Source organism: Prinia subflava (genome assembly GCF_021018805.1).
Source record: "Prinia subflava isolate CZ2003 ecotype Zambia chromosome W unlocalized genomic scaffold, Cam_Psub_1.2 scaffold_56_NEW, whole genome shotgun sequence".
Taxonomy (NCBI): Eukaryota; Metazoa; Chordata; class Aves; order Passeriformes; family Cisticolidae; genus Prinia; species Prinia subflava.
The window spans coordinates 301,005-403,851 of NW_026960621.1; the positions used below are offsets into that span (position 1 = coordinate 301,005).

Consider the following 102,847-nt stretch of genomic DNA (forward strand, 5'->3'; position numbering starts at 1 on the left):
AGCCACAGGAGTTGATAGCTCAGCTGATTCGGAAGGCCAGGGTAAGATTGTGTGAATTGGCAGGTTGTGACTTTGCATGTATTCACTTCCCGGTCAGACTTGCAGAGGAGGGAAAGAACTCTCCTGAGAGACTGACCAAAGAGATGTTTGAGCATTTGCTGCAGAGTAATGCCAGTCTCCAATTATCTCTGGACAGCTACAGGGGACAAATATCAGTCCATGCCCCATCCCACAAGCTGTTCAATGAGGAATTCCATCTCATACCTCACGAGGAGTCGGAGACCACTCAAAGCTCTCACAGTCTTCACAGACGCATCTGGGGCTTCCAACAAGTTGGTGATGACTTGGAGGAACCCACAGACTCAGCATTGGGAAGCTGATGTTGAGTTTGTGGAGGAATCCCCCCAAGTGGCTGAACTGGCCACAGTGGTAAGAGCTTTTGAGAAGTTCTCAGAACCAATTGATTTAGTAACCGACTCTGCCTATGTGGCGGGAGTAGTGTCCAGAGCGGAGCAGGCTGTGCTCAAAGAAATAGAGAATGAACATCTCTTCAGGTTGCTTTCAAAGCTAATTTATTTGGTTTCTCATCGAGAGCATCTGTTTTACGTGATGCATGTGAGGTCACACACTGATTTGCCAGGTGAGATGGCAGAGGGGAATGGTCAGGCAGACTCCCTTGCTGCACCAGTTGAAAAAGCACGTCACCCTGATGTCTTCCAACAGGCAAAACTGAGTCACCAACACTACCATCAAAATGTGCCGGCTCTGATCCGACAATTCCAGCTAACACGAAGCCAGGCTCGAGCCATCGTGGGTACCTGTCCCAACTGCCAGCTCCAGGCCATGCCATCGATGGGCATGGGGGTTAACCCCAGGGGACTGGGCAGCTGTGAAGTGTGGCAGACAGACATCACACACATTCCTAGTTTTGGTCGCCTCAAATATGTTCATGTGAGCATTGACACATACTCGGGTGCAGTGTATGCCTCTGCCCATGCAGGAGAAAAGTCTGTACATGCCAAGCAGCACCTGGTGCAAACTTTTGCAGTGTTGGGGATTCCAAAAACAATCAAAACTGATAACGGCCCAGCGTATATGTCCAAGGAGTTCCTAGAATTTGTCCAGCAGTGGGGAGTGGAACATAAAACTGGCATCCCCCACTCCCCCACAGGTCAAGCTGTGATTGAGCCCACACACCAGACGCTCAAGCAGGTTTTGGCTAGGCAGAACACCTCCGCTGCGTGGATGTCTCCACAGCAGAAGCTCTGCAAAGCCATGTTTACCATCAATTTTCTGAATTGTTCATTTGAAAACATGAGTCCACCTGTGGTACATCATTTTAACAGTGGTAATCAGTTTTAATTGTCTCAGCGTCCACCGGTTTTGATTAGGGATCCAGAAACTTGGGAAACCAGAGGTCCCTATGAGCTTGTGATCTGGGGTCATGGCTATGCATGTGTGGCTACTCCCTCAGGCCCTCGGTGGATTCCCCAGAAGTGGGTGAAACCTTTTGTCCCCAAAAATCCAGCTCCAGCAGAAGGGGATAAGAAGCAAGTAACCGATGCTTCGAAGAGAAGACGCTGCCGGATGGAAGAGAAAGAATCTTCTTAGGTGTGGATTCCTTCTGGCAGAAACAGGAGCCTTTTAACATGTTTTAAAAATGTTTCTTTTTCCCTTCTAGAGAAAACCTACCTCCCACTCAACCCTGTGATGAACCCCATCCAAGTTGTCATCCTGCTAATGCTGAACAGTCTGGCAGCTGCATGGATCGTCCCTCAGCCGCGTCAGAACGTCTGGGTGACCCTGGCACAGACACTTCAGCAGGAAAACATATGTTTGTCCACTGCAGCAGCTAAGAACCCTATGTCCACTTGTCTGGTAGGAATTCCTTTGCAGGCTGGTGAATTTCTAGCAGGTTTGGACAAATACAGGTCCAACGAAATTCCAGAGTCACACATCCCACAACCACACAAGGATCACCAAAAGCAAGCTGTGGTGGCCATGAACCCCTTAGCAGAATGGGTGCGGAGTTTGCCCAAGGTAGCTCAGGAACCCCAAGAGTTAGAACTATTGGGTTCCTCCCCTGCGACATACTGCATCCATTTTTCTGTCATCCCAAAACCCTCTAGCACTGACGAGTACCACCTTATAAGACAGTTCCGGGGAGAGTTTACTGCAAAAAGGTGGTGCCATAATATAAGCCACATTGCAGCAGACAACCCATCTCACTCTAGCCCCAGAATCCTCCCTAGGGTATTGTTCTTGGTTTGTGGGGATCGGGCACGGGCAAGAATTCCATCCCGGCTTTTAGGAGGGCCATGTACCATAGGGCGATTGTCCGTATTGACACCCAACCAAACTTTAATTGGCGAATGGACTCACAAAAACAAATCGGCTGACAAAATTCAAAAAAGGAGTGCTGACAATTTGGACCCAAATTGTAATTCAGAAATTTTTCATTGGGCAAAGTCAAAAAGAGTTGCTGTATCCCTGTTTCTTCCGTGGGTAGCAGCAGCCAAAGGTCTAGGTGAATTGGGCCATCTAGAGTGCTGTGTGGTTAAGCAAGCTAATTTAACATCCATCACCATCAGCTCTCTCCTAGAAGACGAGGAGATTACCAGACAGGCCACGATCCAGAACCGTGCGGCTATTGATTATCTTTTGCTATTGCATGGACATGAATGCCAGGAGTTTGAATGACTCTGTTGGATGAATCTGTCCTCAAAGGCTCCAAACATCCATGCTGCCCTCCGAAGCATAAACAACATGATCGGACAAATGAAGCAAGAATCTGAAGATTGGATCAAGGAGCTGTTCAAGGGCTGGGGATTCACAGGGTGGTGGACTTCTGTAGTTAAAACAATTTTGTTACTTTTTGTTATCCTTTTCCTTGTAACCATAGCATTCGGGATCCTACGCTGTTTGATTTTCAAGGCTATTAACGGCCTCATATCTTCTACCTCAGAAGTCAACCATATAGAGTTGGCAAACCTAAAGTGATCTGGTTTCCCTACCAACCATAAGTGGTGGGAAAACCCACACTCTGTGTCAAACTGAATTTGAGAATTTTTCTCGGTATCTTTTTAAACAAAGAAAGGAGGAGATGTTACATTCCCCTGTGGGAATGGTTTCTCCCCCCTCAGGGACCCCTGGAGCTCGTGTCATGTAGTCTGACCCTTCCTTCCCTTTCTGACCCCATTGGCTGTGTGCCAGCTTGCCCCTCCCTCAGAAGTCCTGAGAAAAGACCCTGTCCCCCTGGGGACGTCCTCTCTTTCCCCGGACACCATCTGGAAATAAACATCACTGCAGCTAAGGGTGAGAGCCTCTTTTGAATCCTTTTTCCTGTCTATTGATATATTCCTCCTAGGCCTGAGAAGGACTGAGCTAGCTTAGACCCTTAAGGGAAATAATGGAGGTTTATTTATCACTGGGGAGCTCTCTGCCTATCAATAAACAGGTTTCTTTCCACTTCTCTCAGAGGAAGTCTTCCCTGAACCGGTTGGGGGAGGGGCCACAGGGGTTTGCTTTCTGATGTGGGGAGAGAGGGCCCCTTTGGAGGTTTTTCTCCCAAATTTGCCCTAAACCAGGATAGCTACCCAATCTAAGTCCAATTCTTAAAGTTCGTAAAACTAGGAAAACTATGAAAAACAATATCAAAAACTTACACATATAGCATATCATATAGTATATCTATTAATGTGAAAACTCTATCTTATTGTGCGTAAAAACTCTATCTTATTGTGCATAAAAAACTTTATCTTACGTAGAAATTGTATCTGAAGTTATGAGCAGTACTCTACTATATTTTTGTTATGTCTAAAGTTATATCACTAAACCTGAAGCTCTGAACATTATGCTAGCAGTTAGGCAGTTAGACTGTATTTTCTTGAAGTTAAAGCTTAAATCTCTACTTTATGTATGCATGGCTTAATATATTCTAATTTCTCTAAAGGCTTTAATTCAACCTCTGTACTTTTCTCTCTCTGTGGAGAATCCATGGAAACATGGGTTCCAACACAAAGGTATCTGTGATTGAATGAATATCGAACTAGTACCTGTGATCCTGTGATCCCAGGAGATGTTTAAACAGAGAGATAAGAAGCCCTGTGTGCCAGTGAAGAAGTGAAATGAAATCTCTGTTCCATGAGATGAAGAAAATCCTTTGCATTTGGAGTTGCTTATCTTTAAAATGACACCCCAAAGCATCCATGGGAAAGCTGCCGATGGGAGGGACTTCACAAAAGCGGGTTCCCGGGTGGCTGTTTTTGTGACAGTTAAAACCCACAAGAGAACTGTTCTAGGTTGTCAGTGGGGGAAATTCCATGGTAAACTAGAGACTTCTCTCTCCAAATGAACTGATGAAAGAGTATTTTATGGGTGGTAACTGATTAAGAGTTCAGTCTCTTTATGTTGCTAGTGGGAAAGTGAACACTTGTGGGGGGAGAAGTGTTTTGAAAGTTTAATTTTTATTCTCATTCTCTTCTTTTAGTGTGTGTTAATAAATCTATCTTTATACCCTTCAAGTTTGAGCCTGCTTTGCTTTTCTCCTAATCCTATCTCACAGTAGCAGGAAAGAGAGTGAATGATTCTGGTGGACACTCAAACCACCCCACAAATTGGTGCGTTGGCTGGGAAAGGTACAAATTGGTGAATGTGAAACAATTACACTTGGTCACCAGCATTGCCATAAGTAAAATAGTTTTTGGTGAAAACACTGATTTAAGGCAGGCATACTAAGACCAATATCAGGCTTTTGCTGGCACCTAGATTCAATTTTACCTTCTATGAAATACAGATTTCATAAAATGCTCCATGACTTCTCTGGGCTGTTTCAATTATCTTAAATCAGTTTTGAAAAACTATTTAATTATCTTCAGTCAGTCAATTTTCTTGACTTTTTGACCCTTAAATCCAATCTGTTGTATCCAAAGTAGTTGGCACAGAACAAAAATACAATACTGGCAAATTAGCTGCCTTATAAAAGCAGTGGGCAAAATTCCTGCTTGCGGTACAAATCTGGAGCAAATTTAGTGGCTTTATGCCAGATCTGAACTGAAAGCAAAAGGGGGCTGTTTATTTTGATGCCAAATAATATATAAATGTTGTACAAATTGTGTCCTTGCAAGAACATCACTCTATACAGACACAAATATTTACATGATGACTATATAGCAGAGAAACTGTGACACTAAACTTTGAGGCACTTGTACTGGAACAGCCACATAACACGCTTTGATTCTAAATTATGCTGCCCTTGTAAGTCTTTGCACCTCATTGTTTTTATGGCCAACTTGGCACTTTTGTAGATAGTTATAAATATGGCCATAATGTATCTATAAGGATACAGTAATTAAATACATAATTAATTTTAAGACTCTGTAGTTTAAAGTTCTGTTCAAACTGTAGGTGATGTGATATTACATTTCAATGCTGCTTTCATTAAAGATATTACAAGGAAAAAAATCACTGAAAAGCCTCTGGCTACCTATTGGGAGAGGGAGTGCGAATTTTATTGTCCATCTAATTCCTTGGCTGAAAACTTTGAGATTTAAAATTCCATTTCCCACCCCAGTAGGGATGTTAGATATTGTTTTCTGGCCCAAATTCCAAGCCAAAGGGTGAGTTTCTGCATACCAACATGCCCCTGCTGCTACAGCTGAATGTACTTCTTCCTGGTTTGTCCTGAAAATGTGGTGTAGTGTTGCTTTTGCTGTCTGCTCCAAAGGCAAGTGATGTGACAGAGTACCTGAGCAATATAATGAGTGATGTTTTGCCAGTCCTCAGAGCCTCTGCCAGGGAACCCTGGTAGGTGCAGATTGGTACCCTGAGGGTCTATAACTCCACCAAGCCATTACTGTACTTTTGTGGTCACTGGGAGCCAAAGTGAACCTGGTGTGCAAGGGTGGGATGCAGCTCAGAGCTGGCTGTGAGCTTCTGTATTGTCCAACAAACACCAAAATCATCTGGAAAAGCTCTGTATGATGGAAAATGCACATTGCAGGGAAAGCCCCCTAAGTATTACTGAGAGAAAAAATGGTTACATTTTAAATTAAATTTATTAATTGTCTGTGCAATTTTGAGCTCGAAGACAAAATGGTAATGTGGGAAATGGCAGTGTCATCTGTGTGTTATATGGGCAGCTCTGAACTTCTCTAGCTCCATCCATGGACCAGATGTTGCACCCACGTGGAGAAACCTGTGGGGAACAATGCTGCAGCTACCTTGGAGATCCTTGAGCTCTGAGCAAGGCTCGCATCTCATCTCTCATTGTCCAGACAAATCCGTGGGATTTGCTGTGTAGAGCAGCACAAAATTCCCAGAGATGCAAAACTTATTTTGCCTTTTGCCTGTGTGTGGTGTAAGCATTCTGGTGGAGATCTGGTCAGATAAATTGTTGGGACCTGGAAGTCCCACCATGAGGGCTGCAGCCACCCTGCTGATTCATAAAGAAGCAAAAAAATAGCAAACTAGACAACAAGGAATGAGACAATAAGTATTTCACATTTTCCCTCCAAAGAACAGTAATTTATTGAGCATTCAAAGCTCTTAACTATATGAAACAAGCACTCCTTCTTCCCCCCCTCTCTCTTTCAGTAAGGTTTCTAGAGCAAAGTAAAGGTGTGAAGTTGGTCTGACTCTCCTCAGAGGATTAAGGTAAATTGTGTAAGATATATTTAAATCAATTAGTCTTTTCAGATAGCTCCTAAATCATGTCATCAATCTTTTTGATTCTACAGGCATAATCCTTAACATGTGGCTGTCTTGTGCAATAAGCCAGGGAGATGCTCGGTTGCCTTCAAGGGAAATTAATTATAGACACATCATAGAGTCAAAAATTTCCTGAATGTGGAATTCAATGTCTTCTCATCCTTCCAGCAGAGAACACCATCAAACTTTTATAGGGAAGTAGATTCTGTCCTGAATTTATATGTACTGGCAAGCACCTTAACCAGAAAAGTATTTCCTGTTTTTTTTAAACATTTTTTAAATTTAAGGTTATTTTTGTCTTCAGTAGAATTATCCACAGTGTTAGATAAAGCAGAGAGTGCAATTATTACAATGTGTCAGAAAATAAAGAACTATAAAAACCTACCTGCTCCACATGGCCACAGCATCACACTCAAAATACTGAAGGGAACAGAGGGACTGGAGGTGTGCAGAGGTGCAGCAAAGCATTCACAGCCCATGTGTGTGGCCAGAAATTCAATATCTTGCTGTATTTAAAACCTGGTGGCTTCTTTTGTTGCTGACTGTTACTCAACAGTTCTACCAAGGACCTCAAATGTGGGGCTGATGCCACTGGGATTTCTGAGACTAGGACAGTGGGACCAGAATCACCCAGTAAACCATGGCCTGGTGTGCAAAGAGGGATGAGCACCCTGCTGAGAGGGACACCAGGGGCTCCCGGGGGTGCAGGGACAACAGCCTGGGTGTCCACTGGGGACTTGGAGCTCCTCCGCCTGCTGACCAGCAGGGCCCTCTTAGTGCTAACTGAGCACATCACAGGGCATCTGGAGTTACTACATCATGAATAATTCTGTGCTTCCCTTTTATTTACTTGTTCCTGTTACTCAGTGTTGTCTCCTCAGCCTCCAGTTCTTTCTGGATTCCTTTAAGAGGAATGATTGACAGGTGTTTTTACTGTATGGTTTGGGTTTTATTTATCATTATTCCAAGTTATACTAAATATTCCATAATTTATAATGGAGTATTCTATAGCAGATGTTTTAAAGGAAATTTATGCTTGGAAAATTCTGTGAAAAAGGGCAGAAAGAAAATATCTTGAAATTAGTTATGATCCCTTCCAACACTTTCTCACAATGTTTCAGTTAGGGAAATGTGAGCTTTTTATTCTTTAAAGAATTGAAAAAAGTGTTTTCATTGTTCTTTCAGTGGTAAAGTGAGAGTCCAGCAGTGATCAGCAAAGGTGAGATGCAGCAGAACTCCAAGGTGCTCACAGAGGCTGACCAATGTGGTTTAGTGTTCTCAAAAGAAGGCAGGTATCATAAATTTGTAATGGCAGACAACTGTTCTTTTAATAGCTTCATTTAGTTCAGAATAAATTTTAAATCTTCACTTTTTGCAAGCTTATTGTTGTTAAAGCAAATTTCATACTAGTTGGGGAGTTTCAGGGCAGCTTTGGCCCCACTTGAGGAAATAACATTTATTTACACAGCAGTTTTTCAGTGACCTACCAGGTCCCACCAAATATTTAATTTTTTCCATATTCCATGATTTGCTTTTAGTTTATTATGTAGTTGTAATGTCCCTGGAGCTCTAGGCCCTGGGTATTTTTGAACCCTAACTCTAACCTGAACAGTAAAAGCAGCCTTCTGCTGAGGCTGAGGTGCCCAGCACAAGGGTGGTCCCAATGACAAAGGTGTGGAGGGAGCAATGTTGGGGCTGTGCTCCCCTTGGCACGCCTTTTCTAGTTGCAACACTAAATCAGTTTCATTTGTAACCAAGCCAACATTTTGCTGGTGTCAAGGGCTTTTGGTTGCTTCTACATTGCTCCTTTCTTGTTGCCTGTGTGGGTTGTATTTGTGTGGGTTTGTATTTTCTTTTCCTAAGCTGTTCTACACCTGTCTTGTGGTATGTCATCAACCAGTGAGACAGAGAAATTCCTAGGTGAGGATCAAGAGATCTGACATTTTTCTCCTTCCAGGGAGATACTCTGAAGTAGATGCTGGGGGACAGGCAAAATTGGCTGGGGAGCTCAGTCCCAAGTCCCAGGGCAGGGGAGACACACCAGGGTCACTGCTGATGAGCTGCCTTGTCCTGCACAAAGATGGGAGGGTGGCAGCTCCCCTGCAACCACACCACTGTGGTTTCAGCACCTTTTCTGCCACAGCAGCTGAGAAAAGATGATAAAAACAAGCAAGCCCAGAGACCCAGGGGCTGAGTTCAGGGGAGGAAAAGGCCACATTTTGTCCACTGTGTAATAGCTGCTGCATCACTTTTCCAGACAGCCTACCAACATTATCTTTTTGTGGTGGTGGGTTTTTCTTTATGAATTATTGTGTCGTTCTCTTTAGGAGTGGAGCTGAAGCCTAAACCCCAATAAGCATCTCCTGTGGAAAAGCCGCTTGGGGAAACTCAGGCAGATAGTCAAGCTGACACACCCACACATGCCACAGGGCTAGCTCAGCAAGGAGAGGCAAGAAGGCCCTTGCACTAGATCAGTTCCAGCCAGGTTTATTTCCACCAGATGAAGGGAAATCCAGAGCAAAAAGGGGAGAACGTGTGCCAGTCTCGGGCTTAAGTATGAGCTTCAGCAGCCAATGACCTTGAGGCATGGGGGTGGTACAAAGGGCAGGTAAGGTCAGTGTCCTATAGGGAAAATGGGGCAGTCATTGAGATCCCACCACCAATGGAGACACAGAGGAAAGGAGAAACCAAAGGAACAAGGGCATTAGGAAGGGGGGAAACTGGGGCATACCATTGTGTGCAGAGCACCATTGAAGAGTCCTCTCTCAGGCTGGGCGGAGATTCTAAAGTCTGTCCTGCCAAGGCCAAACCCTGGGTATTGAGTCAAGGGGTTGCAGGGACTCCATAATGCATATTTTGTAAACCCTGTTGAATGGTTTGTTCCTGTTTTCTCCCTGAAATGTTTGGTTTTACTCCAAGTTCTCTCCTCCCTTGTCCAGCTGTCATTCACCCCCTAGACCCACCCATTCCCTCATCTACATAATGTCAATCTCCCCTAAATCCCTACCCCTTGTTCCAGAGAAATCCCTGTCAGTCCTAAACCCCTCCTTGGAAATCCCCTTTTCTTCAAGGTCCTGTTGGCCCATGTGACCTTTTCCACACCCCTTGCCTTCCCTATAGGTTGTCATACTTTGAGTCCCTCCTTAATATCCTCCCAGTTGTTTCCCTGATTGGTTGAAGAATTCTCTTCCTCCTTGTTACCCCCCCGTTTAAAAGACTGTGAAAGTGTGGGCTTTTCGGTTTTTTCGGAGCTGCACCCCTTGGGGAATAAATCCTTTGAGAAGCACACAAGAGACCCTCTCCCTGTTCTTTGCCCCGATCCACAGCACATCACAACCAACTGCTGTTTGAGAGCAGCCTCGCTGATGCGGTATTGAGCAGCTTTGCTCTACCACCACCCGAGCTGCGATTCGGTGCGGGGGTGGCCCCTCACGACGCGTGCCAGGGAGTGCAAGCTAGCTGGGTTTTCTTCGGCATTGCGTCATCTTTTCATATTGCATCCTAATTTAGGTTGTGGCTGCTTTTTCTAAATGCCCTTTAAATATGCTTATAATGCAGAGGAAGGGTAGGAAATAGAGAGAGGTAATTACTTGTTCAACCCTCGACTGCAATCCCATGCATCATTTGGAAAAATCTGAGTTTAAATCAGAGGAAAGGAGAGCCAAAGCACTGCTTATTGGCTTTCCTGAATATGTAGCATCTGTCAGGTGTAATTATTTCACCTGATATCTTGTTAATTGTTTCCCCAGGCTTACCTGAGGTGATGGCAGAGCAGGTGAAGTAGACCAGAATCCCACCTGTGTGTGCTGCTCACACCATGGAAGACAGAAAACCCAGGTCCCTCAGCAGCATCAGGAGCCATTGTTTTTAGATGGCATCTTTATCTGTGTGGGATTTGCCTCTGTCTCTGGTAACCTGGGACACCTTGCCAGCAAATTCAGCTACTTCAAATTTCTACCCTTTTTTTTTTACACACTTGATAGCTTTCCAAGAATACTTAAACTTTCACTGATGAAGCCCTCAGCATTATTCATGTTATTTTTTACTTTGGAAAAATGTCTCTTATTCCAGTTTTTAATTTATATGAAACTAGGTATTATTATTAAAAAAGAGGTGCTGAACTAGATACTATTTGTGAAAAGTAGTTGCTAAGTATCTCAGTGATGGTTTAAAAGGTTTTTAAGTGCATCTAAATACAACAATCATTAAATCCATAGAAATATTATCTACAGATAATTTTTCGATCCGCAATTAATACATGCCGCGGTGCCTCTAAAAAGCCTCTGGGTGTCGCCCCGAGCTAGCCCAGGCACCGGGACAAGGCGCTGTCCAGAGTCAGTCCGCGCGCCGCGCAGGCAGAGCGGACTCCGACAGGTGCACGACCCCGTAGAAGCTTGTGAGGGGGTGTAGAAGCGGCGAGGCAGAGGAAGGAAAGGAGGATCCAGGAAACAGTGCGACAGAGAGTTTATTAACTTAACTCTGAGCCGTTTCTGGACCCCGATTTCGAATTAACACAGGGTTTTAAGGGGAGCAGAGAAGGGGAGAGAAGGGGGTGGGGTTGGCAGCCTCCAGCCAATGGTTTACAGTCTCTAGGGAGAACAGAGGGGGAAAAGGGTGCTTCGGACCAATTAAAGAGAACTGGGAGGGGAAAACTCAAGGCGGGAAAGATAACTGACAATTAACCGATGGGCACAGGTGCAGACTAAAAAATACACCTCGTGATGGAGAAGGAGAGGAACAAAGGAATATTAATTAGGGGGGGAAGGTAGGGGTACATAGAACTGAACTTTTACAGATAACCAAATCTTACATAAAACAGTAAATTCAAAAACATGCACTGCCACATCTCCCCCTTTTCTTTTAATTAAGATGAAAATGGCTGCGGTGGGTCAGGAAGGTATTCGGAATCCGGATAGCCTTCGGAGCCTTCTAGGTCCATTTCCTCAGGGTCAACTGACACCGCTGTGTAATTTACTTCTGGAGAAGGGGAAGAAGTGGCACTGGAAATCAATTTAAACATCATCTTTCTAATTAGTCCGAAGGCCACCAGGATTAATAAAATAATGAACACAAATAACAAAATGGTCCTCAGGATGGATCCTACCCATCCAGAGAGCCCCCAGTCACTGAAGATGTTATTTAACCAGTCCGATGTTTCTTTTTTTATCTGCCCGACCATATCTTGCATCTGCCGCAAGATCTGCTTGGTGTCCTCGGCCCGGCTCGACAGATTAAAACAACATAGACCCTCTAACTCCTCACAGGTATTCCCGTGGAGGAGCAAGAGGTAATCTATGGCCGCCCGATTTTGGAGGGTGGCTTGCCTCGTTAGATCCTCATCTTGCAGGAGGTTATATAGGGCCTTGGAAGTCATCTTTGACTGTTTGGCCACCCAACACTCTAGATGAGCCAATTCCCCCATATTTTTGGCAATGGAAACCCAGGGGGCAAATATAGTAACTGCGACTCCTTTAGACCTACTCCAATGTACAATTTCTGAATCGCAGTTTGGGTCCAAATTCTTCAAATCTCTTTTGGAAATAGCCGATTTATGTGCACCGTTTTTCTTTTGCTCCCAATCCATAATTTGGGTTTTGTTAGGTGAAAACAGTCCCAATTTCCCTAAGGTGCACGGACCTCCTGAAAGGTGAGAGGGGATGCCTGCCCAAGCATGGGTCCCGCAAATCAAAAAAACACCTTTTGGCAATTTTTTGGGGTGATTGTAAACTTGGGGGGGGAGTGCTCCTTTAGCCATGCCCTCACACCACGATATGGTGTGATAGAGGGAATTGGACTGAACCACATGTTTTGTCTTGGGATTAAGAGCATTTGCCTCATTAGTGAAGTGGATGCAAAACCGGGCTTTGGCTGAACCAAGGAGTTCCAGCTCCTGGGGTTCATCTTTTAAATTCTCTAAGCAGAAAAAGAAATTCCTCCAACTAATAAAAGGACTAACACGGGGCCTGATTTTATCTAAACGGCGGGCATAATAGAGCAGTCTTTCGGGCAATTCATGTTTTTGAAAAGGGATCCCCACGAGGCAGGAGGAGATCGGGTCCGAGGCACTGGCCTGGTTTAGGCAGATGTGATCCTGGCCTAAGGACCGCTCCAGCGTGGTCCACACATTTGCAGCGGGCTGTGGCACAATCCAGGCTTGATTGGTTATCAGGAGGCTGGTGATCACAATGATGAAATGTATGGTCTGCATACTCGATCGGGGTGGGCAGGACCTATAAGACAAACTTAAAACCACAAATCATGAGGTCTCATAAAAACAGGCTGAGGGGGAGTCATTCTCCCATTCTCAAATGGTGTCAAATGGGGGTGTCTTGGAACACTTTCTTCAGCGGCGTAGTGCCGCTGAAGCCACCTGTGGGACTTTTCCTTCCCTCTCTCTTCTTTTGTGGATGTAAGGCTTGACCCATTTTGCTGGGATCCACTTCAACCCCCCATCAGTGAGGACGCAGGCGTACCCACGCCCCCACGTCACTAGGGCGAAGGGACCCTCAACTTTTCCTGAGTCAGGGGACCTTACCAAGACGGGCGGGTGGCGCTCAACCTTCCAGTCGGTGTTGCACTGGAAATGCCTGACAATAGGTGGGTTAGGATTTTCAAAGGAGCAATTTAAAAAGTTTATGACATACAAAGCCCTGGCCAACCTGACGGAAGGTGTCTCAGTTTTTAGCACCTGTTGTTGTTGTTGTAGGACCTGTTTGATGTTTTGGTGGGTCCTCTCTACGATTGCTTGGCCTGTGGGGGAGTGGGGGATGCCTGTCTTATGTTCCACTCCCCATTGCTGCAGGAAATCCGCAAGCTCCTTAGATTTGTACGCTGGTCCATTGTCAGTTTTGATCCCCTTGGGGATGCCCATAAATGAGAAAGCCTGGACCAAGTGTTGGATGACATGATGGGCTCTCTCCCCTGCGTGCGCAGAGGCATAGACAGCACCGGAGAAAGTATCCACTGATACATGGACGTATTTAAGCTTTCCAAACGATGTAATGTGGGTGACGTCCATTTGCCAGAGCTCACAGCTCTCCAACCCTCTGGGGTTGACTCCGGCATGCAATGTCGGCACTGCATGGGACTGACAGGATGGACACGAGCCGACAATCGCCTTAGCCTGCTGACGTGTGAGGTGAAAGCGTCGAGCAAGACTAGGCACATTCTGATGGAATAGCTGATGGCTGAGCTTTGCCTGCTTGAAAACATCAGGCAAGGGGGCTATTGCCACTGGGGCAGCAAGGGCATCAGCCCTTCTGTTTCCCTCGGCAATGAACCCAGGCAAATCAGTATGTGACCTCGTATGCATCACATAGAAGGGATGCTCTCGGTGGGATACAAGTTTGACTAGCTTCAAGAGCTGCTCATATAGAGCTGTGTTAGACACCTGTTGCAAAATGGCCTGATCAGCTCTAGATACCACCCCCGCAACGTATGCGGAGTCGGTTACTAAACTGAAGGGTCCGGGGAACCTCTCAAACGCTCTGACGACAGCGGCCAACTCGGCAATCTGAGGAGAACCCTCAACAATTTCAATATCTGCATCCCACTGCTGAGTTTTGGGATCCTCCCAAGTCATTACTGACTTGTGAGAAACCCCGGAAGCATCAGTAAAAACGGTCAGAGCATCAAGGGGTCTCTTGCTCCGGACACTCTTTAATACCAATCTAAAAGTCACTTCCGAATTGAACAATTTGTGGGCCGGCTGATGAATTGAAATTTGTCCCGTAAAGGAATCTAGAGCAAATTGCAATGCTTCATTTTCTTGAAGAAGGTGTTCTAACATGGATTTAGTTATTTGGCCCATTGATAAACTAATTGGCACGTGAATGTATTTGAAGTCACAACCGGCCAGATCCCGCATCCGCGTTCTTGCTTTGCGGATCAGCTCAGCCATGAGCTCCTGCGGCTGTGTCATCCTCTTGGGCCGGTGATGGCTGAGAAAGATCCACTCTATAATAAGGAGAGGGTCTCCTCTGCCTTGGCCCTTGGTGTCGTGTGATTTATTTGTGTCCCATTGAAAAATGATCCCATGAAGATGTGGCAGCTTACCCATTATGATGAACCTGAAGGGTAGCTTGGGATCACACCTGTGCGCTTGTCTTGATGACATTGCCTCTTGGACTTTCTCCAATGCTGCTTTTGCCTCTGCAGTAAGTACCCTGGGAGAACTAAGCTCCTCTCCCCCTTTCAATAAATCGAAAAGGGGTGCCAGATCCTCGGTGGTCAGACCTAGCCAGGGCCTTACCCAGTTCAAAGCACCACAGAGCTGATGGGCATCGGCAAGGGTACGGACGGTAGTCCGAATGTCCAATTTTTGAGGAACAACGGTCCTCTTTCCGATTTCCAGGCCCAGGTACTTCCAAGGCGGCATCTTCTGAATCTTATCCTCTTGCAGCTCGAATCCTGCAGCAACAAACTCGTTATGAGGTCAAGCGCTCGTGAAAGTTCATCGTCCGTCGGCACGCAAACGAGGATGTCATCCATGTAATGATGGATGACAACCCCTCCGCGGCTGCGCGCACAGGGTGCAGCAAGGAAGAGACAAACTGCTGACACATCACTGGAGAGTTCTTCATTCCCTGAGGGAGAACTCTCCAGTGATATCTCTTCCTTGGGGCCGCTCGGTTGATGGAAGGGACCGAGAAGGCAAAACGTGGTGCGTCGTCCGGGTGTAGTGGAATTTGGAAAAAGCAATCCTTGATGTCAATAACAGCCAAATTCCAATTTTGGGGTAGCATGGTGGGGGACGGCAACCCTGGTTGTAGGGACCCCATGTCTTCTATCACATTGTTAATTTGTTGGAGGTCATGGAGGAGGCGCCATCGCTTTTTGTCACTCTTGCGAATGACAAAAACTGGCGAGTTCCATGGGGAGTTGGTCTCTACGATGTGCCCCTTCTGTAACTGCTCCTCCACGAGCTCCTCAAGAGCCTTCAATTTTTCTATGGACAGCGGCCACTGTTCGAGCCAGGCTGGTTCATCTGTTTTCCAATTCAATTTCAGGGCCGGGCGCTTTTCAGTGACCGCTATTGAAAAATCCTGTGGAGGGTCTGGAATGCAAATTGTGACCCCCCACTGAGACATGAGATCTCTCCCAAACAGGGGCCGCTCATAATCTAAAACAAAAGGATGAGTAGAAGCCAATTGTCCTTTTTGTCCCTCAAATTTTACCACGCCTTTTGATTGTTTTGCCAATTTAAACCCACCTACACAGCGGATTCTTGCAGGCACGTCCTCTAATGCCCAATGTGACGGCCAGTCCTTAGTGGGGACGATTGTCACATCTGCCCCTGTGTCAAAAAGCAGCAGTGTATTTACTGACTCATCCCCTAGTGTCATCTTACACATAATGATGGGCTTCTGTGTAGTGACACAATGCACAGTGTTCACAGAAAAGGTGGAATGCTCGGGGTCCCCGTAGGGAAGGGCCTGTGCAACAATTTGTCCTTTTGGGACAAATGTTGGGGGATGAGTAGTACGCAGCCAGATCATGAGGGCCCTGGGATTGTTATAGAGTGTCCCAGGAAGCACCTCAATCTCTTGCGGAGTGTATTTACAGTCGCCGATGACGATGAACTTACCTCCTCTCGCCAGTGGCCAGTCCTTCAGCTCCTTCGGGTTAAGGGTGACTTGATGCCAAGCCCGATCCCGTAGGTGCAGACTCTTGGTAAGGTGCAACCTGAAAGGGTCATAGAGAGAAGAAGTGGTTAGTATTGGTTTGGCTGAGTCCCAAGCAGGATTTAAAAGTGTCCAGTCCGGTAGTTTTGTCTCGTTCCAGCGACCCCCAAAGGCATCTCCCCCTTTGTGGTCCACCCTGTTGGGGTCATCACGCCGGGTGGACCCGCGCTCCCTAATCAGTTTTTTTGCTCGCTATGGGAGGGCTGCGGTGTTCCTGGTGGTGTAGCTGGCATCCTTCTCCCTTTCGGTTTATTGGGGCATTCGTGCGCAAAATGCCCCTCTTCTTTACAGAGGAAACAGAATCCGTGACGAGCAGGGCGGTGTTGTGTTTGGGAACGATGATTGGGGTGTTCTGCCACACACACAGTCCTCGCAGGAGTTGCAGGTGGAACTGGAGCAGGTGGATTTTGACGCGCGAGGAATGGGACCTTCATTTGACAGACTTGTAGCATCGATTGAAGAGTGCGTGGAGGGTCTAGGGGAAGACTCAGAATAGCTTGTTTACACAAATAATTAGCATTAACAAAAACAAGGTTTTCCCTGATCTTCCCCCTTGCACTCTCATCTGGCACCTGCACTTCTAGAGCCCTAGAAAGTTTCTCAACAAAATCTACAAAAGGCTCTGAAGGTCCCTGCTTAATGGTGGTGAAAGGTGGTAGAGGTGCGTGTGGCTGTAAGGTAAGAAATGCCTTACATGCAATGTCTTTGACCACTGATAGCACTGAGGGAGGAATCAAAAGGCCTTGGGCATCAGGGGAACTAAAAGAGCCTTCCCCACTGAGTAGCTCAACAGAGAGAGGGTTCCCCTGCTCGTCAGTTGCCGGGAATGGCAACGTTGGAATAGCTTCCCGCAGTGCTTGCTTAAAGGCGGCTTCCCAGAGGGTGAACTCTGTGCCGTTCATTAAGCAAGCAAAAAGCTGTCTTAAGTCTGCGAGAATTACTGTGACCCCTGCTAAATCTGCTGTTAGGAGGCCCCGGAAGTATTGACTCTCTCTGCCAAACTCCTTGTGCGCCTTACAGAGCTCTCTAATTATGTTTTGGGAAAAAGGATGCCAATTAGCTTTTTGAATGTCACCCCCCCGTGTCTTTCTATAGGTGACTGGCGCTGCAGAGAGGTGTACTTCCTCATTCCCATCATGATTATCTACTGGTTCCAAATCGTGGGAACCAGAAGAAAAAGCATGGGAATTTTTCTGCCAAGATGGCCTCCTTCCGGGGCGGGGAGATGCAGCCGACTCTGCCCTAGGGGTGGAGTGATGGGCGGGGTGAGAATGGGGTGGAGCCCTGTGGGAAATGGGAGGGGTAGTGGGAGGAGTTTAGGCGGGATGAGTGGGAGGGGCTTGCCGGGAGGTGGGAGGAGTAGTAGGAGGAGTAGGGGGAGGAACAGGGGCGGGACGAGAGGGTGAGAACTTTTGGAGAAGGGGAGGGGTTGTGGGAGGAGTTGGGGAAAGAAAGGGGTTGGGTGGGTAGTGAGGGGCAGGGGGAAAGAAGGGGTTGGAATGAAGGGGAGGGGGGGTAGGAGAGAAAGGATTCAGGGGAGAAGAAGATGTCGACCCTGAAAATCGACTGCTACCATTTTGTGGAGCCTGTGACTCACTCAAAGCAAACTTAACTCTGGGCTTAACTGTAGGGGAAGATGGGGAAAGGTAAGATCCTCGAGCCACGTGGCCAGCGTGCCTCAAGGGATCCCCAGTAGTCCGGCCAAGACTGCTGAGGCTAGAAGACAGGGAATTTTGTAGAGAGCCTGGGCTAGCAGCCGTCTGGGTTGCTGCTCTCTTCAAAATTCTTTTTTTAGGGATGGAGGGACTGGTACTGGGGTGAGGGGGAACTGGGGTAGATCTCTTAGCCCATGGATTTTCTTGCCCCTTTTTTTGTTTTGTAATGAACTTTAGCTGTGAGATCAAAAACATAAGATCTTGTACCTTTTTGTCATTTGAACTTTCTGAATGAACCAATTTCCTCTCTGCAGCCTCCCAGAACTGGGAGCTGTGAACTGCTACCTGTGAGGTATTTGGAAGGTGCAAGAAAAGCCACAGAATCAATCTCTTTAAACAACTCTTAGAAAACTGAACTTTCTGAACTTCTAACATTGAAACACAAACGTAATAAGCCCCTTTCTGTGCAGAGCTCAGAGACGCACCCATTCTCTTTAAGTTGGCAAAATCTGCACACTCCAAAGACCAGGCAAAGTAAAGATCACAAAGAAAAAGTAAACTGCCACGTGCTTAAAAACCGGCAAACAAAAACACACTCACTAGCAACCGCAAAACCACCGGGGCACTGCACGGACTTCAAAACTACCTCCGATCGCAAAACACAAAACCGAAAGCAAAAAAACCTCAAAACGCCAGGGATTTCGAAACCGGGAAGAAGAGCCCCAAAACCCAGCTCCCGGGGCCACGCGACCGCAGACCAGGAGCTTAGCCCACACGGAACTGTTATACCAAAAGCCCCCCTCGCGGTAAAAGGGGGTTTTATGCTTACCAACCCTGGCGCGGGTGCAAAAAGCTGGTCTTCGGGGGTTCCTCTGCCGGGGGAAGATGCCGTGTAGAGTGCAATACAGGGCGCTGCCTTCCCCTCCTCGGGGAGCACGTCCTCCGAAGAGGCAGCTCACACCTGAGGCTGCGTGACGTCCAGGAGTTCTCTTCGCGAGGTCGGCTCCTAATCCGAACCTCACTAACTCCGTCCGTGGGGTCCTTCCCTGGGCCCGCACGGTGGGCGCCAGACGCTTGCCGTGGTGCCTCTAAAAAGCCTCTGGGTGTTGCCCCAAGCTAGCCCAGGCACCGGGACAAGGAACTGTCCAGACTCAGTCGGCGCGCCACGCAGGCACAGCGGACTCTGACAGGTGCACGACCCCGTAGAAGCTTGTGAGGGGGTGTAGAAGGAAAGGAGGATCCAGGAAACAGTGCGACAGAGAGTTTATTAACTTAACTCTGACCTGTTTCTGGACCCCGATTTCGAACTTCCACAGGGTTTTAAGGGGAGCAGAGAAAGGGGGGAGAAGGGGGTGGGGTTGGGAGAAGGGGGTGGGGTTGGCGGCCTCCAGCCAATGGTTTACAGTCTCTAGGGAGAACAGAGGGGGAAAAGGGTGCTTCGGACCAATTAAAGAGAACTGGGAGGGGAAAACTCAAGGCGGGAAAGATAACTGACAATTAACCGATGGGCACAGGTGCAGACTAAAAAATACACCTCGTGATGGAGAAGGAGAGGAACAAAGGAATATTAATTAGGGGGGGAAGGTAGGGGTACATAGAACTGAACTTTTACAGATAACCAAATCTTACATAAAACAGTAAATTCAAAAACATGCACTGCCACAAATACAGAATATTTTTCCAAACTCCAGCTGATGCCTTCATTGTTCTAAGTGCATAAAACTAAAGAGAGCATACATGAAGGTAAAGATGTCAGTGTTGCCTTTGATTAAGATCTTTGACTATAATCCGTTTATCTAGGAAAAAGCAAGGATGAGCAGTTCCTGCCATGGCAAGATGTCTGACACTGTAGAAATGTCTTGGTTTTGGAGAGACAGGTATCTGTCAGGGGTAACTGGAGTTTCCCTTGGAATGGAAAATGTAAAAACCCGTCCCTCCAAATTATTACAATTTTGCAATTAGAAGCTTTCAGGAAAAAATATTGGAATAGGAGTAACAGTTGTTTACTAGGAATATTAAAAATGCAAATGCAGTGTTGCCATGAGGCTCTGTCCCTGGCTAGCCGACGTGCAGTTTCTCCCGCTTGCTAATGTAAACATTGGCATGTTTTCCTAACTGTCTCCCATTGTTTACATATTTCTAGTTGGGAGGAGAAAAGGTAAATGACAGCCTTCTGGACCAATGTGGCAGGAGAGGTGGCGATACCCTTCTCCAATCCATGGTCACCTTGCCACAGATATATAATGGCAAAATAAACTAAGGGGCACTCTCCTGCCCTGCATGCTCTGATGCACCCAGATCTGTGTCTCCAGTCTGTTTTCTGGTTAGGCCTCCACGGTGATAATGCAGTAGTACAAAGAAAACCAAACAAGCAAACAAAAGTCCTAGAAAACCCTGACAAAGTCAGAGATACAACCTGACACCCTGTTGTCAGGGTGTTGGAAGCAGCCCAAATGAGTCTTCCTGGAGTAACAGATGTTGTTCTGTGAAGTAGAGATGATCCTGTAGAAAAAAGGGCCCAGAGCTGATGAGATGGGTCTGGTCTTCCTCTGATGATTCAGTGGAAAACCAGCTAAAGTGGTGTTTGGGATTTCATGTTTTATGCCAGTGGAAAGGCTTTGGCTCCTCCCACTGAGTGGAGCATCTCTCAATGGAATGAAGTAACATTATCAGTCATGTGAGAGGCCTTAAATGGCCCATTCACAGGTGATGTCCCTCGGAGGAGGATGGGTGGAGGAAGAGATAAGAAGGCACTGCCTTTTCTGGTGTTATCATTTGTCTCATTAAGAGAAGGAATCTGCCCTCTTCCCCCCCTAGAGTTACAAGAGATAAAGAACAATATCTCAACTGGTTTCAACAGATGAAAATAGAATACACATTTTTGGTTACATTTTTCAACCCAAGACAGAAGCCAATACTTCAGACAGGCAGTGTTCAGCAGTGCTGTCCCATTCCACACATACCCCTCAACCAGCTCCAGGTTTCCCATCCAAGATTTATCACCATCTCTGCTGCTCAAAGGCACAGCAGCCCACGTTACCTCATTCTCTGAAATCCTGGAGGTAAAACAAGCCTGTACAGACCTAACATACCTTGGAATTGCTGCTGCTCCTTCTCTTTGATCTCACCAAGGTGCTCTGGAAATGATGCACTGTGGCAGTGCTGGGGGATGAGAAACAGCTCCAGAACACCAGGCTTCAACAGGACAGCTGGCTGCTGCATTGTGCAACACATTTCTGTGATTCTGACAGCTCAAAACATTTGTGGCCCAGAGGGCCCAACAAAAAATATTAAAAAATAGATACACACATTTAGTCTCCTTCAGTACATTTTTAGGCACCTACTTTCCAGCTGGGACAGACAGAATTTGTGTTGCAAGGAACTGAGATCAAGCTTAGCAGGATGCCCACATATTTCAGCATCCCACACACTTAATATCCCTGATTGTTACAACAGAGCAACTAGTCTAATTAGAACAGACATTGCCAGAGCTGCCTTTGTATTACTTATGAGTCATGCTGCTAAAATATTCTTTATTCATTATCCAAGACTTTTTCCTTTCAGTGTCAGCCATTACCACTCTGCCAGACTTGTCAAAGCTAAGTGCATTCTGATAGGGATCTTCATATTTAATCTGACGAAGAATTACTTTACAAAAGAGAGAGATCAAAAAGGTTCAAGTCTGCCCCAAAAAAAGAAACTAAAAAACCCCAAACAAACAAACCTCTACCCCCATGTCTCAAAGTAAGGGATTTTCTCCTTGCTGCTTCTCCAGGCACACATCTACAGCTAGAAGAAACACTTTAAAACTTGTCTCAATTTGTTCTGTCAGTTGACTGAATATTTGCATTTTAATGTCTTTCTAGTCAACCAGAGAGGAAAAAGACTCATGAAGAATTCAAACTGAATAGAAAACTTTTTTTCTTCTTTAATATAGTGTATGGAACTATAGAAAGGGGGAAATACAGCTGAAATGTATTATGACAAGGTAATATCAGAAAATTTCTTAGGGCAGATTCTGTTCTAGGCCACTAGGACTTACCAAGATTCATTGTTTTATTCACTGTGTTATTAAATCACTGGGTTGGAAAGTCCTTGGGTCATTTCAAACCACTGTCTCATTGATTTTTTACTCCTAAAGCATCCTTAATATAGGAGCGTCAGTAGAGCTGTTTCCCAGCTTTCATGCAGCCACACAGATGAAGGTAGCAAGCAGGGATGCAGAACGGCAGAATATCCCGCTGCATAGCTGGGGCTTTGAGTGTTCAACTACTCGTGTGTAGGATTGCATTTTATTGAAATGGTATGCTCTGTTTCACCCCTCAAAGTTTATGGTTTATCCCAAGTCTGTAACCTCCCCTGCAGTATTCTTTACCTGTAACCTCATTGGCCTAAAGATCTATCCACGCCCACTTTGAATCTCTCTGTAAAGGGTGCAAATGGAGAGGGCTCGCTCTCTTTGCCCTGGAGGCCTCTGGAGGCTCTGCTCCTCTCCCCTTCCCTCTCCCCTTCCCTCTCCCTTTCCCTCTCTCCCCCTCCTTCCCCCTCTCCCTTAGTAACCATGTTGCCTTCCCAGGGTCGAACTCCAAATAAATCCTCACCTTATCAGCACCTCACCAGCCGTCTAGAGTCTCCTTGCCTGCCTGCATGAGAATACCAAAGAACCTAGAGCCCGGGGGGCTCCCGGGGAACACTCCTTGGGGACCCCCCCTAAATCTAAACTGCAACAATTGATGTACCAAGGTGGGGCAAGACCACCAAGGACCCTGAGACAAAGATGGACCACCACACCACCAGCACAGTGCAGAACTCTGCGGAATACCACTTCAATGCCGTCTCCGCCAACATGGAGTGGCTGTCCGGGACCGCAATCGCGGACCCAGGTGGCCCCTCCCTCACTGCGCAGAGACCCCGCAAGCCACCACGCCACCGTCTCACCACCACCAGCCAGTGCGGCGCGGGCCCGAATCCCAGCCCCTCAGGGCTCTGGCCCACGGTGGCGCGGCGCAGGCAGCGCGGCCCCAGCACAGGCGGCTTTGAGTGTTCAACTACTTGTGTGTTGGATTGCATTTTATTGAAATGGTATGCTCTGTTTCACCCCTCAAAGTTTATGGTTTATCCCAAGTCTGTAACTTCCCCTGCAGTATTCTTCATCTGTAACCTCATTGGCCTAAAGATCTATCCGCGCCCACTTTGAATCTCTCTGTTAAGGGTGAAAATGGAGAGGGCTCGTTCTCTTTGCCCTGGAGGCCTCCGGAGGCTCTGCTCCTCTCCCCTTCCCTCTCCCCTTCCCTCTCCCCTCCCTCTCTCCCCCTCCTTCCCCCTCTCCCTTAGTAACCATGTTGCCTTCCCGGGGTCGAACTCCAAATAAATCCTCACTTTATCAGCACCTCACCAGCCGTCTAGAGTCTCCTTGCCTGCCTGCATGCGAATACCAACGAGCCTAGAGCCTGGGGGGCTCCCGGGGAACCCTCCCCGGAGACCCCCGCCAAATCTAAACTGCAACACTTGTGCTTTGAAGACTCTGTATTTTGTCTTTCAGATTGCACCTGTTATCCTTACTGCTGGAATGCAAGCTGCAGACAGAGGTGCCTCCCCTGAGTCTAATATCTTAAGGGAAAGTTGTTTCTCCATTCAGTTAATTTCACAATGTCTTGTTTTGCATTTCTAAAGTATTTTAAAGTTTTCTTGAATTCTTTTCAGATTTATCCCTGTCATTTAAAGACAGTATTACCAAGAAGTGGAATTCATTGCTTTATATTTTAGAAAGCACACTCTCAAATGTTCCTCCTTCATAAGTTGAAAGAGTGGCTTGAATTTATTTCTGAAGTTCCTTGAATTGTGTTTCAGTGAGCATTCAATTTTTGCCCTGCACACAGAAATCTCTGCACTTCGCTGCTTGGTATTTCTTGGTTAATGTATTTTAACATTTTTCTTCTGCTTCTGTTTTCTACTCCTAATTTACTTAGTATTTCTCTTTAGACTTTGGAAAACTGCTGGATCTATGTTTCAAAGAGCAACTACTCTCCCTCCCAATCTGCACCTGAGCTGGAGCATTTTGCCTGAGCCATGCATGCATGAGGGAAAAGGCCAGCCCTGATATCTGGTGGTGCAATGGTGAACTGGTGTAACAGATTACTGATGCTAGCGGTGCCTGAGACAGACCTGTCAAGTGTTTTGTGTCAGAGGAAATCAAACTGGAGTCAAGCATTATTATTGAGCTATTCAGTTTAGCAATCTAATTATTTCCCAGTTAGGAAGGATACGACAGAAGTACAGTACATAATGTTATCAAGAAGATGTCAAGAAAGAAAACTTCCAAAGCATTAAACTAGAAATAAAATGAGATTTATATTTTTAGGCTGAAACTATTTTTTCCCCCATAACATCCATATTCTTCCATTCAATAAAATCGCTGGGTGCATCCATTTCTGAAAGCACAAAGAATGTATTTACTGCCTTTCGGGAGAAACCATGCTCTGTGGCATCATTTCCTGCAAGAATTAGAGACCTGGAAAAACAAATCCACATCTGTGTGGGGAATGGCACCAGCTCCTTCTCCCAGACAAAACCCAGCAGCATTTCTCACCTCGTGCCATGCTGGGAGCAGCCTGCACACAGAGCAATTCTTCACCTCTGGGAATGTTGTGCATTGGCACAACAGGACCAAAACAACTGGGATGAACCACCAGACAGGCAGATGAAGAAATACTGGCTTTACTCAGCTTTTTTTCCTCTCCCTTTTCCTAGTACTTTTGACTAGCATTAAAAGCACATGGCTAAAGACCCAGTGGTCAGTTCAGGGCTTGAGCAAATAAAGGTAGGTAACTAAAAAGTAGATCTATAGGAGTGACCACAGCTGCTGTTTCCAAATTGTGGCTGAAGGAGTTTAAAATAATGGAAACTAACACAAAACTGCTTCTGAGAGCCAGAATAAGCAATAACAGGCACTAAATTGTAAATTTCTTGATTAACTCATCTTTCTACAGAAGAAATTTGATTTCAGAGGGAATTCAGAAATAATTTCTTCCACATGAAAAATTTGTGCACTTAATTTGTTGCAGTAAACTGCTGCTCTGACTGCTGAGGAGGTCTGTGATGGGCAGATGATGAAACAGCATCTGCCTTAACTGCTTTTTTCCCGCCACTTAACTAGTAAAATATTTCCATTTCAGTGATGAAATGAAAAGCACAGTGAAGAAAATCACAGGAGAAAAGAAATTCTCAGTTTTCTAAGCAGGGCTTTAGAGGGAAATAGCTGATATCACCAGATTCTGCACAAAAGAAAATAATGGTGAATTCTTTTACAAAAGCTTTACAAGGAACAAAGAGAGTAAAACCATTTTGGAGGAGCATGCAGCACACAAGTGGGATTTCAAAACAACACAAGGGACATATAGAGAGATACATCTCTTTCATTATCAAAACTCTTAGACTTGTCTTTGATCTAAAAACAAACAATGACAATGAAACAATTTACAGACTCAGGAGTCTGAAATCTGAGTGTGGTTTCCATAGATTTCCAGTTATTCAGAAGAAAATAATTGGAAACTACAGTCTCATAGTTGTGCCTAACATTGGCTCTGTATCATCTGTAGATGATACCATCTACTGTTGTGGTGTGGATTTCTGCTTTAAGTTTTCAAGCTAGCTTTCGATTTCATTTGTGTGTTATGATTTAAATTATACATACCGTTAAGTGTCAGTCCTCTGTATCCCTGCCTCTATTTCTAGAATTTTCCTTGCCAATCTTCCCTCACTTGATATATCATTTGCTGCTTTATATCATGACACTGCTTCTGCTATTCCCATTGGATTTAGTTCTGTATTCCCTGCCCTAGACTCCTCCCTGAGTGTATTCTCATTGGTTGTTTGCTTTGTACCGCCCCGTCTATAAAACCCACGGCGGGACATGTGCTCCTCGTCTTTGGGGTCCAGCTTTTAGTTGTTATGCTTTAGTTATACCTGTAATAAATCTCCTTAGTTTACCCCAAGACCTGTCTCGCCTCTGATACATCTCTGCGCCCCAAAAGCAACTGCCAAGACCACCGAAGTCCAGAGCGGGGAGGAAAAGTCTCCCCGGGGGGAAATGTGTCGCATCCCGATGCTGCCTTGTGCGTCCTGGGAAATGCACACCGCAACAATCTACCCCATTGAAACTCCCTCCAGACACACATGCAAGAAGCAGCATAGATGTGAGCTCACTCATTTCACTGCTGGTTCAGCACTAGAAGTGTTAAAGACCCTGACCTTTTGTGCTGGTTTGAAAGCAAAACCAGTGAGACTCCAAGTCAGAAATACAATTTAATAGAGAGAGAACAAACAACAAGAAAGATAAAAATAAAATAAAAATAAAATAAGATAAATGCAATAGTACAAAGGACCACTGACAGAGTCAGAATGCAAACCTGACAACCCTGTTGGTCAGGGTGTTAGAAGAAGACCAAAGTAGGTCCTCCCAGAGTGACAGTTGTGTCTCCGTTGCAGTAAAGATGATCCTCAAGAAAGGGTCCAGCAGTCCTCTGGGAATCCAGTGGAAACAAGCTATCTTGGTGTTTGGGACTGCTGGTTTTATTCTGGTGGAAAGGCTTTGGCTCCTCCTACTGGGTGGAGCATTATTGCCAGGGCTCTATTAATGAAGGCTGGAGCGAGCAATGCAGAGTACAACCAATATGGTCAGATCATACGTCCTCCTCTTTATTCTCGAAAGGGCTGGTTTTATACAGTGTGAAGTAATTTACAATTGCAAGTGCATTTCTATTGGCATTCAGCGTGAACAAATATGTAAACAATCTCAGTTTAAGGCAGCTACCGTGATTCTACTCTAACTGTCCCATCTAGTCTATACACACACCTTAACCTAATTTCTAACTGCGCCACAAGCTTATCTACTTCTATACAGGCCTAAATCTGAGGCCTAGCAGGCCCAAATCTGAGGCCCAGTTTGGGATAGCTCAAATCTCATTCCACAGCACATCATGCCCGTGATCTCTAAGAAATCCGGTTACAGTTGCCTCTTTTTCTTTTTGAGCTATCCAAACTGACTCTAAGGCACAGCTGGCTAATTTTTGCATACATCATAACAAGCAAGGCACAATAATAAGGATGATCATAATAACAATGAGAATCAGTATACCAAAACGGATCAAATCCTTGATCCACCCAGTAAAACCCCATGATCCGAGCCATTTGTCAAACGGACTGTCTACAACTACAAGTTTTCTCATATTATCTTTCAGCTGTGACAGCTGCTTGTAAATAGATTGAGAATGGCCTCATAAATTGATGCAGCACATGCCCTCAAATTCTTCACATCCATGCCCTTGTGCTAAAAGGAGGAAGTCAATCGCAGCTCTGTTTTGGAGAACTGCGTGACGAATGTCATTAACATCTTTGGCAAGCTCACTTAGTAGATTAGATGTTATATTAATTTGTTTTCTCGTCCAGCAGGCTAGGTTTTTCAACTGCGTGAGGGCTTGTGCTGAAGCAATTCCTGGGGCAAAAAATGATGCTGAGATTACAGCTGCAGGTTGCCATAACTCAACTCGATCTTTACAGTTGGGGCTCAGTTGAGACATACTGCGTTTGACTAGTAAGGTCTTTTGGGACAACCCTAAAACTTGATGAATGCTAGGAGCAAACAGTGTTAATTTGCCAAAATAACATAGACCTCCTACAGCTTCTTGAGGCACTGCAGACCAGGCTCTATCTCTACAAATGAGAAAGATCCCTGGCGGTAATTTTCTTGCAACACCTTTTAATGGCGTTACAGACTCAGTCCAATTAATGCAGTACTCGGTATAATTATAATACAATGGGGACTTGGGAGACAACCAAATGTTGCCATTGTTCAGTTGCTGTTTGTCTACAATTAGCAAACTTGAATTCATGATAAAATGCCCAAAGATCAAGCAGTAATTTCCTGGCACAGAACCCAAAAGATTAAGTTCTTGGGGCTCAGTACTGGCGACTTTTAGATTCTGCCCAATGGCAACAGCTTGTGTTCCTAAAGCACTCTTTGGATTAATTTTGATTTGAGACCAGGTTCTGAACTCTGTCATGGAGTCTACTGGGACTCCAATCAAGCAAGTCCGAAAAGGATTTGATGGTGTGGCTAAAGACAAGCAAAATGAATCTTGTTTACTCCGATTGGCCAGAGTGACCCACATATTTTGTCTTGGGCCAATTTCAAGCATTCCTGATCCTCTTTCTATTAAGGCACTAACTAAAACAAACATTCCAATTCCTAACATTCTATTCATGGTTTTGGTTGTCTCTCAGAAAAGCAAAACAAACAGCACTTGCTTATTACTTAATCTTAAATCCTAAAAATGACTTATCGCTAAACTTAATCTTATAACTGTAACTATATAGCTATTTTTTCTAATTCAAGTCAATTTTCAGCAGTCTCAGGGTCTTCACAAGGTGCTCCAGGTAGGTCACTGCTGTCACTGTGGTTATCACTGTTAGCTGGTATCTCTGACTGCAGACATGCACGGGTAAATCGGCTCGGCACCCAAACAGGTCCTGATTCTTCTGTGGAAACACATATAACCACGACCATTAAATAACACAGGACTCGGTCCCTGCCATTCGCCCGTTCGCATGTTCTTGTGATAAACATAAAGCCTTGGAATCGCTTGTGGTCTTCCTTCTTTCACTGCATGGTGGTGTATGACAACTGCAGGCTCTTCTCTTCCTTCTGCTAGGCACAAATAGTTTAAAGTGAACAGTAGCTTGGATAATTGACTAGTTACGTCAGTTTCATCACTGTTTTTGCTTTGCTAGAAATTCTTTCAGTGTCCGATTGGCTCTTTCTACCATGGCTTGACCAGTGGGAGAGGGAGGCATTACAGTGGTATGCTTGACTCCCCACTTCTGCATAAATTTAGCGATTCGCTGACCGACATAGGCTGGACCATTGTCGGTCTTAATTTCTACAGGCACTCCCATCACTGCAAAACAAACGGTCAGGTGTCTTTCAACATGCAAAGCTCTCTCGCCTGACTGCGCTGTGGCCCAGATAAATTTAGAATAGGTATCAACAGTGACATGGACATATTTCAATCTCCCAAATTCTGGAACATGAGTTACATCCATCTGCCACAATTCTAAAGCTTTCATTCCCCTTGGGTTTGTGCCCAGGCCAAGGCCAGGCCCATGATGACTACATTGAGGGCAGGCACGCACAATCCCTTGTGCATCATTCAGGGGAATCTGGAATTGTCGGTGCAGGGCCCTAGCATTTTGATGAAAATTCTCATGGCTGTCACGAGCCCTGACAAATTTGTTTTCTGCAGGGACATGGGCAACGCAACTCACTGCAGCATCTGCTCGTGCGTTGCCTTCTCCTAAACCGCTGTTGCACTGATGGCTGCGAATGTGCATGACACAAAAAGCATGCTGACGCTGCTTCAGCACACTTCTTAATTGCAAAAACAGTTCTCTAAGGTGCTGATTCAGGGTGTTCCTGATGAGTGCATCTTCAGTTCTTTGCACGACTCCAACCACATATAAAGAGTCCGAAACAACACTGAGTGGTTCATTGTTCCAGGTTTGCAAAGCCAAACACACTGCCCTCATTTCAAGGGTTTGCAGACTGTCTCCTGCTTCACTCTTAAGTAAATGTTGCATCCATTCTCCTTGCTGTTGCCATACACACAGAGCCCTTCTTGTTTTTCGACCGGCATCAGTAAAGACTGTCCTTCCTTTAACTGGTGTCAAGGAACACAAAGGTCTCTCTAGCCACTGGTAGCGCATGACTAGTGTCCACATCGGGCCTTTTGGTTGCTGATTGTGAACCACACCTGTAAAACCCAACAATGCTTCTTGCATTGCGACAGAATGTCTCAGCTTCCACTCTAAATCCTCACTTCTCACAGGAACACTGATGTCTGCTGGTTCCTTTCCATCTATCTCTACAATTCTGTCTCTGCCCTTTTTTATCAATGCAGCAAGAGCATCTGTTCTGGTCATGACGCGGCTCTTTGGTTGCACAGGTAAAAACACCCATTCCAACACACTTGCTGTTGAACTAAACCTAGATGGGCCTTCCCCCTTTTTCTTTTGCCATTGAAAGACAATGGCAAATGGACAGGCATCAGTGTTGGAAAGGAAAAGTGACAGTGGAAGATGCTCTATATGACGAGCACTCCAACCACGTTGTAGCTTTTCTGATACCTGAACTAAAGCTCTTTGCTGTTCGGGGGTACATTTTCGGGGGCTGCTGGCATCACCACCATGAAGCCACAATAAAAATGGTTGTAAATCATCATTGGTGATTCCTACAATGGTACGAACCCACTGTAGGTCTCCAAAAAGTCTCTGGGCATCATGCAAGGTGGAAATGCTGGTGTGTAAAGTGATTTTCTGTGGGTGACACTGTGCACTTGTGATCAGCCATCCTAAATATTTCCAAGGAGTCGACTGCTGTATTTTTTCTGGGGCTACAGTCAGTCCACAATGTTTCAATTGTGCAATCAACCAGTTTAAATCTGTTTCTGGCAATGGCTGTTTGGTGGCAATAAGAATGTCATCGACATAATGATAAATCATTGTGCTGGAAAAATGCTGGCGAATGGGTTGCAAGGCCTAATCAACAAACAACTGACACATGGCAGGTGAGTTTCTCCCCCCCGGGGCAACACGGTCCGTTCATATCGCTGTGCTGGGGCTGCTCTGTTGACAGATGGCACGGTGAAGGCAAAGCGTTGAGCGTCTTGTGGATGAAGCGGGATGGTGAAGAAGCAGTCTTTCAAATCGATGATAACGATGTTCCACCCTTGAGGTATCATAGTGTGTGCTGGCAGGCCTGGCTGAGAAGCACCCATTGCCTGCATTTGTTCATTGACTTTGCAGAGATCATGCAACAATCTCCATTTTCCTGATTTCTTTGGGATAACAAAAATTGGTGTGTTCCACGGACTCACTGAGGGCCACATGTGTCCAGCTTCAAGTTGCTCTTGTACCAATTGTTTAGTAATTTTCAGCCTTTCTTCTGTCATTGGCCACTGCTCGACCCATACAGGAGTTTCAGTCAACCAGGTGATCTTCAGAATGGGTAGCTGCTCTGCAGTGGCCGTCAAAGAAAATGCTGGTCAGTGGTAAGAACCATGCCCTGTTGAGAAAGCACATCTATGCCTAGCAATCCTTGAAGCTTTCTGGGCAAAAGCATAACGTAGGGTTGAGTCACAATGACTTGATTGTCTTTAAAGATGATGCTGATAGGATCTGTACTCATTGAGGGAACACTCATTCCGCCCACTCATACAACATGGGTGTAGGGAGACTGCAGAGGCCAATCAGATGGCCAGTACATTTGACTGATGATGGAAATGTCCGCACCGTTGTCGAGAAGTGAAGACAGGGTGATGATCTGGTTACCACGTTGTAATTTCACCGTGGTGTGTGGGCGATCTTTCAGGCTTATTGTAAAAAGGACATTGTGGCCAGTTGATCCAAAGCTTCCATCTCCTCTCTCTTTTTCAGCTGGTTCTCTTGGTCTCTGACAATGTGGCAAACTGTTTTCAAATGGGATAATTTGAGCAATTCTGCTCCCTTTTGGAATGGTTACAGGTGGTTGCAAAGCATAAGCCATTATTTTCACTTGTCCGGTGTAATCTGCATCGATGACTCCTGGAATCACGATTACACCTTGTCTGCCTGTGGAGGATCTTCCCAGCAACAAACCTCCAACTAAAGAGATTGTGCTGTACATTGGTCCATACACATTGGTGGGGATGAGGGTTACTTCTTTGTCTTGTAAGGTGACGACTTCTGCTGTTGTTACATCCACGCCAAGGCTTCCCCATGTGGCAGGCCTGTTCTTAACTAAGAAACCACTTTCGGGGTCTTGTAGGTCAAGGCGTTGATTTGTGTCTTGGCGCACTGCCTTCGCACGCTGGTTTTGAAGTTTCCCTGCTTCCTACAAACTTCAGTGGCATGGGTGTCTGCATTGCATTTGTGACACCACACAGTCTTTTGACAGGCTCGTTTGAAATGGCCTGTATCACCACAGGGGAAGCAAACAATGCCAGATGCTGGTCTTCTGTTGCTGCTGGAATGGCTGACATTTCTTCCTGTCAATGCAGCTGCAATGATATGTCCCTGTTGCTGCATTGCATTTTGCACAGCTGCTGTGAACGCTGCTGTTTGTTTGTTCTGTTCTGCTCTGGTTGCCCTTACCAACATCTCATCAACTGCACAGCCTTGAGGAAGGGAAGCTAACACAGTCCTGGTGAGCGGGTTAGCATTTTCAAAAGCACAGGAACGAAACAGATGTTCCTGCACTTGTGCAGGTAAATCCTGGGCATCTTTTAAATCTGCAGACAAGCGATCGATGAATTTGCCATATGGTTCAGTGGCCCCTTGCTTAACGTTCACATGTGATGCAGGCTTTTTCTTGTCTGGAACCAGTAGCAAAGCCTTGTGGGCCAACGCCTGAGACAGCTGGTGGATTTCAATTGGAAATGTGAGTTGTACGTTGGTTGTGGCATACGGTTCTTGCCCTGTCAACATATCTGGCTGGAGTCCATAAAGTGGGTCTCCCACTATTTGATGCCTGTTGGCCTCTTCGGTGGCTAAATGTCTCCATTCCCTCTCAAAAATAAAAAACTGTGTGGGTGTCAATAGTAAAGATGCAATGCATCAACAGTCTGCTGGACAAAGGATATCAGCAGTAAAAATGTATTGTATTATGTTTCGTGCTGCTTTGGACTTAATACCATACGTTGAGACTGTTTGCTTAGATGAATTTAACACTTTCCATTTGTGGGGCTCTCACCAAGCCTGATTTTGTTCGATGATGACTGGGCAAACAATGGAATTGGCAGCTTTAAAATCACCATCAAAAATAGCATCTTTTAAAACACTGACCCAGCGTTTTTCAGTTGGATCTTGTTAGGTGGAAGGCAGCGCCATCTTCTGTGCAGCAGGTGGCAATGCCTGCTCGGGTTGTAGGGAAGACAAAGCTGATAGATTTTGCAATTTTTGCGGAGAAATTCTGGATGTCGCAACTGCTTGCGGTTCAAGCTGGCTTTGGCGATTGGAAAGTTTGGCGAGTTTAGTTATTTGTTGTAATTCATCTGAGCGCCGTACTTTTCGTTGCGGCTGGGGTGTGCAATGAACATCAGGCTCAGAACCCTCTCCGTCTGAGTCAGACTCTTGCAGGGGGCAATGGGTTGCCTGTGAATGGGTGACGGGCTGCACTGGGGCCGGCTGTGGCAGCATGGGAACATCAGACAGGACCAGGTCCGCCATGTTTCTTTGGTCACATGTGCCTGCGTCATGGGCTCCCCTTCCGGTGAAGGCAGAGCCAGCACCACCCCGCTCTCGTCACTGCCCCGAACTCCGCCTCTCTGTTGCGTCACTTGTGCTGGCCCCGTTCCGCCTTTGGCCCCGCCTGCCTCCTCATCTTTCACCAAGCCCCCTGAGCCTGGCGACTGGGGCTTTTCCTGTCTGCTTTCAGTCTCTCCGTGTGCCGATGAGAGCACTTCTGGCGCTCTGCTCACATAGCTCGTGGCTGTATTCACTACCTCACGTAAGGAGGAGCACACTGGAGCCGTGTTTCCTTTCACGGGATGTGTGGAAATAATACCGAAAAACCTCGCAACTCTAGATGGTTTTTTCAGCTCTTTCCACTAGGCAGTAGGCATTCCCTGATCGGATGGTGGCAGCACCACCCCTTTCAAAGCCAGGATTGCTGCTTGAGCTGCCCTCTGTTCAGCGGAGAAAATTTCTAAGGCATTTATAACTTTTTTTCAAATCACGCCCAAATCTTTTGCCACCTTACTTTCTTTTCCTTGCGAAATAGCTGAGTCCCACAACAGTTCGCCTATTTCTTTCCATTTTGCTTCACTAAACAGAAGCGATGGTTGGTTTAATCTTCCCTTTTTCCTCACCCATCGGGCTGATTGCTCTATATCAGTTTCTTTTATTTTCTTGCCTCTTTTAGAGACAATGCTCGTGAGAAGTTGCGCTGCCTCTAGAAACTCTTTCTCCATTTTTACTTTTGATTCTTTTGTTTCACGGACGGTTGCTAACCTCTTCCTTCCACTGAGTGCCGCTGTTCCCCTCCAGGTGAAGCAGACGGATCATGCTTCCAGCCCCAGCTCTGTGAGCTCGCCACAGCCCCGTGAGTGGTTCGGATACTTGGTCCGAACTTGGTTCACCATGCAGACACAAGTGCAGAGACTTCACCGCATCAAAGCGAAATTCATATTCAAACGAAAAATTAAAAATTCGAAATAAAATATGCATCAAAGCATTATAAAATCCTGCATTTAAGCAAACTGCATCCAAGTAAACAAAAAAGTCCCTGAGTCAGGGCGCCAGACGAACTCAGAGTCTCTATTAACTATATGGAAGCTGGAACAGAGCAGCGCACAGTACAACCAATATGGTCAGGTCATACGTTCTCCCCTTTATTCTCGAAATGGCCGGTTTTATACAGTGTGAAATAATTTACAATTGCAGGTGCCTTTCTATTGGCATTCAGCGTGAACAAATATGTAAACAATCTCAGTTTAAGGCAGCTACCGTGATTCTACTCTGTCTCATCTCGTCTATACACACACCTTAACCTAATTTCTAACTGCGCCACAAGCTTATCTACTTCTACACGGGCCCAAATCTGAGGCCCAGTTTGGGATAGCTCAAATCTCATTCCACAGCACATCATGCCCACGATCTCTAAGAAATTCGGTTACAGTGCACTAAATAGTTAGTTCATTTTTGTTATTATGTTGCACTGGGTAGTTGTTGTATTTGCATACAAAAGTAGTTTTGCGATATTTTGCACATGGCATATTCTGTACCCCCCTCTGGGTTTTGATATCCCCTATTCAATTCCTCCCCACACCCCCGCCCCCTCCCAGGATCATTTCCCATTGGTTGTAGTTCCTCCCCCTCTCCCCGCCCCCCCCTTTCCCCGGGCATAAAACCCCAGAACACGTGGATAGGGGTCTCTTTTTGCTGCTCGGGAGGTGAGTTCTACAATAAAGAAGTGGGGCTGTAGTCCTGAGGAGGAAGAGTGCCTCTGTCTTTTGCCTTTTGTCCATTATCGGGGTAACACACTGGGGTCTAGAGCTAGCCAGGATTTGACCCCAGGAGCCTGGTACTTGGTCCCCAACGTGGGGCTTCCCGTTCAGTCTGTGACCCCATGCCATAGCTGGATTTCCACTTGTGGATTTTATAAACTTTTGGAAAGTCAACTGCCATAGTTGCAACTGTCGCCTTTTGCATGACACACCGACCAAGGAAGGAGACAAAAAATTCGTCTGAAGCCCAAGACAAATCAGTTCCAAGACTAAGGACTCCTTTGCAGCACTTCTGACCAGCCGAGGTCCCGAGAGAGGGGGTGAGTACTCTTTGCCGGGGACCCTGAAGTGACCCCCGAGTGTGTGGGGGTGACAGAGAACAGAACTCCAGCTGTAGAGAAGGGTCGCCTCACATGGGTGGGAGGGTTTTGGTGGTAGCAGGGGGTCCCAGGCGCGGTGGCGGGGGGGAACGGGCAAACATGGAGGAGTGTTTTTTGCCGGCACAGGTGGCACAGACCCATGGTTTTTGCGTTTTCCCCGGCTCCAACAGCCACATGCTGTAGCAGCGTCTGTAAAAGCCGCGGACTTCCTCACATGTGAGTTTCTTCGTCTTACCTCAGAGTTGAGGGGAGGACAAACTGTGAACCCTTTCCTAGGCCTGGTTGTTGTGTTTTCAGTTTTGGTTTGTATTTGCTGCAATCGGAGGTAGATTGAAACTGTGCAGATTGGATTTTAACATAAAAAATGGGTTCTAAGCTCTCTGCACAGGAAAGAGGCATTTATTCCCAAACCCTAGATACCTTAAATGGTGGGAACATTAAAATCTCTAAATGGAAATTAAAGCAGTTCACTCGGTGGTTGTCTCTACATCTGCCTCAGTTTACCCAGCACAATGTAAAGTCTGTCTCTGCCTGGGACAAAGTTGGAGGACTGTTAACATCTAGAGTAGAACAGGGAGACAAAATAGCATCTGAGTTTATCCCAGTGTTCCTCTTAATTCATGAAGAATTAATTAAGGAGATGAAAGAACAGCCACTGAAAACCTCCCTTCCCACAAAATTTCCTCACCCCTTCTCCCATTCCCTCTGCCCCGGAGCTGAGAGAGACACACAGGACATCCCAAGAAATCCAGGGAGCCTGACATGAGAGCCACTGTCCCCCTGGTCCTCCCCTTTCAGCACCCTGGCTCTGGCAGCAATGCGCAGGCTGACAGGGAACTCTCCCTGTATCCCTCTTTCCCGGTTGCTGTACCTAAAGTTTCATGTTTTACTGGCTCTGAAAGTAAAACCCCCTGTCTCCAAAATGGCGTTGGTCACATGGTCAGAGGCCATGTGGCCAGGGGCCACGTGGCTGACCTGCTGTCTTACCCTTCTTCCCACAATCCCTTTCTCCCACATGTCCCCTCCCCCAACCCCTTCCGGTCCCACAACCCCTTGCTCCCCTCAGACACCACTGCTCCCTCCCCCATGTTCCCACCCTGCATGACATCATTGTGCAACCCCACCCCCAGATGTAGCAATCATAGTTCCCACAGTTGCTCCACCTCTCCGGACAACTCCACCCCCCTTCCTGTTCCTGCTTCTCACGCCTCCCCACCCAGTCTCCCTGGAGGGGAAAACCAGGGCCGGGATGGGGGCCGAGGCCAAGGAGGGGCACAGGCCTGGGAGGGGGAGGCAGGCCTGGGGGGGGATACCAGGCCCGGGGCCGGGAGGGGGAGGGTGGTGCCGGTGTTCCAACAGGGATGGAGCCCTAGGGAAAGGTGATCCTCCTGGCAATGCCCACAGGGGGAATGGGGCCAGGAGAGGGGGCGGGGGGAAGGGTAAGCCCCTAGCCAATTCCCATGGAAATGGGACCGTGTGGGAAAGCCCTAGAAATCAAAACTAAGAACAGGAACAGATACATCTAGCTGCGCCAGTTACATATATTGGGAAAAATAATGCAATCAGAAATTACCAAGCCTTCTCTTGCAATAATAAAAAAGAACTATGCAAAAGCCAAAAAGAATTTGGTTGAGACAGTGAAATCTTTTAAGAGTATGATGAAAGCTACCCTAACACCTGTTGAATTAGTACCAACAGATCTCAAAGATATATTCCAGTGCCTGCTTACACCCTCAAAATTTGATCTCTGGGAAAGCACCTGGAAAAGATCTTTGAGAAAACTTCTAGAAGAACTTAAGCAAAGCACCCAGGGTGCACAAGATTTGGGGGGGAGGGATATCACCTATGAACATCTGTGCGGTGAAGAGCAGTGGGGTAACCCTGAGGACCAGACTCGTATGTTATCAAAATTCATTTTAGATAAAATCTGTAATGTTGCAGAAAAGGTTTTTAACCAACTACCAACAGCTGAGACACAAGGTAGCTATATCAGTATTAAACAGTGTGGTTCAGAGAATTTCTTACAGTTCTTGGACTGCCTTCGAGCACAGATAGAAAGACAAGTACAAGACCAAGTGGCACAATAAGAATTGATTAAGGAGATGGCTCAGAGGAATGTCAACAAAGCCTGCTGCAGAGTGATCCTAGGACTGCCACTGGACCCTCCACCCACCCTGGCACAAATGACAGAAGCATGTGCCAAGAAAGCAGAGCTCTTCAGCACACAAGAAAGAAAGCCCGGATCGACCAACCCAAAAATTGTAGCAGCTGTAACACCAGAAGTGGAGAGAAAAGAGATGTCACCAGAGCAGCTTCAACACATCACCTGCTTCCAGTGTGAAAAGCCTGGACACTTTGCCAGAAACTGTCCCCAAAACCAGCAGCAGAATAATCAGAAAGATGGAACAACCAAAAATCAAAAAAACTGACTTGAGCGCGAGTCCGTATTGCACCAAGACACAAATGCAGCGGGTTCCTCTGTGGGAAAAGACTCTCTCTTAACAAAAAGAGGGGAGGAAAGGGAGCTGGGTGCAGGACAGCAGAAAGATAAAAGGGAAGGATGTTTATCTAACAGAGCTTGGCTGCCTCACGGGTGTTTCAAGCTTTAACTACAGAGACTTTTCAGGTCTAACCACTGGACAGCCATTGAAGTGGACTTGCCAGAGAAGTCACAAGACTTGATGGTAGATCACACAGGACTGGACAGTGAGTATTTTCTTATTGGGGACACAGCACACAAACCCATGGAGATTGAGATTGCTCCCATGACCATTAATGGAATCATGCCCAAATTCATTCTTTTGGTGCATTGTCCTCAGCCACCCTTCTACCTGGCCAAGGGGTAAATCATTGCCCAGGCCATTCCCACTCCAGCGGAGGTCCAAGTAGATGAGAAAACACCTGATGTCTACTGGGCAGAAGCGGTTGGCAAGGACAAACCCATTATGGGATGTAACCAAACCCGTGGGACACACCATCTCCACGCAGAAGGCCTTCTAGACACAGGATCAAATGTCACGATTATACCGGAAAAGATGTGGCCTTCACATTGGGACCTGCAACCGATGGCTGACAGACTTCAAGGTATAGGAGGGCTTCAATTGGAAAAAATCTCAGAAAGCATTGTGCAAGTTGAGGGGACGGACAGAAAATTGGCCAGTGTTTGTCCGTTTGTCATCAACTATAAGGCTCCCTTGTGGGGGAGAGACACCATGTCCCAGTGGGGGGTCAAATTAGTTATCCCTAAAACCCACCAGGATTTTTTGAAGGGGCCACTGTGGAGCGCCCTACCCAAAAGTCAACATGGCTGGATGACACCCCAGTCTGGGTAAATCAGTGGCCACTCATTAAGGAAAAGCTTAAGGTGCTCGAGGAGATCAGAAAAGAACAATTACCAAGGGTCACCTAGAAGAGACAACCAGTTCTTAGAATTCCTCAGTCTTTGTAATAAAGAAGCCAGGGAAAGAAAAGTGGAGGGTCCTCCATGACTTCCGAGAAATAAACAAAGTAATTGAGGACATGGGATCACTCCAAGCAGGGATGCCTTCCCTGACAGTCCTCCCTAAAAATTGGCAATTGGCTGTCCTAGATATCAAAGACTGTTTTTTCCAAATTCCACTACACCCCGAAGATGCCCCACGGTTTTCCTTCTCGGTTCCTACCATTAATCGAGAAGCCCTGATGAAGCGTTACCACTGGAAGGATTTGCCGCAATGCTTAAAATGACGCCCCATGATCTGCCAGTGGTACGGGGCTTCATTGCTGTCCCCGGTACATGCCAAAAGAAGGGAAGCCATCATCCTCCACTACATGGATGATGTGCTTGTGTGTGCCCCCAATGACACTATACTCCAACACACATTTGACCTAGTGGGTAAAGTTTTAACCTCTGCTGGATTCTAACTCCAGGAAGAGAAAGTTCAAAGGGTGCCACCTTGGAAGTACCTGGGCTTGGAGATCACTGTGTGGACCATTGTGTCACCCTGGTTTTGAAGACTTTTCTAAGACTTCTGTAATGTTCTTCATATTGGAGTAAGAATTTTTATCACACTTTCTACTATAAACAATGGCCATGTTTTGCTAACTGTCTTTCACTGTTTACATATTCCTAGGTGGGAGGAGAATGTTGATTGACAGTTGGCTTGACCAATGTGGATTGAGAGGTGGAATTCCATCCTCCAATCCACAGGCCCCATAGGAAATGTATAAAATTGAGTTTTGTAAATAAACTCTCCCCTTTTCCTGCTTCGCTCACCAGCGTGTCCTCGTGTGGTTCTTTTTGTGTCATCTGTGAAACCATTGTTCCGCAAAAATTGGAAATCAAAAGCAATCCTGAAACCCTAGCAGATCTCCATTCTTTGTGTGGGTCTTTGAACTAGGTCAGGCCCTGGCTAGGTCTCACCAACGAGGACCTAGATCCCCTCAACAATTTACTGAGGGGGGAAAGAGTGCTGATCTCTCCCAGAGAACTGACCCCAGAGGCAAAAACCACAATTGAAAAAGCACAAAAAGCTTTGACCGAGAGGCAAGCTCACCGTTATCAGCCCGAGCTGCCTTTCAAATTCATTGTCCTAGGCATGTTGCCACACTTGCATGGTTTGATATTCCAATGGCTCGAAGGGCAGAGAGATTCACTCTTAATAACAGAGTGGGTTTTCCTCTCCCGCCAGGGATCCAAGACTATCACAAGGCCACAAGTACTGATAGCTCAGCTGATCCAGAAAGCCAGGTTGAGACTGCGTGAGCTGGCTGCTTGTGACTGCGTGTATTCACCTTCTGGTCAACCTTTCTGGGGAGGGAAAGAACACTCCCCAGAGGCTGACCAAAGAGATGTTCGAGTGTCTGCTCCAGGGGAATGCCAACCTCCAGATGTCCCTGGACAGCTACAGTGGACAAATATCAGTCCATGGCCCGTCACACCAACTGTTTAATGAGGAGTTCCACCTCATTCCTTGTGAGAAAAGGAGTTGTAGGCCGCTCAAAGCTCTTACAGTGTTCACTGATGTGTCCGGGGCATCCCACAAGTTGGTGATTACTTGGAGAAATCCCCAAACTCAGCATTGAGAAGCTGATGTAGAGTTTGTGGAGGGATTGCCCCAAGTTGCTGAACTGGCCGCAGTCATGAGAGCTTTTGAGAAGTTCTCAGAGCCAGTTAATTTGGTCATTGATTCGGCCTACATGGGGGGATAGTGTCCAGGGCAGAGCAGGCAGTTCTCAAAGACATCTAGAATGTGCGTCTCTTCAGGCTGCTCTCAAAACTAATTTATTTAGTTTTGCATCGAGAGCACCCATTTTATGTGATGCATGTAAGGTTGCATACCACTTTGCCAGGTGAGATCCCAGAGGGTAATCACAAAGCAGATTCCCTTGCAGCCCCAGCAGAAATGACATACCTTCTGGATGTTTTCCAACAGGCAAAGCTAAGTCACCAGCAATACTGTCAAAATGCACCAGGCCTAATGCATCAGTTCCAGCAAACACGGGGTCAGGCTCAAGCCATTGTAGCCACCTGCCCTGACTTCTAGCACCAAGCAATGCCATCCCTAGGTATGGGGGTAAACCCCCGAGGCCTTGAAAGCTGCAAAGAGTGGCAGACAGACATCACACACATTCCCAGTTTTGGTCACCTAAAATATGTACATGTAAGTGTTGACACCTATTTAAAAGCAGTTTATGCCACTGCTCACACAGGAGAAACGGCCGCACAAGCCAAACGGCATCTTGTGCAAGCCTTTCCAGTACTGGGGATCCCTAGGAAAATCAAGACTGACAATGGCCCAGCGTACAAAGGCAAGGAATTCCTAGAGTTTGTCTAGCAGTGCGGAGTGGAGCATACAACAGGCATCCCCCACAGGTCAATCTGTGGTTAAGCATACCCACCAGACGCTCAAACAGGTCCTGGCTAGGCAAAACAGTTCCACAGTGTGGATGTCACCACAACAAAAACTCTGCAAAGCCATGTTCACAATTAATTTTCTAAATTGTTCATTTGAAAATATGAGTCCTCTGGTGGTATGTCACTTTAACAGCAGTAATCAATTTGTCACAGTGTCCACCAGTTTTAATTAGGGACCCAGAAACCTGGGAAACAAAGGGTCTCTATGAGCTTGTGACCTGGTCTTGTGTGGTTTTTTCTCAAGAAATATGGGTTTAGAGTCTTTTTTCCCTTGAATGCCCGTGCCAGAAGCAGAAGAAAAAGTGGTTGTTCGCCAGCTCAGGTTTTTCAAGGTTGTTTATTTTCTTTTATCTCTAAGTTCTTTTTGTGCCCAGCAAAGGTCCTTGCTGTAGCAAGAGCACAAGGCAACTCCCCCCAGGTCGGGTGCACTAGAATTTTTGTACCCTTCCTCTGACCCAACCATCATTCACAATGTATTTCTTATTTACAGTCTATTAGCAATACCTACTACCTATACTAGACATGTCACTTCTGTCCTAAACCAATCCCCTTGTGATCTGACACAGCAGAAGATGGAGGACAAGGACAAGAAGGAAGAAGAACAGGGCCACACCCTGATTCCTCCATCTTGCCTTCCCCATTAGCACCCACTGATAAACTAATTACTATTTACATTAAAATCTTGGGGTCTATAGTTCTTCGTGCAAAGCCGGTAGTTTTTCCCATGGGCTGAGATCAAAGACAGTGTCACTTTGGGCCCTGTTCCAGGGTCTCAGACCCCTCTGCCAGGGTCCCAAACCTCCCTGTCAGGGTCCTGGACCCCTCTGCCAGGGTCCCCGGCCATCCAGGGCAGCCAGAGGGATACCCTGGACTCCGACAACCTGGAGGCGTGGCTGCGTGTGTGTATCCACCCCCTCAGGCCTCAGCTGGATACCCCAAAAGGGGGTAAAACCTTTTGTCCCCAAAAATCCAGTACCAGCAGAAGACAATGAGAAGCAAGCAGCTGTTGCTTCAAAAAGAAGACACCGCCAGAAAAAGAAGACAGAACCCTCTTAAGACCAGGTTAATTCCAGCAGACCTCAGACTTTTAAAATGCTTTAAACATGTTTGTTTTTCCTTTTAGAAGATACCTACCTCCCACTCAACCTCACGATGTGCCCTGTCCAAATTGTCATCCTGTTCGCGCTGAGCAGTCTGACAGCTGCGTGGATCATCCCTCAACCACACCAAAATACCTAGGTGACCCTGGCACAGACACTCCAACAAGAAAAGATATGCCTGTCCACTGCAGCAGCAAAGGACCCTACATCTACCTGCCTGGTAGTGATCCCCCTGCAAGCAGGAGAGTATTCAACTAGTTTTGACACACATATGCCTAACCCAAGTCCCAAATCAGACCACACGCAACCAAATTAAATCTGCCGTCAGCAGGCTGTAATGATTAAAAATCCCATAGAAGAGTGGTTACCAAAATTGCCCAGAGCAGCTCAAGAACCCCAAGAATTAAAGCTGTTGTGTTCCTCTCCAGCACCATACTGCATTCACTTTATCTTCACCCCATTGTCTAGTACTAAAGCCTTTCACAACCTACTGCAATATCAAGAAGACTTCACTGCCAAACGGTGGTGTAATATTTTGAGCCATGTCACAGCAGGCAACCCATACCATTCACATCCCAAAAGCCTCCCTAAGGGTCTGTTCCTAATTTGCAGAGATCGGGCATGGGCAGGAATCCGATCCCGGCTTTTAGGAGGGCCATGTACCATCGGCCGATTGTCCCTGTTGGCACCCAACCAAACCTTGATTGGCGAATGGACCTGAAAAAACAAATCAGCCAACAAAATTCATAGGAGAAGCGTTGAATATTTGGACCCAAATTATGATTCAGAAATTTTTCATTGGGCCAAGTCAAAAAGAATTGCTGCATCTCTCTTCCTTCCATGGGTCACAGCAGCCAAAGCTCTAGGTGAATTGGGCTGCCTAGAGTTCTGGGTAGTCAAACAGGCAAATTTGACATCCACTGCCATCAGCTCCCTCCTAGAAGATGAGGAAATTACCAGGCAGGCCACACTCCAAAATTGTGCAGCCATAAATTTCATCCTGCTGCTGCATGGACACCAGTGCCAGGAATTTGAAGAACTCTGTTGCCTGAATTTAACATTGAAAGCACCCAACATCCAACATCCACCCTCAAAGAACTAAAGAGCTTAGTTGGACAAGTAAAGCAAGAATCTGAAGACTGGTTCAGTGAAATGTTCAAAAGCTGGGGACTCTCGGGGTGGTGGACTTCAGTAGTTAAAACAATTCTGTTGTTTTTTGTTGTTTTGTTCTTAACTGTGTTAGCATTCGGAGTTCTACATTGTTTAATTTTAAAAGCCCTCAGCAGTTTAATCCCTACTACCTCAGAAGTCAACCATGCAGAGTTTGCAGACCGAAAGCAGCCTGACTTGCCTGCAGACCACAAGTGGTGGACAGATTAATATTCTGCATCGGAATAAGCCCAACACTTTTAACCTTGTTTTAACAGAAAAAGGGTGAGGTGTTGCAGTGCACTAAATAGTTAGTTCATTTTTATTATTATATTGCACTGGGTAGTTGTTGTATTTGCATACAAAAGTAGTTTTGTTGTATTTTGCACATGGCATATTCTGTACCCCCCTCTGGGTTTTGATATCCCCTATTCAATTCCTCCCCACACCCCCGCCCCCTCCCGGGATCATTTCCCATTGGTTGTAGTTCCTCCCCCTCTCCCCGCCCCCCCTTTCCTCGGGCATAAAACCCTAGAACAAGTGGCTAGGGGTCTCTTTGCTGCTCGGGAGGTGAGTTCTACAATAAAGCAGTGAGGCTGTAGTCCTGAGGAGGAAGAGTGCCTCTGTCTTTTGCTTTTGGTCCATTATCAGGATAACACACTGGGGTCTAGAGCTAGCCAGGATTTGACCCCGGGAGCCTGGTACCTTTGATACATTTGAATTTAAAATGACACCAAGTCATGATTCAAACTTGCAGTGACATTTATCCAGTTAGCTGGTGTTTGCTATAGTTTGAAGGGACACAAATACAGTTGTCTTCATGTCTCATGCACATTTCTCTGTGTTCTTTGACAGTTATTAAGTGCATTAATTCTTCTGATGCTAATTTCTGTGTAGTACTGATGAAAAATGCATTTTTCCCACGGAGTTGGCACTTGGCAAATATCTCGATGGCAATAAATTAATGTACGAACTTTCTGTTGCTGTGGTTTTCTTCTCCACTGATACTTGCAGTTAGTCTACTGTATCTTTACTCCAGCAAGGGTAGGGAAGCAAAGCCACATCCCAAATAACCTGGATGTCCCAAATCCTCTCCTCTCCTGGCTGTTTCATATGGTTTGCCCTGACAGTGCTCTTGCTCTCTGCAGCTTTCTGTACAAATCTTGCTTCACTCACAGACCTGGGAAGGCTCCAGGCTCCTGAGGAGCCAGAAGAACAACAGGGATGTTGCTGAGGAGTGTTCAGGCATTGGAGCATTCCCCTGCACCCCTCCCCTGCCTCTCTGTGCTCTCACCCCACTGTAGGGCAGACTTTGCCAACACCACTTCCCTCCTCTTCACCGGGTGATGAGGCTAAAAGCAGAGTAGTTGAACTCAAAACATCAAGGGACTGGGTTCAGTGCTTGGTGCCCTTTAAGTTTCCTGAGGCTTCCTAGAGGCTTTTGAGGGGATGCAGATAAAATTCAATGGATCACCTGATCTGTGCCCTGCAGCAGAGGTTTAGCTAATAGGCCTGTTCTGCACAAATATGTTTATATTTCCCAAGGTTGAGATGACACAGGGTGGTAAATCAGTGCTGCTCTTTCCAAGAGTAAGGAGAAGCCATGGAGATGGCAGTGGTCAGACTATGTCCTCAGACTTTGTATGAAAGCAAAATATTTATTTGAAAGGACCTTCCGTTGCACCTGCAGTACTTCAGCTGTAGCATCATGCCAGTCCCACATGCCCCAGAGGCACTTTACTCTGACTGGTAAATGGTGGTTGAAGGAAATCTAAGTCTTCAGGACTGCTGCTGAGGTCTTCCATCAAGCACTGATGCTGCTATTGATGGCATGGCTGATGAGGTCTGTACTGTGTTTCCCTCTTTGATGGACTGGAAATAGCTCTGTTCTCTACAGCTGGAGGCAAAAATATTTTTCTCCTTTAAAAGATAGTCTGCAAATAAATTGGGTGTTTTCTTTCTTTTAAATCATGAGTATATCCTTGCTGCTGTCTGTATAGAATCATGGTTCTATTTTGCCTTCGAATTTGTCTTACTTTGTTGGCTTTATTGAGTAAGAGCTTTTAACTTTATTTGTTAATAATGCTAAATCTAGACAAGACCTTGTAGCACCGTTTGAGCCCATCTGACTATGGTTAAATATTTCTCTTTGAAATGTACAGATCTCGGTTTCTGAAACAAAGGAAATAAAATCCCTGCTTTTCCCTGATTCAGAGATAGGTCCTCTCTCTGAAACAAACAGAAATGATGGAGTGGCAAAATTTATAGTCTTAAGATCCATCAGTTTTACAAAATATATTTGTATGCTTCCAGCAGAAAAAAATACCTCTAAGAAACAAGGCAGAACACAAGTATATCATAAATTATTCTGGGTGGTATTTTGGGGGGACTGTGCTGGACTCCTTGGCAGTTCTCAGGGTAGCTGGAGCACTGCCTGCACCTCATCCTGCCACATTACAGCATATGTGGGTGGGAAGATGTGCTGCAGAGGGTGCTTTGTCTATGTTCATGAGATGTTCACATTAACAAAATTTGCTTTGTGTGTTTACAACTTCAGAAAGAGGCAAAGGGCTCTCAGGAAAACCTGGGGTCTGCAACAAGTATTTGAGGTGCTGCTGCATTCTTCTCTCGATGGGTCAAATCCCCTGGTGTTAAATTCCTCATTACTCCAGCATCCTTCCAGACTTCGGCAATGTATTTATTGTTGTGTCTAAAGCAAGTGCTGTGCCAGGAGAGCAGAGATTGCTGCTCTTTGACAGCCTGGGCTGGTGCTGCTGCCACCTCCAACTCTGCTCAGAGAGATTTGGGGACATGGTACCAAACAGTTCTTCCCTGAGATGCTCCTGTTATTGCTGGCTTAGTGCAACCAGGGCTTGCTATGCACTGGTGCCCCAGGGTCTCACTGAGTGAGGACTTTGCAAGATTAAGCCCTTGTAGAACTCCTGACTGTGTATCCTCCCTCTATCATGACCCCCCCTGGAAAACAGTGTGTGATAATATCACCAGGAGAGATCAAAGGGGTACAATCTACATTAGTTGAAGCAAACAGAAGTCTTGCTCTAGCCAGTGCAAGAGCAGAAATACAAATCCTGGGTGCCAGGGTACAATTGCTGCCAGGTTACTGATGGCAGCCTCCTCAGAGCACTATCAGGATTACAGCACTCAGCTGCTATGCAGTTTATATTTCTTAATACACACAGGGCTTGATTCAAGCACAGTAGCTCAGCAGCAAAACTGCCTCTGATTTATGGTGCAGGCAAGAGGTGACAGTGAGATACACTCCCTGATATGGGTGTGCAGCCTAAAGAGAAAGGAGAAGCAAGGGGAAGTGATCTGCATGGTTGCAGGTAACTGGCAGTTAATATATGATACCCAGATACTTCATTCTATAGAATACACATTTAAAGGTTTGATCATAGATATTTGATTATGATTTTTTAAGAGAATATTAGTTAATATACAGCACAAAATATTTTCCTTTCCCTTGTATCCACATGTCAGTGTAAAAATAAAAAAAAAACAACAATCATTGCAGCTCTAACCAATGGCACATCTATGCTTCAGACAATATTGAATGTTTCCATTTTTTCCAGTGAGTTTTTTTAAAATTCTAATATCACCTGATCTTTGTGCAGTTAATTCCCTTGTCATCAGGCCATGTAAGTACTGACCTCAGAATCTCAGAATAGCCTTGGCAAAAAAAACCCAAAAAACCACCAGTAATTTGCATCACTGTTGCTGAGGGCTCTGCATATTTCCATTTTAAAATCAGCAGGCTGGACAATACGGATTGGTGTGGCTGTTTTCAGCTTTCAGGAGGAAATTTATTCTTAGAAATTGGGTCAAAGAATTTGGTTTGGCAGGGCCGACTGAGAGTGACTCCAGTTCAAAATAAAAAATTTGCAGAGCAGCTCATTAATTTAAACAATTAGGTTAAAACTTCCTTTATTTTAAAAGTGAGAATAAACTTTCAGCAGCCAAGTTACCTAAAGTTGAACTGAGATGTACAGGTGGAATAAACAAATGGGAGGTGTGCAGAAAAGAAAAACCAGCAAACTGATGCACATTTTTTTTAATATTCTTTTTCTATCTTGCTTCCTTAATATTTCATGGTGTCAGTAAAGTTAGGTCTTTCTCAATATTGTATGCCCTTTACGTCATTCGCTTTGACATTGAAGAAAGGGAGTTATAAATTACACATCTAGTTGGTGGAGATGGCTTCTGAGCTCCTATGGGCACAGACCTTCTTGGAGAGCTGGTTTGAAGATCAAGGTCTGAAAACAAACGTTCACATTGAAATCCTGATAATCTTTGCTTCTTTCTCATCTCGATCACAGAGTTTTCCTGCATGAAATGTGGAAGTGCAGTGGGAGTGCCAGGCTGGCTTGTTTCCCCCACCACTTCAAGAGCAGTTCCATTACAGGGTCCTTGTTCCCTTCTGTGCCTTCCCCATCCCTTCTTCAAGGTGTCAGAGACTCTTAACGAACTTGAATCCACTTGGCTGAGAGCCATTCCTCTGAGATGGTCAAGTACACAACATTCATTTGTGAACACTTGTCAATTAACTTTTTCCATTAAAGGGTTAATGTCTCTAAATAGCACCTTGAGCTTATTGATTCGATGCTGGGGAAGGAAGGGGGACCCAGCAGTCAACACAGCTCCAAATCTGGAAACATACCTGCTAAGAAGATTAGGTCTGCAATGCTGACCATTAAGCCCATCAATATTTATGCAGCAGGCAAAATTCATATCAAACCTGTCAGGCAGAATCTGTCATTGTGCTGTTTCTAAAAGATTACCAGCCTTGAGATACCTGTTTCTCACTTATGAATGGGGTTGAAGATGAATTGTTTTGCAATTTGAGTCTTAGTCTACTGGTAAACTGCAGGATTCATTACTGAATTAATACTTTGCTTGGGTCCATCTGCAGGCACTCCTCTAGTGCACACAATGAATAACATTCTGAAGGATCAAGAGGGTAAGCTGGAAATGTTTTCACTTCAGAGAAAATGTCTGATTTGTACAAGTGCCCAGAGTTTCCATAGGAAAGGCAAACCCTCAGTGGGCAGTTCTGGCCTACACAATGGGGTCTCCGTTCAGTGCCATCTGGCCTTGACAGCAGCTAATGTGGGGAGCCTGGAGAAGAGCACAGGTGCCTTGTCTAATATACTGAAAATCTTAGAGGAGCATTACTTCAGCAATTATCAAATGGCACATTTGCCCCCAGCATCTCCCCGCATGTGTTCTCTTCTCCCAGAACTGGGCTGAGGAGTGGAGCTATTGGAGCTTTTAGAAAAAAACAAAGCAGGAGATGAGCCTCTGCTCTCATCAAGTAGAAAGGGAAGAATCATAGCAAAAGAAGCAGCAGAGCACAGCAAGATCAGGTATGCAAAGGGTGCTAAACACAACTCCTCTTTTGAAACATTGTTAGGTGATGAATACAAAACCAAGGAGGAAGTTATGAAAGTTTATACCACATGATCTGGACAGTGTCCTTTTAATTCCTGCTACCCCTAACAGACACTTTCAGCTCACTGCTCAGCATCCCAGTCCCTGCAGGGATATCTGTCCTTTTCCTTGCACCGTAAGACATGCAGATTAGGGAAGGGAAATTTTTCTGATGTATAAATGATATGGTGAGAGAAAGAAAATCAGCATGTGAGAAAACTATCTAGGGATAGAATCCCTCTGCCAGCTCATGCCCTCCCCACGCTGCTGCAGATCATTGCTGCAGTGTGCTGGTGAGCAGGTGATGTGTGAGGACTGCAGGCAGTGACAATGCTGGCCATTTTTTCTTTTCTTCCTGTCAGGCTGCAATTCTATAGTTTTGACTTGTCTTCTGTATGCAATAAAAGTTATTAACCAACTGTGTTATCAGAGCATTACCTTATTAGTGTGGCACAAGAGTTTCCAGTCTCCTGACAATAATCTGCTGTAAAAGCAGAATCCCACCGAGGCACTGCATGATAAACACTCACAGGATACTGAAAGTAATTGATATGAGCTGCAGCTGTGGCTAAGGAGGATCCCTGCAGAGGACTGTCAGGATTCTCTGTATCTCCTGCAGTGTGGCCCTGGAAAGACTGGTTTAGAAGCCATAGGTATAGCAGCTCCAAAGGCCCTGGGGCTGTTTTCTGCTCCAGAAGCTGGGTAAGGAGGGGGCAAGAACCCAGTGGTCTCTCTGATGCCCCAATGCCATGTTTTCTCTGCCAGCTGTAGCTTGGAGGGGCATGGACATGAGTCATGGTGCAAACATCAGCCTTGCTCTTTCCTCAGTGTGAAATTTCTGTATGAGTGGAAAATGAAGAAAACGTTGAAAAACCCAACATGGTATGAAGGATTATCTCCGTGACGGTAGAGTCGGCGACAAAGTATCTCTATAAGCAAAGTAGCAGGGGTAGCACGTGGTTTATTGTGAGGGCCTTGCTTGTAGCTGCTAGGCACAGCTAAAGCAGGCCAGGAGAGCAGGAACAGAGGAACCCCCCAAGGTCCTGAATACCGTACATTAAATATCTTTCTAAGTTGAATAGTCTGTATTGTACCAACCAATCTAATACAAGATAACAACATTTACATACAGCCAATAGAAATGTCCCATTACCTAAGGCAAGCAGAAGGGGATTGTTTAATCAAAGGAGCTGGCCCTCAGCTTAGCAGGAGCATATCGTTTAATCAAGGGGGCTGGCCCTCAGCTTAGCACATGGTTGTTCACAAGCTGATGGCCCTGTACCCCACACCCTAAATTTCAAAGCATGCTTTTATTTCTATCTCGCTTGTTGAACTCAGACTCCCAGAATCTAAACCACCATATTTGCAAGGTCTTTCTACTTCATCCTTCCCAACAATGGTATTCACACTGCTATATCACCTAAGTGCTGCCTTCCCTTTTGTAATCCTTCTGCTCTGTTACATAAAATTTGCTCTGCTTTCTTTCCCCTGGCCAACAAAAAACCCCCTGCATTTTCCTTCTAATGGAAAATTAGTTGTAGAGTAAAAATATTTATTGAGGCATAGACATCTTAATCCATTTCCTGTCTGAATCAATAGAAAGATTGTTATTGATTTTGGTGGGTTTTTTGAGACAGGCTCTAAGTTTAATCCATTTTTCAGTGGATGAATTCCCTGCTGATGGATGCTTTGTCCTGGTTAGTCCTCATCGTGGTTTTTTACGACTTTTGGGAAGGAATAGGAACATAACAGAGAGTAAAAATGGCCATTTTATAAGTTAGAATATGAAAATGTGGCTTGCAGTTAGTGACTAGCATTGCTTTATCCTGAGTACCTACAGGTATGATGGTTGAACTTGGTATTTTTCATTTGTCATGTAAAACCTGCCAATTTTGTTAAAACCTGATTCAATGTAACATTTGTGTCACATTTTATCTGCTTGCATTGGTTAACATTATGTCAGCTGATATGATGTAACCAGACACAGCCTAATAGCGAATGATGTGCAAAACAGGCATTCTTCTTTCTATGCTTAGGACTAGTGTAAGATGACAAAAGGCAAAATAATCTTTGACTTCATGAATGTGACAGTGTCGGGGGTGCCTACCATGGGGTTATACACTATGTGTCACCCCATAATGTTATCCATCTAAATAGACAACTCACCTTTATCTTCAGAAGTGATGAAGAACATGAAACCCCCTCATGGCATTTGTGATTCCCTGTGTTCAGGAGTCTGCTGAAGTTGGTGTCTGGTGGTTTAGTACAATGAATCCGTATTAAAGGGCTTTTCCAGGCCAGCAAGTGTATAAAGAGGTGAACCATGCAAAGGAGCCACATCACAGTGCTGTGTTTGGGAAATCCCAAGTGACAGAGCAGTAGCCAAATCCAAAGGGAGACGGAGTCGGTATCCTGCTGGTGCTTTGATCCCAGCAAGTGTCCTGCATCCTGGGACTCCTCTGAGCATAGCTTAAATTGGAGGTTCTGTGTTTAAGTTTCTCTGCGAGAAAATCCTTTTCCAGGTGCTCAGGGGAAGGAAATATGAGCACAGTCATCTGTCTGACTGCTGAGAAGTGAGTGAATGTGGGCCTGTCACGGAGGGTGCATGGGGCAGCTCTTGGGGCTAGAAATCCTTGCTAGGCCAAACTCCAAAGGCATGATGTGACCTGCTGAGATCCTTTTCCAAATTTGACTCAAATGAGTCTAAATGCCATAACTCACCAGCACAGTATTTATTATGTTTAAATTTTACCACTGTGTGCTGCTTTTGGCTGGTGTAGAGTTAATTTTCTTCACAGTAGCTGGTATGGGGCTGTGGTTTGGATTTGTGCTGGAAACTGTTTATAATTCAGGGATGTTTTTGTTACTGCTGGGTGGAGTCAAGGCCTTTTTTGCTCTTCACCCCACCCCACCAGTGAGAAGCTGGGGATGCACAAGAAGCTGGGAGGGGACAGAGCCAGGACAGCTGACCCCAATTGACCCAAGGGATTCTCAGACTATGTGGCATCATGTTCCTGGCATAAAGCTGGGGAAGAAGAATGAAGTGGGGATGTTCAGTGATGGTGTTTGTCTGCCCAAGTCACTGTTACATGTGACAGAGCCTTGCTGTCCTGGAGATGGCTGAACACCTGCCTTCCCTGGGGAAAGATGAATTTCTTGGTTTGCTTTTGCTGCATGTGCAACTTTTGCTTTGCCTATTAAATTGTCTTTATCTCGACCCACAAGTTTTCTAAGTTTTACCCTTCCCATTCTCTCCTCCATTCCACTGGAGGGAGTGAGCAAGAGGCCATGTGGGGTTGCACCATGAAACACTGCCATAAAACAATCTATCAAATAACCTCGGTGTCCATCACACTACAAACTTCAGGCACAATAAAAACCATGGGCAGTCAGGTATTCTTGAAAAGTGAGCCAAGGCAGCATGATCATTCTGAAACACCTGCATTTCTATGGGACTGCTGCTCCTATAAGTGATGGGTTCAACCCATCTGGCCATCACATTTTACCTCAAAGACTACACATTTTGTCAATTTTCTGCTTTTTGTGAGATGAAATACTGCTGGAAGAAAGATCTCTAGGCACATTTAAAACATACAATACCAAGTGATATATTTATGCTGTTCAATAAAAGAGTTAGAAAAGGTATTTGTCAGGGAAGCGGTGGGCAAGGTAATTTATATTTTGTATTAAATGCCACTTAAGAACACAAATAAAATCATCACAATATCTGTTTTTCTGCAGTAAGCTGGTCCTTGTAGTCATACAGACTTCCAGCCCAACACAGAGGCAAAAGTAAACTGTCTGAGAGCTGCCAAGAGGAAAACAGGAGTGTTTTCACTGTTGGAGTACAGCAGGAGCCTGTCTCCTCTTCACCCTCAGTCCTTGGTGGGGAAGCTGAGGCTGCTGTCTGTTCCGGATAACCCTCAGCCTAGTGACAAGCTAAACTCAGAGCTAAAAGTGGCAGAGAAAATGAGAATTAAAGGTCTCAGGAGACGCAGTATCCAAACCTCAGCTGGGGCATTGGCACATCTGCTGCCTTGCTCAGTGCTGTTACCATGAATTGATGGCATCTAAGTGCATCCACAGTGCTGTCACCAGAGCTCTCCTGGACAGCTTCATCTGCTGCACATCTGCCTTGCCTTCATGAGTGACAATAACATTTTATTAGACTAGAAGGTACTTGATAAAACCACCCTTAGAAGTGGTTATGGGAAATAAAATTCAAATCAAATCAAATCAAATCAAATCATCAGTTTTTCTGGGAATTTCATGCACAGGTGAGGAAGATGGGGTGGATCACACAGACACTCCACTCTTCCAAGATCATGCCCAGGTTAGAGCTACTCTGCACAAGCACAGCTGAGCAGGGCCCTACAGCAGCTGCTCTCTGCATAGGCACAGCTTAGAAAAGGTGGGGGAAACAGGGCTCAATGTGGGCTCATCCCACTCACCCAGGTCTCTGCGGGTCTTGGTGAGGATTGGAACTGAGATCTAAAACTTGGTACCACCCCTCTCCTGAAACCTGTGAAGATCAGAGTGAGGGCAACTGTTTTCTTCTTTTTGTTCTGACTTGAGCTACATACACACTTGGCAGCTCGAAGCCAGCTAGGGTAAATATGCTTTATAAGTGGTACTGGTCTGATTAGGCTGGAGGCAGAGCAGACAAGCATAAATACTTCCTACTAGTCAGTACTATCTCAAAAATGTGACACCCTAAAGGTCCTTTTTATTTTGGCTAGCTGCTTTCCCAGTACAAGCCTATGATTAATTTCTATGCACTGATAATTATTTTTTCAGTTTAGAAACTTACAGGAATTGTTGTGACAACATTTAAATGGCAGGAGAGGGCTGAACTCTCCCAGCACTGGTCCAAGAGTTCCCGCTCATCCTGCTGACATTTCAGGGGCCAGAACTCTTATTATCCATGCTGCTCAGCTGTTTCCAGCAAGATCACTTCTGTAACTTTTTCATAGGGACATAATTTCTTCCTTGACACTATCTTGTGCTTCCTATAACTCCAGCAACTCTGATGGGTAGATGCAATTTGGATGCAGCAAAGGTTGTAGTGCACTGGTAAATTAATTGGCATGTTCCAGTTTCTCCTGACTGAGAAAATCCTGGTTGCTTTGAGATGACTGCTGAGCAGATTGTGCAGAGTATAACCAGGATGGTATTTTGAAATTATAAATAGTGATCAGATGGGTATATTCAGTTATTAACAACATTTTTCTACTTACAGCAAAAAATTATTACAAATGCGGCTTCCTGCTTTGTTTGACCATGTATAGGCATACATACTTCTCTCCCTTCATTTTTTCTCCTTGTGATATTTGTAGCTGCTAAAGCAGATGAAGCTACAAACCTGTCCCCTACTTTGATATCAATGGCTGCTTTCTTCTGCGGACAAACTCCTTCCTCTAGAGAACAGTACAAAGCACCTCACTGAGACACCATCATTCAGCAAGATAAAATATTGAAGGGTAGAGAAAGACTTTGGAAACTCCCTCAAAGGAGCAGGGGATCCAGTCAGGACTCCCTCACATTAATATTTGCTGTTCCTCTATATCATATCTCTAATATGAGAACATTTGGAAGTGCTGGTTGTCCAGTTCCATGTGTTACGTTGTCTCGGTTTGAGGGGGAGATGAATTTTTCAGGGAGTTGTGGGCAAACCAATCAATGGTCAGGTTTGAATGTTGGCATTTTTTAGTGGCCACTGAGGGGTTAGACACGCCTCCGAGGACACAAGGAGTTAAAAGTAAGGACTCTCAGAAGGTCTGTCTCTTTTGGGTTCTGGTTTCAGCAGGGAAACATCTCTTCTCCCCTGCTCAGCTGTAGGCTGAGTGGGGGAGGGGAGCCACGTGGTCGGGCTGAGGAGAACCACACGGCCGAACTGAAGTATTCTGGGGCCCCGGGGGGGGGGGGGGGGGTAAGAGAATGGACAGGACTGGAGCTGAGCTGGCCCCATCCAGGATGGAGGGGTGGAAAACTGTGGAGGTGCCTTCCGTGTGTGTCCCCCCACCCCCTTCCGGTAGAAGATGCCCAGCCACGTGGGAGTTGCCGAGCCTGGGAGTGCCTGAGCCTGCACCCTGCCGGGAGCCAGAAACTGTTAACCCTTTCTTGGCAGAAGGAAACTTTTCCCAGACATTAATTCTCATGGCTAGTGGCTTCAGAAGAGAGAGAGAAACAGCTTGGGACTGAGATGATAAAAGAAGATGAAAAGAATCCTAGATGGGCAGGGATGAAGAAGAGTAGCTTTTTGAGCTAGACTTTTCTTGCATAATGTTAGCCATAGACTGAACTCAAGTCTCTTTTGAACATAAACTGCATTTTGGGGTGGATGTGGCCGGCTCGACTTGCTGCAGTGGAGCGAACAGAGAAGAGAGGAAGAGGGTGTGGTGGTGCCCTCTGCCCTCAGAGAAGAAACCCTCGGCCCCAGGGGAAAAATGGGGAGAGCCCGGTATGCAAGCATCCTTAAAAAGAGCCCTATATGCAGCTTTGGCCCATGGACAGTAGTGAGAGCACTGGACATGGAGAAGAGAGTGTCACCACGGCAGCCAGGTGGTGCCACGAGTGACACAAACACACATAAAGGGTGGACCTGTGTTTTTCTGAGGAGCAGTCTGTGGTGTGAGAAAGACTCCTCTCTCCCTTGCTGAATTGAAGATTAATTTTTTGAGTGGTGATTGTTTAATTTAAAACCCAAGGTTTTGGTGCCATGGAGGGTAATGTGTGAGGGGTGGAAATTGGGAGGAGGAGAAGAAATGCTCTGGGAAGTTTTCATTTCTGGTTGGTTTTTTTTTGTATGTGTGTTTAAGGTGGTTTTTTTTTTCTTTCCTATTTCTGTTCTTATGTAATGTAATAAAGTTGTCTTCTGTTTTCAAATTTTGAGCCTGCTCTGCTCTGTTCCTGATCACATCCCACAGTAGTTTCTAGGAAAAACATATACTCATGGGTGCATCAACATCTGGCCAGTGGAAACCCATGACATACGTGCACTAAGGAGAAGATCTAAACAATATCTACAATGCCGAGAGAGATTGCTACTCTGTGAGAAAGCCCAAAATACTGTGCTAACCATGAAGGGTAAATGATGGATAGCAGTTTCCCCTTCTGATCACTTTTGAGAATGATGCCTTTTCTGTGCTAAGAACTCTGACAAAATGTTGCAAGAAAAAGAAATCTGTGTTGCCCTGTTCTTTTGGAATTTTCCTAGCCTTCTGATTGTTTACCTTCTTGGGGTCAGTTTCTCATGCTTCTAAGAGTCTCTTAATGTAAATATAGCTCTGTTTACCTAACAGCTGTTTCTTGTTTACATTCCTTTCTGGAGGAGGAGAAAAACTGATTGACTGTCTGTTTGACCAGTGTGGTTGGAGGGGTCGTGATCCCATCCTTCAATCCACAAATGGTGCCAAAAATGTATAAATATGAAAGAAAGTTCTGCCCTTTCTTTCCTGCTGAGGCATCTCTGAGTCCGCCTGGTTCTTTCGTGTCCAGTTGTGACATTTGGTGACCCCTGTGAGGAACAGCTGTGGGTGAGGTCTTATAGTTCTTACTTCCCCTTCCTCGCTCTTGCACTTTGTCTGCAGCTCTTGTGATGATGGCGACCCCTGTGGTTTCTGCACAGGACTCACTGGTCCTGGATATCTGGAAAGATCTCATGGAGAGAAAGCCAGCTTCCGTTTTCCACACGGGTTTTGAATGATTGTTTTTGTGGGGGCGGGAGCAGGGGTTTTTCCCAATGCCTGAAGATGCATTCTGAAAGGAGGAGTGGTTTTGATTAGGCAAGTGTTTGATGGAAGCGCTGTCTGCTGATTATAGTGTAGAGGTGGTGCGCTTGTTAGTAAAATGGAAACTGTTTTGTTTTTGCAGGGACTGGAATCCTCAAGTTCTGATGCTTCTGTAGACGCCCATATTTCGCGGAACGCCTCTCCCGCCCTGGACGACGAGCTAGAGGGGGGCGGGGGCGTCCTGTCCGATGCCGCTGTGTCACGAGCCGAGGTGGATTTCGGTTTCTTGCGCATGGCAGAGCCCTCCCCTCCTCCCCATGATGCTGTGCTGGGGGGCATTTCCACCCCTGATTGCGATCTTGGTTCCCTCAGGAGGGAAGGGGGGGGGGGGGGGGGGGCTCCTAGCCCGCCAGTCCCGCGGTGCCGGTGAGTGGGCAGAACCCCACGGGCTCTTGACAGTCCTGTGGAGCCGGTAGGACCAGCCCCACCCATCCACACGTCGCAGGGGGGGCGCTGTGTGGGCAGCTGCCCTCCCTTCATGCTTTCCCAGCGCTCGGAGGCTGCGAGGAACCCCTGGCTCAGCCTCCGCCGCTCCTTGACTCTTATTCGGTAACAACTCTTTGTCCATACTGTGGCGTGTATACCACATACCCCCTGGGTGTGGCTGGGAGTGGCATCTGCCACTTCTGCGCCTGTGCCGCCTGCCGCGCATGCGCAGGCAGTAGAAGCTACCGGAGTTGGTGTTTTGATCGATTTTCTGTTGGACCCCGCCCCAGTGGGCGGGCAGCCCACCCCGCTCCGCTCGGGGGGGGGCAGTGCCTGCTGTAGGCTTCCGAGCCATGGCCGAGACCTTGCTGAGGGCAGTTCTAGACGCTGCCTTCCCCGCGCCGCCTCCGCCTGGAGCGGCGGGTGGTGGCATTCAAAGGGTGGGGTTGGTCCCGAGTTCGAGCGGCTCTGCACGGCTCTCCGCCCTGCCCGAGGTTCCCTCCCCGCCCATGCCGCCTGTGCCCGTTCCCATGGCCAGGACCAGGACGCGGGCGATGCTGTCCCTCCGCAAGCCACGCCCCTCACTGTGCCCCGTTCCCCCCCCCCCCCCCCGTGCTGGGAGAGGTGGGATGATTGCCAGCCCCGCTCCGATCCGTACCAAGATCACAAGCACTGCCGGGACTCATGACTGGCGCGGGACCCTCTGGGTGGGCTCCAGTGGTCTGCACTTTGGCGCTGCTGACAGGTGCAAGTTCTGTGGGGGCTGGCCTGCCCCTGGCGGTGTCTGGACAGGCCCCGCCCCCTGCCACTCCCTGTGAGTACTAGGGCTATGGCAGGTGCAGGCACCGAGAGATTCACCTTTGGTGCAAGCACCGACAAAGCCGGTATGAGGCCGGCCCTTGCCGGGGTAAGGGACACCGCGCTGGTGGCTCTTGTCCAGCTGCCTTGTGGACCCTTCCCCCGTGTCAGGTGACCGTACATCTGAGAGATCATGGAGGATTTTTGGGGGAGATGTCAAAGCTAAGGTCGAGGAGATGTGTGATTGTGCCTTTGGACATCGCCCCCTGGATTGTGGAGATGGATTTCCTAGCCCTGCTGTGGCTGCTGGTGATGCTGGGCCGGTGATATCAGGCAGTAATGAGCTGACTCCCAGTCACGCATCTGCCCCTGTCCCTGTGGGGTCCACGGGACGGGACTTAGCAGGTGCTGCAGCCTTACCAGGGGGTTACCAGGCTTTCCCTGTGCTTAGGGGTGTTCCTCATAACACCTATCACCCTTTATCGTGGAATGCTCTCATGGAACTTCGTGATAAGGTTGGAAAATACGGTCTGGGGTCTGTTGGAGTCATGCAGCTGCTTCGAGTGCTTAATGCTGCTTTACTGACATCATACAACATCCGAAGTTTGTCTCGTGTTCTCTTTCAGCCTGTAGAATACGACATTTTTGAGTCTCAGTCGACTCAGGTGGCAATCAGAGCAGTGGGGCAGAATGCTACGCTGGGTCTGCGGGATCCCAAGCATGTGATTGGCACTGATGTGCTGCTGGGCACAGGCAATTATGCTGGTCCTGATGAGCAGGTTTGCTTTGATATCCTTGTGCTCGACCAGTGCCAGGCAACAGGCATGGCAGCATTGGTTCAGATGATAGAAATGGCTGCTCCAAAGGAATCCTTTGTGACTGTTGTTCAGGGGGCTGATGAGTCTTTCCTACGATTTGCAGAGAGGCTGACTGCCTCTGTGGAGAAACAGGTGGGAGATCCCGAAGCAAGGAAACTTTTGCTTAAAAACCTTGCAAGAAGTAACTACAATGCTGATTGTAGGAGAATCATAGAGGCTCTTCCTGGTTACCCTTCTGTCCCCAAGATGGCAAAGGCCTGTGCAAGGATAGGCACCTCTGGTCATAAAATGGCCGCCTTGGCTACTGCTGTGCAGCGTGCCATGGCTTCTGCCGTGCAGCCAGGCTGGGCAGTGCTGCAGGGCAGGAAGCAACAGCAGGGACATGTTCAGGCCAGCAAGAAATGGGGAAAGAAGGAACAGAAGGTCACGACTCCCTTGTTTTTGTGCGGTCGGTGTGGAAGGCTGAACCATACCCCAAATGTCTGTAAAGCAACCGTCCATGCTGATGGCCAGGCTTTGCCAGGCTCAGGAATCGGGAAGCAGGGCGCGAAGGGGAGACACGCTGACACATGCTTCTTTCCAAGCCCCGGAGCTGATGGAGGTCTGCTTAGCTGGCTTGCAGCCAGCACCCACGGGTCAGCAGGTTTTGATGTCTGCACAGCAGACACGGTTGTCTTAGATTCCTGCAAAATTCACAAGGTCCCCTTGGATGCCTTTGGTCCCTTGGGTGATGGCATGAGTGCTCTCCTTATGGGGAGATCTAGTGCCATCCTTCAGGGTATCATTGTGCACACAGGATTCATTGATGCAGATTTTACAGGACAGATTTGTGCTATGGTTTCCACACTCACCCCCCTCCGTCACTATCCTGGAAGGGACGTGGATCACTCAACTTGTGCCTTTGAAGTCTTCTGTTCACAGGACAGAGGACTGGAAATGAGGAGAGGGCGGCTTCAGATCCACTGGGCTGCCTCAAGTTCACTGGACCGCTGTCCTGACCAAGGACTGTCCTAAGATGCTGTGCACCTTGTCCATGCCTGGTACCACGCCGCCAGAGATCCATCTCCACAGACTTCTTGACAGTGGCATGGACATCACAGTTCTCTCCCTAGCCGCCTGGCCTCCTCAGTGGCCGCTGGACTGGGTGCAGACACCTGTCACGGGACTGGGAGGAATGGCGCAATGCTACGTGAGCCAGCAGCCCATGCTGATCACGAACCCGGAAGGGCAGACAGCCGTGATCTGGCCTCATGTTACTGAGACTGTTGCTAACCTCTGGGGAAGGGATGTTCTGGCTGCGTGGAGGGTGTGCATTGGCACAGATTTTTGATGGGGGCCACTGCGATGAAGGGCGCAGAATGTCTGACGCCTCCTTTACAGTGGCTGGTGGACAAATCCATCTGGGAGAACCAGTGGCCACTCCCTCATGACAAGTTCATTGCCCTACAAAATCTAGTGCAGGAGCAATTGGACCAGAGTTATCTGGAGCCTTCTACCAGTCCCTGGAACACTCCTGTCTTTTATATCAGGAAAAAGTCTGGGAAATGGAGGTTGTTACAAGACCTCCGCAAAGTCAATGCCGTGATGGAAAGCATGGGAACATGGCAGGCTGGCATGCCATCACCTACCATGCTTCCTGCAGATTGGCCTGTTCTCACTATGGATTTAAAGAATTGTTTTTTCACAATTCCTTTGCATCCCGATGACAGACCAAAATTTGCCTTATCGGTGCCAACAATAAACAATGCTGAGCCCACGCAGCGGTATCAATGGAGAGTTTTGCCTCAAGGAATGCAAAACTCACTCTTGATATGCCAACGGTATGTGGCCCGTGCCTTGTCTGGAGTCTGCAAGCAGTTCCCTGATGCTCATGTCTACCACTACATGGATGACATTTTGGTGGCTGCGTCCACCCAGGATGAGCTGCTGAGGATTCAGCCTCAGTTGTTGAATGCTTTGTATTCTCATGGGCTGCAGGTGGCTCGAGAAAAGGTGCAACAACAACTTCCATGGAAATACTTGGGGGTCAAAATTCTGGAAGGGACAAGCCATCACCAGGAGGTGCAATTTGTGCATTCAGTGAAGACACTGAATTATGTCCAAAAATTGGTAGGTGTCATCACCTGGTTACGTCCGTACTTGGGACTGACCAACACACAGCTGTCTCCGCTGTTTGATTTGTTAAAGGGAGACTCTGATCTAAAGTCACCTCGCACATTGACCCCTGAGGCATGTCAGGTGCTGGAGGAGGTTCAGCGAGCTGTTTCTGCTTGCCAGGTTCACCACATTGAACCTTCAGTTGATATCACTGTGTTCATCACCACTCCAGATTTACATCCCACGGCCATCATTGGCCAATGGAGTGACAAATGGTCTGATCCCTTGCATGTCTTGGAATGGGTCTTCCAGGCCCATCCGCTGCAAAAGACAGCAACTGCATTCTTTGAGCTAATTGCTCTCCTGGTAACCAAATGCCGGCAACGGTGTTTAGAATTGATGGGTGCAGATCCTGCAAAGATCAGACTCCCGGTACGGCAGGAGGATTTTGAATGGAGCCTTGCAAACAGTGTGTCCCTGCAAAGTGCTCTGGAGAATTTTTCAGGGCAGATCACGTATCATCTTCCCAGCCACAAGCTACTGCAAGTGGCAAAAATCACACAGGTTTCTTGCGGCCCAAAAATAGCCAGGAACCAGTGCAAGGACCCACCGTCTTCACTGATGGTTCGGGGAAAACAGGGAAAGCCATTGTTACTTGGCAGGATGGATCTGAGTGGCAGGTTTTGGAAGGCCATGAGGATAGGTCAGCCCAATTGGTTGAACTGAGGGCTGCAGTCATGGCATTTGAAAAATTTTCCCAGGAACCTTTCAATTTGGTCACGGATTCTGCCTATGTGGCCGACATCCCACAGCAGTTGGGGTATTCAGTTTTGAAGAAGGTCAGTAATCCTGCCTTGTTTCATTTACTGAAGACCTTGTGGTGTGCAATTCAGTCTACAGTTCATTCATTTTAGGTTCTGCATGTAAGAAGTCACACTAACTTGCCAGAATTTGTAGCGGAAGGTAATGTGAGGGCTGACAAGTTGGCTAACCCAGCGTGGGTAGCACCTCAGCCTGACACACTCCCGCAGGCCAAGGCATCACATGGTTTTTCCATCAGAACGCATTTACTTTGCAGAAGCAGTTCCAGCTGACGCCCACTGAGGCTCGCGACATTGTCGAGTCGTGTGACAACCGTCAAGCACTGGCTGCACCTTTGCCGGCAGGGGTAAACCCCAGGGGCCTTAAGGCCTTGGAGCTTTGGCAGACCGATGTCACCCAGGTTGCCGAGTTCGGCCAGCTCGAGTATGTGCATATCATGGTAGACATGTTCTCCTCTGCAATGTGGGTGTCTGCTCACACGGGAGAAAAGACCCGTGATGTCATTGCCCACTGGAGGCAGGCCTTTGCCGTTCTAGGCATACCTTCTGCTGTGAAAACCGACAATGGTCCTGCTTACACCTCACAGAAGGTATGGCAGTTCCTGCAGATGGGGGGTGTGTCACACAACTTTGGCATCCCTCATTCTCTGACGGGACAGGCAATTGTAGAAGGCGCTCACAGTACACTCAAAAATGTTCTTCAAAAACAAAAACGGGGAATGCAGGGTGAAACCCCGTACAGTCAACTGGCAAAGGCTTTGTATGTCATCAATCACCTTACGGTGCCGCAGAAATCAAGTAACCCTCTCATTTTGAATCATCATCTCTCGTTGCAGGCTTTGGATGAGATGCATCAGCCTCGAGTGAATGTTCAGGTCTGGAATTTATTCACCAAGCAGTGGGAAGGTCCCTATGACCTTATCGCTATGGGGCGTGGGTATGCATGCATATCCACAGATACTGGGATACGCTGGGTACTTTCCCAGACGACACGAAAAGAACTGCACGAGGACACGCTGGTGAGAAAAGCAGGAAAAAGTGCCGAGTTTATTTACAAAACTCCATTTTATACATTTCTTCTGGTGCCTCTCCATTGGAGGATGGAATTCCACCGCTCAAACTACATTGGTCAAGCAACCTGTCAATCAGCTTTCTCCTCCTACCTAAAAATATGTAAACAATGAAGGACAGTTAGAAAAACATGGCTATTTTTTATTGTACAAAGTGTGATAAAGTAAAAATTCTTACTCCAATATGAAGAACAATATATAAGGCTTAGAAAAGTCTTCAAAACCAGGGTGACAGGGTACCTTCAAAGTGTGTCTGTCCTTACCTGCGACCGCTGAGACGGAATCTGGCCGATGGGCGAAATAGAAACCATGACCAAACTGAAAGTCATCAAGTGGATGAAACATCGAGTGATGACTCAGATGCAGACGACACGAATGATCACTCCAGTGATTCCTCCTCCAGTGGACATTGAACATTGTTCATTTTTTCTTTTTACATTGTTCATTTTTTTTTTCTGTTTTCTTTTTTTAATGGAAAAAGGGTGAGATGTCGCCTTGTTCTTTTGGAATTTTCCTAGCCTTCTGATTGTTTACCTTCTTGGGGTCAGTTTCTCACGCTTCTAAGAGTCTCTTAATGTAAATATAGCTCTGTTTACCTAACAGCTGTTTCTTGTTTACATTCCGTTCTGGAGGAGGAGAAAAACTGATTGACTGTCTGTTTGACCAGTGTGGTTGGAGGGGTCGTGATCCCATCCTTCAATCCACAAATGGTGCCAAAAATGTATAAATATGAAAGAAAGTAAAGTTCTGCCCTTTCTTTCCAGCTGGGACATTTCTGAGTCTGCCTGGTTCTTTTGTGTCCAATTATGACAAATCTGCTTTGCAGTCACCTGTTTTCTCAGCTCTAAAAGTGTTGGCATAGTAATTCACTTATTTCTGGTAATTTTGGTTTGCAGCGGGGCATCTACATACTGGACACTGCACCTACGGCAGGGAAGGGGACTGCAACAAAAACTCTGCAGCAAAAATCTGTGAGGAGATCCCACTGCTGATCAATAGGATTTCTGGGCTCAGTGACCTAGATGTTCCAAACTTCTTCAATTTGAAGCTTGGATACATCTGCTGAGCCATGGGATTAATCCAGAAGCTGATACCTTGAATGTATTCTTGCTGTAGATAGGGCTGGAGCCTCCCAAGACTTAGCAATTTAAGATCTAATTTCACTTCAAATTCAATAATGGATTTTTATATGCAGTAGGGTGTTGGCTGTAATATATGAGAGCTGACTATCTGGAGGGAATGAAAAAGAACAAGCATTTGGAAAAAGTGTTTAATAATATTTTTGTCAGAATTTTTTTTTAAAAAGGGGACATATTTTAAATGAAGTAGGCTGTGTTAAAACCCAGTATCCAGGAGACTGTTTAAAGAAGAAAAGGTGTCTTGGGTTGAAAAATGTAACCAAAAATGTGTATTCTATTTTCATCTGTTGAAGTCGGTTGGAAGATATTGTTTTTTCTCTTGTAACTCTAGGGGTGGAAAGAGGGTGGATGCCTTCTGTTAATGGGACACCTGATAACACCAGATATGGCAGTGCATTCTTATCTCTTCCTCCACCCACCCTGCACCGAGGGACATCACCTGTGAATGGGCCATTTTAAGGCCTCTCACATGACTGATAACATTACCTCATTCCATTGTGAGATGCTCTGTGACTGGATTTCTTAGAGATCACGGACATGATGTGTTGTGGAATGAGATTTGAGCTATCCCAAACCGGGCCTCAGATTTGGGCCTGCTAGGCCTCAGATTTAGGCCTGTGTAGAAGTAGATAAGCTTGTGGCGCAGTTAGAATTTAGGTTAAGGTGTGTGTGTGGATTAGATAGGATAGGTAGAGCAGAAGTATGGTAGCTACCTTAAATTAAGATTGTTTACATTTTTGTTCACGCTGAAGGCCAATTGGAATGAACCTGCACTTTTAAATTATTTCACACTGTATAAAACCAGCCATTTTGAGAATAAAGAGGCGAGAAAATAAAAGAAACTGATATAGAGCAATTAGCCCTATGGGCGAGGAAAAAAGGTAAGTTGAACCAACCATCGCTTCTGTTTAGTGAAGCAGAATGGAAAGAAATAGGCGAACTGTTGTGGGACTCAGCTATTTCGCAAGGAAAGGACAGCAAGGTAGCGATAGACCTAGGTGCAACTTGGAAAAAGATTAGAAATACCTTTCAAGTCTTTGTAGTTGAGCGGAAGGCAGCTCAGGCAGTGATTCAGGCTCTGGAAGGAGCAGGGCCGCCAGCATCCAACCAGGGAATGGCTGCTGCCGAGCCAAAAGAGGTGAAAAAACATCTAGAGTTGCGAGGTTTTTCGGTATTATTTCAACACATCCTGTGAAAGGAAACAGCCCCAGTGTGCTCCTCCCTGCATGATGTGGTAAATACAGCCACGAGCCACGTGAGCCAAGCGCTGGAAGTGCTGCCGTCGGCACTCGGGGAGACTGAGAGCAGACAGGAAGTACCCCAGTCGCCAGGCTCAGGGGGCGTGGTGAAAGATGAGGAGGCAGGCGGGGCTGAAGGCGGAACAGGTCCGGCACAAGGAGCGCAACAGAGAGGCGGAGTGCGGGGCGGTGACGAGAGTGGGGCAGGCTGGCTTACCCCTCACCGGAAGGTGAGCCAATGACTCAGGTGCATGTGACGAAAAAAACCATGGGGACTTCCACTGCCCCTTCCTGGAACTCGGACCTTGTCCAGTCCAACGTTCCCATGCTGCCACAGCCGGCCCCAGTGCAGCCCGTCACCCATTCACAGGCAACCCATTGCCCCCTGCAAGAGTCTGACTCAGACGGAGAGGGTTCTGAGCCTGATGTTCATTGCACACCCCAGCCGCAACGAAAAGTACGGCGCTCAGATGAATTACAACAAATAATAACTAAACTCGCCGAACTTTCCAATCGCCAAAGCCAGCTTGAACCGCAAGCAGTTGCGACATCCAGAATTTCTCCGCAAAAATTGCAAAATCTATCAGCTTTGTCTTCCCTACAACCCGAGCAGGCATTGCCACCTGCTGCACAGAAGATGGCGCTGCCTTCCACCTAACAAGATCCAACTGAAAAACGCTGGGTCAGTGTTTTAAAAGATGCTATTTTTGATGGTGATTTTAAAGCTGCCAATTCCATTGTTTGCCCAGTCATCATCGAACAAAATCAGGCTTGGTGAGAGCCCCACAAATGGAAAGTGTTAAATTCATCTAAGCAAACAGTCTCAACGTATGGTATTAAGTCCAAAGCAGCACGAAACATAATACAATACATTTTTACTGCTGATATCCTTTGTCCAGCAGACTGTTGATGCATTGCATCTTTACTATTGACACCCACACAGTTTTTTATTTTTGAGAGGGAATGGAGACATTTAGCCACCGAAGAGGCCAACAGGCATCAAATAGTGGGAGACCCACTTTATGGACTCCAGCCAGATATGTTGACAGGGCAAGAACCGTATGCCACAACCAACGTACAACTCACATTTCCAATTGAAATCCACCAGCTGTCTCAGGCGTTGGCCCACAAGGCTTTGCTACTGGTTCCAGACAAGAAAAAGCCTGCATCACATGTGAACGTTAAGCAAGGGGCCACTGAACCATATGGCAAATTCATCGATCGCTTGTCTGCAGATTTAAAAGATGCCCAGGATTTACCTGCACAAGTGCAGGAACATCTGTTTCGTTCCTGTGCTTTTGAAAATGCTAACCCGCTCACCAGGACTGTGTTAGCTTCCCTTCCTCAAGGCTGTGCAGTTGATGAGATGTTGGTAAGGGCAACCAGAGCAGAACAGAACAAACAAACAGCAGCGTTCACAGCAGCTGTGCAAAATGCAATGCAGCAACAGGGACATATCATTGCAGCTGCATTGACAGGAAGAAATGTCAGCCATTCCAGCAGCAACAGAAGACCAGCATCTGGCATTGTTTGCTTCCCCTGTGGTGATACAGGCCATTTCAAACGAGCCTGTCAAAAGACTGTGTGGTGTCACAAATGCAATGCAGACACCCATGCCACTGAAGTTTGTAGGAAGCAGGGAAACTTCAAAACCAGCGTGCGAAGGCAGTGCGCCAAGACACAAATCAACGCCTTGACCTACAAGACCCCGAAAGTGGTTTCTTAGTTAAGAACAGGCCTGCCACATGGGGAAGCCTTGGCGTGGATGTAACAACAGCAGAAGTCGTCACCTTACAAGACAAAGAAGTAACCCTCATCCCCACCAATGTGTATGGACCAATGTACAGCACAATCTCTTTAGTTGGAGGTTTGTTGCTGGGAAGATCCTCCACAGGCAGACAAGGTGTAATCGTGATTCCAGGAGTCATCGATGCAGATTACACCGGACAAGTGAAAATAATGGCTTATGCTTTGCAACCACCTGTAACCATTCCAAAAGGGAGCAGAATTGCTCAAATTATCCCATTTGAAAACAGTTTGCCACATTGTCAGAGACCAAGAGAACCAGCTGAAAAAGAGAGAGGAGATGGAAGCTTTGGATCAACTGGCCACAATGTCCTTTTTACAATAAGCCTGAAAGATCGCCCACACACCACGGTGAAATTACAACGTGGTAACCAGATCATCACCCTGTCTTCACTTCTCGACAACGGTGCGGACATTTCCATCATCAGTCAAATGTACTGGCCATCTGATTGGCCTCTGCAGTCTCCCTACACCCATGTTGTATGAGTGGGCGGAATGAGTGTTCCCTCAATGAGTACAGATCCTATCAGCATCATCTTTAAAGACAATCAAGTCATTGTGACTCAACCCTACGTTATGCTTTTGCCCAGAAAGCTTCAAGGATTGCTAGGCATAGATGTGCTTTCTCAACAGGGCATGGTTCTTACCACTGACCAGCATTTTCTTTGACGGCCACTGCAGAGCAGCCACCCATTCTGAAGATCACCTGGTTGACTGAAACTCCTGTATGGGTCGAGCAGTGGCCAATGACAGAAGAAAGGCTGAAAATTACTAAACAATTGGTACAAGAGCAACTTGAAGCTGGACACATGTGGCCCTCAGTGAGTCCGTGGAACACACCAATTTTTGTTATCCCAAAGAAATCAGGAAAATGGAGATTGTTGCATGATCTCTGCAAAGTCAATGAACAAATGCAGGCAATGGGTGCTTCTCAGCCAGGCCTGCCAGCACACACTATGATACCTCAAGGGTGGAACATCGTTATCATCGATTTGAAAGACTGCTTCTTCACCATCCCGCTTCATCCACAAGACGCTCAACGCTTTGCCTTCACCGTGCCATCTGTCAACAGAGCAGCCCCAGCACAGCGATATGAACGGACCGTGTTGCCCCGGGGGGGAGAAACTCACCTGCCATGTGTCAGTTGTTTGTTGATTAGGCCTTGCAACCCATTCGCCAGCATTTTTCCAGCACAATGATTTATCATTATGTCGATGACATTCTTATTGCCACCAAACAGCCATTGCCAGAAACAGATTTAAACTGGTTGATTGCACAATTGAAACATTGTGGACTGACTGTAGCCCCAGAAAAAATACAGCAGTCGACTCCTTGGAAATATTTAGGATGGCTGATCACAAGTGCACAGTGTCACCCACAGAAAATCACTTTACACACCAGCATTTCCACCTTGCATGATGCCCAGAGACTTTTTGGAGACCTACAGTGGGTTCGTACCATTGTAGGAATCACCAATGATGATTTACAACCATTTTTATTGTGGCTTCATGGTGGTGATGCCAGCAGCCCCCGAAAATGTACCCCCGAACAGCAAAGAGCTTTAGTTCAGGTATCAGAAAAGCTACAACGTGGTTGGAGTGCTCGTCATATAGAGCATCTTCCACTGTCACTTTTCCTTTCCAACACTGATGCCTGTCCATTTGCCATTGTCTTTCAATGGCAAAAGAAAAAGGGGGAAGGCCCATCTAGGTTTAGTTCAACAGCAAGTGTGTTGGAATGGGTGTTTTTACCTGTGCAACCAAAGAGCCGCGTCATGACCAGAACAGATGCTCTTGCTGCATTGATAAAAAAGGGCAGAGACAGAATTGTAGAGATAGATGGAAAGGAACCAGCAGACATCAGTGTTCCTGTGAGAAGTGAGGATTTAGAGTGGAAGCTGAGACATTCTGTCGCAATGCAAGAAGCATTGTTGGGTTTTACAGGTGTGGTTCACAATCAGCAACCAAAAGGCCCGATGTGGACACTAGTCATGCGCTACCAGTGGCTAGAGAGACCTTTGTGTTCCTTGACACCAGTTAAAGGAAGGACAGTCTTTACTGATGCCGGTCGAAAAACAAGAAGGGCTCTGTGTGTATGGCAACAGCAAGGAGAATGGATGCAACATTTACTTAAGAGTGAAGCAGGAGACAGTCTGCAAACCCTTGAAATGAGGGCAGTGTGTTTGGCTTTGCAAACCTGGAACAATGAACCACTCAGTGTTGTTTCGGACTCTTTATATGTGGTTGGAGTCGTGCAAAGAACTGAAGATGCACTCATCAGGAACACCCTGAATCAGCACCTTAGAGAACTGTTTTTGCAATTAAGAAGTGTGCTGAAGCAGCGTCAGCATGCTTTTTGTGTCATGCACATTCGCAGCCATCAGTGCAACAGCGGTTTAGGAGAAGGCAACGCACGAGCAGATGCTGCAGTGAGTTGCGTTGCCCATGTCCCTGCAGAAAACAAATTTGTCAGGGCTCGTGACAGCCATGAGAATTTTCATCAAAATGCTAGGGCCCTGCACCGACAATTCCAGATTCCCCTGAATGATGCACAAGGGATTGTGCGTGCCTGCCCTCAATGTAGTCATCATGGGCCTGGCCTTGGCCTGGGCACAAACCCAAGGGGAATGAAAGCTTTAGAATTGTGGCAGATGGATGTAACTCATGTTCCAGAATTTGGGAGATTGAAATATGTCCATGTCACTGTTGATACCTATTCTAAATTTATCTGGGCCACAGCGCAGTCAGGCGAGAGAGCTTTGCATGTTGAAAGACACCTGACCGTTTGTTTTGCAGTGATGGGAGTGCCTGTAGAAATTAAGACCGACAATGGTCCAGCCTATGTCGGTCAGCGAATCGCTAAATTTATGCAGAAGTGGGGAGTCAAGCATACCACTGTAATGCCTCCCTCTCCCACTGGTCAAGCCATGGTAGAAAGAGCCAATCGGACACTGAAAGAATTTCTAGCAAAGCAAAAACAGTGATGAAACTGACGTAACTAGTCAATTATCCAAGCTACTGTTCACTTTAAACTATTTGTGCCTAGCAGAAGGAAGAGAAGAGCCTGCAGTTGTCATACACCACCATGCAGTGAAAGAAGGAAGACCACAAGCGATTCCAAGGCTTTATGTTTATCACAAGAACATGCGAACGGGCGAATGGCAGGGACCGAGTCCTGTGTTATTTAATGGTCGTGGTTATATGTGTTTCCACAGAAGAATCAGGACCTGTTTGGGTGCCGAGCCGATTTACCCGTGCATGTCTGCAGTCAGAGATACCAGCTAACAGTGATAACCACAGTGACAGCAGTGACCTACCTGGAGCACCTTGTGAAGACCCTGAGACTGCTGAAAATTGACTTGAATTAGAAAAAATAGCTATATAGTTACAGTTATAAGATTAAGTTTAGCGATAAGTCATTTTTAGGATTTAAGATTAAGTAATAAGCAAGTGCTGTTTGTTTTGCTTTTCTGAGAGACAACCAAAACCATGAATAGAATGTTAGGAATTGGAATGTTTGTTTTAGTTAGTGCCTTAATAGAAAGAGGATCAGGAATGCTTGAAATTGGCCCAAGACAAAATATGTGGGTCACTCTGGCCAATCGGAGTAAACAAGATTCATTTTGCTTGTCTTTAGCCACACCATCAAATCCTTTTCGGACTTGCTTGATTGGAGTCCCAGTAGACTCCATGACAGAGTTCAGAACCTGGTCTCAAATCAAAATTAATCCAAAGAGTGCTTTAGGAACACAAGCTGTTGCCATTGGGCAGAATCTAAAAGTCGCCAGTACTGAGCCCCAAGAACTTAATCTTTTGGGTTCTGTGCCAGGAAATTACTGCTTGATCTTTGGGCATTTTATCATGAATTCAAGTTTGCTAATTGTAGACAAACAGCAACTGAACAATGGCAACATTTGGTTGTCTCCCAAGTCCCCATTGTATTATAATTATACCGAGTACTGCATTAATTGGACTGAGTCTGTAACGCCATTAAAAGGTGTTGCAAGAAAATTACCGCCAGGGATCTTTCTCATTTGTAGAGATAGAGCCTGGTCTGCAGTGCCTCAAGAAGCTGTAGGAGGTCTATGTTATTTTGGCAAATTAACACTGTTTGCTCCTAGCATTCATCAAGTTTTAGGGTTGTCCCAAAAGACCTTACTAGTCAAACGCAGTATGTCTCAACTGAGCCCCAACTGTAAAGATCGAGTTGAGTTATGGCAACCTGCAGCTGTAATCTCAGCATCATTTTTTGCCCCAGGAATTGCTTCAGCACAAGCCCTCACGCAGTTGAAAAACCTAGCCTGCTGGACGAGAAAACAAATTAATATAACATCTAATCTACTAAGTGAGCTTGCCAAAGATGTTAATGACATTCGTCACGCAGTTCTCCAAAACAGAGCTGCGATTGACTTCCTCCTTTTAGCACAAGGGCATGGATGTGAAGAATTTGAGGGCATGTGCTGCATCAATTTATGAGGCCATTCTCAATCTATTTACAAGCAGCTGTCACAGCTGAAAGATAATATGAGAAAACTTGTAGTTGTAGACAGTCCGTTTGACAAATGGCTCGGATCATGGGGTTTTACTGGGTGGATCAAGGATTTGATCCGTTTTGGTATACTGATTCTCATTGTTATTATGATCATCCTTATTATTGTGCCTTGCTTGTTACGATGTATGCAAAAATTAGCCAGCTGTGCCTTAGAGTCAGTTTGGATAGCTCAAAAAGAAAAAGAGGCAACTGTAACCGGATTTCTTAGAGATCACGGGCATGATGTGCTGTGGAATGAGATTTGAGCTATCCCAAACTGGGCCTCAGATTTGGGCCTGCTAGGCCTCAGATTTAGGCCTGTATAGAAGTAGATAAGCTTGTGGCGCAGTTAGAAATTAGGTTAAGGTGTGTGTATAGACTAGATGGGACAATTAGAGTAGAATCACGGTAGCTGCCTTAAACTGAGATTGTTTACATATTTGTTCACGCTGAATGCCAATAGAAATGCACCTGCAATTGTAAATTACTTCACACTGTATAAAACCAGCCCTTTCGAGAATAAAGGGGAGAACGTATGACCTGACCATATTGGTTGTACCATGTGTTGCTCTGTTCCAGCTTCCATATAGTTAATAGAGACTCTGAGTTCGGTGCACTGCAACACAAGTGAAGCAAAGATTTTCTTTATTTAGCTAACACTGCAAGTGACATAATGAATAAAGGGCACAAGCTCCTTGTTTGTGTTGCAAATCTTTCAGCTTTTAACCTAGAAAAGGGTTAAGGCATTTCCAAAACGAGCCAAGTCATAGGCTAATCTGGCTGGTTTGTACGCAGAGGAGAAGAGGTATGTAGCAGACATGGGACCTGTCAGACCCTTAGGCCCTTGGGACTTACCCACCTCCTCCTCCTCCTCACTTTTCCTCCCCCATCTAAGCCGGGAGACTCTGCAGACGACTGGCCTTGCTTTGCAAGTGACTCCCAGACAGGAGAGCACTCACGGAGCACATTCAGCCAGACCTCTGCTGTTCCACAAAGCAGCAGCACAGAAAATCTTTGGGTGGCTATAGGAGATCCAGGGGTTTGTGTTCTGGGCTGAGTGCCTCCAAACCCACTCTAACACTGTTCCTTGGCTTATCTCCAAGGTTATCTCCTGCTACCCCACATTCCCAACACCACAACTTCTCCACATGGCTTTGATACCTCCCCTCCTTCCATATCACAGCCTGCTAATTTTAAGTGCTAGAGAAGAAGCAACCAGCTTGCCAGACCATCTCTGTGCTTTTCATCCTTTTCTCAAGAGTCCACTTCTTGGTTTTAGTCCACAGAAAAAGACAAAACCCTTTTTCCCCAGATATAATTCATTATATACACAACACACAGGCTATAATTAGGATAACTACAAGTAGCTCTGTTACATTTCTACGAATATTTTTGAAGGAATATCAATCTGCCTTTTTTTTTAATATACTGCTTCCCTAACAGGACTGTCTACTGTCAGCTATGCACTGCAGAACTAAGTCCTGGGTTTACTTTCAGGACCTACAGAGACTTTAGGAAACTTGGTTTGTGATGGGCTTGTTTGTCTGTCTGAAGCAACTGCTCGTTCATATGTTTCTAGAAGATGGTTCTTCCAGACCTGGCCCCAGACTTCCCCCATCAAATGATTAAACATTGTTTGCTTACACTGAAGGCAGTATAGCTGATATGCATTGTCTCTTAGCCTGTAAGCTTGTAGCAAACTGACCAGTTTATTTAGCCTCTTGATTTTAACAGGGAACATTATTTAGTACCACTTGCAAATTGGCATCTTAACTGTGAGAAAAATAGCGACTGATTCATTGTTCAGCTGATGGGAAGAATTACCTTCATCACTGTGTGATTCATCTTGATTCATCCCACACCAGGAATCACAAAGGAATAATTTAAAGCCAACTCAATATATTCTAAATTTTAAGTGGGAAAGCCTGTGCTTAGTACACATTGCTGATGGACAAAAGCAAAGTGTGGGGCTATCCTGTTCCAGAGGAGCAATACTGCAAAGATGGAAGCATGGTTACAGAAATAGATGATTTTCCCCCACCCATGGTTCCCTGTGGAAAGCTGACTCTCAGAGGACAAGGTAGAAAATAAACAAGGTAGAGAAAAAACATAAAAATTTATTGTAGGCAAAGCAAGATCTGTGCAGGGAAAGAGTGACAAAAATTGAACTCCTACATATACTGATGAGACAAATAGGACATGGTACAGCATCCTAAATCAGTGCAAAGCCTGGTGCTTGCCTTCTTGCACGAGACAAACAGAGGACAGGTGACAGAAAGGGAAAGCACACAAGCTGGAAGAAAATATGGGGGGAAAGGGGTTAGGAAAGCAGCAACACAAACCAGATACTCCAGGACTCAGTAACAGTGAAAGATAGGGATAATGAAAAATGCAGCCAGGAAAATAAAGACCAGAAGGATTCAGGTTCTCTGATGGGATGGAGTAGTAGGGGTGACCTTGTAGACAAATTGTGGAGTATTTATCTGCCACAAAACAGTTTCTTTCAGGATCCTGCTATGGCCTTGTTATAGGTTGACACAGTTTAGCTTTTAGTTAATGGTGAAACAGTTCCCTGTCAGGACCTTGGAATTGTTTTGAGACAGCCATCTCAAAGAGTTCATTTTTAAATATTGACATACTGTTTGACCATTGAGGAAGTTAGATGCGACTTTGAGAAATACCCATATAAAAGTTTGAGTGGGTCCAAGTCACCCCTTTCCCTTCCGACTGCAGAACAGGTAACATCGAGCCGGGCCATTCTAACAGAACGGCCCAGGCCGGCCCGGCCCTGCCGCTCCCTCCCCCTTGGGGGGGAGGCAGCTGGAGGCCTGGCCATGCCTCTGGGCCCTGGCCAACCGGGGTCTGTCACTCCCCCTGTTAGGCGGGGGAGGCAGCCGGAGGCCTGGTCTGTCTCCATGGGCTCCCGGCAGGGGAGGGGAAGTTGCCTACCCCCCGGAGCCAGCCAAACCGGGAGGGAGCTGGCTGCGCCAGGCCCCTGATAGCAACTATAAGCCCAGCTGAGCCGAGCTCACCCCAGTTTACCACTGAGGGGTGGGCAGGGCCCCCTCCCTCCCTCCTCCTCCGGTGACTCCTGGGCAGAGAGGGAAAAAGGGGGAGGAAGCCCTGCCGCTCTGAAGAGCAGTAGCAGCCTGGAGAAGCTGCTGCCCAGCAGGGATCACATGACCATGGCAGGCCTGGGCAGATTTAACCCTTTCTTGGCAACCTGAAGCTTTTGAAGCTTAACTCTTCCTTGAGAGAGAGGAGAGATGGGCAGAGTGAACATAGAGAAGACCCAGCATGAAGTCAGATGGAGAGAGAGAGTGAAGGACTAATTGGAGGAAGGATGGAGGAGTTGCCTGCTGGCTGGACTTCAATTAGAGCCAGGGAAATGAACTCTGTATATAGATTATCCCTTCAAATCATGGGAAAGACATGCATTTGGGGAGATGATTGTTTATTTGTGGATTTTTGAGCAAAGGTGTTTGTGATGGACTGAGTAATATTGCATTAGAGTCTGTGATTCTTGTAGTCTCATGAGATGCTTGAACAGAAAGAGATGAGAAACCCTTTGTGCCAGTGGAGAAGTGAAGAGATATCTTTGTTCCCTGTGATGAAGAATCCTTTGCCTCTGGAGTTGTTAATCTTTAAAAGGTGACACCCCAATATGCCTGAGTTCACATGACCCATAAGCAGCTTGTGAAACTGCTAATGGGAGGAAGGGTTGAAGGGGTCACAGAAGCAGATTTTTCCCGGGCAGCTGTTTCTGTGACAGTTAAAACCCACAATTCTGAGTGGGATCCATGATTCTAAGAGAGACTCCTTCTCCTAAAGAAGTAATGAAAGACTATTTTTCAAAGAGTGGAACTGACTGAAAATCACAAGTTGTCTGTCTGTATTGCTTGCGGGAGGTGAACAGTTTGTGGGGAGAAAAGTTTTGAAAGTTTCTTTTTTTTTTTTTCTTCTTTTTGTGCTGGTTTGAAAGCAAAACCAGTGAGAGACTCGAATTCAGAAATACAATTTAATAGGAGAAAGAAAGAAAAAGTAAAATAAAATAAAATAAAAGCAATAGCACAAAAACCCACTGACAGAGTCAGAATATAACCTGACACCCTGTTAGTTAGGGTGGTGGTAGCAGTCCAGATGAAGTGGGGATCCTGTAGAAAGGTCTGGTAGCTCTTGTCCTCTGGGAATCCAGTGGGTAAGGCCTCCCATGCTGTCCCAAGTCCCATATTATATCCAGGTGGGAATTCTTGGCTCCTCCCCCTGGGCGGAGCATCTCACAATGGAATGATGTAATTTTATGAGTCATGCAGTGGGTCCTTGATTGCCCATTAAACCGAGATAGCTCCCAGAGGGAGTTACCTATGAGTCATGTGGCAAGGCATTAATGGCCCATTAACAGAAGATAGTCCAGAGGAAGAGGGCAAGGGAAACACTTCCCCACTTAGTTTCAACAGCTCGTGAAGATACATACTTTGGGCATATCTTATATTGTGACCTAGGACACTTTTTTTTTCCTTTAGTGTGTGTTAATAAAACTATCTTTGTAACCTTTAAAGTTGGGCCTGTTTTGCCTTATTCTTCCCTAATTGTCTCACAGAAAGAAAAGAGAGTAGGCACAAAAACCATCACAAATTTGGTATGTTGGCCGGGAAAGGTCAAAAATGGTGAATATGAAACTGCTACAAGCCCAGACAAAGGGCTGCATGAGACAAAAAGACAGTGGATATTGTCCCCATGGCACAGCTTTAGTGATGCCTTAGGTTTTAGCTTTCATATTTTCATATTATGTGCTACCTAGACATGTAGTTCTGAGCCTGATATTAAGTGCCAGCAAGCTCTTTTCACTGAGCAGATACACAAAACAAATCCTTTTCCTGCTGGGGACCAAGGACGACTTTCAGCCCAACAACATAAACAACCGTGAACTGAGAGGAGGAACAAGAAAGATGAGACCTCACAACCTGAAGCTGTAATTGGACAATTAAACCCCAATATGCAAATGGACCAAAACTTATAAAAATGTAATATCTCGTGACTGGTCAGCCATTTTGTGACCATTCTTAGTCCACCCTGGGTGATGCCTTGGTCAGGTTCCTGTCCTGCCCAAGGTGGATCCTGGAGGCCTTTCAATAAATGCCTACTTTATTCTCTAGCTCTGTCCAGTCTCTGTTTCAGGTCAGCCTTCCAAGGCATCATTAGCATGTCCAGAAACAGGGGGGTTTCTAACCCTGACCTAGCACAGACTAGAAAGCCCTGCTATGGTTTCAGCGGAACACAGGCAGGGCAGCCCTGCAGACTAGGACCAGGTAATGGATTCACTAAGTGAACACTCTGAAACACTGTAATTGCCATCTGGGCAGCATAATTGCAATATGGGGGTTTTAATGGAGAGTTAAGAGCAGTGCTGACCTTTAAATACCCTAAGTATTTTAAAGCTGTACTAGAAGATTTTATACCAATTATTTATTAGCATTATAAGTAAAGGAGAATTCATGAATTCTGTAACAGCCAATTTGTTTCTCTGCCCAGAGCCTTGAAGTGCCTATTTCACAATTTCTTAGAGATGTAACCATAGGAACTAAGTGGTTGCCAACATAAACCCTCACAATTAATAACAATAAGCTTTCACCCTATTGAGTGATAGTGAAATGTATACAGAGCTGCAGAAATGCACTTCAAGGGCTATGGGACCCTGAAGGCAGAGGCACATCGAGTGGCTGTGCAACACTCACATGCTGCCTCAGTGAGTGCATTGGCTCAGCTGTGAATTTTTGAAACTCACACAGAGAAGCATGCTGTGAAATGGAAGACCAAGAAGGCAGATTTTCTGCCCTGGAAAGCAGAGATCCCTCTGAGCTGTAATAGAGAGCAAAGACAGTGCCCTTGACCCACTCCCTGAGCATCACAGAGGAATGGGAAATGGCAGTGGAGAGGAACCACAATTCCCCAGGGACACCAGGAAAGTTGCAGCACTGGAGGGCCATGCTGATGCAATTTGGAGCACCCCCAGAGCTCCCTCCCTGCAGTGGAGCATCCACCTTGGATGGGGTGTTCAGCTGCAGATGCCTCCTGCACTTAAATATCTTCTGCGGAGATCATTCCTGTCCCTTTCATACTGGGATGAATATTTTGCCTCTGTTCCCCTCTGAAAAGGTGGGTTTGTTTTTTTCCCTAAGAATCTATTGCTGGAGGATAGACAGCTCCACTGCAGATGGTCATCCTTACATGAGTGTGTGATTTCCAAGCAATACCATGGTTTTCCCAAGAAAGGTTCACAAATACTCGATCTCTGGAGGGATAATTTTATATGCTTAAATTCCAGGCCAAGGACAAATGCTTTTGCTCTTGCTTGCCTTTGACCAGGAAGGCACAAGACCTTCTTGCAGGGGAAAATGTTTGGTAACACCTGAAAGCAAACTGCTTTCTTGCCAGGGAGGGCATATTCATCAGGAGTTTTTGACATTTACAGTAACAGGCTCAGAGGACATCTTGAACCACATCTTCATTTGCTGCTTCAAGAGAAATATCCAGATGACTTTTCCCACATGTTATCGTAGAAATTAGAATATGGAAATTAGAGGCCGCCTTGCAAATGGTTCGGGGCTTCATGAGGTGGCTCTATCAGAAAGAGATACAAGATTTTCCTGTTTCTGAGATTCTTCCCAGAGTGATGCTGTGGAAGAAGATCATGAATGTGCTCCAGCTTCAGAGAAGGAAACAGTTATTTGCGCGTAAGGTAGTGGAGAACACAAGAAGTCACCTGGGGCCTGACCAAAAGGGAAAAGAGCCCTTTTGCTGCCAGGGAGATGTTTAAGGAGAGGGTGCAGAGAAATGTAAGCAGCACATGAGGGGCTGCAGGTACATCTCCAATCGGGCAGCATATAGGGAGTGAGGGGCTGCCAGAGACAATGGGATCAACCCTGCAAAGGAACAGAACTAAGAGTTTTTAATTTAAATCTTTGTGAATGAAAACATTTGAAAAGGGGCACAGCAATAGCTTCCTTTTTTCCTTGGGGAGCACTGCTACAGAAAAGTCAAGTGCTTCAAGAGGGGTAGTATAGGCAGGGTACAGTTCTGCATACACATCCATTTCTATCTGAACACTGTATACAAATGCTTGCATTAAGTGATACCTTACTGATTTTTGCCTTTTTTTCTTTTATATGTTCTCTGTATTCTTTACACATATATTTGTAGCTCTGTAGCGTATTATTGCATTCATAGATAGTTTTCTCAGTACTTTTCCCTGCCCTGATAGGCAGAAAGACAAAATATATTCCAAAGCCCCTATCCTATCTTGGTTCTCCCTGGGAACCAAGGCTGAAAAACAGCTCTTCAAGACACATTTTCATCAACAGGTTCAGTTTCCATTTGAGGGGGGAGGATTTAGAAGGGGCTTGAACTGGGGGGGGGAATTGCATCACCACCTGTGCTCCTAATTCGTGATTTTTGTCAATTATACTAATTTAATAAACTTATAAAACTGCATGCACTCCCGTGGGGGGTGGGCTTTTGTGGACATTTTCTGTATTTGCCCCTGGAGGCCTCCAATAAAGACCAAGCTTTATATTACCACCTCTACTAATATTATCTCAAAAGTGTGTGTTGTTTCATTTCTAGGTTTCTTAAGGCATCATAAGAAGCCCCATTTTGCTTCTGCAGTGCAATAATCCTACCAATAAAGAAGCATGTTTGAACATTTGATGTCATTAAGTAAACTGTACTGAAGCCTTAAACAGGTTTTCAGTTATCTCAGTCATCAGAAACACTCAGAATCCTCTGTGTTTAGGTGTATCTGTCTTCAGCTTGGTACAGATACACAGTTCCTGGCAGATAACAGTGTCATACAAGATAAGTTCCTGCTGCTAGATAAACCACTTGGAGGAAGATGCACATTTGAATTTCTGTTCCCTTGGCTTTAATAAGATGCCATCAGCTCAAGTTTGGCCCCATATTTAAATGTCATTAAGAGAAGTTCTATGCAATCATAACAACAACAACAACAACAACAACAACAACAACAACAAAAGAGCATGATTTCTACTGGAAATGGGCTTTTCTTGCAAACCCACATTTCTTTGCAGGCTTCATGCAGCACTGTGTTGGCCGATAAGAAATCACACCCAGTGAGGATGGGACTGAGATCTCACAGGGTGACTCAGGACTTGGTCACCCCAGAGGGGCCAGGTGTCTCCGTCCAGGCAGGGATGCAGCCTGTGACGTGGCAGCCATGTCCCCATCCAAAGCACTGCTGCCTGTGCATGGCACAATGTTGTGCAGTTTTATTTGACATTGACACACTGATGTGGCCACTGAGCCACACAAGCAGAAGAAGTTTGGAAACTGAGAGGTTCCATTTCCAGAGGTTTGAGCTGCTTCATGCCCCAGCACACAGGTCACCATCAATTGCTCCCCAACAGCAGCTTCTCCCCACAGAGGCAAAAGACTCAGACCAGCCAGATTTGGTGGTTTTCCTCTCTTTCTCTGCTTCATATGCTGCTGAATTCCAGTGTGTCCAGTGCCACGTCCCAATCTTGATGAAAATCTTGGGAGAGGCAGAAGCTCCCTGTTTCCATACCTACTTTATTTGCAGCTTGGGCTCCACCCCAGCTGGAGGGATGGTCTCCAAGCCACCTCCAAGGAATGGCTCTTCTCTGATCACCTGTTCCTGGCAGGTTTTCAGGTCCACTCACAACAAAACTCAGGTTTTACTCTTTCTTACCAGTGAGTTAGGACTTGAGATCTGGATGTGAGTAATTCCTCTAGAGATAATTTTTTCAGAAGCTATCTTATCCATAAGTAGGAAAGGCTTACAGTCTAATACTCACAAAGAGACTTAAACAAAAAGTCCAGAAAGATCTATAAGAAAAACTGTGAAACAATTTCCCATTATAAAAACAGAACAGAAAGTTAGGGAAAGTCCCAGTCACTGTGTTGCTTTTTCCCTGGAAAGAGGAAAACTACATATACCAAATGACTATTTGTTTCTTCACGGGTTGGTCAGCAGGGTTTTTGCTTTTTCTTGTGCTCCTTTAGGGCTTTACACTATGAAATCAAGGCATGTGTTCCTCTTCACTTTTTTGAAATCTCCATTGATTCATATCATATTCATACTGCTTTTTCCTGCCTGTGCTTCTATTCCGCTCTAACCTACCCTGCATGCCTCAGTCTGTGGGTTTTATCTTCTAACTCATGTAGATATCCATCTTTCTAGCTCAGCAAAAACTAATGTGAATATGAACAGTCTGTGTTCCAGCTATATAGTACTGTGTGTGGCAGGAGTTGCCTTGTTGCCCTGGTTTTTCTGAGTGTTTTTAAAGCCTTCTACTTGTTCTTAAGATGGAGTCAGATCTTTAGTCTCTGTTCAATATTAAGGGTCAGTTTGTCACTTTCTCACACTTTGGAACATAAACAACCTTTTTTTTTGTTTTTGTTCACTGTCCTTTGTTTACATATTTCTAGCCTGAAAATAATGTTGGTTGACAGCTGGTCTGGCCAGTGGGGTGAAGGGGTAGTAACCCCAGAAGCCAATCCATAACCTGTCTTGGTTTTAAAGACAGATATCTGCTAGGAAGGGGGCAGGACCTCCCTAGAGATGGAGAATTCAAATCCCCTCCCTCCAAATTATTCTAATTTAAAAAATTAAAGGAGCCTTCAGACAGAGGTATGGGGATAGGAATAACAGTTCTTTACTAGTATATATGACAAAACAACAAACAAACAACAACTACAGCATTAATAATAAACAGAACCAGGAACCTTGAGGGTTTTCTTTCACAAAAACACCCAGGGCAGTTTGATCTTGGTGCCCCTGCAGGACTCTGAGAGGCCGAGCTGGAAGGGAGGAAAGTCCCAGGCTGGTGGATGAGATGAGGAGCTCTGCGCTGGTAGCTGAAATGGCTGGGATGTCCCGGCAGGGCTTGGCAGTGCAGGTCTACAGAGTATCAGGAGAGCCTCAAAGCTCCGAAGAAGCAGCGGCGGTGGTGGGAGAAGCTGGAGAAAGCGAGCTCAGGATTCCTGGGTACACGAGCAGATGACTGTAGATTTCCCAGGACAAGACAGAGGCAGAGTGATGGCTGCAAACTCTTCCTGCATTGGGGGGCAGCTTGACCGTCCTCTCCAAGGCTGATAGCAAGCAAGAGTGAGTTCCCCTCCCCCAGCTCTGTCTTCTTGCCTTTCCCAAACCTCATCATCTCTCCCCTCTGAGGGACACTCCCAGGGACTCAAAAACAATAGGTGTAGCCTTGTGCTGCCATGTCCCTTTTGTTCTGACAAAGTAGTCATCAAGGCATGTTGCCATGAGGTTTTTCCTGATTGTCAAGTGCTCATATTGAAAGAGAATATGCAGCTTCTCTCCCTTTGTTAATGTAAACACTGGCCATGTTTTGCTAACTCTTTCTTTGTTTACATATTTCTAGTTGGGAGGAGAAAGGTGATGGACAGTTAGTTTGACCAGTGGGATTGGAAGGTGGGGATTTCATCCTCCAATGGATGAACATTATAGGAGATGTATATAAGTTACTTTGTAAATAAACTGGGGGAGTTTCCTGCCTCCTGCTCGGATCTGCTCGCAACCCAGAAAATGTCGCCTGAGTCCCTCTCTTATCGTCAGGATCAGCTGCGGCAAAGACCTCTTGGAAACTTATGGGAAAAAAATTCTGTAAGTGAAAAAAAAAAAAAATCTAACCCCCAACATAACCAGACCCACAAATGTATAAAAATGGAAGAAATAAACAGGCTCGCCCTCTTTTTTGGGAGCAGCCCTTCACTGCAGACCTTCTGCCTCCGTGTTGTTGTTTTGCATGCCATCCAACATTGCCTCCCATATCTGATTCCTTTAATTTACCCCTTTGATTTCTCTTCACATAACTAAGTGAATCCTTTCTCTACCCAGACCATGCTTGCTGACCATGGAGATTATTTTTAATGTGGTTCCCATCCCACAGGAGTAAGGATTGCCAGAGTTATGTTCCTGCCTGCTTTGCTGAGTTACACATCACTAAGTAATCTAGAATGTCTCTCAAGGACCCCTGTTACTCAGCAGAGCACAATCAACAGAATTACCGAATGTTTTGCTATGTTGTTTCAAGAATAGTGGGTTCAGATGAGGTGACAATGCCTTGTAAACTGTCTGCAATGAGATACGTTTTATTAGGAAAGTACAGAACTACAATTGTTGTTCATCTAATTAAATTTCAGGCTAAGTTTGCTGCAATTTGATTTACTGAAGTGTTCTGAGTGACGCACAAACATTTTGAAATAAGGGGCTGGTATGATAACTGTGCACAATGATACAGAAAATAAAGGCCTTTTCCATGGCAATTGGAAATAAACCCACATTTATTTAAATAAAGCTATGAATTATTTATGGAATTTTTGTAACACAAAGATGCTGATGCAGACACTATCATAACAGAGAATATAAAAGCAGAAACTAAACATGTGTCTTACCTGCCAATAATCCTGCAAGATATCTAAAGAAATAGTACCTTGTTTACTATAGTGGGCTGTTCCTCCCAACACAAAGTGGATGTGAGTTTTTCTATATTTCATCTCAAAGTCAACTAGAATACCTTATATACTCATGCTAAATATTTTCACTCTATAGCTGAACCTTTATTATTATTATACAGTGAAAATATCTGTTGATTACATCCAGACAGATATGTTCATTTCCATCATAAGCTTTACAAGTTTTATTGCCTCTCACTGAAAAGTCAGCATTTTGCAAAATTTAAAGAAAAAAAAAAAGAGAAAAATGAAGTTGAAAACAAACAACACAAGTTTCATAGCCATTTTCCATGGGAACAAAGTCTTGTATAGTCAGGGCAATTATTCCTTTTCAAGTATAGCTTCCAGTGTTCTGTTGTGAGTTGCATTTAAATAGGGAATGAACTCATCATCTCACTGTTTAACCATTTGTAAATAGTCTAAATACAGGACATTAGATCTGGATAAGAAATCTCTGCAAAAATGTTAGTTGGTGTTTAATGCAAATTAGAGCAAACTCCATTTTGTAGAAAACATCAGAACTCTTTGTTCCTCACAAATTATCTGGAACAGAAGATATTTCTGCCAAATGGTGGCATTTTGGCTGCCTTTAGTGAAAGTTGAGGGAGCATGGCTGAGGTAAAGTGTACTTAAATACTGGTTAAAGTAGCTAGGCCTTGGCAGATTCAAACCAGAATCTATGGGAAAGAGTGTGAACCTCACATCCTTGCTTCAGACCCACTGCTAGGGTGTTGCCATGAGGTTTTTTCCTGGTGTGCCGAGCGTTCGTGTTGAAGGAGAGACGTGCAGTCTCTCGCGCTCGTTAATGTAAACACTGGCCATGTTTTACTAACTGTCTTTCATTGTTTACATATTTCTAGTTGGGAGGAGAAAGGTGATTGACAGTTGGCTTGGCCAATGTGGTGAGGAGGTGGGAATTCCATCCTCCAATCCATGGGTCTCATAGGAAATGTATAAAAGTGGTTTTTGTAAATAAACCCGGGTCTTCCTGCCCTGCTCTGCTGAACCCAGAACGGTCTCCCGAGTCTCTCTTACTGGTCAGGCCCCGCAGTGATACTAGGGTCGTATCATTTCAATTATAAGCTGCCCTGCAGCCATGAATAAAAGAAATAAAATTATATCCTAGAGATGTAGCACTTGCTGCATCTGTAGCATTAATGATGATTTCATCCCATCTTATCCCATCTGTAGCAGGGCATAATTTCACTAATACCCTTTTAAAACACAGCTAGACTCTCTACTTTCAAGGGAGGGAATCAGTCCACTGGTGCCTTCACACAAAGTTGTTATTCAGGAGCACAGTAGCCAAACATCATTTCCAGAGGCGCTTTTAATTGACAGCACTTGTGAAAGATGCATCAAAATGTCCCAAAATGAGCCTGTTGTTGCTTTTTTAATTTGCTGGCAGTTTGCCCCCAAGTAAACCTCCAGCATACTAATAGTTTTTCTTGGCCAGTACAACCAATATAGACTTAGTCTTTCTTTGCTAAATAAGAGGAACATTTACAATAGCTGCTAGGTAGAAAATTAACCAAGTGAACTCTCCATTTTGTCTGTCCCTGTCTGTCTCTCTTGACAAGAACAGGGCATATGCCTTTATTAATATTCAACTCTTTATTAAAGTCATCAGCTCTTTATTAAAGTCATCAGCAGGATTGTAGAGTCCAACAGGAGTTTCTCACGCTGCTATGGCAATTCGAAGAAGCAGGTACTGTTGCAGTTCTTCACTCAGCTGCCCGCAGTAGGTGCCGATCCCTTGTCTCCACGGGAACAGCTGGAAGCTCTCTCTGGTCAACCATGAGAAGGCAGAGCGGTGGAGAGTCTGTCACTGGAGTACAGAGTCAGCTCTTTACCCTCAGGGAAAAACCTTGAGAGTTTCCTATTCTTTCTGTCTCTGTCGCTTAAGCTGGCCGGTTCCCATTCCATTCAGACTCCTCATAGGTCATGGTGAATCTTCAAACCAGGTCAGGGGGTGCATCCACTCCTTCCTTGGCCAGGGCACCCTCTAATTCTCCTCTGATGCATCTGGCTTCTCATCTTGGGGCGCAGTTCCTCTAAAAAACTCTCCCAGGATTCACAGGGTCGGTTTTATTTGCATATACAAATGCATATGCATTTGTCCTGGTCACAGCAGAGGTAATCCTGCTGAAGGAGGTAGTTATAGAGAACAATGACAGGGCTATCTAGGCAAGGAGCCGCTCCTTTTCACATTTTAATGAGGTAGGAGAACTTCCCGGGGCAGCTTTCCTTCATTCTCAAACTTGCTGGGGTGTGGGGCTACATCCAGCCTAGCCGGGAGGGGGTCAGCGGCTATCTAGGAACAGCAGAATCACCCCAGCTATGGGGTTCTCTGCCAAAAGGAAAACCCCCATTTTTCTAAAAGGCTGGGTGATGGCACAAATTGGGAGGAGGGGGTTGCGTTTTGAGTGCTCAGAAACTCTTTTAATATGCTAATGGGTGCTCCACATTTTCCTCTGGGGGGATGGTGTGGCTGTCTCGGCTGTCTCACTATGGGGGGCAGGACAGGGATGGCACAACCCCTCCTGACCAGGAAACACTGGGGGTTCCAGTGCTCCCCCCCCCCCCATTTACTCTGTTCAGAGCCCGGCCATGGTTCTCGTCAGCAGTGGCTGCCCAGCAGCTGGTGTTCTAGAGAGATAGCCTAGCCCCCTCCCAGGACCACAGCAGCGAACACGGGCAGCTTTTAGAGCACTCATACCCACTGGAAATTCGTTCATAACATCTCTCATTAATTTTTTATGGCAATCAAAGACTAATTCTGTCTCTCTGCTTGTAATCACATTCAGAACATGCTCACGACTCAGTAATCTTCCCATGAACATTGCCATTCTCTGCAGAAACTCTGCAGATGCCCACATTAGGGGCAGTCTGAATGTTCACACAGCTTGCAGTTGCCAACACAATTTTTATTCCTTGCTGTTTTCATCATTTTAGACTCTCCCATTTTGAAAGCTATCAGGGTGAACAGCAAACTCATCAAGCCAAAGTTAGAAGTCATAAGAAGCTGTTCACCACACTGCAAAACCCTGGTAAGCAATTTCTGATGGCTTTAGTAAAAAAAAATGAATTTACTGATGATGCTTTTTTAAAAAAAATCCCAGCCTGCAAAGCCAGATGTGAAATCCCACACTTATTGAGGGGTTGCCAGTCCGCAACACAGAACGGGACTTCTACAGGCTGCCGAGTTCCAGCTGATACCGCAGAGAGACAGCTGCTGCAATTACTTGCAGAGATACCTCTCTTGGCTCAGCAGCTGAGATCGGTTACACCTGTACCACGTGTTGGTTCAAGTCCTAACTTGTCCCAGACTGAGAACAGCGGTTGAAAATGCAGACCCTCAGGGAGCCAGGAAAAGGAGACCCCTTTTCCTAGTGTTTACTTGCCAAGAAACTGGACAAGACAAAAGAGCTGGAGCCAGACTGCAGGGGGATTTTCTTAGTCCAAAGTTTGTCTGAGCCCCAGCTTGGGCTTTGAACCAGTCAAACAACTCCCACAGACCCCGATCACGAGGTCTGCGGTCCCTTTTATCCGGGGGAAGAGTGGGAGCAAGGGGCAAGGAACCCACCAATGAGGGGGCAGGGGAGGAGACTAGGTAGAGGGACATTCAGGTGAGCCAGTGTTCTTCTAGGGGGTGTGAAATACAAAGTTGTGTTTCGTGTCAGGGAAATAAAAAGAATCAGTGTAATTGTAATTGTAGAACACGGCCATGGGACAGTTATAAAGATGAGTTCTAATAAACAACTGAGGAAAGCATGGAAGAAAGTTTTTGAACAAACTTTGCTTGCAATTACCTATTATTAATCTCAAGCTATTCTGTAATAAGAGTCTTTGAATTATAACTTTAGAAGCTTGTTTTGTATTAAAGAATTTTAAACTGTAGTTTTAGAATGTAAAAAGGCTTTCTCACAGACTGGTAAAAAACCCATCCTGGATACGGAAGAAAATACTTCAGCTCGCTGATTTGTGGTTCCTGAAAAAGGAAAACTGAACATTACTATCAAAGACTGATAGACCTGAAAAATAGAAGCTGGACCCCACATCTGGAAGCTGGACCCCACCACCTGGAAAACATATCCTGGAAGTACATCCTGGAATATTGAGATTTAAAATAGACCACAATAGGTATTGAATAATGACGTTAAATATTGGAAATGGAAACTTCTGAGAAAAGCTTATGAATATGTATGAATATAGCAAATAAAATACCAGCAAGTCCAGCAATCGGCGTGCAGTTGGAAGGGAAAATCCTTCCACTGTACCCAGTGTGCTGTTTTTGCTCACCCTTCACCATGTTAATTAATCAATTAGTAAATGGAATTGCTGCTTGATATATTGGCCGTGTCAAGCGTCTCATTTCTAACAGGGGGATTTACCTCCTTTGTTTTTCTCCTGTCATTCAACGTCTTTCTCTGGAATTCCCCTGAGGGGGTAATACCCCTTTAGTAGATGGCCTCTGGGGAGGGGATGTAGAAGGTTCTGAGGGTCTGGGGAAAAGGGAGGACTGACCCAAAGTGGGGGGGGGGGGGGGTGGGCAGGTGGGCGGGCAGGGAAAAACCATTAACAGGAATGAATTCTCACATCATAAAACACACTGCCACAACTTATTGTCCCAATGCAAGGGAAGTATGATCCAAATTTGTTATTTTGGCTTGAGCAAACACTATTTGCTCAATTCTTCTGCATACAGAACATAATGGGGCTGAGGTTTTTAAAAAAATTTCAACTAGTTGCCAAGATGTTAACTTGTTAACTTTCCCAGCTGTGTCCAGCATCATAATTACCTGCCTCAACCATTAATTCGTTGTCTTCACACAGCAGCAATAATCTAGTTATTATTCCTCATTCTGCCCTAGTCAAAAAGGCTCTGGGGAGGAACTGTGAGCAGGTATCCATGTCACCATCCCAGAAGCTACTGGAATAAAAAAGTGGCCAAGGAGATTTTACTTTTAATGGCAATACCATGATTTGTGTGCTCCTCAATGAGGAGAGACAAAAGGCAGTGATGAACCAAAGACCAGGAGCAGCTCTGTGGGAGCATGAGGGGCACAGCTGGGCTCATCATTGTTATCCTTTTAGCTGCATTTTGATGGCTTAGCAACACAGCTAATTTTACCTAAGAGGGAAATGGTGAAGCAAAGTGATAATACTTCTTTATTAAGCAAATGCACTCTTATTTATAGCCAGATTTTGGATCACAAAAATAAAATAGATGAACACAGAACTTCCTTACTATTTTTTTTGTGTGTGTATAATTAGTACAAATGTTTTTCTGCATTCAAATCATGTACCAAAATCAACTATCTTCTAGGATGTAAATGTTTTTCTGACTGTATGGACAGCACAAACACTGTCAGGAGAGTTTGTAGCAAAATGCTTTGAACACTTCTACTTAAAACCCTGTTCTATAGACAAAAACCACACATATGTATTGCAGAGATCTGGTAATGTATTCAAAGGTTCTCTCATGCTTCCTGTGATCACTGTCCCCACAGTATAATATTTTGGAAGAAGCTAATTTGTTACATCATCTAAAGAAAACAAGCACAGGCTTCCCAGCTCTGCTCACACAACAACATATAAAACAAAAAAGAATTTCTTTATTCTTAAAGAATGAGCCATGAGTTGCCTAAAAATAAGCTTTGATAAGCACATAAAAATAAATACCAGAAATATGAGTGAGAGAGAATTCTAAATGAGATTTATTAGACCTGGGATGGCAAAGGAATAATGAAGTAACATGTGAAAACTAATTCTCTTTGATTTAACATGTTGATTTTTGTGTGTTTACAGCTAGGCAGGGATTTGCTGAAGAGAGGTGTCCGTGAGGACATGCAAGTGGGTCAGAATGACAAGTTTCTTCAAGCTAAATTGCACCTTTTTTTTTTTTAAATTACCTTCTGGAGAAAGTCTAAGGACAAAAACACACCTCTGCCAGCTAAGCAAAACTCCTAAAAGTTCTTGTGCAGAATGTACTCTGTTGTTATGGTTTTCGGACGGCACAGAAATAACAACATGACTCTCCATGATGGTAAAGATGAGAGCAAACTTTATTCTTCTAAATTCTACTTTTATAGAGTAGTTCGGTACAAAGAACATGATTGGTTATTCAGCGTCTACACCCTTTAGTAAACATTTCTTTCCAGTAAACATGTTGGAAAAACACCACCTGCGGATGGTTTCTCACGTCCCAAGGTTTGTTTGAATTCCTCCTTTAGATTTCTCAGGCTAACATGAGAAGGTTGCTCGTCTGCCTTTCACACAGACACTGGCAGAGCCTGAAGCCTAAGTTCAGACCAATGTCAGGCCCACAGTACTCTACTTCTGATTATTTACAATTTCTTTGTTTTATTTTGCCAACTACAGTATTTCCATATCAATCTAGAGCATGGTCATTTTAGGCTTTAAAACTGGGTCAACACACCCTGAAAATTCACACCAAACTGCAGTTCCTGAGCACAGATAGGCAGAGTTGTCAAAATATTCTCATCACTGAGTAAATTTGTGCTTAGAGCAAAACCAACAGCCTGGAAAACACAAGTGCCCTGAGAGCTATCAATTAAGCCTTACATCAGCATAAACTTGTGTCAAGAGGAAATTATTTCCATTTTACCTGGAGAGATTCAGCTCTGCTCTGACGTACAGAGAAGGACCACTTAGGAAAGAGTCCACTTGCCTAAAGAAAGGACATACTCTTGCTGTGCTGTTTGATAAGGTGCTACAGGGAGCTCCTATACCCTCAGTGGGGTGTGATTTAACCTGAGCATTTTCTGAGATTTCAAAGCATTCCCATTCCTCATCAAAATGAAAGAAAAATGCTTTCAGGACATGTTTTCACAAAAGCCAAAAAGTGTCCCCAGAGCAACCCAACACTTCGTGACTGGGACTGAAATTTGGTTGCTGGACTTTCCACACAGAGCCCTGGTGTCAGTGAGGCGCAGTGGGGAGATAGAGCAGATCTCCACTACAACCTGGATGTCAGAAAATCCACCTTCCAACAAATCCTCTGGAGAGCTTCCTTTTCCCCCAGCTGGTCTCTCCTTGCTTACAGCCTTCTGGGCCCATAAACTCTTCAGCTCAGAATAACAAGATGAATAAAAATACTGAGATATAATAAAAAATGCAGGAAGTATGCAACATATTTTAAATTTTTGAAGTTTCTTTCATTTGCAGTGGTTCAGATTGGACTTTGTGTCTTTTTTTAGAGCTTCTCTTACTGCATCTAATTAAAGAATTCATTTTGTTTGACTAACAGATGTAGAAATGTATTTCATAAAACAGTACCTGAACCACAGTTTTTCATTAACTTTATCAAAATTGACATTTGGTAGGGTTTTTTCTGAACTTTGGAACAGATTTAAGACAAGAAAACCTTCAGAGGACTGTTATCCCAGGTTATGCTTACCAACCACTCTTCCTAGCTCTATATTAAACACAGAGCCAGATGGGAAAATCAGATGGGTTTTCTCTTCCTGTCGCTCTTCACACAGGCCTAAATGGGTAGGAACTAAATCTACTTGGAGGACATGATTCTGAGAGTGGATGGTTCAGAGGCCAAGGTTAAACCTTCAAACTAAAGGGAAGGTAGAAATGTATTAAAGACTATTTCATCACTTCTGGTTCTGGGAGGTGTGTTACTATTCACTGCAAGTTGTGCTCAGATATATCGCCGTGCAGGCCTAACCAGAAAACAGACTGGGGACACAGGTCTGGGTGCAACAGAGCATGCAGGGCAGAAGACTTGCCCCTTAGTTTTTTTTGCTATTATATACCTGTGGCAAGGTGACCATGGATTGGAGAATGGTATCCCCACCTCTCCACCAACATTGGTCAAGGAGGCTGTCATTCAACCTCCCCTTCTCTTGGAGAAGGAATTCATAACATTGCCAATATTTACAAAACATGGTCCTGTGTTTACATTCACGAGCGTGAGAAGCTGCACACTTCTCCTTTAATATGGACGCTCAGCAAACCAGGAAAATTCATGGCAACACAGATAGAGAAAAGCATCTTGCTCATGATTCAAAACATGGAGCCACCAGTTAAAGGTGGAAATGTTGGCTCCATAATATCCAACAAAAAAATTCCCATAAACTTGGGAGATGCCAGATCTTCCTCCTGAAACATCGGCCACATCTCTGCCTTCTTGCATTGACATGTTCCTGCTCTAATATCACTCTTTCCTCTGCTTTTACATGCCATCCTCCTAACTTAATCCTTCCTCCATTTAAGATGCATTTTATGAAACTGATTTTCAAGGCACCACATTGCCTCATCTGCTGTATATCTTTATCTGATGCCCTTTCCTTTCACTTCTCCTTTTACATCTTTTTCAAAGCAACTGAAAAAAATTTAACCTTTACTGTGCAGTGGCATCCCAGAAAAATGAGGGAGGAGAAATCAAGATCTACCTCCTTTTTCCCATCCAAGTACCTCATGAGCATTTTGGTCCTAAGAGGAGTCTGAACTAACAGACATTAAATTTGCTCAAATGTATTTTTTCTAGACTGGTCCTAATTCAATGTTATTGTACATGGCTTCCGCTCCCCAAACAGCAGTGCCACACATTTCTGGTTGAAAGTCACAGTGAACTGTCTTAGACTCCAGTGGGATTTAATGAAGAGGAAAATATCCCCTTTGAAACATCCCATGGCTTTCAGGCTATTGAATGGGGTAAATGTAAATTGAATGCTGAAGATCATATGATTTAAAAAAAAAATGCAATAGATGAACCTAATTTCCAACCAGATACATTTTCTAATAGGACACATTTTCCTTCCAGTTCTGGTACTGCTAATATCATGCTGCATCTAATAGTACGGCACACAGAATGGATGGATCAGAAGAGTTCAGTCTTAAATTTGTAGGAAAAATGATGCTGTACATATTTTCCAGTTCTTGTTTGTCCTAAACTCTCCATCTTGAGATATGCAACATTCACCAGATTACACATTTGACATTTCCCACTTTGACTGAATGCCCATTCACCTTCTGCTTTGAACTGTTTCAGAATCTGTAAACAAGGGAAGATAGAGCTGCTCAGAAAAATAAATTACTTTTTTAAAAAAGCACAGTAGTGCAGGCGTGTTTCTGAGTAACTGGGTTGAGAAAGGGGACAACAGCTGCAAACCATGTGGTTAAAAGTAGCTGGACAAATTGACTTTGCATTATAAATTGGACTTGTGCTATTCAAAGGCATCAATTTGTATTGTGTTAGTAGTCAATTCAAGTAGTAGTTAATAATACTCCATTACAGTTATTAATAAATTCAATAACAAAATTAAATAAATATTAAATATTATATATAAACATAATTTTAAAATATTATTAAGTGCAAATATTAAATAATTAAATTCAACAATAGTTAAAGGTTAATGCAAATAACCTATTGAATGTCTAAAGGACCTATGTAAAGAGAACTTACTTTCAAGACTATAGTATCAATGAGCTACAATAACATCATTTTTTTAGCTGCCCAAAGGGTGATTTCAAGAGTTAAAACTGAATTTCTGACCTTACACTGTTACCCAGAGGCAACCCTCTGTTGCACTGACTAACACAGCACTTATCTAATTTCCAGGAAACATTCAGCTTTAAATCCTCTTGTCATAAGGAAAGGTAATGAGCTGGCCCGTGCTTACCCATTACAGCTGTTAGTGATGAGGCTGGCAGGATAATTCAGATTGAGTCCTCTCTCTCCAAACCTCAGAGTGGCCTGGTGTATCTGTGCTCCAGAAATCCCTCCCCTAACCTGCACTGGAGTGAGGCAGGGATGTCTCAGGTGATGGGTTACCCTTCCCCACCTCCTCTCCAAATTCCTGTTAGGTAAAACTCACCTCCAAAGACTCTCTCCCTGCCCCAAGTGGTCATCAAGCTCCTGTCTCTTGTACGTGGCTCTGCAACAAACAGAAAGACAGAAACTGCCTCCTGCCAAAAGAAAAAAATGCGAGAAAGAGATTAACATGGAACAGCTGTGCAGTGGACTTTTTGAATAATTTGCTGAAAATAAACTTTAATGGCAAATGTTGGGGGTTGTTATAAATGCCAGGACAATTTATTACCAAATTCAATAATTTGGTTTATTAAAAATTTAAATCACAAAATTTGGAATCAAATTACAGAATTTTAAGCAATAACAAAAACTCCCTACAAACAGCGACACTTACTTGACAGAGTTTCTCTCGTGAAAAAGAGAGCCAAGGGTGACCCTTAGACACAGACCCTGGCTGTCTGTGTCTCTAGCTGGGTACACGAATTTGCCATGTTCGAGGCTTGGTTTTTATACTCTTTATTCTGCCTCTGGCAATATTTCCCCATATTTCCCTTTGTTTCTTGGTTAGCTATTCAAACCCAAATCCATCTCCGGTCGGATTGAAAAGAGCTCCCCTCCCAAGTCCATGTGTTAATGTTCAGTTTCTATGGATCCTTATAGTTGATGAATGTTCGAGATATGGGTGATATTGCTTGATGGTCTGTGAAGGTGGCTCCCGAGGTGTGAGTTGCTGATACCGGCTCATCTCAACAGGTCCCCTCCCAATACTTGAGAAAGCTGCAAAGTCTTTTGTTCCCTTCTGAATGGAGAAACCTCCTAAAACATAGACTTTTACCTGATATAAATTTATACAGCTTTATCATTTTCCAATTTACCATAAGAACATGAATTAATCATCTCACGTTTTTCACAGGGGTTAGATTTGGTTTTTTTTCTTCTCACAGAATTTTTTCCCATAAGTTTCCAAGAAGCCTTGATGACTACTTAGTCAGAACAAAAGGAGTACTTGAGAGATATGGCAGCACGAAGCTACACCTATTGTTTATGAGTCCCTGGGAGTGTCCCTCAGAGGGGAGAGATGATGAGCTTTGGGAAAGGCAAAAAGACAGATCTGGGGGAGGGGGAGGCACTCTTGCTCTCAGCGCCGAGGAGGACGGTCAGGCTGCCCTCTGCCTCTGTCTCGTCCTGGGAAATCTATCGTCATCTGAGGTGTACCCGGGAAACCTGAGCTCGCTTTCTCCAGCCTCCCCCCACCGCCGCTGCTTCTTCAGAGCTTTGAGGTTCCCCTGCTACTCTGTAGCCCTGCACTGCCCAGCCCTGCCGGGACACCCCTGCCGCTCCAGCTGCCAGTGCAGAGCTCCTCATCTCATCCACCAGCCTGGGACTTTCCTTCCTTCCAGTTCGGCCTCTCGGAGCCCTGCAGGGGCGCCGAGATCAAACTGCTCTGGGCTTTTGTAAAAGAAAGCCCTCAAGGTTCTTGGTTCTGTTTATTATTGATGCTGTAGTTGTTGTTTGTTTGTCGTTTTGTCATATATACTAGTAAAGAACTGTTATTCCTACCCCCATACCTCTGTCTGAAAGCTCCTTTAATTTTTTTTAATTAGAATAATTTGGAGAGAAGAGATTTGAATTCTCCATCTCTTAGGAAGTCCTGCCCCTTCCTAGCAGATATCTCTCTTTCAAACCAAGACAGCAAATTAAGACCACAGATTAGTTCTGCAGTTCTGTCTTCTCAGAGGGTAACTTGCATGCAGAAATGTAAAGCCAGAGCTTGGCTTAAGGAGCAGCTCAACTGGCAGCTCGTCCCCGGGAGCCAGGCAGGGATGGGAGCGTGGCTGGCAGGGAGCTGCTCTCCACAATCTGTTCAGCTCTGGGCAGGCTCTTGCTTTTGGGAGCTCTACTTGCTGTGAGCTCACTCAGGAGGAAAAAGGAGGTGACGGCCAAGTGGATCAGCTTGGCTGCTCCTCTCCCCTCTGCCTGGCTCCTGAGAGGTGACACAGAGGTTCTGGGCAGCGGTGGAACACCATTGCCCATGGCAGGGAAGTCACTGCCTCTGCCCAGTTCAGGCTTCATTCTCCTGAATGTCTGTTTTTCCCTGTTGCATTCACCAGTTCAGAGGCCCAGATGAACCAAAATCAGACCTTTCAGGTCTCTCCACAAATTTTGTTTCCCATCACAGGAGCTGACAACAAGCAGGCAGCCTGCACCCCACTGGCCTATTTGAATGTTTTCTGAGCTCACTAAGAACTCAAGTCCTTCAGTTTGCATCTCCCAAATTCCCAGCCACTCTCCCCCCTGCTTTCCGCTACTACAGTGGGTCTTACCCCCTCTCCCAGCAGCAGGGCACTAGGAAGGTGAGTTCAGTGGTGCGACAGCCCCTTCCAATAAGTGATGGGTTACAAGGTAAGGCACTCTCTGCCTGGCTCATGGAATGTCTGCTACCTCCAGAAATGTCTATTTCTAGGACCATACCTGGTTCAGCTTGCCCAGAAAACACCTTCATTATGGAGCCTTCAATTCTAAACACAGATCTAGCAATGCAGAGTGTGTCAGCTCCCCTCCTGCTACCCACTGAGTGCTGGAGTGCTGCCTCTGCAGGGAGTGCTTGGGCTTGGATTCCTGGCTGGGAGTCAGATGGAGGCTCCTCCTGAGGGAGGGAGGGAGAGAGGTTTCCCTGCTGCACCCCTGTGATCTGTGAATCAAACACCTTTGCTCCATCATCAGTTTCTCCCATAATGACTGGACACTGACAGAGAGGGATGAAAACACCAAGTCATTCCTCCTCCTCTAGAAAAGATAAAGACAAATAAAAGATGGATATTGGAAGGCTGGAATGAATTACCACACAGGCTGATGTTCTGAAAAGTCCCAGCTTTGCCAGCATGCTTGACTGCTTCATGGACATTGAATAACATGATCCCAAACATGACAGAAACTACATGTGTCTGCAGAAATTATGTCAATTCATTTTGAGGTTAATTCAGCCACCTCTCATCACTGCTTTTGCTTCAGCTGAGAAGACATTAATCTGTTTAATTTCTCCCTCTGTGTTTCAGATCAGACAATCCATTTACTGAATGTGATTGATAAATTAATTGTGCAGTATTCATTCCTTTTACTAGTTCAGAACAGACAAACTGAAAATAAGTCACTACAAACCTCTATATATGAAAGATAAACTACAGATCTTTTAGGATATTTTAGACTTCAGTACCAGAGGAGGATTGAAAGATTGTTTAACTTTGTCCAGTCCAATTCTTCCTCATCTTGCACCCTCAGCAGACATAAGAGATCACCAGCATTGAATGCTCAAACTCAAAGGTCTGTTTGGATGGATATATTGCACCTGGCAGGAGAATTTTGCTTGTATTTCTTCATGCTTTTCTGATTTGTAATCTTATTCCAACAAGCACCATTCCTTTTGTTTTGTTTTGTTTTTTTTAAACAACGATAGCCTACCAGCAAGTAAAATGAAAGCATTTTCAGTACTAAACTTTTGCCAGTTTTTATGTTTGCTTGCTTGCTGAAAGAGAAAATTTGAAGAATTGCATGGGATATGAGAGGAGAAACCATGGCTTGAAGGGAGCAGTGGTGGAAGGTTCCCAGAAGCAGACCCAGGCTCACAAAAAGTGACACTTGCTCCTTCACCAACCCACACAGACACATGGGGCAGGTTGCAGCTGAAATACACCCTGATTAATGGAAAATAGTTTCTTAACAATGATGAACCACTCATCAGGAAACACAAAGCACATCCAGTTCCTTCCAAACATGAAGACATTTACTATCTGCTCTATAAGCTTTACTACAGTGTTTCCTACAAGTTTTATGCATGCAATCAAAGCATCTACATCAAGTTCTGCACATTTTAAACACCACCATAAAGCAGAGTAATGACCTTTCCCAAAAAAATTTAATAAACCAATAATATTCAAGTTTTACATCAGTGAGGCACCAATATTAAGTATAAGCAAATTGCACTGATAAATCTGGAATGTGCATGTAGCATCCAGCACTTTGCATAGTCACTGGAGATAGTGGGATGACAGCATCAGGAAAGACTAATGGCCAGTCCTGCCAGACAAGACATGGGGTACACAAACCTCTTGAGTGGGGAAACTAATGCAAACATGTTCATAGTCTTTGGAAACGAAAGGGCCAAAGCAGTAATTCAAATGCCACCTAATCTTTACTAGTTCAACAGCAAAACAACAGTCCTTTCCCAGGATTGGTTAAAACCCCTCTAATAGCACATCATTAGGAAAGGCATTTAATCAGTGCCACCCCTGCCTGCCTTGGGCTGATTGGCACATCTGTGCAGGTCCCTGCAAGCTGAGATCCATGAGCAGTTGGGGGATACAGAAAGGACTGTCATGGAGAGGAGAGCATGGCACATACAGCAGTGCTGCCTCTGGCTCACTGCACATTCCCACTGCCAGCCCACGCCATCTGTCATGGGTGGGAAAGCCACCAAAGTGCTCCTTTTTTTAACTGAGTGATCATTTAAAGATAGATGTACAGGTAATCCCACAGCTCCCCCACAAAAAAAAAAAAAGTTTTGATATATGACTGTATTCACTGTCTGTCTGCCACTACCCAGCAAAGGACCTGTATGCTCATGTCTTCATGCAATTAATGCACTGCATCTAACAGCAAGTGTTGGCTGTTTTTCTTTGCATTGCACTCCAAGCTCATAAACAGAGCAACAAGGTCTACTTTGTAAGTACAGAGAAAGCAAAATGAAAAAACAGTCATTGCATTATTATCCCCTTGTTCATCCCTGCTCCTTCTCCCACTCTCCAAGGACACACAAACTTAAGGGTTACTCATGCTGCGAGTCTGGCCCAATAATTACATTTCAAAACAAAGTTACTAGTCAAGATGAAATCTGCTTTCTTGATGATGCTGATCTTATTTTTGTACTGCAAAATAATACAAAGAGAATGAGAGCACCTTCCCCCTCCTTCCTCCCCCCATATTTTTTTTCCTTTTAAGCTGTATAATTTTAACCTCCTGACTAGGCCAGCTCAGAGAAGGAGCATTTAATCTGTTACAGTGATTAACAAAGCTGTTATATTGTTAAAGATTACATGTGAAGTGTTTTCCAAAATACCATCCACTTTGTGCAAATGGTTCCTAGATGGTGCTAAGAAAAAGCATTCAGAATGCAGAAAAAGACTAAAGAAAAGAGCTTGACTGAAACCCATCAGTCTGAAGCTCTGACATTTTGGGCAACTTATCACTTCCTGGGATATGAAATGATTTTACCCATCCATTAAGAAAGTCAGCACATTCCAAGCACACATAAATCAGTGATGGGTCAAGGTGAGGAAAGCCTTGTAGACTTCACGATTAAATACAGCATATCTCATATCTTCTGTTGCTGACACATATCTTTTCAAAATTAATCAGGAAATGTAGCATACAGCCCTTTAACATGAATAAAATGGGGAGCAAACCTCTCGTCTCCCTCCATCTCTTTCTGGCATTTGTGCTTCCTGAATTGACAACCCTCACGGTGGGTCTTGGGGGTGTTTGTGAACAAGTCCTGGTGTCTTTATTTTGGCTATAGCCTCAAGCCTCCTCCACTGGTTGGAGGCATTTAAGCAGGCTTGGGGTCCTGGCCAGGGCGGGAGGTTTCCCACCAGAAGGGCTCCACCCACCACTGTAATTTTGCTTTGGTATCCCTTCATTTTGGTTTGAAAGCCCTTGCTCTGTGGGCTTTCATACCTTTTTTTTTTTTTTTTTTAGGACATTCCTTATCCAACCTGTGGTCCTGAAGGGCCAGGCACAGACCCAGATATTGGACGTCACCCCTTCCTGCAGCTTTGCTCCCCACCCAGACCCTGCAGCCCCGGGGAGATGCCCTGGACCAGAGCACACACCTGTTGTCTGCATCCTTGATTGAGCTATGGTGATGGAGAAGCATTTAATTAGTTTTATTACCTTCGTTAAGAGTCTCAGCAAGGGAAGTGAACATTCCTGTGAAAACCTTCTGCTATTGTGCCCAAGTCAGGCAAACACTTTTTTCAGTAGAAACCCACCTGCCCATGCTGCAGTATTTGCTACCTTGTCTCATTCGCTCTTCTGGCTCTCCCCTTTGCTCCAGCATGGCTGATATGCTGGGAAGAGCCTGGAGCTCACCCTGGCTTCCTGTGAAACACACACCTCCATGGACTGACATGGGAAAGGAGCTGACCTTTAAATCTTGTGTTGCATTTGGCTTGGAATAACTCAGAGCTCTTTCTGTCTGAAGATTTTCAAGAATACTAGTAATATACAACAATTCATGGAGGGTCTGTGTTAGTTCACTGCTTTCTTATTTCCCAACCCCCCAGCAAATGACCTCTTTCACATCTGGTGATGTCTGGAGTACAGATGCTCTTCAGGTGCTATGCTCATTTCTTGCCAGGGAGTGGAGGATATTTTACACCTCTCAGTGAGGATTTTGTTACCTTTGTAGAGATGTTCTGCAAAAGCTTCAGCTTCTTTTAGGACTAAAATTCAGCCTCTCTCACTGTGTGTTTAATTAATGTTTATTTGCTTAACATTTCATTTTTATTATTTTTAAGCAGTCTGAGGTTCTTGGCATTAAAAGCACATGTAAACTAATTCAACTGACAGATTATCTCACAAAAGACTTTTTTTCTATCATCACACCTCAAGGAATATTTTTCTGAGGAAAGAAAGTGGCTGCACAAATTCCCCTTGATTACCTCAGTACAATGGACACTTTGCAAGACAATAACAAGGGGGGAGAAAGTACCTGCTGAGAACATGTGGACACTAAATAAGGCACTTAATGCTTCTGGCTGAGCTCCTCCAGGTACCAGTAAGGGAGAGAAGGGGCTGCAGAATATTTATTTTATTGGGGAAAAAGCACATTTATTTCCTCAGTGGTTTAAAGCCTAATTTTAACCTGGTTCCCTAAGGACTGAAGAAGAAAATAATCTCTGCACTCCTCCACCTGGTTACTGCCAGGCTTCTTCTCCCTTCCCTTCTATTTAGGTCTTATTTTGGAAAGGCCTTGGTGTCTCTGAGATGTGGAGCCTCTTCTGCCGGAGTGGCCATCAGTGGCCACACAGGAGCAGGAACAGGAGCCTGTTATCACCATGGAAAGGGAGCAGGGAGCAGCTTGGCATTTACTCATCTCACCCAGGCCTCATGCAAGAGGAAACCTTTCACTGCACCCACACCTTATGCAGTGGTCTCATCAGCTTCTAGTCCAAGCATGGAAGACCCAAAAAAACCCAAACCAAACCAAAACAAACAAACAACACAAAAAAAAAAAAAAAAAAAAAAAAAAAAAGATTTTATCAACATGAAGAGTAAACCCAAGGGGAGCACAAAATCTTCTGAATCCTCTGCTTTGGATAATAATTTTATGTTTATATACGCACACATACACACTAACGTACCTAAGAAGCAGATGAAAATTGTAGGAGAAATGTTGCCTATTGGACAAAAAAATTTGAATCGATTAATATACTGAGCATTAACAAGACTGCTGAAGTGCCCTCATGAGAGTCAAAAAAAATTACTGTTTTTGCATTTACAGATCCTCTCAACCCATAATGTTCCACCTATCCTTTTCAAAGCACTCATAAGTCAGCAAAGAAAGAAAACCTGGAACTTACTGCATGAGATATGTTTACAGTGGCACAGTTGGTGTATTGATTACATTACTTCCTTTTACTTCCTTTTAAATATTTTAACAGTCTGTGGCTAATGGAGTATTTAATTAAAGAGAAATAAACATTAGTTTTCAATTTATGGGTAAGGAATGCCATTGCAGTATGGGCTGCAGAACATGATCCTCACTGTCTTTGCAGATTTATCATTTGTACCAGACATGGAGGATATAAATAATATCAGCCTTAGACTGGTGGCTGTCAGTAACTCTTCAACACTTCATAATTTTCTGCTGAAAAATCGGTTGTTCTCTGAAATCCTAGTCCTGAATTGCCAGCAATGTCTTCTCAGCAGCAATCAAAAATTTTTGGGAGATATGCAGTGGGGGTGCAGTAGTCTTTATTAGGCTTACAGACAGCATAGTCTGTTTGGCTGATAATAAAGTCAACATTGACGGTTTTGAGAATAGAAAATAAAGTTTAATAAGCATCATATTTGCAAACACCCATTCTATTCCTTTTTTTAAAATTAATTTTTTTGCTTCCATTTCCTACAATATGATGGATTCAAAGTCAAAAAATTAATTTTGCTAATTCTACTCCCTTACTGAGAAAATGATATTTCAATCTTCATTATCGAGATTTCTCTCAATACCTCCGAGGGTCCAGCCAGCGGAGAAATGGCTTAATAAAATAGCGAGACGGCTTCCCAGGATATGTTTTGTAAAATAAAGGTTTTAATAACTGCAAAAATAACAAACATTACAAAATGAAAAGAGATAAGCTGAGCACAGTGTACCAAGCACAGTTATACTGGCTAAGGCATTCCCAAAAAGCCCACGTGCACCCCTTGAGCTGGCTCTTTAATACTCGATGGTCTAGGTGGGCTTATTTGGCTCTTTGCCCAATGAGATGGACACTAGGCATTGAGGTGCACTTCCAAAGCCCTATCACTGTGTCTGTGCTGGTACTGAGCCAATTGCAATGAGCAGGCTATAGAAAATTCTAGTTTAACTTCCTTGTATAGAAACACCTGCTCGGGTACAGAAATGCACGACTACATCTCACCCTGTAAAATCATATTAAAAAAAGAAAAAAAAGAGAAATAGTTACTTTGAAAAATTCTCACTTTTGCTGATAATTGTGATTGTGTCAATAACTTATTGTTATTTAATAATTTGGTTTATAGTTAAGCTGTAGTTTTATGGATTACAAAATTTTAAATTTGGTACTTTCTTTTTTGTTAGCCAATATTTCAATTATTAGTATTTTAAAATTAATATTTAGTCTCAAATTACATATGAATCTTATTTTACTTTTTTGTTTGGAGAGATTTTTTCAAGTGAACTATATTTTCTTTTTCTTCTGCATAAGGATTTGGTAATAACTTTTAACATACAACAACGAACAATTTTGACATGACAATAAAAACTTCAAAAATTTTAACAGTGCAACTTTTATAAAACAAGTCTGCTTCAAACGTATTTCAGTGTCTATAGTGCTGGGCTGTGTGAAAATGCAGAAGTCTTCTTGAAGCTACCATCTGCGGTCATCTAGCATCTTTGGTGTGTTCTTCTTCAGGTGTGCTCTGCTGCTCTTTTATCTGCTGCAATTGCGGCTTCACATATTTTGCAGGGATCCATTTGGGGCCAGCATCTGTGGAAATACACGCAAAGCCTCTCCCCCAAGTTATAAGGGATGAGGTCCTGAAACGTTTCCCGTTTCAGGGTCTTTGATGAACACCGGTGGCCGCTCCTTAAGTTTTGCTTGTGTAGTGTTACTGAAGTGTCTGAAAATTGGGGGCATCTGTTCCATAAATGAGTTATTAAAAAAATTAAATACATATACAGCTTTATTTAGCCTTTCTACAGTAGAGAGCACTTCTACTCCTCCCCTTTGTTTTTCTAAAAGTGTTTTCAGTGACCTGTGTGCTCTTTCTACTATAGATTGACCTGTTGATGAGTGAGGTATTCCTCTAGTATGTTTGACTCCCCAAATGTGAGAAACTGGTGTAGTTTCTGGGATATATATGCTGGTCCATTATCTGTCTTAATTTCTTGTGGGATGCCTAGTGTAGCAAATGCTTGAAGAAAGTGTTTGACTGCATCTCTGGTCTTTTCAACATTATGTGCTGAAGCATAAATTGCTCCGGAAAAGGTGACTATGGATAAATGTATATGTTTGAATTTGCCAAAAGACTGATACTGTGCTACATCAGTTTGCCATAGTTGGAGGCTATTCAAGCCTCTCGGATTACTCCTGTTGCTATGGCTGGGATGCCTAATTTTTGACAGTCTGAACATGTCTGAAAAATTGCTTTTGCT

The 102,847-nt window shown here is 45.1% G+C and overlaps 1 protein-coding gene across 1 annotated transcript; it reads right to left on the minus strand.

The window, feature by feature from the left end:
* Positions 1 to 11,133: 11,133 nt before the first annotated feature.
* Positions 11,134 to 58,051, minus strand: LOC134565295 (uncharacterized). The gene is made up of 3 exons (XM_063424811.1): positions 57,930 to 58,051; positions 16,295 to 16,392; positions 11,134 to 12,950 (listed from the first exon to the last, which is right to left on the minus strand). Exon 3 carries the CDS (start codon positions 12,914 to 12,916, stop codon positions 11,573 to 11,575), a length of 1,344 nt encoding a protein of 447 aa, XP_063280881.1. The 5' UTR covers positions 12,917 to 12,950; positions 16,295 to 16,392; positions 57,930 to 58,051; the 3' UTR covers positions 11,134 to 11,572.
* Positions 58,052 to 102,847: the final 44,796 nt, after the last annotated feature.

Bases quoted from the DNA above. Each gene is read 5' to 3' on its own strand.
- LOC134565295 (XM_063424811.1), bottom strand. From the start codon at position 12,916: ATGCAGACCATACATTTCATCATTGTGATCACCAGCCTCCTGATAACC.